This window comes from Sciurus carolinensis, chromosome 14 (assembly GCF_902686445.1).
Source record: "Sciurus carolinensis chromosome 14, mSciCar1.2, whole genome shotgun sequence".
Lineage (NCBI taxonomy): Eukaryota > Metazoa > Chordata > Mammalia > Rodentia > Sciuridae > Sciurus > Sciurus carolinensis.
In genome coordinates, this window is record NC_062226.1 from 76,344,153 (window position 1) to 76,488,331 (window position 144,179).

The 144,179-nt window shown below is 37.4% G+C and overlaps 1 long non-coding RNA gene and 1 other non-coding gene across 2 annotated transcripts; both read left to right on the forward strand.

The window, feature by feature from the left end:
• The first annotated feature begins 14,909 nt into the window (after positions 1–14,909).
• Positions 14,910–74,573, forward strand: LOC124964984 (uncharacterized). The gene is made up of 3 exons (XR_007105051.1): positions 14,910–15,079; positions 72,658–72,730; positions 74,469–74,573. It is a non-coding gene; the product is annotated as an uncharacterized LOC124964984 (long non-coding RNA).
• On the forward strand, positions 38,912–38,984 carry Trnav-cac (transfer RNA valine (anticodon CAC)). The gene has a single exon. It is a non-coding gene; the product is annotated as a tRNA-Val (tRNA).
• Positions 74,574–144,179: the final 69,606 nt, after the last annotated feature.

Genomic DNA, 144,179 nt, shown 5'->3' on the forward strand with positions numbered 1-144,179 from the left:
GAGGGGTGGGAGGGGTGGGAGGGGTGGGGGGGAGGGGAAAAATATAATAAACATCATTACCCCATGTAAACGTAAAAAAATAAATAAATAAATAAATAAAAAAAAAAAAAAAAAGAAATCATACCTCAATAATAACCCTGAACATTAATGGCCTAAACTCATCAATCAAAAGACATAGACTGGCAGATTGGATTAAAATGAAAGACCCAAAATCATGCTGCCTTCAAGAGACTCATCTCATTAAAAAAAAAAAAAAATACACAGACTAAAGGTGAAATGATGGGGAAACACATACCATGCATGCAGACTCAGTAAAGAATGGGGGTTTTCATCCTTATATCAGATAAAGTGGACTTCAAGCCAAAATTAGTTAGAAGGGATAAAGAAGGACATTTCACACTACTTAAGGCAATGATGAATCAGGAAGACATAACAATTGTAAATATTTATGCCCCAAACAACAGCTCATCCATGTACATCAAACAAATCCTTCTCAATTCCAGGAACAAAATAGACCACAACACAATAATTCTGGGTGACTTTAAAACATTGCTGTCACCATTGGACAGATCTTTCAAAGAAAAACTGAACAAAGAAACAATAGAACTCAATAACACAATCAATAACTTAGACTTCACACACATATATAGAATATTCCCTCCATCAATGAGCAATCACACTTTCTTCTCAGCAACACAGGGATCCTTCTCTAAAATAGACCATATGTTATGCCACAAAGCAGCCCTTAGTAAATGCAAAAAATAGAGATACTACCTTGTATTCTATCAGATCATAATGGTGTGAAATTAGAAATCAATGATAAAATAAAAAACAGAAACTTCTGCAACACCTGGAGACTAAATAATATGCTATTGAATGAAGCAGGGATAGAAGAAGACATCAGAGAGGAGATAAAAAAAAAATTCTTAGAGGCAAATGAGAATGATGATATAATATCAAAATCTCCAGGACACTATGAAAGCAGTATTAAGAGGAAAATTCATTGCATAGAGCACATTCAAGAAAAGAATAAAAAGTCAACTAAATGATCTAACATTACATCTCAAAACCCTAGAAAAAGAGGAACAGAACAACACCAAAAGTAGTAGAAGACAGGAAACAATTAAAATCAGAGCTGAAGTCAATAAAATTGAAACAAAAGAAACAATTTTTAAAATTGACAAAACAAAAAGTTGGTTCTTTGAAAAAGTAAACAAAATAGATAAACCCTTAGCCACACTAACAAAGAGGAGAGAGAAAACTCAAATTACTAAAGTTCATGATGAAAAAGGAAATATCATGACAGACACCATTGAAATACATATTTAGAAGCTACTTTGAAAATCTATGTTCCAACAAAATAGAAAATATTGAAGACATCAACAAATTTCTAGAGACATATGATCCACCCAAACTGAATCAGGAGGACATACTCAATTTAAGCGGATCAATTTCAAGCATGAAATAGAAGAAACCATCAAAAACCTACCAACCAAGAAAAGCCCAGGACCAGATGGATTATCAGCTGAGTTCTACAGGACCTTCAAAGAAGAACTAATACCAATACTCCTCAAATATAAAAACAGGGAATTCTTCCAAATTCATTCTATGAAGCTAGTTATCACTCTGATACCAAAACCAGACAAAGATGCATCAAGGAAAGAAAACTTGAGACCATAATCTCCTATGAACATAGATGCAAAAATCCTTTAAAAAATTCTGGCAAATTGCATACAAAAACATTAAAAAGATAGCACACCACAATCAAGTGGGGTTCATCCTGGGGATGCAAGTTTGGTTCAACATCTGGAATCAATAAACATAATTCATCACATCACTAGACATAAGGTTAAGAATCATATGATTATTTCAATAGATGCAGAGAAAGCATTTGACAAAATACAACACCCCATTCATGTCAAAACACAAGAAAAAATTAGGGATAGTAGGAACATACCTCAACATTGTAAAGACTATCTATGCTAAGCCCATGGCCAACATCATTCTAAATGGTGAAAAGCTGAAAGTATTCCCTCTAAAAGCTGGAACAAGACAGGAATGCCCTCGTTCACCACTTCTATTCAACATCATCCTTGAAATTCTAGCCAGAGCAATTAGACAGACAAAAGAAACTAAAGGTATAAAAATAGGGAAAGAAGAACTCAAACTCTCACTATTTGCTAACAACATGATTCTATACTTAGAGGATCCAAAAGACTCCACTAGAAAACTTCTAGAACTAATACATGATTTCAGCAAAGTAGCAGGATATAAAATCAACAGACATAAATCTAATGCATTTCTATTTATAAGTGATGAATCCTCTGAAATAGATATTAGGAAAACTACTCCATTTACAATAACCTCAAAAAAAAAATTACTTGGTAATCAATCTAACAAAATAGGTGAAAGACCTCTAGAATGAAAACTACAGAACACTAAAGAAAGAAATTGAAAAAGACCTTAGCAGATAGAAAGATCCCCCATGTTTTTGGATAGGCTGAATTAATATTATCAAAATGGCCATACTTCCAAAGGCTCTATACAGATTTAATGCAATTCCAATTAAAATCCCAATGACATTCCTCATAGAAAAAGAGAAAGCAAAGATGAAATTCATCTGGAGGAATAAAAGACCCAGAATAGCCAAAGAAATCCTGGGCAGGAAGAGTGATGCAGGAGACATCAGAAGACCAGATCTTAAACTCTACTATAGAGCAATAGTAACAAAAACAGCATGATATTGGCACCAAAATAGACAGGTAGATCAACAGTACAGAATAGAAGACACAAAGACAAACCCACATAAGTACAGGTATCTCATATTAGACAAAGGTGCCAAAAACATACAACGGAGAAAAGATAGCCTCTTCAACAAATGGTGCTGGCAAAACTGGAAATCCATATGCAGTAAAATGAAATTAAGCCCCTATCTCTCACCCTGTACAAAACTAAATTCAAAATGGATCCAGGATCTAGGAATTAGACCTGAGACCCTTCACCAAATAAAAGAAAAGGTAGGCCCAAGTCTTCATCACATTGTCTTAGGATCAGACTTCCTTAACAAGACTCCCAGAGCTCAAGAAATGGAAGCAAGAAATCAATAAATGGATGGATTCAAACTAAAAAACTTTTTCTCAGCAAAAGAAATAATCAATAATGTGAAAAGAAAGCCTATAGAGTGGGCGAAAATCTTTCCCACACACACTTCAGATAAAGCACTAATCTCCAAAATTTATAAAGAACTTAAAAAAATTTTACACCAAAAATACAAAGAACCAATCAATAAATGGGCTAAAGAACTGGGCAGACACTTCACAGAAGAAGATATACAAGTCATCAACAAATATATGAAAAAGTGCTCATCATCTCTACTAATTAGAGAAATGCAAATCAAAACCACCCTGACATTTCATCTAACTCCAATCAGAATGGCTATTATCTAGAACATAAGCAATAATAAGTATTGGCATGGATGTGGGAGAAAAGGCACACTCACAGATTGCTGGTGGAGTTGCGAATTGGTGCAGCCACTCTGGAGAGCAGTATGAAGATTTCTCAGAAAACTTGGAAAGGACCCACCATTTGACCCATCTATCCCTCTCCTTGGTTTATACCCAATGGACTTAAAATCAGCATGCTACTGTAAAGCAGCCACATCAATGTTTATAGCTGCTCAATTCACAAAAGCTAGTTTGTGGAACCAACTAAGATGCCCTCCAGTAGATGAAAGGATAAAGAAACTGTGATATATATCACAATGGAATACTACTCAGTTATAAAGAAGAATAAAATTATGGCATTTACTGGTAAATGGATGAAGTTGGAGACTATCATGCTAAGTGGAATAAGTCAATCCCCCAAATCCAAAGGCTGAATGTTTCCTCTGATAAGTGGATGATGATACATAATGGGGGGAGTGGGTTACGGCAGGGTAAGAGATGAATGAATCAACTTTGGGTTTTATAGAGGGAAATGGGGAGGGAGTAGGTGGGGAAAGGAAAGATAGTGGACTGAGACAGACATTATTACCCTATATACATGTATGATTACACAAATGGTGTGAATCTACATTGTGTGCAACCATAGAAATGAAAAGTTGTACCCCATTTGTGTACAATCAATCGAAATGCAGTCTGTAAAAATAAAAAAAGAATCCTAATGTTATCTATAACTAAAAAGAACCAATAAAAAGGAAAAAAGTTTACTATCTCAGGCATTTTGCTACAGTAATGGAAAACTAACCAATGTACTCCCTCATTTTCCTTGGGTGCTTCTTCAAATGACTTCCTAGAAAGCACAATGGAAGATAAGAATTTTGAGCCATCTGCTTCTCTAAATACTTGTATTCTGCCTTCACATAGGATTGAGAGATTGGCTGAATACCATCCTTTCAGACCTCTCACAGCTTTGTTCAGTTTTCTAGTATTTGTGGATTAAATAGTGGAGGCTATTATTATTTTATTATTTTTGTACATGACTTGAAAGCTTTTAAGATCTGCTGTTTACTTTTGATCTTTGAAATTTCACTGTGATGTGTCTATAGGATCATTTCCACTCATATAGCTGAACCTCAAGAGGCCCTTCAGGATAGAGAGTCATGCTCTCTGGCCCTAGAAAATTGTCTCTGTTTCTTTGAAATTCTTCCATTTTCTCTAATCTGTCTTTCTGGAACTTCCACTAGACCGATGTTAGGTCTCCAATATTAACCCTTATTAACATTTTTTTCTTTTATATTTTAAGTCCCATTACCTCTTTTTTTCTATATTCCTAGAAATTTCCCCAATTTACCTTTCAAACATGGCTATTAAGATCCAAAAGCAAATGTCCTCTTACTCTAAAATCAAGAGTATCTACATGCAATCGTTGATGCTTCATCTATTCAACCTAAAGCAAAACCTTGCGTTTGGCAAGCCCCATATCTATAACAGATCTTCTATGCTGCCCTTCTAGCACTTCATTCTTAAGTGAGAACAGATAACCAGATATCATCAGGCATATGAGAAAAGTTTGCAGCATGAGAAGACAAAAAGCTAACTAACATTTAACTAGAGGAAATCATCAGGAGAGTTGATTACAGTGAAAGGAGATCATTTTAAGATCAAAAGAAAATAAAAAGTAAAACTTGAAAATTTTAATTGATTTATCTCTAAATAAGTGTCATTTGTTTATTTTCACCTGGAGAAATGTAATATGATGATAGCATAATGTGATAGCATATTTAACTTTCAATGAAATCCTCCCTTTTGATGCCATTTTCCACTCTTAAGCCCACAGTCCCTTTGAGGTTTTGCTCAATTCCCTCCTTGGATGAAACACCCTCCGAAATTCTAGTTTTCTCTATTTGTATCCACCAGTTTTTGTTTATTCAGAAAGTTTTGAAAACACATATCCACCTCTGAAACCATTTCCTTCATTATAAAAAAAATGCCTGTATGTATTTCTTTACTGTCATTTTCAGGGATCCGCAAGAGAAGGCAATAAATATTTGTGTTCAGTACAAGAAACAAATTTTGTTTCCATTTTTATTGCCATTTAAAATTTTTTTACCTACCAACTGATCATACATGTACCTCACAAAAGAGTGGCTAGTTATCAAGAATTATTAATTAAAGTATTATGATACCAAGTGCCTCACGCTATTAATAATCTCCAGCTGGGACCTATTCTGATTATGAAGATAATGTAGAGCTGATTTTACGCTGCTTGCTCTGGCCACTGTTGATAGTTACTACTCCAAACAGTGTGAAGCTCTCAGCCAACTCAGACTACCCTGGAGGATGAGAAGCTGCAATCCGTGGAAGTGTTCTCTTGGGAGATGGACCAGAGGAAATAAATAGGGGATGCGCTCACAAATTCCTGACAAAAGGTTATAAGAGGGTTAGATCAGTGACTTTAGATAAATTTTTCTGTGTAATTCCTAAAAAAAAAAATTAGAAAATATTTTCATGAAGTTTTCCTTTTTAAGTTTCTAATGTTTTGGTGAAAAGATTAAATAACTGCAAATGATATCAATATTGACATATAAAATTAAACTGTTACAATACTTTTTAAAATGTAACCAATATAATATAAATATCATATGAAGGAATATCTATCATTATCCATTAACAAATGCAAGAGCAATCTCTTTTCAATAGTGTGTTTTCATTGAGTTCCCCCTTTGAATTTTATCCTAATGTAACATACAAAATCTCTAATTGATTGCTATTATTGATTAATTCTGTATAAAAACATTAAAGTTAAAAGTTCAATGTTTTTCCCATAACTATAAGTCTCTAAAGGTTAAGTTTTTAAGCTTGATTTATTATTATGCTCATTACTAGCAAACAGTTACTCAAAATAATATAAATATATTATACATTTTGAAAAGTACTGAATATAAAATGTAAAAGTGTACTGGAAATGAATCTTTTAGTCATGTCTATATAGTCATTTTTTCTGATCAAGCCATATTTCTACAAGTATTTCTTATTTTCAAATGCTCAGTGTCTTTTCTATTCTAGTTTTTTTTTAAATAGATGTAATTGGTGAGGGTTTACCATTTAAGTAGATGAGAATAGGTTTTTGTCATAATAATGTAATTTCTTTTGTTATCATAATGTCAAGCATTCTTTTGACCTTTTAGTCAAAATCACATTATCTATTTTGAAAAACTGTTTTCAGTGACCCAGAACCTGACAACAATTTCATACCTGTGCCATTTTTTGAAAGTATGAATTGGGAACCACTGATATGCCCACAGGTTTGTTACCCTGTCACAAAGGTCATTTGCTTCCCCACTGTTCACACTGGTGTTTCACATTCATTTGGTAGATTGTGAAATTTCCCACTCTAGAGAAGTGCACCCTAATAAAATGCTGGGGACTATACCATATTTTGTAAACTGGAAGAGAGTAGCCATGAAACGGACGATTGCTCTCAGTTCGATCAGTTTTAGGAAAGAAATAAGTGAAAGCGAAAAGTGATTCCCTTCAACCCTCCTCAGCAGATGGGCAGCAGCTGTGCACACCCAGAGGTAAAAGCCACCTGGGGTGCTGCTCACCTGTGGGGGTTTTTGTTCCTCTCGAGTCTTTGGTTTTAAGAAACATAGATGTTTCCCTTCTACAAAGGAAACAACAGCTTCAAACAACTTTAAAGAGGGTGATGTCATGATTGGGGAAAAAAATAAACTGCAGAGGAGAAAAAAACTCTGTGGTTAGAAAGTCCAATAGGCAATAAATAGAGACTGGAAGAAAGAGAACCAAATAAAATTCAATGTTCCAATCTGATTAGAAATAGAGGAGTCACAAGAAAAGATATAATTGCAGATTGCCTTTTCGTGCCAAAAGAGCAGGCTGCCTTCTTATCTGAAAAATCATAAAAACTTAACAAATTATCATTTGAGTTTTAATAGTTTTTGGAAGATTCTGAGTAAAAGTGGGCTGGCAGATGATGGCTCTTTGACAGTGACTTTCAATCTTTTAAACACAACTCATAGTAAAATATAATTTGCATCTAATAACTGAAACAGGGTATCCATTTTTAAGAGATAATATCCTTACAATGTGGAACATTCTCTTATATTTTGTCTTCTCTCCTCCATGCTTCTCACCTATCGTAAACGATGCTGGTCAATAATCTCCAAATTTATTTCAGCACTCACTGCTATAGAACACTCTGAGAAACAACCTATATCTTTGCATTATATTTTATTCAAAAATACTTATAAAGAAAAGCACACATATGTTTGTGGAGCCACCCACAGCTTGATCAAGAAACAAGCTTGGTTGAGCTATTAGACAGGAGGATCTGTCCTCAGGAACTGCCTGAGTCATGTGGTTATCCTGTGTTGGTTCACCGTGGAAGTTCAAATGCAAACCCTGGATGTGGGAGTAACCCACTAGAGCCAAATGGCATGCTTACCTCCACCCACCATCCTGTTATTCTCAAAGAAGCTCCTACTGATCTCCTTTTGATCTATACCTCAAGCTATAAAGATAGTAAGTGTGAGTTCCTTCCTTTGTTAGGGTCAGACCATTCTGGACGACTCAAGTGGTCATGCCTCTGCTTTAAAGATAATTCTGTCTTCTACCATTATTTCTGATAAATAAATTCCATAGCTTTTATTTTGCAGTCAGCCCATCCCCCTACAGGAACGCTTTCCCTCACCTAAGCGGGACATATGTTTGACTCATCTCTGTTCATGAGTGGTTTGCTCTCCAAGGATATCTCCAGGATCCCCTTGGTGGAAACACAGTCCAATTTTAGGCACAGTGCCTGGGGTCGAATAATCTCTGGAATGCTGCAGAATGACAATAAACAGGGGGAAATCAGTCTAGTAGAGAGTCAAGGTTCTCATAAGCCAGCCCTTTAATTGATGTGAAACTTCTGTTCAGAAGGATAGAAAATAAGGGTGAAATGAGAGTGGAGGAGGCAGGGAGGTTGGGAAGGAGCAAGATTTAAGAGAATAAATGATGTAAGTGGAAAGATAGTTCCTGGATCTTCTTCATACAAATGAGCTTCCCAATAGAGTGCTAGATTATCTATGTGTTCCACACATCTTGCAACTGATAGCTATCCTTGTTTGCCCTCTCTCTCTAAGAAGAGAAATATGTGGAATTAAACAAGACATCAACTTCCTAAGAATGTGCTTTTGGAATTGGCTAGAGCCTAGGAGGGTAATGAGAGAACAAACACATCATTAGGGCCCGATCCAAGCAACTCAAGTAAATGAACACAACAGAAGAGGTCTATGAGAAGACTGCTGGAGACAAGACATGTTTTTAAGGGAAAGAGAAAACATAAATTTCTAATTTACCTATTACAGTATGGACATATTTTGCAATACCTTTTCTCAATAGGAAAAAAAAAGTGAAATAAACAATTTCTGAGATCAACAATGATATCACTTTCAAATCAAACTACAAAACACAAAATTAAACAAGATTTATTACCCTGCAGTGTTTTGTGACTGAAGAAATACCCAGAGTGCATAGAACTCTGAACACTCGCCATCTAAGAAACTGCCAATAGGGAACTTGGTGGTAGAATTAAAAAATAAAGAACATAAGGAAAAACATTGTCCAATCCAGATCAATTAAAGCAGTCTTCAGAAACAAGACTCAGGCGTCGGCATTGTTCAATGCTAATAAGAAGCCCAAGTTGAGACCACTCATCCAGACCCTGACAACATCATTGTGTGGTCCATGAACCAGCAGAAACAATATTACCTATGAAGTTGTTAGAAATAGGTAACCTCAATTTCTTCCCCAGACCTGTTGAATCAGAACCTGCAGTTTATTAAGATTCCCAGATGATTCCATGCATATTAAATTTTGAGAATCACTGATTGAGAAGACACACACTATAATGGACTGGAATTCATAACTTCCTTAATATTTAATTGTTTCTTGCTTGATGTTTATCTACATCACAGCACTTGGTAGGAGCCATATAGCTGTTCCTGCCTTGTTTCACTACCTCTCACTTCTGTAGTTGCTCTGAGTTAATTCCCTAATCCCTAAGATATGAAGGACCAGATCTCTTGATCCCAATGAGGAATATCCTTGGTCTTCCCCCAGTGGAATCTGAATAGTGCCAGGATTCTACCTACAATCCAGTCTCCTTTGATGCTGAACAGATGCTGGACAACTCTTAGTATGCTAATCTTGTTTATTTATTTATTCATATTTACTTATTCATTCTGGAATTTAGTGACCGCCCCCCAAGACCTTGTTTCTGGCTTCTTCCTCTCATTATTTTCTCTTTTAGTTTCTACTCTTAATTTGACTTAGAACCCTGCTCTGAATTCAAAAGAGTGGCAATGGGGACACTTGACCTTCCTTGCACAGTTCTCTTTTAAAAAGGTGACTGGAGTTCTGAATCCACACAAAGAATTGGGTGTTGATGCTACCTAATTTGTTTTGCTGGTATTGCCTTTCCTGTTTATTTGAGCTCACTGTGCCTTTCATTTCTCCACCAGGATTTTTAACCATTACAAAAGATTTCCAGAGCAGAATTCCTCCTACATTCTACTACAGATGATCTCTACAGCTGAAACCCTTCAGCCCCTGTCCCTGAAACTGGACTTTATAAAGGCAATCTGCTCTGGTCTTCCCTTCTTTCCTGCTCTATTTAGTTGTATGTAACTCATCAAATTTCCTGTCTTGTGCCTGATTGAGCTCTAATATTATTTGTAGGTGCAGAGTCAATGGATAGTCATCTCAGGTTCATAAGACTTGTAAGGAAATCTCAGTTTTCTGTGTATAGGAACAAAGAAACAAAGAAGAAATTTTAAAATAAACTTTGCCAAACCAGAAGTTCTTTTCCACTATTTTTCTGGTTGACACCAACTTATTCATGGACATGCTGTCCTCGTGTAGACATATTCTGAGAACTTGGAGTAAATGTGACTCCAGGCACTAAAAGTGCAAGCCTTAAAGGGTTCTAAACTGACTTACCTAGGTAGTCATAGGTAGATTTTAGGGACATATGCAATGCTGGCTCACTGAAGAAGCAGAAACTTCTGAAAGGGAGAATATGAGATTCCTCCATAAAAGAACATTAAGGTTCCAATGGCATTCATATCACAAGATATGTCATTGCTTTAGAATTGGGAACTTTTAAACTGAACAGCTGTAACCCATTTGGGCAGTTGTGCAAAACAGAAAGTTGGCCGACCAGATGCTCTTTTCAGACATTAAACACAGGACGCTTGGGGCCAAATCTTGTGATTAAGAAATCAAATGTTTTCTTTTTTCCCTTCCAACCTGTTCTCAGAGTGTGGAAAGTTGTGTCATTTTTCTTCCCTGACTCTCTAATTGTGATTATTGAGAACTGCCTATCTTCTCAGCCAAACTAGATTCAGCCACTGGAGATCAATTCAATTCAATTCAATCCAGTCTAGTCCCAGTTCAATCCAATCCAATCCAATGCAATGCAATGAAATCCAATCCAACCTGAGATGATTCTATCCAATCCAATTCAGTCAAATCTTATCCAACTCAGCCTCATATACCTTTCTTTGGGAGAGACCTATATGAACATAAAGAACTTATGCACCTTAGGGACTAATATACCAGGTTTTCTGCAGCTCAGCTCATAAAATTTCTTGACTGGTGTAATATCTCTGCCACTTTGTTCCCACCAAGGACTATTAGTTCTGGTTTCTGGACACTATTCTGAATCTTGTATTCTGCTTTGACTATAGTCCAAGATTCCTTATATTGTGGATTTTTCTAGCTCATTTGGGCCTGGACAGCTGCTTTTGTGACTTGCTCTGACATTTCTACATCCTAACTTTCCCCTGATACCTATCTGTACCTCCACCTTTTACTTTGGTCTTTTAGGCATCATTATCTCATTCCACAGCTTGGCTTGGCAGGGACTGATCCCTTCTGAAAGGATATCCTTTCAAGTGCACATGCTGAGATATGCATGAACATCTGGCCTGAGCTTTGTGTTCAACTTCAGACCCTGGTGAAATATGAGTAGACAGGTACTCTGAGCAAAAGAGAAAAAAAATCAAAATTAATGAGAATAAACATTACAGAAATACCTTAAAGTATAGAAAACGTAAAGAATCTGCTTTGGCCACATTTGAATAGTTTGCATCTGGATTCCAGCCTCTTTTTTTTTTTTTTTTTTTTTTTCTTTTTTTCTGGTCTCCCTGGGCTATAGCAGATTCCCAAGGGACTTGGCAGCAGGAAATAGAGGGTCTCTAGGGAAAAGTGGCTGAGGCTCCCAGCTCTGAGGATCAAAGGGGTGAACTCAAGGTTCTATTTAAGAGGAAAACATTCAAGATGGTCTTATTGGTTACTAAATATTGAAATACAGACAATTCTCTCATTCTGTGGGTTCTACATCCACAGATTCAACCGAATGCAAATCAAAATATTTTTAGAAAGCTACATCTGTGATGAACATGTACAGACTCTTTTTCTTGTCCTTATTCCCCAAACAATACAGGGTAGTCACTATTTATACAGTATTTGCACAGTATTAGGTATAATGGGTAGTCTCTAGATAATTTAAAGTATATGAAAGGATGCATGTGGAAGTTTTTGTTTTTGTTTTGTTTGATACTGGGGATTGAATCGGGGTACTTTGCCACTGAACTACATCCCCCGTCATTTTTATTTTTTATTTTGAGACAGGATCTAAGTTACTGAGGCTGGCCTCCAACTTGCGATCCTTCTGCATCAGCCTCCTGAGTCTCTGGGATTCCAGGCATGCGCCCCAATGCCCAGAGGAGATTGTGTGAAAATTACATGCAACTATGATGCCATTTTATATAAGGTATTTGAGTATTCTCAGGTTTTGGTATCCACAGGGGAACTTGGAACCAAATCCCTGCAGATAACAAGGGGCAACTGTACTGTACCATTTTATATAAGGGATTTGAGTATTCTCAGGTTTTGGTATATCCACAGGGGAACTTGGAACCAAACCCCTGCAGATAACAAGGGGCAACTGTACTACCCTACTAACTGGTAAAGAGCCATTGCCCCACTTCTTTCTCCCATCCCTTGTCCTTATGCTGTAACCCAATCATATCTACCCATTCCTTTCATACCTTCACTAACTAAAAGGTTCACATGCTGATTAGTGCTTCTGGACTTGATACCATGCTCAATATTGTGAAAAGAACTCCCTGAAGATGACTACTGACTCTCATAGGAATATAACACTTAGGGTTTCTTAGCAACCAATAGGAAAGAAAATAATCTTTGAAGATCATTTTAGGAAGCACTATACTCGTAATTTGTCTTCTGTGTAAAATTCGTTTTCCCCCCAAGTGTCTATGAAGTGTCCTTGAAGACAAATTTGCAAAGGTATACTTTCCTGAAACTCAGTTTGTTCTGACCTGAGACCCTTGACCAAGGGTCAACATGCATGCATGCGTGCATGTGTATGTGTGTGTGTGTGTGTGTGTATGTGTTGCATTCAGTAATTGGCACATCCACTAAAACCATATAGAGAAGGGGATAGCAATTCCCAAAGGTAAGGAGGAACAGTTGCCAAAGCATCATTGGGAAGGGATGTTGGGCAGACCAAATATGTCTTTTCTTGATAGCATCAGCATCACCTTTGTCTTCATATTGCTGTTCATCATCACCATTCGTTATGACCTTTGCAGTAAATGTATACATGACAATGATTGACTGTCAGATGGTTCTCAGAACTTGGGGACATTTACAAACAAAGGGAGGTCTGGGAGTGTAATTTAGGGGTTGCTTGTTTGCCTAGCATGTGTGAGGTCTGGGGTTCAATCCCCAGCAAAAAAAAAAAAAAAAAAAAAAAAAAAAGGAAGAAAAGCATAAGGAGATAGGTTTGGAAAAGGTAGCAGCATTTGGCCTATTTGACAGTAAAAACTGAACTGCCACTGAACTGACAACATCATAAATAGGTGGAATTTCCTTATCAGAGGAAAATACACCTAACTTATAATGAGCACTATGATCCATTTAGAAATATTAGCATATGCGAGGTCCTGAGTTTAATTTCCAGCACTGCAAAAGAAAGTATAGATATATGTATGTGTGTAGTGTGTGTGTGTGTGTGTGTGTGTGTGTGTGTGTCTTAGTATTGGTTGGGGGGTTGATGTTTCATGAGAAAAACATTTTAGAAATGCAGAAATGCCATAGATCAAGTGCTCCTAGAAACATTTGCACCCCCGAGAACATAGCTGGGTACTATTTATGGTCACTAAATGAAAATATGAACTCAATGCAATTCTTAAAGCAGGAGCACAAAGGCAATATATTTTAATAGTTCATTTCCTATTTGTCTCATCTTTAGTAATAAGGTGCCAAAAAGGATATGTGTGATTGTGGTTGGTAAATATTATTTCATGCTATTATTTTATATTAGAAAATATACAAAGTATCTATTTCCTGATTTTCTAAAGTAACATTTGTTTTACTTTATTGTGTAATTGGCTTATTTTAAAAATAAGAAAACAATAAAATAAAGCGTCAGTAATAGCACATAAACGTTGACGTGACAACCAGTCCTCGTAGTTTATTGTAGATTTGAAAATTCAGTAAATGAAGATGTACTCTTAGCAAAATTTACAAAGGCACATCCTTGAATTTCTTCTTTATATAAATTATCAAGTCACTTGGTGCTTTAATGACTCTTGGTGATAAACTGTATTAAATCACCTTTTAAAGAAATAAATTTTGTTCTCCTAAATTGTATGTATGCTGGCTTTCATCATTTCATACTATCCTGTTACTTTTACCAGACATCTAGTACTTAGTAAACAAACATTCATATTCACTAATAAAATGTGATTTTTTAAAACCAGAGAGAGTGTTGGTAACATTGCCAGAATTAAGTTCTGATTGCAGTACAGAGGAGATAGTGTCCATCTCTTCTGCCCCTCACTCCATCTATTTTTGAGTCTATACTGCAGTAGGATTGCTGAATTCAACAAGAAAAAATATAGGATGTCTGGCTAAATTGGAATTTCAGATAAAGAACAAAACTTTTTGTATTTGTATGTCCCAGGCAATATTAGACATTTTATGCTAAAAATTATTTGTCGCTTATCTGAAATTCAAATTTAGTCATCCTGTCTTTTTATTTGCTAAATCTGGCAACCAAATTCCAAAACCGAGTCTCGTCTTCCAGAGTGTGTGCCCTTATACTCTCAAAATATGCCTTTCTGCTACAATATGTATAGGCAAAGGATCAAAACCCATTTATTCTGAAATGTAAACTTGTGTGCTCTCCCGACAGCCCATTCACCTTGCTGCTGTACCCAGTACAGACACAAATCTGACTTGGAACCAGCTGTTAGGGGAGGCAAATCTTTCCTGGCAAGTCCCTTGAGGTTACATACCACAGCATATAATAAATCTTAGAGGATGTCTTGTTTTCCTATCTCTCTCTCCAAAGTCTTATTCTAGGAGGAATTTCTTCCCCATCTTGTTTTCTGTCTCCCCGGTCCCTTCACCAACTCCTTTCTCCTCTCTCCTCTACCATTATCTTCAGTTATTCTGTCCCCCAGGTTCTGCCATTTGCATCTACACCCATGCCAGCACCACCAGTCCATCTGGAGAAGGGAGAAGGCATATATACAGGAAATGCTGTAAGTACAAAGACTGCTCTTGCCCAACACCCAAGCCTCAAACTCTATTATAGATGAAATACTTGAAATTGTTTTATCAAGCAGGAAATTTGGTTAAACTTTACCTTCTTGTAAATTTTCTTCCAAAATAAAGATGATCTGAATTTCTTAAAATATATCTTTCTCACTATTGTTTACAATTGCATTGTCCTTCAGCATCTGAAATAATGTCCTCTAACATAATACATAAAATAAGAAGGCTCTTTATTATTAAGAAGGCTTCTTTTTAGTTTAAAGAGTCATATGTGAAGCTCAGAAATTATTCCAGACAGGCAAAATTCTCTATTCTGCCCTCCCTCTAGATAAATTGAGCTTGTCTATAGTAATTTCTCCACATTTTCATAACCGCACACTTATTACTGCTGTCACTGTCCAGCAATATTTTCCTCTACTCATCATCATAAGAGCTTATAAGTATTTGATGGGATTAAACAGAGCCAACCCAATTCTGTCATTTAGGCAGCTGGATTCATAAGCGCACACATCAATATGTAGTAATACAATGTCCAGAAGCCCATTCCTGCTAGTTGTCATCTGTATGGTCTGTGGGTAGCTCAGCCAGGTTTTAAATATTTGAGGTCAAGTAGACTAGACATTCTGTATGGCAAAGCAGAGAAAATAATATTAATAATTTAATTTCTTTGTTAAAATCTGTCCCGTGATGTATTTTAAAAGATAGTCTTATACCCATGACTGCTGACAGCCAACTGTGACTTTGACAATGGCTGTTTATATTCTCACTTGCCCAGAATAAATACTGTTTATTTCTGAGTATGGGGAAGAAAAGTTTGTTCACTTTGTGTTTCTACCATTAAGACCCTAATAAACCCCAAGGAAAAGGAGGTTGAAAAAGTACTTTGTAGAAAGGATAACAAGTACATAAAAGATAATTTGATGTTATCAATAGTATATCTGATATTTCAAATGATCAACAAGATGTGTTCTAAAACAACTGTACAGAGACAAATTTGAAAATGTGATTTTAAAAATTATGTATTGCTAAAGTCTAGGCTATATCTATCTGGAGGATAAAAGGATTATTGACTATAATTAAAAGCAGAAAGCAAACTATCTTGCCTCTTTGTATCCACTTTCTCATTTTGTAAATGATGAGGCTCTAATTCTATAAATGAATTAGGTAGCATCTACACAGTAGAAAAACATCTAGTTGAAAAATTGTTAATTTAGCCACATGATATTTAAAAACACAGTATAATGCCAAAAAATTAATGGATTTATTTTAGCTCGTGGACCTGTTCCACATTCTTGATCAACTATTTCCCTGATGATTTATCACATTTGGCTCTTCCTGTGGCTAAAAATTACCTTTTGTCTGGAATATGCATTTGCATTATGCAATGATATCATTTAACTCTGATAATTTTATCTTTCAGAGTATTTTAGAGGATTAATCTGATAGAATACTAAGCCATATATGGGCTATGTCAATGAGGCTCACGTGCATATAAGAAAATGTTAAGCCCAAAACTTTTAAAAGCTGGTCCCTGAAGAAAGCGTGCACATTGATTTATAACTGTGTAAAAATATTATGTGTATATTAGCAAATAGTAAAAATGAATCTGGAGGATAATGGTCTAATGTTCATTAAGAGGATGTGTATATGTATATGAAGTATGGTGTACAATAATTTAAAAAATAAGAATCCTAGAAGAAAATGTGTCAGAACAATACTTTAAGATTAAAATTTTATACTCTAAAAACATGTGTTTGTAGCCAAAACAATTTATTACTAAGGGTAGATTAGGGATTTAGTGGTTTTATTCCCAACGTGGGGGGAAGCAACTGGACAAGATTAATATTTTAAAAGTTTACTTAGAAACAAAACACTACTGGCCTCCAAGATACCATGTGCCAATTTTTCCCCTCTGAACAATTTTTACAGACAACTTATAACCTCCCTAAAATATAGGTTTATGTGGAAAAATGAGGGGATTGTTGTATAATAAGGAAGCTGACAAATTTTTAACTATAACAGTACTAGTTATTGCTACTGTAATTTATGCATAGATACTGATTCTAATTAAGTAATAGCAGAGGTTGCCTTTGAATTTATGAGGCTATAATCAGCTCCCTTGTGCTCAATAAATGCCACAGCTACAGTCTGTGGTGTTAATTTCACACTACAGTGGGAACTAGTGGTTGTTGCCAAATATACTCATAAGTCACAGGCAATTTGGATTATTACTGTAGTATGTGCTGCATCAAGAAATGAACTAGTTCATAATCACTTTTTAAAGTCATTATTGAGTGTTTGTGTATGATAACTCTTCTGACATTGATGAGACATAGTGCAGTAGATTGTCTTTTCCAAAAAATCATTTCCAGATAAAATAAGTATGTCAGATCTTCTGGAAAAATAATAATATAAGAAACCCTATGCATTCTCAGCTCTCTGGCTATATCTAATACATGAGAGCTATAAACTTGGGATTTTTCCTATAAACTACCTCCCATGTCTGGTTTCCCCAAAGGAAATTTTCTGATATGGGTCGTTTTGATATGGGAATTTCATGAGCGAATGTGATGGGATTTTATAAATGCCATGAGCTTGCTGGTAAAATGTATTCTGTTCCTTTCTAATTTCCTGAAGTTTGGGTGTCAACCAGAGCATTTTTACTGTGAGGTCTAATGCTAAAATGATTTCCTCAAAATGTAACACACACACACACACACACACACACACACACACACAAAGTGAGCAAACCAACTCAAACACAGAAACTGTGTTTCTTTATTTAACCTTCTGTGTTCTATTTTGGAGAAGTTACTCTTGGCAGATGGGTTCTGAGAAATCCCACCCAGGATTATATAATATTCCACATCTTATTGTTACCACCCCTCCTGGAGTGGCTCTTGATTGTCCAACAGTGAATGTGTTCAAACACCAGCTGTTGACTCTAAGGGGTCTTCTTTGTGAGAGGGCAGATTGCATTAATTCTACAGACAGCATGCTCCGGCTGGTGGCAGGACTGTGGGCTTCTGTTTTGAGTATGTTCACATCCTCTCCTGAGGAACCTATGAGGCTCTAGTGCAATTGACAACATAACAAGAGAACCATGTTTTCTTCTAGGAGATAAGCACAAAAGGCAGAGGGCTCCCCACGTGATGTTGTAGATCTGCCAAAACCAAGATGCCAGGAGAGACTGAAAGCAGTCAAGGAGTTTCACTGCATTGTATTCTTCCAGATAAAATGACATAAAATATCAGATATTTCCTGTATGATTTTCCATGATCTCCCAAGAGAGGATCCTGCAAACAGTTGAAAGATCTTGCCTTCTAGAGTCAAAGCTGATGCTTTGGTGATAGGCTGGATACAAAAACGGAGTTTCAGCAATTGTAGCCAATGCCCTGTGTAGATAACATGATCATTATAGAAAAATATATATGGGGTGTGTGTGTGTGTTTGATCCCTTTCATTGACATTCTAAAGAGAGAAATTATGCTCTCAGAAAGGTGTACATTCAGAATTTTCCTGCACTTAACTTGCAACACACACAAAAGAAATCTCTCTTCTATTATTATATAGACACATACTAAAAGATCAGAACAGTGACTTTATAAGCAAAAAAGTCTTCAGGAAGATTTACTCCTTGATCAGTGCTGGTGTGCAGCCTAACTTTTTGGAAGAAAGATGGAGACCTTTAACAAATCTCATGTAGCAACATATACTTTTTGGTGGCCACAGAAGTGCACACACATGTTTATTTTCAGAAGAACCTGTTGAGAAGCATTGTTAGCTGCCATAGCTCCAGATCCAACATAGCATTAATGTCATGGCTACAGTCTTCCCAGGCATCTCTCAGACAATGAACATGGAGGTGAGAGGACACTGCAGAAGCACCATCCCTGCCCCAAATAGAGCCCTCTAATGGACAGTCTCTTCTCAGGGATTCACCATCAATGGAACCAAGACTTTTATTGAGCTGTACTGTAGCCTGAGACTCATTCTACTCAATCCTTCCCTCTTCCCTCTCTCCTGCCAAGGAGAGAGTGTCAGACCTACAACCAAAAGATTCTACTCCTACCATCTAGTATACATGTCTCCATATACTGCCTAATGTCTACAGGGAGGCAAAAATCCCCCCTGTACAAGAAACAATGGTGTATGGTGAGAGAACTTCCCTAGGGAGAAATAGGGACTTACTCCTTTGGGCTCCTAGAGCACTTAGTTACTATAAAGTTCATTGACTTTTAATTGTCCTTGTCCCTCTTTTAGGTCTTCTCACTGGATTTTAAGCTCCTCCAAAGGAATTTTATTTTTTGTATCCATTGAATTTTTTTCATCCTCCTTTTGGACCTGTGTAAATGATTTTCATTTTAATGTTAAATCAAGGAAGAGAGGGAAGGAGGCAGAGAAAGAAGAATGGGAAGGGAAGGAGGGAAAAATAAGTTAGGCAGCAAAAATGTCTGGAAAGAGAATCCAAGATGCATTTTTTCCTCTTCTGACCAAATGACTTGAAAATATTATATATCTGCACTTGGTCATTCCTAGTTCATTGCTTCTCATTTTGGCCTTACTGAATGAATCTTTCTTTCTATAGTATTTGCTTGTTGAGGTAAAGTTCATTTATTATACTCTAAGTATTGAAATCCTCTTTGGTTTTTGGATCTTCTCAAGGCCTCCTCTGCCCACTCTGAGGCAGTTTCCAGGCAACAGCTGGCAGTTCTTGGTTCTTCCCTAGTAATTGACAGCAGTTAGCCATCAATAACATGATCTCAGACACCAGGGCACTACTCCAGAGGGTGAGCACTTTTTGTTTTGAATTAACAAAAACATATTCTGAATAATGCATGGTCCCAAATGGAAAGGTAGATAGGAACGCAATCAACTTGGACGATGTCATAATCCACAAGAGCAGCAGAAGAGCTGGAACTCCAGCCTTTTCCACTCCCCGCTCTTGTGAGGGTGATCAGCAGTGCTCCAAGAGACTTTAGGCTGCCCATTGTGTTATATTTCTCAAACAGTATGACAGGTCTGGGAGATTTGGATAAAGATTCATTTGCTTAATAAAATTATTAAAACTCAGGTTAACAGAAATGAGACTGAAACTTATAGGCAAAGCAAAAACAAAAAGAAAACAACAGCAACAATAACACAAAAAATTGTGTCTATTTTGGCTAATCTTGCTTTCAAAACCTGTGGGGTTTGGGCGGGAGTTGTTTTTAAATTTTGAGAGTAAGCAGATGTAGCCAGAGGAGAAAGGACCTCTTCCCAGGTATGGGCAGGTTATAAGCCCAGCCCTAGAAGACTTCGAACCAACATACTAAGTCATTCTTCTGAGTCTTCTTCTTTTATTTTATTTCCCCCCTCCCTCCCTCCCTCTTCCTTTTTTTCCTCCTTCTTTCCTTCTATTCTTTCTTTCTTTCAACTGGGATTGAATCTGGGACCTGGTACATGCTAAAAAATGCTCTACCACTGAGCTGCATCCCAGACATATTTATTTTTATTTTTATTTTGAGACGGGGTCTTGCTAAGTTGCCCAGGTTGGCCTCAAATTTGCAATCCTCCTACCTCAGCCTCCTGAGTAGGTGGGATTATAGGCATGCACCACTATGCCCAGTTAAATCTTCTTCTAAATCTGTTCCCTAGACAGAGGTTTGCCAAGTTTAATTTTTTTTTTTTTTTTTTTTTTTTACTTTCAGAGTTCTTAGTCTTCCATATATTTCATAGTCTGCATAACAGCTAAAAATATCCTTGGCCATCTATCTTTGACATCATGGAACATTTTGCCTCTGTTGAGTTTTATAGAATTCTAAATTTGTAAGGGAGGAATAAATTATTAAATTCAGTAGTTCCCAAATTTTAGTGAATAAAACATCCATTGAGGGAGCTTGTTAAAAATTCAGTTTCTCATAAGCTCCAGAAATTTGCAAAATTTTTGGTGAGATATAAACTCCATACTGTAAAATTCACCCATCTGAGGTATAAAGTTTGGTGAATTTTGATAACAACCATTGTATACAACCATTCAATCTCTAACATAATCTAGAGAAAAAGTGGTTGCATCACCCTACAAAGTTTCTCTGATCCCTCTGTAATCCAACTTATTCCTCTGCCCTCACCTATAGTCCTAGGCAACTATTCATCTGATTTTTTTGACTCTGAAATTTTGCCTTTTCTGGGATTTTATGTGAATGTAATCATATAGTATCTAGCCTTTTGTGTTTGATTTTTCTACTCCAGTATAATGATTTTGAGATTTATCTGAGGAGTTTGTAGCTTAATGAGAAACTCTAGATGATTCCGTGAAGAGAATTTTATGACTACACTTAGAAAAGTCTTAATCTGGCCCAAACTTCTTGCCTCACAGATGAGGAAACTTGAGATGTAAAGAATACAAGCACCAATACTCTCGTGTTTCTTCACATTGTATAAATCTTTTGCCTTTTACTGAAGAATGTGAGCACCTTATCTGAAGTGAAACATTACTGAGAAATCTTTGGAATTGATGTCTCAGGAGAAACTTCCTTGAATCATTTAATTTTTCTCTACCTTCTTTTGATGAGAGATTGGGGCTCTGAGGAAATGTATTACCAATCATATCTGTTCTTATTTTGGAATCACTTGATTAATGATATGAGATCCACTGTGCAAATATCATTTTGATTTTCCTCTGTGTTACAGGAAATTGTTGCCAGGGATTTCCTCAGAGTCAGAGAAATTCATTAGGGACAGTGGATGATTTAGTAACAAAATAACTCTACAACATCCTTTGGTCATTATGGAAAATAATATAAATATTCCTCAAAAGAGTAGAAACAGAATGCCATATGATCCAGCAATTCCATTCCTGGGTATATATCAAAGGAAATGAAGTCAGCACACTGAAATGCCTGCACCAGTATTTTTTATTGCAGCATGGTTTACAACAGTCAAGATATGGCCTCAACCTAGCCATTTTGTCAATGAATGAATGGATAAGATATGTTACACATGCTCTATGGAATATTATGCAGCAAAACAGAATGAAATTCTGTTATTTGTGGTAACATCGATAGAGCCGGAAAACATTATGTTAAGCTAAATAAGTCAGACACAGAAAGACAAATATTGAATGTCCTCACTTACATGTGAAAACTAAAAAGCTGATCTTATAGAAGTAGAGAATAGAACAGTGGTTACCAGAGCCTGGGAAGAGTGTGGGGAAGAGAGAAAAGAAGAAAGGATGGTTAATCAGTACAGAGGTGCATCGAATAGAACTTGTAAGTTCTATAGTGCTGTAAGATATTTTGGTTCATAACAATTAATTAAATATTTCAAAATAGTTAATGGAGAGATTTTGGAAATTTGAAACACAAAGAAATGATAAATATCTGAGGTGATGGATGGACCAATTACCCTGATTGATCATTACACATTGTATACATGTATTGAAATGTTGCACTGTACCCTATAAATATGTACAATTACCATATGTCAATTAAAAAGAAGAGTATATTAAAATAAAAAACAAAAAGAAAAAGAAAAATAGTACATTTGCTTTTGTACATAATGAAACATAATAAAAAAAACTCCTCTAACTTCTAATTGAGAGGTGGTACTTTTTAACTTGCCCTCACCACTGACCGATCAAACCAATTTGTTTCTCATCTGTCTATTCCCATGCTTTGCGATTGGAACTTATTTCTCTGGTGTTGAGGAACCAGCAAAATGAAATATGTTCCATAACTTTTTCCAGATCACTTGTGTCTGAGAATTTGGTGATGGCTTCAGAGCCTCATGAGTAGGGAGCTTGGAGGGACACGTGGATAAGCAGAGGCTCTAGGATCAGGCAAATCGTAGGGGGCAGGTTTGGAAGGTCCATGCAGGACCATGTACAGCTCTAGGGAGCATTCTACAAGAGTCAAAGCTGTATAAGGGTACTCCTGGTGACTGAAGCTAATAAGCTTGTAGAATTCATGTCTACCCCACAAGAGCTATGCCTAGTTTTAATTTTACTGATGAGGTAACTGAATTTCTGAGAAAAAAAATATCTGCCTGTAGCCAGTTCTTGGCTTAGTCACACAACCAGTAACTTGCTTAGTTAGGAATCTGGTACCTAAGGCCTGCTGGATTCCATTACTCACCCTGTGCTGTCTCCACTCTTTGGTCTAAAATTGCATGTAGGGGAGTGATTGATTTGGCAGCATGTCAGCTAGTGACCATTGATAAGCAGGGAGAAGTCTTCAAGGCTCACCATTTAATCACTTATTCACAGGACCATTTTAAATATCTCATGATAGTTTTATAAGGTTGTTTCACTTTTTGTGTTCTTTTCTGAAAACTGGAAATGAAACTAATGCCACAAAAATAAAATGAGTTAATCTTCTTCCAGAAATACTAAAATTAAGGGAAAACAACCAGCTTATACCCTATAAAGTAAGCAGATAATTCTGGAGATAATAACTTGATTTTCATTTATGACTTTGGCTTGTCTTCAGAACTCTAGTGTTAGCATTTCTAACTTAGTGATCTTGAAGCAGAGTACCCAGTCCTCACCCTGAAGAGACCTGTGAACCCCTCCTGTACTCCTGGGGTTCAAGGCAAGACATATGATCCTATACTGTCAGACTTTTATAATTCTTCCTCAGAGCTCCCAAGAACTAAGAAATGTGAATGCCAAGAAAATAAACAGACCGAGGTGTGAATTACTTTTATAATTAAATTATATATTCACATACAAATTTGTACATTGCAACAAAAATATAAAAACTTGGAAGGATTTCTGAATAACACTCAAACACATAAATACTTTTTTAAAGTCGTCAAAATAATCAAGTTCATCAATACCTCACCATCTCTTTCTGCTGAATCTCTTTCTCAGGGATATGATTATATCCTTCCATTTGCTTTGAAATTTCCTTTTTCTTTTCTCATCTGCAAAACTCTTGATGCTCGACACTTGGGTTCAACATCGTCTACAAAGATTTCCTGAGCATAGTGTATGGTACTTCATTAAAACACATACTTTACTGTAGTATAATTCAGTATTTTTTCCATTTGTCTATCAGATTGTGAGAATTATCTTACTCATTATTGCCTTTCCAGCACCTAGTTTAGTGCCCAATATGCTGTTCACTGTGAGTCAGTGGAAATAGTGAATGCCCCCTTGTGTTCCTTCTTGCTGTTGGGTCTATCAGTCTCTGATTTTCTTTCCTAAATTCACTGATAACTTGGGCACTTTGTTTCACTTTAATTCCTCATCTCTTACTATCATCTTGAATATTTGCATATGGTCAACTCATCCAACATACTTGATATGAAGTTAAATGGGATTTTTGTGATGATTCTGATCCATTAATTCATACCCAAGACTTGGAAATGTTCTTTCTCACTTCACCAAAATATTTCTCTCAAAAATAGCAAATTCCAATGTGTCTTCCTATGACCTTAATTTTATAACTTCAGTATTTTTTATCTTTCATTTATTTTAAACCAGATTTCAAACATAACAGCACTTCTAGTTCCTGGTCACTTCAATTAATTTCTCAATGGCAGTTCTACTTCCTTTCATCTTCTACTAATTCTAGCCCAGAAATCTCTGGTCTAAAGCCTATGCAGTACATCATTTTTATGTTGGAGTCACTGGATATTTCTAGAGAATATATCATAGTCTTTCAAATCATTGCAAATTGAATGTATGGAATTCAATGAACTGCCAATGCTGCTAAAATTTTTTACTCATTCTTAAAATGAACAGTTGACTTTTGAATACTACATTATTATTTTCAAGTCAACCTTCTGCTTTAGATACCTCTCATTCATCATGCCAGAATCTCATGGCTTTAACCTTTATCATGGACATTTTGTGTTGTCCCAACCACCCCTCAAATACCTGCTCTTTGCTTCACCACCATCTTTACATTGACCCAGTAGCTTACTTCCTATCTATGGCTTCCCTGGGAATCTGCTAGGCATTTCTTGCTATTAGCAAGTTAGTAGTGTGGGAAGTTGACGCTCTCAAGGACAAAACTGACCAGTGGATTTAGGGAGACACTGGAAAAATTCTCCCATTATTCTAATTATCTCCCTAGTCTGTCCTGCAATATTCCACATGGCCTTCTGCAGATGGACTGCTGATATCACATAGTCAGTTGTAATTAATACCAAGAAGCCCCTTCTCATCCTTTTCCTTGCTCCTCTTGGTTTAATTTTCTTTCTCTCCCACTTCTTTGGAATTATTCCACAATCCTCCTGCCAAACACAAATAAAGTACTAGAAATAAACTTTTGGCCCTAGGTACTGTTTGCTGAGTAATGCAGACTGAAACACTTCCTAGTTTAACCAACCTCACTCTAAAAAGACAACTTGATTTCAATTTTATAGAGAGAAGAGAGGTTACCAGATGTGAAAATGCCCAACATTCTTTCTCCACAGATGTCAACCTAATGATCTGTTACTATACTTGTCTCCAGTCTCACTGAAGAGGAATCATTTCTTCAACATAAGTCTAATTTATTTCATCCTTTTGAATCTAGCCTCTCCTTTCTTAATGGACCATTCAATATAATTTCCTCTTATTTTTCATTGTCTCCTATCTATCCTCTCCTTTAGGTTAAATATATGTGTATATTCCTATATCATACAAAAATTTTCCACTACAAATCTATCCCTCTTCTACTCTTAACTTCTTTTTATAGTCAAGTTTTTCAAGAGTCACTAACAATCTTTTCTCCCTCATACTATCCTTGAACATACTCTCCACTTCATGTAATGGGGTTTCTTTCCTCATCACCAAGATCACACTGTCCAAGTAAGTACTGTGATCATTTCATCATTGTCAACTCTAATGGACACTTTTCAATAGCGAGTTCCTTGAGATTCTTGACATGATGCTTTGGAACACCACTTTCCTTTCTTAAATTCGTCCATTCTTTGATTCCAGGTTTCTACTCTCTCTCTCTCTCTCTCTCTCTCTCTCTCTCTCTCTGTTTTTTTTTTTTTTTTTTTTTTTTTTTTGTGGTGCTGGGGATTGAACCCAGGGCCTTGGGCTTGCCAGGCAAGCACTCTACTGACTGAGCTATCTCCCCAGTCCTCTACACTCTCTCTTAAATCCCAAGCCCAATTTCTAACTATTCTCTTTCAGATCCCTTTCCTGGCATCTTTTCCTCTGACTACCTATAAAGAAGAGATTCCTGAAAGATTCCCATCCCCTTACCCCATCATACTTTACTACACATGTTTTTCTATGGGATCATACCCAATGACATGTTTCTAACTAATGACAATGGTTTGATGGCTCTCAAATCTCTAAATTAAATGTTTGTTTTAAATACAAGGCTCACATGTCCAACAGTATGATGGGCAGACCAACTCAACACGGTTAAATTCTCTTGAATGTATTATGTTCCTTCTATCAACAATGCTCTTCTCTATCATTTCCAACTGTCAAACCCCTTTTCTCTTTAAAACCCACTTTAATGTCATCTTGTTTAAATCTTTCTTGATAACTCAGATAAAGTTAATCACTCTATTTTGGGATCCAACTCTAGTGAACTTCTTCCAACAAAACCTTCATTGGTAACTTCCTTTATGCCAAGCCTCAGAGAAAAAGAGATGGAAGTAGCCCACACAGCAGCAGAGAAGTCCCTCTGGAGTTACAAGTTCCCTTAGTAAGGAGATTTGCAAGAAAATTGGGAATGGCCATGGTCTTAAAACTGCAGTTTGTTCACCCTTGCAGGGGTCCCTGAGACCCTCTCAGGTTGCAGAAATACAAAAGTATTTCCACAGTAATATGAAGACACGACTTGCCTTTCCACCATATTGACATTTGTACTGGGGATGCAAAAGCAATACTGGATAAAACTTTTTGGCACCTTATAATGAATCAAGGCAGTGGCATTAAACTAGTAGTTGCTGGATTCTTCACTGCCACCCACTCACAGTAAAAGAAAATGCCAGTTTCACTTGAGAATGTCCTTGCTGAAGCAGTAAAAATTATTAATTGTAAATCTCAATTCTTGAGTGTAAGTCTTTAATAGTCTGCAGCAAAATGAAAAGTGCACATAAAGGAAGTCCATTGCTTGCTGAGGTAAGAGGGTCACCTGGAGGAAAGGCATTTGTGCAATCCTTGGTGTAGTCACCTGGATAGCCTTTTTTTTTTTTTTTCAAAATGCCATTTTTACATAAAAGAAAGACTGAGAAGCAAACAGTGGCTATTTAGACCTGAGTATTTGGCAAATATTTCCTAACAATGAATGAGTGAGGCTGTCGCTTCAAGGAAAACAGCTGACTGTACTTGTTGCCCATGATAAAATTCAAGCTTTTGAGTAAAAATTAGAATTTTGGGAAACATAACCACCTGTAAGTTTGACAGCTTCCTAATATCTGAAGCTTCTGAAAATAAGATTGGTGGTGATATTAACAGTACAAGTTTTTTCAACATAGTATATAATGAAGGCTGTCAGCATTTAGAAGATCTGTATAACTCCATGAACAATATTTTCCTAATGCAATGCAATTTATTAAAAAATCAACCATGGGTAAGCAATTCTTTCAAAGTGAAAGACCAATGGATTTTAACAGCATGAAAAGTTTATTGAAATGGTTTCAGATTCCATATTGATCCTAACCTTTAAGAAACTACAACTTGGCAAGTTTTGATGCATTTATTAAAGAAGAATATCTACAATTATCTGAAAAGACTATAAAATACTCCTCCTTCTCCCAAATACATATCTGTATGAGGCCAGATTTTCTTCAAATACTTCAATTAAAACATGTCTACAGCAGATTGACTGCAGAATCAGATATGAGAAGCCAGCTGTCTTCTATTATGCCAGACATTGAAAAGATTTGTGGAAGTGTAAAGCAATTCCACTATTCTCACATTTCTTTTTGTTTTAGAAAATACAGTTTGTTAAAACATAATTTTCAAAAACAAATGTAATGCCATGACTCTCATACAGATGTAAAAATGAACACGGGTTAAAGACGAAGGATTAATGAGTAGAATAATCCACTCATTAATCAGTGAGAGAACAAGGCCAATATTACAAACTGTTCAAAAAAAGCAGTCAAACTCAATTTATATAGGTTAAAGGTAAGAAGAAATGAATTATAAATTGAGGCAAAACAGGTTTTTTTATCTAATCTTTATCAGATAGGACAAGATTTGCATGCCTATTAAACATCTACAATTTACAAAGTGTTCAATAGCTCAACGAAAAGAATTAGTAGCTTCCCATCGAGACAAATCTTTGCTAACAAGTTAATTTTTATTACAAAAATGTTAGTTATACAGGAAATTTGTTTTTAATTACTGTTTTAAAATAACATAAATCAATATTTTAAAACATCCTCAGTTTTAATTCTACCTATTCATACAAACAAAAAAATCTTTGGTTGACTCTATAATTCTTAGAAGTATTAAAGAGGTTCTTGCTATCAAAAAGTTTGATAAAAATCACTTCTTCAAGGTAAGACTTGAAGAGATCAATCTCTATGCCTGCTTGTTCAGTGGATTAGGAATACCCCCAAAGGTCAATCATGCAGTCTCATGGAACTTCTCCCATAGAGAACTCGGCAAGTTTACTCCTCCCGATCCCTTTCCAGCAACAGGGTACTTGGATGAGAGGCTACAAGTCATCTTTGTGGCTTGCACTCAGAAAAGCTCATGGTTGAAGTTTATGATGTTTTGTTCATCTCTTTTTCAATCCAACTTTTCCCTAATCTTCTCCATCCCAATTCCTTTCTTTTTTCAATTGTGTTTTTTTAGTTATATATGACAATAGAATCTGTTTTGACATAATAATAAAAATGGAATCTATCATGTTCTAGTAGTGTACTCCATGGTAAGATTCACTGTGGTATATTCATGTACATAGGAAGCATGTCAGATTTATCCTAATTCCTTTCAAGGCATCTTGGACCCATGACAAATGACTTTTTCTGTTTTGTGGATCTCATCATTTAGTATTCCCTTCATCTCCTATCTATGTTGAAACCTGGTTATCTGGAAGTGCTTCTTTGAGAAGCAACTCCTCATTCTCCACATGTCTTAGAGTCAGGAGATGGAGTGGGCATCCTCCTGGTCTGCAGTAGTAGACCAGGACTACTACAGCAGACTACCAGACTTTTAAACCATCATTCCACCCTCTTATGCACAAAAGCAGGTTGCTTTGAAGTTGATGTCATCCACCTTCTCCCCATTGTCATCAACCACCTACTTCTCATCTGTTCAAAGCTACTGAAGAACTAGGCATTGGTTGATGGTCTTCCTCTCTAATGATTATTCTACATGAAAACCATTTTCATTTCTTAACCATTTAAACTCAAATGACCTCAGTCCCATTTCCAAGACCACTCACTTAGGACTTGTCATCACCAGAAACTACCTCTTTCCTCCAAAACCACACACTTCAAGGTTGTAGTCACACCTTCTGCCTGTTTATTGATCTGTTATGCCCACATCTTTTCTTCAGTCTCTTTATTACTTCCCATGTTTCTTCAGCTGTCATCTCTACATCATTTTCTATTTCATAATGACCCTGAGATAAATTTCTCCAGTTACTTGTTTACTAAAGTTTTCAGATTTTCAATGTTCTTTTCCCACTTCCTCTACCTAGTAAACTCTGAATTATGCAGATTGCCAACTGATTACTTTTCTGTTCCCACTTATAGGACTCTGAGTGCTACCCATGAAGGTTGATGCCATTACCAATTCATGGTCTCCAATTCCATGCACTCTTCAAAAATATCTTCAATTTATGCATTTATGTCGTATGAGACATCTCAGTTTTCTGCCATTCCTGCCCACAACTACATCCACATGTATCCTTGCTTCCTCGTCTTTGATCACAGTGTAAGAATTCAAGAGTGTCCTTTCTTAGGCTAATCTCTATCCCTGCAAGATGGATCAGATAGGAGGCATGCTCTTGGTTGAAGGATACAAGAAGACTGCAGGGAAAGGTTCAGGGAATCAATACTTCAATTTCACTTATCTTCTGTCTTCCCTTGTCTCTTGATTGAACATAATTAAATACCAGAGGACAAGGGAGACCATCTTGTATTGATGGCTTGTATGCCACTGAATTTCAATCTCCCAGGACACAGGGCAAAGGGGGAAAGATAAAGAGGAAGTCTAGAAAGCCAAGAGGAAATATCCAGCACATACCCCCTCTTTAGAGCTAGGAACTGAGAAGGATCTTCCAGCAATTTTCATTTCAGTGTATTGTAATCCCCAAGGCACACTTAGGATTGCCACTAATGTTTAGTCAGCAGAGGAGTACAGAGGTTGGGAAAAGGACCTTGGTTCCATATTCTCCTGTTCATCAAGTCTTCTGGGTAGAAAGAAAAATCAACATTCCCTCAACAGCGCCTGACAGAGATGCCACATCCCTTCCTTCCTGCTTCCCTGCCCAAATAACACCACCCTGTTAAGGAACACTCTACAGTTATGTCTCATGTTCCCTTTTCCTTAAACAATTATCAGTCCACAGAGATGCCTCCACTTTTCCATATGAAAGTCTGCCTCAGAGGACTTCACCCATGGTTCAGAAGACTCAAGTAGCAATTAGGTCAGTGATTATTTACTTCAGGACTATTTCCGGAGCTGCCCTTTCCTCATCACCTACAGTGGAGAGCGGAACTAAATGTTTAATGGGCAAACTCAGAGGTAAAATGACCACATTTGCTTTTTCCTCTATAGCCAACTTAACTCCTTCTAGCTCTTTCTTCCTCTAGATAATATTTAGCAGCCCCAACCCCTGCAGCAAGCAATTGCTTTTGACACTGAGCATATATGCTTTTCTGTGTCAAAAAAATGAATCTCCATTCAGTCATTCTGTGAAAGAAATTAAACCAGAGGGTCTTCCAAGCCCTAAGCCTTGTTCAAATAAACACATGCAAGTTATGTTGACACTCGACTTTAAATACGTTATGATATGATGGAGAAGATGAATATCTGCCCTCCTGACTTAGATTTGAGGTTACATTAGATAGGTTTGTGCCAGAGTTGGCCTGTCTGAATGGCAAGCAAATCACCTTCAGTGAGATCAGACCTGATAATGAGATATGAAGTCACCCAGTTAAAATGAGCAGAGCCTTACAATAGACTTCCCCCGAGCTCCTGTTTATATAGGCAAATTATTCACCCCAGTGGCTCCTAGGCCACTGTGCTGGCTGAGCCCCTGCCTGCTATTTTTGAGCCAGTCATTTATCACAACTAGAGCTTTATTAAAAATGTACCCTCTGCTCTTCAGAGAACAAATATGAAAATCTGGTTTCTGAAGATATCAGAACCATTTATTTTTGAAGTTGGCAGCGCCGGCTGTGAACACTGCTCTGAGATGGATCTTTTCTGGGGAAGGAGGAGTTATATATTTTTCAGAATAAGCTTTTCTCCTTTCATCTACAAGAAACAATGAAATATTTAATATGGTATGAAAAAATTAAAATGTTTTGAAAGGGAAAGAAAAAGCAAATCACACACTTCGATTGGAAACTACCACGGGGAGCTTCTCTGATAATACGGAAGAGAAAGTGGTTGGGACCAGGGCTCTCTGATCATTCCATCTGTCCCCCTGCTTCCCTGCAGAGCCTGCTGTTCCATGCTGGGCTACTGATCTAGCTGCTCCAGCCATACAGGAACAGATGGAACATTTTTGGGGTGCTGTCCAAGTCTGACCAGGACCCTCTGATAGGACACTAGAACAACGAGTTAAGAAGTGAGAGAGCCATCCAGTTATCTAGTTAGCTGCTTGAAGTGATAAATGACTTGGAGTAGAAAGACTTGGGTATAAATTCTCATTTAACCATTTATTAATTGTGTGGTCTTATAATACTTATCTCCTATGAAATCCATCTCACATCAATTACAATAGAAATAATAATATCCACTCTTATCCTGGAGGGATCGACTGTGATTATTAATATATAGCACCTGACATAGAATAGGTATTTATCATAAAAACAGTACCTAACATTTAAATTGTACTTCTGCTGTGCCAGGTACTCTCTTAAGCACTTTGCCTTAACTCATTTAATCCTTAACAACTGTATGAAAAAGGTACCACTTCACAGATTAAAAATAAAAATGAGGCACAACAAGAATAAGCAGCTAGCTAGGCTAGCTAGGTGGCACACACCTGTAATTCCAGAAGCTCGGGAGGCTGAGGTTAGAGGATCTCCAGTTCAAAGCCAGCCTCAGCAACTTAGCAAGGCCCTAAGCAACTCAGTGAGAACCTGTCTCTAAATAAAATAGAACTGGAGATGTGGATCAGTGGTTAAGCATCCCTGGGTTCAATCTCTGGTACCAAAAAAAGAATAAGTAGCCCACTGTATAACACACACTGTGCCCTTGGTGAGTAGAGCCAGGATTCAACTCAGGTAGTAAGGTCCTGGATCTCAATCTGCACATCCATGCACTTTTCCAGAAAAAAGTTTTTACATGGATTAATGTTGATTTTTTTCCTACCTATTGTAACAGTTTGGTTTCTTCCCACAGAAATGAAAAGGGGGTTACGTTTTTATTTTGCTTAGACATGACCCTCATGAACTTTAAAGGACATCTTAGATCTCCAGATTTCTTTTCTGCAATGGATGGCTTTCTTTTTCACTAAGAAAACCAGGACACTCCTGACTGATGATATTTGGTTTAAGTCTGTAACATTTGAAAAGAAACCAGCTGATTTGTATTACAGTGATATACAACACCAAAGACTGTTCGTTGAAATATTTCCAATTTTCATGGGGTTGTTGGGTTTTGTGAAGACTTTTTAAAGTTGCAGAATCACAGGTTATTGGAGACACAATCTCAAAGTTACAATGCCATCAATAACTTAGGTATTGATTGTCAATCCTGAGCCTCTCTTGAGCACAAATTGAAGCACCGCCATCTTTGTAAGGGAACAAAAGGACTGCACATTAAATCAGGGCCTTTTGTCCTGATTTATGTGTTCATCTTGTTCTACATAAATTGATGTGTTTCTATAAACATGTATCAGTGATTGAGTGAACCAAAAGCTGCTTAGAAAATTAATTTTGTAAATAAATCAAATTTTAAATTTAGGGAAATTTATGATTTTATAAGATCATTTTGCATAAAGTTTCCTTCTGTGATAGAATATGTTCTAAGTTGATGTGCTTACTCTATACATTCAAATTTTGGTATGATGAGGTTTCTTGAATACCACACACACACACATCAGCAACTGTGTGACACAGGGCATAATCCTGAGCCCTTGAAGGGCACTGAAGTTTCAGAATGAGGTTCTATGGGTGCCAAATTTGGTTTTTTCTGCAGTATCTACCTGTGAGGTGTTGGCAGCAAACCAACAGTAATCGGACACCATCTGTTATTGCTTTTCTGTTTAACATCAAAACTTCATTGAATATAAATACCCCTCTTCCTCCCATCACCAACGCTCTTTCACCCACACCTCAAAGCTGCTCTCTAATCAATTTATTCTTACCTGAGTGACACGGAGGCTACAAAAATCATAGCAAAGTGAGCTTTGCAAGTGTCTAAGAATAAACCATGCAATCATAAACGGTAGGTATGAGTATGACCAAATGCAGAAAAAAACTTAAGTTCTTGAATGAGACTTATCCAGAGTTCAACCTGACAGTGACTTTATGTTCCTAGTTATGGTCAATATTGCAAATGTCAGATCAGCACTGAAACCACACAGATACAATGGTATTTGAGACAGTGTGTGCATAGTCTCTGCCCCCATACATTTCAGTTATCTGAAGATCCTATCTTTATCTACCATAAAGATTCAGATATGATATGCACCTGCAGTGCCACATTTACATAAAGAAAGGCAAGCAAGGAGATGGGCTGAGGCTCGAGCAGAATGGCTGCAGACTCAGGGAGATTGGAATTGGTCTGCTAGACTTGAAACTAATTTCATCACGAGGAATATATGCATTTTGCATCCAAGCCCTAAAAAGAGGTGTTTAATTCTACCCTGTGACAAATACATTTTCTTTTCTTTAAATGTTTAATCAGCACAATTTTCCTGTTCAGCTAAGGCATAGCACCTCGTCTGTGCAAAGGAAATAGCTCTCACTGGTGTAGAGAGGTGATTCTTTTGCCCTTATTCTGGCAGGAATCAGTTAGTACTGTTTCTCATATTCTCCAAGCATGCACTGAGCTAAACAAGAGAATAACTCCAACCATGGAATCAAATAGAAAGGATGAGCTGAGAGGATTTGAGAACACAGTGACAATAGAGGAAGTCCTCAGTTTGCATGGATGTACAGAGAATTCACCCCACACCCCAAAAGGACAGGGGGCACAGGGCACATTTGAGTAAGGAAGGAGATTTTCCTGGAGACTGAGGTGGTAGAAAATAGGCTTGGTGTGAGGTAGAAGGGATACAAAGACACAGAAATGATCAGCAGGCACATGGAAAGATGGAAAGATGGTGACAATGTAGACGTGGAAATCATCTCTAATAAAGAGACAGTTGACACCCTAATGAGCTTAGTTTGGTAATTGTATTATATTTATGTCTGATCTTTTTTTTTCTAAGTAGAGCAATTTACTTTTTAAAAAAGGTAGGGGAAGAATGTATCTTCCAATTCAAGATAGACTGAACACCCAAGGTCATCTCCTTCTAGCAGCTACATTGAAATGATAATAAAATTTTTTTAGAGAGGAAAGAGAATGGAAATGAGCGTACGAATAGGAGAGAGAACAAGGCATCTCTGGAAGTTAGGAAGTGACTGGAGACATGTAGACAGATGCAGAGAGAACCATAACCCAGAATGAGTTACAAGGGTCTAGAAGGGCAGCATAGTCACCTGCTCATGGTGTGGAGTCCCAGGAGTGATAAAAGAGAAGGAATGAGCAGGAGAGGTAAAGGTGGCAAGCACTGTATGAAGTGGGGAGTATTCCAGGCACCTGCAGCCTAGTTTGCTCCCTGACTCCAGCAGAGCTGTAGGCAGTCTGAGGCTTACCTTCAGGAAACTTCCTTGAAGATACTGACTAAACCCAGGAGAATCAGGACCCCTTTTTGAAAGTCTTTTGACCTCCTCAGAAGAAGGTATTTCTCATTATGGCATTAGAGTGTCGTTCCACCTGTGGGTTCCAGGCACACTAGCCTTAAAGCTGCTCTTTTAATCTGCCCCAGCCTCCTATACAGGTCTTCCAGATAGACTTCTCAGGTAAGGAGAGATTTAGTGAGGACAGAAATCTTCCTACTGAACAGCAGAGGAAAGTCACACACCTTTATCTTTAATATGCATCACCCAAGAAGAATCAAACCCAGGAGGAAAGCAAGCCGTATCAAAGAACAAGACCACAATTACCAAAGAAAATCAATGCAATGAAAAAAATGGAGGTGGGCTTTTAAAAAATACTCTAGTAACTTCAATGGTATTTGGAAAGATATATCCATAAAATAGGATCATATTGTCATGAAATAGGAACACAGAACAAGTAAGAGAACTAGAAATTCAGTACAATTGCTATAAGATAAAACAGGAAATCTGAAAAATAGAATAATATGAATATGGAAAAATAGCAAAAAACATGAAGAAAAGATAAAAACAAAAGACACATATGCTGTTATTTTTTGGGTATGATGTATCCCCCCATTAACTCCTGTGTTAATGTAGGGATATTTAGACATGAAATGATTAGATTATGGGAACTGTGACCCAATGAGTCCATGCTCCTTTGAATGGACTAACTGGGTAGTAACTGTAGGCAGTGGGTCATGGCTAGAGGAGGTAGGTCACTAGAGGTGTGCCCTGGAAGGATCCATCTTCCCTGAGTCCCTTCCCCTTTCCTCTTTCTGCTTCTCTGCTACCATGAACTGAACAGCTTTCCTCCAAAATGCCCTTTGGCCATGATGCTCCACTTTACCTTGGACCCAAAGTGATAGAACTGGGCAACCACGGGCTGAACCTCTAAAACCACAAGACAAAATCAGCTTTTCCTCTTCCAGTTTATTCTTGTCAGCTATTTTGCTCACAGTGACAAAAAACTGACTAACACAGAGGCTTAATTTAAGATGTCCATTTTCTCACTAATGAGGATCCCAGAACAATAGATCTTAGTAAGAAAGAAAGGAAAAAAAAAAAAAAAAAAAAAAGAACTGTGCATTAGTGTGCTAGTGCTACCCCTTAAAAAGTACCACTATTTGAATGACTTATATAGAAGATTATTGTCTCACAGTTTTGGAGGACAGAAGTCCAAGACCAAGGTGGAAACACTGTTTGTTGCCTCTGAGCAATGTGAGAAGTAACCCGTTCCAGGCCTCTCTCTGAGCTTCTGGGAACAATCCTTGGTATCCCTCAGGTTATAGAATCATTGTCCTAAGCTCTGCCTTCACTTTCCCACAGCATTCTCTGAACTCAAATCTGTCTCTTTATCTAAATTTCTCCTTTTTATAAGGACAGTCTTCATGGATAGGGAACACACTAATGGTCCATCTTTATTTAATCATCTGCTAAGACACTATTTCCAAATAAGGTCATAGTCACAGGTACTGGGGTTAGGACTTTAACATCTTTTTTGGTGAGGGGTACTGTGGATTGAACTTGGGGACACTCAACCACTGAGTCACATCCCCAGCCCTGCTTCATATTTTACCTAGAGACAGGGTCTCACTAAGTTGCTTAGTGCCTCACTTTTGCTGAAGCTGGCTTTGAACTCTTAATCCTCCTGCCTCAGCCTCCTGAGTCACTGAGATTACAGGCATGTGCCACCACGCTCTGCTGGATTTTAACATCTTCAAGGGTGTAAACACAATTCAATTCATAACAGGTGAAAATTATTTTAAAGATGAGTAGAAAAAGTGTCCCAAAGATGAAGCTAGGCACAAATATTCAAACTGAAAAGGCATACTGAGGGAGAAATGAGGTGAATAAGAAAGATTCCTGTGTAGAGACATCTTTGTGGAGTTTCAGAACAAGAGGTTTAAAGAAAATCTCTCATGCTTTCAGAGATAAACTAGCAACTTCAAAAGCCTGAGAATCAGACTGTCACAAGACTTCATATCTCATCAGTGGATGTTAGAGGACAATGAAGAGAAGCTCTGAAAGTACTAAAGGAAGATGATTTTCAACCTAGAATTTTCTTTTTTAAAAACTGAGATGTGACACATGGTGAGATGTGCCATGATAAGTGTCCATCCTGATGAACACATGTCTGTGGCACTATCACCCAGACCAAGAATCATGAAGCTCCATTACTCCAGGAGGTTTCCTCAAACCCCTTCCTCATCAATACCTGTCACTCTCCACCCACACAGATAAGTAATAGTCTGATTTCTATCATCATGGATTTGTTTCTCCAGATCCTGAATCTTACATAAATTTAATTATATAGTGTACAATTTTTATGCCTGGTTTTTCTTCTCAATATAATAGTTTTAATGTTCACCCCGTTGTGGTGGCTCTGTAGTTCATTCTTTTCTATTCCTAACTAGTATTCCACTGTATTATTAGAGCATGATTTGCTTATTCATGCCCCTTTTGTTGGACATTGGGTTTTCTCTAGTTTGAAGTTATTATGAAAAGAGCTACCACAAACATTCTTGCACGAGTTTCTCATTTCCTTTGAGAATATCAAAATCAAACATAACCAGACGCTAGTTCAAGTGGTGAAGCAGAGTTTACTCAGAAACTACTGACAGTTGGGGGAAGAGCTGAGATCCATTTTCACTTGGGCAGAGGTGAGCAGGCTTTTTAAAGGAAGAACATGGGAGTAAGGAGGAGGAGCCATGGCACTCACACAGTCAGTGAAGTTAAAACTTACAAAAAGCAACCAGGTGGGGTGGGGGATTAGTCCATGCAAAATCCATGGGGATTTTCTAACTGGCACTTTTCCAAAGTTAGACTCCTACCCTCCCACAGAGATGGGGGAAACGAGCCCTGTTCCCAGGTGTTGGCTGGGTCTAGCAGTAAATATTGTGGGGGATCCTTGAGTTTTCTTAGGCAGGGGATAGTTTCATCCAGTTTTGGAGGACAGAAGTCCAAGACCAAGGTGGAAACAGTGTTTGTTGCTTCTGAGCAATGTGAGAAGTAACCTGTTCCAGGCCTCTCTCTGAGCTTCTGGGAACAATCCTTGGTATCCCTCAGGTTATAGAATCATTGTCCTAAGCTCTGCCTTCACTTTCCCACAGCATTCTCTGAACTCAAATCTATCTCTTTATCTAAATTTCTCCTTTTTATAAGGACAGTCTTCATGGATAGGGAACACACTAATGGTCCATCTTTATTTAATCATCTGCAAAGACACTATTTCCAAATAAGGTCATAGTCACAGGTACTGGGGTTAGGACTTTAACATCTTTTTTGGTGAGGGGTACTGTGGATTGAACTTGGGGACACTCAACCACTGAAGCCACCTTGAGTGGTAGGCTTCACAGGCCAAGGTTGAAGCCCAGTTGATAAATGGCTCCCAGCATCCTGGCTAGAGTTTGGCCAAGGAGAGAATTGTCAGCATCATGCTACAATTTTAGACATTTCATGATGTGTTGTGAGGATGGACCTCACTGGCCCTAAAGCTTGGAACATGGATGTTCGTTCACTGGCTCCAAGGTCCTCCCATGAAACCTTTCAAAGATGGAAACACAATCCTAGCAAATTACAGGTATCCATAGTCACTGATAGTCACATAGTTACAGTATATATCTGTTTATAGATTTACTTTTAGAATCAATCTATTTAGACAAAATCTGAAAGATTAATTGTATTTGAAAAACAGCAATTAAACATTAAAAATCCTGATACTTAAAAACATAATACAGAAGTTAAGAGTAGGGCAATGATATCTTCATGTTAGCAGAATCAAGTTAGTTAAGTCATCGATTTTAAAAGAGATATTGGGGGCTGGGGATATAGCTCAGTTGGTAGAGTGCTTGCCTCACATGCACAAGGCCCTGGGTTCAATCCCCAGCACCACCACCCCCCCAAAAAAAAAAACTTAAAAGGGAGAAGAGAACATCATGTCAGGAAGGGAGATCCAAGAGGGCACTGATTTTATCTTTTTGTCTTTTTGGCAGCAGCGGTCTCTTTTCTGCTGTATCTCTGGCTCCTAGAGCCATGTTTGGACATGGTTTGTCTTTACTACAAAGTTGTTGGGTGAAGCATCAACTAGGTAAAAGGCTAAGAACAAATTATCTGTTGCCTAGTATTCAACCTAGACATCTTCTACTGTACCATCATAACACAGGGTATGGGGGCCTGACCTTGACCTCATTCCAGGAAAGAAGTTTTCACGGGTCTCTCAGTTCCAATGCCTGCAGTCAAGTCTTTCTTCTTGTTTTAGATCCTCACACCCACCTCTGCTCTATTTGATCACCTAGAATTCAGGCCTGTTGATACGCTGGGTTTGGAAAGAAGATACCACTTGCCCTGCTCCAGCCCATTGTCATCAATGAGTGCTGTGGCAGGACCCAGAATCCGGGGATGTGCCCAGAGACCTGCATCAGCACCAATAATTAGGTCTGCTCCATATGCAAGGTGAAACTTGCACTTCAGATGTACTAATGCTGAAAGGGCCTACACAGTTGCATGAAACAAATATGAAGTGATTTCAGATAAAACCACTTCTTTGAGTTGCTCTGTCAAGAAATAAGGAAATGCCTAGCAAATTTCAATTGAACTCTGTCCACCTTTTTAATTTCAACTTCAGGAAAATAAACTTGTTGTGTTAATCAATTTGAGACTTCAGGGACCAGCTGTACATGGGTAAAACCCTGGAAAGTGTCAGGTGAGAAACAGAATGTGTAGGCAGGAAATCTCTAATTGAGATTTTTTCCCTCATGTTACAGAAAAAGGAAATGGGAGGTAGAGAGAGTTGAAGACTTGGTTGAGATCCAGCTGCTAATAAGGTTGGAGTGAATAGATCAAAATCCATTTAAATCCCAGCCAAATGTTCTTTTTTACATAGTAACACCATTTCTCTGGTTCTTGCCAATGATCATTCATGGGTGGCCAGAGGTAATGACTTGATTTTTATTGGTCCATTTAAACATCATAATTTTTGCCATATTCATTTAGAAACCTGGGAAAAAATTACTTCAAACATTGTAAAGAAAGAAGGAAATCCTGAACATCAGTGAGAATGTGTAAAGACTATAATGAAGTAGGATAAGAGAGAAAGGTGGAAGGCATAATCCCATAAGGAATTAGGGGAGTAAGAAATTCTCACATAGGAATTCATCTGGTGTAAGTATTGTGGATGCATGTACACATCAAAAAACATTTTTTAAGTTGGAAATTCATTTAATAACACACTAATAATTTAAAAGTGTCCAGTTAAATAAAGTAACCCATTTCATCAGATTGTTAAAAATATTCATTTAATGCAATCATTGTATATTTTATTAAACCTTACTAACAAAAAATCAAAACAAAAACAAAGCCTCCTAAGAAACAAGAGAAACTTTTATGTAGGACATGCTGCTATATGCCATGGAATTTTGGAAGGGCAAAGGGTTGCCTCTAAGAAGGAGAATAGAATCACTGCAAAAGGTGGGATGAGCTTATATTTCAGTATTTACTATTTGTACCTTATGAATTTTGTATCATAGCAAGAATTATTGGTCACAAATTTTAAATATAGAATTTAGTACTAAAATTTAAGATGAACCTGGTTTTTCAAGATGGGTTTGGGGAACACAGTAAGCTATCTTATAGCTGCTGGGGCTATGATACCTTGAAATATCTTGGCAAAATTTCTAGAGTCTTCTTTTTTTTTTTAAACCAGTTTAGAAAAAGAGGTAAGGCTCCTGCAGGCACCTCTGCTGCTTTGTTTTTTTATTTACTATGGCTGTGGTGAAGTAGCATGTGAGACCCCAAAGAGAAGTCTGCACCTTTGTCCCTGGCAAGGGGCTGCCTTGCAAAGCTTTGTTCTCAGTCATGTTTTTTTCAATAAAAACTGGCTTCATGCTTCACTATCTTTCTTTCTCCCTACTAAGTCCATACAAATGTCAAAATTGCATCCACATTTCCAACTATAAAGTTAACATGACCAGCAAAAGGGGAAACTGTCTGTTTCCCAACACTTGCCTTTACTACGGATTTTTCAAGCATGAGGCTTTTAATAAGCCCTCTGCATGAAGTATTTCATTTCCTTCAGACGAGACGCTACCTCACGGTCTCCACACGCCCTCCTCTTTGCTCACAGCAGCCGCCATGCCATGTGTAACCTGCCCAGGGTGGTGTCCTACCTCTTCACAGGGAACCCTGCACTTTAAGAAAAGAGATACAGTAATTAAATTTTTTAAAACGTTGCAAATGCATTTGCTTCTCTCTAAAACAGGGAAGTTGTATATTTATGCTGTTATGGAGACTAGCTGGGCACCCCAGTAAAGGCCAACGACACTACCAGGTCTACAACTATTTAGAAAATACTGCTGGAAAGGATTTTAAAGCTTCGGGACTTAATGCTCCTGAAATAGCAGATTTTTTTTCTTTTCTCTTCCCTGTTTTCATTTTTTGGACTCCCCCAGAACAACAAATATTACTTTTTCTTCTTGGAACAATTATGGAATTTAGAGATGCACCTCGAACCCTTCTGGATACTTCGGTTTTTATTAAATTCAGGTGGAGTACAGTGAGCATTTCCTGAGACAACTCACCAGGAAAGGTTGTAAATCAGCATTTTTACCATCTACCATGAGAGTGCATAAAGGCAAGAACTTAAGTGACACTGCTGGGAATTATAGACTTTGCTATAATTGCACACTGGGGACACCCAAATGGAAGGAAACCTTTTATTTATTCCTCTAGTCACATCTTTCCTCTATTTGGATGGGCAGGAACTGGGCTGTGTGCTGCCTGCATTACATCCAGGACCCACCACTGTCAAATGTACTATCTGCATAATGTGGGCAAAGGCAGTCATTAATACCCTCCAGGTTTTGCTTCCCTCTGTTTGTTTTGGAGGTAAAGTGGAGGACATGGAGAGGGATTTGAAAACCATGGAGTGAATTGGAAGGAGCAAGACAGTGTGGGAATGGCAGTACTGGCCTGGGCATCCTGATGTGTGTTTTTGACCCTTGCCAACATATCAGGGGTGATTTCCACTTGTATGAGTCCTAATCTGGGTTCTTTAAAATAAGCAGCAAAATGGAAGGTTCAGGTCACAAAGAGACTTAGTGACTGTCCAAAAGGTTTCCTATTTTCGCTTAAGGTTGTAGCTCTCTCCTGATAAAATTCTTTCCTTTGTTACTGTTATTTTTCTTAGAATTCTAGTCTTCTAAGAAGATGCAGATTAAACATTTTCTTTGGAAGGAAGATGGATTTGGCAACAACCTCATGATGTATACAGAAGTCAGCGTCACTGGGGACCAGGCCTTTTGGGCCTTTTTATTGCTTCCTTTTGGGGGTGGGGGTGGGGAATATATCAAAGTAGAAATAATTGACAATGCTGTCACAAACATGCAACCTGTTTCTAACGTGACTTCCCTGGGTGGGTCTCTCTCATTTCTTTAGCAGCAGTATTAAGCAATACAAAGCCTTGGTTTGAGCAGAGAGTCTTCTCCCAGGAATTTGCAGGCATCATGTGTTCTGTTTGTTGTGACAGTGTGAAATTCATCTTTCTGAGAAAGTTACATGCAGATCTCAGTGTGCTTTTACTTCAGTAAAAAAGATAACATTTGCAATTTACTAATCCCATTTGTTTCTCAAAAGAGGGAAAAAATCATTATTTTTACAGCAAGTACCTCATACTTCATGGAATATAATGTTATTGACTACAAGAGTCACCATTGTTTTATGGATTACTAAGAAGGAAAAAATGCTGTCAGTTAAATTTACATAACATCCTCCTCTCACTTAGAGTTTTTATTTTCTATTTATTGAAAGAGCTATTTTAGACTTATTTAGGCACAGATTTTTATGATATAGCACCCTTGTGCATTCCCATAATAGGAAAACAGCAAATTTAATTGGCTAACATGTTCCTAAAACTTCTTCACTTTTAGATACTGAAAACTTTTGGACTCAGAGAAGTAGGTACTGTGATTTTTCCATCTAATACTGTCTTCTTACAGAATCATGAATTTTGTCAATTAGTGCCCTAACCATCCTCTCCAAGAATTCCTCCTTATTCCTTTAGATGCATATGTGGATCACATCCTGCTCCTGGGGATTGGGAGAGACTGCTCACCTCAGAAATGAAAAATGTAGGGAAAATCATCTCTGTCTTAGAACCAACAACACCTCTCTATAATTTGTCATATTACTATGGTAGTTTGGGATGGAAAAGTGTTGGTCTTTTAGATGTATATGCTATGTTTGCCCTGTATCAACCATAAGATTCATTTATTGATTCTTTATCCATCCATGTCCTAGTCATACAATTATTGAAGGCCTGCAATTACCCAGGCATGATCCTAGGTACTAACAGTAAATAGAGGGGTTTTGCCTCTATAAAATTCCAATGAAATTGAAAAATAATTACAATGTGGTGTCATCAGTGAAACAACAGAGATTTGTTGGTACTTGTTACAAAAAAAAGGAAAAGTTACAATATGCTATAATCAATGAGACAATAAAGATATGTACTAGGTATACTTGTTATAAAGAAAGTGTCTTGGCGAGGGTCTGCTGAACAGGAGATTTATACCTGTTGCAGAGATCCAAGCTAGTGCATTCCTGGTAGAGGAAACAACTCACCTTCTTTCAAAGCAAGCCTTATACTTTTCCAGCCATGTTGCTCAGATTTTTATCCTAGTTTGAACCACCACTGCCCATCCTTGACTGGTGCTACTGTACTGTTACAAAACACAGTGAGGCTCATCACTTCTGTAAACCTCTCAAGATTGAAGAGCTGTAGCTTAAACAGGAGGTGCTTTCCAATAACAGGAAATGAAAGGAAATCAGAGAGGATGCTAGAAACACATGGGTCACAGGTGAAAGAACTGAACCATGTGAGCAGCTGGCTCCCAAAGAAGTAAAACCAAACTATCCCTGATAAACCAGGGGCTTTTAGACCTTGGGATTGACACTCAAAGGATAATGGTAGCACTTCCTAGCAGACGCACTGTCACAACTGGCCAGCAAGTAGCGCTGTCTTTGCAGTGGGATCCAATCAACAACTACAAGGGAAAATAGCTCCTTCCTTTAAACCAGGGCAGGAGTCACAACTCAGTCATGGAGTTTCTATATATGTTCCAATCTGAGGAAACTGGAACATCCTTAAGGGATCAGAGTAGAAGTGAATCTGGGAAAACTAGGAAGAGTTAGAAAAGTCTTCAATGTGTCTTTGAAGTCAATGACTTGCCCCAAGTACACAGGGTTCATACTGCATGACTAATTCTACCTTCTTCTCTGCATGCCACCTCTTTCTCCAGAAAATGTTAGGAATGGCCCAGAAAACACTTGGAATTAAATCTATAAGGAGAACACCTTCATTCTTCATAGCTAGTAGGAGGTGATACAGGATGAGCTTCCTCAAAATCGAAATTCAGAAATGCTCAAAAAAAAAATGCTCCAAACTTTTTGAGTCCTGACATGATGCCACAAGTGGAAAATTCCACACCACAAAACTTTGTTTCATGTGCTATATTATTTAAAATACTATATAAAATTAACACCAATCTATGTGCATAGAGTATAGATGAGACACAAATGGAACAGAACACTTTGGTTCCAACCATTTTGTATAAAGGAAACTCAATATGTACTTATGTTTTTCAGAGAGAACTGATTCCTTAACTGCTTAAGTTTATCCAGCTGGTTAGAAATTGTTGGAGAGGGGGCTTTGGTTTGAACCAAAGCTTTCTGATTCTAAATTATTTAAAAGGCATCAATATGCCTCTTAAATGGTACCTCAGAAGTCACTGGAAGTGCAGTATTGGAATAATTGAGCATCTCTGCCAGTTTTGTCATCAACTAACAACTTTAGAGAAGACTCTCTTGAAAATAAAGCTTCCTACACACTTAAGGCCTGAGGAGTCAACCTGGTGTGATTCTCCCAAATCTCTTCTACTTGGTTCTTGGTGTTTGGAAAAGGAGCTTTATCCTTTTACAAGAACCCAGGTCTGTGGTATAGTGGATTGGTTTCTTAACTTTTTTTGGACAAGAGACCTGAATTTAAATAAAGAGCACATATATAGACAAGTATAAATTATGCATATGTTTGTTTTTGAGCTCAAGATGTAAATATTCAGTCATATCAATATGCCTCTTAAATATTGATATCTGTTAACAAGGGAGGCTCCTTCTCCCTTGGACCCATTAGCCTCTTCCCAAAGGGAAATAAGAATTTTACACAAGATGCTTTCCCTTAAGGAATACAGAGGTGATGTTAGTAGCACACATTCAACCTTGAACTCCAAACAACACACCATCCATGACCAATTGTGGGAACTCAATCAATGGTTGTTACTCAGTAAATGTGTGGTTGAATGAAGAAATTCAGGTGCCTGTGTATCATTGATGTGCTTCTTTAGCTACAGAGCCCATTAATTTTCACATTTCTAATCATTTAGTCCAAGAACCTCATCCACTTTATCCTAGAAACAGAGTTAGATTTAGCATGTGCTAATTCAGTTAGCATGAGGCAGCCACATTTCTAAGGCGAGCCTCACAGACTATTATAAGTTATTTTCATTCACTAGAATCCAAGATAAACAGTGCATCTCTTGCCTTTTGACAGCAATCGTTTGTTTGGAAGAACGTTTTCTAGGGTAATGTGGCATGAAAATAAAATTACGACAATCAGAAAGTTTTGCACACTAAAGAGAGGCAGACAAAGCAGAGTTGAAAGAAGGCAATGAGTCACACTGCAGTTTGGAAAACAGTTCCTAAAACACACTTGTAAAATGCCAACCTGCAAAGACATTCAGCTGCAGGATAATGGTTTCATCTGATCAGAGTTTCTGGCACAAACTGAAATTATTTTCTATGATTAGTGCTCCTTACATTAAAGAAGTTTCGTTTATATTCATGAGAGCATTTTTGAAAGGGGAAAAAAGAGACAGAAGTATTTTGTAGCAATGTCATCGTAAGTGTGCCAAAATGTTTCTTTAATCTTAAATAACACCTTGAGTTGAGGAAAGATTTCCTCTAGTGATGTGAAGTATCTTCACAATAAGAAGTTGTTTGACCAAATTTATGTTTCTAAAAAATGGAGAATCATGGCAGTCTAAAAGCAATCATCTTTGTTATTTGTCTGGGTGATAATAAATGACTGACTTAACTCAACTTTGTACTTTTCACCTGTTATTTGATCTAGTTTCCATTAAATTAATTGAGGGAAGGGAGCCTCAGGCCTGTGAAATCTTTTCTGAATTGCAAAATAACTGGTTAATTTGCTGTGTGGCTTTGGATGAGCCAATGAAATTTGTTGTGCCTTAGTTACCTCATTTGTAAAATTAAGGAATTGAGCTAGACAGCCCGTTGGAGGTCCTCTGTGCTTCATTTCTCTTTCTTTACCTTCCTTTCACCATTCATTTTGCTTGAGAAAAGAAGACTGTATTTTATCACACTGCCAACCAGATGCAACTGTTGCATTTCTCCCTTTTACGCAAACATTTATTTCCATTTTGTTGGCTCTTATTTTCACTGACAGCAAAAAAGTAGGCAAAAATGCTTCATGTTTATGAAATAACTTCAGTCAGAGCCTTACTCATCTCCAACATATTGGGTGACTTTTAGCGAGGATCTTGTGCTTTAGCATCATGTGAGGGTTGGTAAAATGACATCTGCACTTCACTCTGGAGTAGAATAAGAGACGGTTGAAAAGTCTTCTTCTTGTGCCAACAAGAAAACAATGCAACACTGAGTTCCCAGACTGTTTGACTGGATCTGCGATCTGAAATGCTGTGCATTTGCATGTGGTATAGTTACTTCTGAAGTGCCTTCTAAGTAGCGTGCAGTTCTAATTTGCAAATTGTGGGAGGCAGCCTCTACGTATCCCCGATGATATGTCTGTCCGAGTAAATAGTGTTGACCAATTGTAACCCATATGATATTGTGGAATTGCTAGTGTGTGACTTCTGAGGCTAGATAATAAAGGCTGTATAGCTTCCACTTGTGTTCTCTTGGATTATGCACTTGAGAAGAAATCAGTCACCATGCGCTAAGGACACTGACAGATTTCTGTAAAGGTAAATGTTGGGGGCTATGCCATATGGACTACGCCAAGATGGCGCCTGGCAGCCAGCCAGAAGTTATTTTGATCACATCGGTGGCAGTGAGGAAGTCAGTTAGCATAGACACTCGTGCTTTATCATTGGCCGTATTCAAGTGAGTCCACGCACACAACGTGTGCACGGGTGTTCCCAGATGCTCCTGCTTGGGCCTGCTCATTTTAACCTTTGCCGTGATGGGGCAGCTGGCTCCTCGCCTGATCTCAACTGGCGTGGCCCCACCCTCCACCTCTTGGAGGGAATATAAGCGGGCAGTAGGCGGAAGGCAAGAAGAAGCAGCAGCAACAGTAAGCAGAAGCAGCAGCAAGCAGAAAGAAGCAGCAGTAAGCAGTAAGCAGTAGGCAGAAGGCAGACGGCAAATCGCAGAGCAGAGGACTAAGAACACACCTCTAGGTCGCAGATCACAGATCTCAGTACGTGGGACGCACTACTAAGAAGCACCTCTGATAGCACCTTTAGCACATACTTCTAGTATGCACCTTTAGGTCATAGGATGCAGGACGCACCTCTAAGAAGAAGCAGCAGAACTCTAAGAAGAAACAGATCTCTGATAAGCAAAGCCTATCTTTCTCTCAAAGTCTTTCTTCCTCTAAAATCAAGCAAGCTTCTTTTCCTCTATAGGCTAGAGAATAAGCAAGCAAGCAAGCAAGCAAGCAGCTCAGGAATAGAAGTAGTTTATTTCCAGTCCACCTCCGATAAATACCCGTGCAATTGTTGCTGCAGGTGGCGACAGTAAATGTGGTGAGGAACTGAGGTCTTTTGCCAACAGCAAGCACCAACTTGCCAATAATTTTGTGGTCTACCTTAGAATCAGACCCTCCAACCCCAGCCAATTCTTCAGATGCCTGCTATACTGATCATCATATTTACAGCAACCTTATAAGAGACCCTGACCCAGAGCCACCTAGCCAAGTCACTCCAGAATTTCTGAACAACACAAACTCTGTGAAGTAAATGTTTATCATTGTTTTAAGCTATCATTTTCAGGGATATTTTGTTAAGCAGCAATAGATAGCTAATACACAATCCAGAAAATCTAATAGGTATGAATTTTTTGGCCAGTTACTCATATGTGGGAAAGAAAATAACATCGTTTATTCTTCTATGGCTAAACTTAATCTCTATTTTAAAACTTTACACTATGTAATTATGAGGAAAATAACCTTAATCCATTCTGGAATGATTCAAAAACTTTAAAGTTTAACTCAGTTAATTCAGAAGTTTTTTTTCCTTACTTCTTCATTTGCCAAGAGGTGACATCTATAATTAGTGAATAGAGGCTTATCTATTATCATGGTATCAGAATAGGGTGTCAGTGTTTTATCCGTGGTCTTTGTAATACACCCCCAGTAGCCTCCACTAAAATATTAATGTAAAACACATAGATAACTATAGGTGTATTACTAATAAGAGATATAAAGGTGGACTTTTCAATTTTCTTTCTAGGTCAAGGTTTTTCACTGTTTTATCAGCTCTAATGTTTCATTAAAATCCAGGGGAATTTTACAGGGCACAGAGCAAACCAATAAAGTCCCACTTAAAATTCTATGGCTTCTTTTGGAGTTAGAAGGCCGATATTAATTTAAACGTGTGGATTCTTTTCAAAGTCCTTTCCTTTGCTGTGTGTCCTGGGCTATCCATGAAGGCTTATTAATACCCCAAAGCTAATCTAGAGGGGTGGAAAGTAAAAGAAGCTACTTTAACATTGGTTGATTCTTTAAAGTCAATGCTCATTTTGTGGATCTTTATCCATGTTTCAAAGTGCCTTCAGTGTTTAAAAGTATTTTTTTTACCTGCAATTTTAATCATCTTGGAATAACTGCCATTGTCCTCCCCTAGAGTCACATAGTAATGACTTTGTTCGATTAGTGATAAACCTAGCAGTGAACATATCAGCAACAGAAATGTGGATTATCAGCATCCAGGACTGGAATAACCATGCAGTGAATCACACACTCAGATATGGTGCAAGACTCTTGGGGATCACTTTATCTATGACAGTGGGTCAGGACAGACACTATAATGTAACATGCAGACTTCAGAAATGAACAAAGCAGACCCTTCCCTTACACTGGGTTTGAAGACTTACTTTTTGTTTACTGGCCTTTTCTTCAGAACTAGAATCTAAATGACTTTCATCATGTTTGTGCTCAGTTATATCTCCAGGTTTAGACCATTTCATCAAAGTAACAGCCTGAGACAGGCTCCTGACGCACGGCTCCCCTTTTATTTTTATTGTGGCAAAAGCAATTCACTTGTTAGCTTTTATAATTCTCATATAAGCTGAAGGATAAAAATAATACATTGAGAGGACAATAATGTGAGAATCTTATCCTTTTGTTAGGGAGGAATTTTCATGGCCCATTTGTCCTTTTGATTTTTCTTGCTATTAATTTCAGGAGCATTGTTATTTGTTAAAAAAAAAATGGAGTCCTGAAACTATATTAACATGCAGTCTGTAGATGTGTATTTATTTTGCTAGTTTATATATTTTTAGTTACCAATTTTGAAGTTGCTTTATCAATTTATGTTATTGATTCTGATACATATTTAGTACATGAAAGCAAGTCATAAAGGAATGCTGTGGCAGATTATAAAAAGTGATGACAGAACAATAATATCAAGTCTTGGAATGATGATTAAATCAAAGAGAAATTAAAAAAAAAAGAAAGTGTTTCCCGAGGCACTATAACCAAGGTTTTAAAATGAGATGATTTCTATTGTCGTTCATATATATAATCAGTTTGAAAAACAAATCTAAATTCTGATGTTTGAGGCAAGGTGAAAGTCTGAGAGCAGGGGAGGACGGGAGTGTAATTACAGAGGTAACAAGTGACACACTGAGTTGAAGGAAATGTCAATTATCATGTCTCTTCGAATTTCCACCGTAGTGTTAGGGACTTTCAGTGAAATGTAATCTTGGGAGACAGGATATTCTATTGAAAGCCAGGAAATTCTATTCTGTGAACCAGGGCATCCCATTCCACAAAATAATCCTCACTGTGGTATTTCAGAACCATAGAAATATTTTTCTGCTTTGGAAATGTTTTTATTCTCTGTTGGCTATATAGATATTCTTTGGAAAGGTACAGACTTCCTGCAATTTTGGTGTCTCTGATGGCTCTGTCGGGGAAGACTTTCCCTCATTTTCCAACCCATAGTCTTAAAGTGGAATTTTTCTAATGTAAGATGACACTGTCTCAACCCTATTAATTTCATCATCAGTATTGAAAGTATCTGTTGAGTGTCTATTATATGTAACTATGCAAATTCAGTCATCAATAGACAATATGTACTAACTGTGAAACATGACTAGTGCGTTATTTACAACCAATTGCTTGCTTCATAAACACAGATATGAAGAACCTAAGCAAGTCATCAAGTCAAAATCTCAAGGAAATAACTCTTGCATCACAATGTAACTGAGTTTATTCTGAAAATGCAAAAAGTGACTTGACGTTAGACAATGGTAAATGCAATCACCACATCAATGAATTAATGAAGAAAGGTCATATACTAACTCAACAGAAGCAGAAAAATCATTTGATAAAATATAACACATACTCAGGTTAAAAATAACTTAGCAATCTATGAATAGAAGAGAACATTTTTATCCTGATAAAGAACATATAAAAATATCTGGGTATTTTTATTCTTTAAGGAGAAATATTGAAAACACTCCCATTCAAGTTTAGACCAAAATCAGGTGCTCACAATCGCTGTGTATAATTAGTCTCTACCAAAGGTCTTGTCAGGTCAGTAAGACAAGAAGGAAAAAGTAAAGTCATAAAGATGAGGAGGGGAGCAACAAAGTGTTTATTATTTTCAGATTTATGATGAAATTATTTACTACAATAAATTTAAAATAATAGAGCCAAATGGGCATATGCAAGATCAATATACAAGCACAATCACATTGTATTTTTTATTATTTATTTATATTTTTGGCATACTGGGGATTTAACCCAGGGGCAATTTACCAATGAACCACATCCCCACCCCTTTTTCTTGTTTTATTTTGAGACAAGCTCTTGCTAAAATGCTTAGGGACTTGCTAAGTCACTGAGGCTGCTTTGAATTTGTGATTCTCCTACCTCAGCCTCCTAAGCTGCTGGGATTACAGGTATGCATCACCACCCTTGGTTCACATTTTTAAATGCTGGCAAAACTTTGTTATTTTTTTTTCTAAATAATGAAAAAAATAAGATCCGTGGGGAAAAGAACAACAAAAATTGTGTAGAATCTCTTTGGAGAAGTTATTAAACTTTATGCAAAGACATGAAAGATTTAATTTGTCAAATTTATCAGGTACATGAATAGATCCAATGTCAGAAAGATTTTAATTCCTTCTAATCAGCTCTAGAGATTCAATACAATTTCAGTAAAAAAAAAAAAAAATTTTCAGTGGAATTTAGACACTTGAAAAGTTGTTTCTAAAACATCATCATAGGGAGTTTCAAGATGGCAGCCTAGAGGGCGGCTGCATTTCACGTTGCTCCAGGACGCAGGATTCAAAAGAGGAGATAGTGAGAGACTTGGGACCAACTCAAAGCCACCGGGCGAGTCTCTCCCGTTGGGGAGGCATCCCGGATGGGGCGGTAGCCCCGGAACGCAGGGAATTTGTGAAGTAGAGTTGCTCGACGAGTGTCCCTCCCCCCGCTGGAGCGGTAAACACGGACAACTGGGATCATCATAGAGGAGGCGGCTCAGCACAGCGCTTGGACTCGGAGCAACCACTGGGGCTCCTGGCGGCTGCCTGAGGAGGAGCTGCGTGGCGAGCTGTTTAGACTCAGAGTAATCTCTTCTGAACACCGGGGGGTTACCCGGAGGAAGAGGAGGAGTGCGGCGGGTCGCTTGGTCTAGGAGTGACTGCATCAGAGACACAGGCGGTTGCCAGAGGAGGAGGCTAGTGGTGAGTTGATTGCACTCAAAGTGACCGCTCCTGAACACCGGTGGCCTGCCTGGAGGAGGAGCTTGGTGGGTCACTTGGTCTCGGAGCCACCGCCCCTGAAGACCCGGGGGGCTTCCCTGAGGAGGAGGAGGAGGAACAGGGCAGGTCACTTGGACTTGGAGTGACTGCCTAGGGCTACGGGAGGTTGGCAGGAGGAGGAGACGCAAAGTCAGTTGCTTGGACTCCTAGTGACTGCATCGGAAACCGGGCTGCTGTCCAGTGGAGGAGGTGTGTGGTGGGTCTCTGGGTATCGGAGCTATTGTACAGGGCTCCAGGTGGCAGCTCAGAGGAGGGGCCGCATAGCCAGGCGATTAGGTGCAGAGTAGGGTCCCAGGACCTAGGCGGCTTCTTGGTGGAAGAGCCGCACAGAGACACGCCTAGGGGCGGAGCGAAGTTTCCAGGACTGCGGGCAGATTATCTGGGAGAGGCAGCCTAAGGAGACTCGCCTGCGGAGGGTGAGGCTCCCAGGCCTAAGAGGTAGGTCCGGGCCCCTGGGAACGTTGCAGAGGAAGACAGCCCAGCCCAGGCGGTAGTTGTAGATTGAGGGGAACCTCTAGGAGGGGAACTGACCAGCGAGACGTTCCCACCGAGTGAGTCTTCCCTACCGGGAGAGGTTTTCCCACAGGGACGGTAAAACCAGAGACACAGGCACAAACAGGACTTGCCTCAACCCGCAGCCTAGTTCCCCGTTGGATGACCATTGGTCAACAAGTGGAGACACCTCTGACCACTAGCAGGGAATATACCCCACCTGAGGATCACCACCCTAGAGAGGCAGCTTCTTCGTGGAGCTCTGCATTATCAACTTCCTCCAAGACTTCAGGCTACTGAAGGATAAGAGGGGATATACTAGCAATCTTCAGGGACATTAGAAGTCAATAGAGGAAATGTGCAATATCTTAATGACCACTGATTCCTGAACAATATGAGAAAACAAGGGAAGAAAATGCCCCAAACAAATCTAGATGTTACATCAACAAAATCCAATGACAGCATGGCAGAAGAGATGACAGAAAGAGAGTTCAGAATGTACATAATTAAAATGATTAGGGAAGCAAACAATGAGATGAAAGAGCAAATGCAGTCATTGAATGATGAGATGAAAGAGCAAATACAGGCATTGAATGATCGCACCAATCGACAGTTAACAGAGCAAATTCAGGAAGCAAAAGATCATTTCAATAAAGAGTTAGAGATATTGAAAAAAACCAAACAGAAATCCTTGAAATGAAGGAAACAATAAACCAAATTAAGAACTCCATAGAAAGCATAACCAATAGGATAGAACACCTGGAAGACAGAACCTCAGATATTGACGACAAAATATTTAACCTCGAAAACAAAGTTGAACAAACAGAGAAGATGGTAAGAAATCATGAACAGTATCTGCAAGAACTATGGGATATCATGAAAAGGCCAAATTTGAGAATTATTGGGATTGAGGAAGGCTTAGAGAAACAAACCAAAGGAATGAACAATCTATTCAATGACATAATATCAGAAAATTTCCCAAATCTGAAGAATGAAATGGAAAATCAAGTTCAAGAGGCTTATAGGACTCCAAATACACAAAATTACAACACACCCACACCAAGGCACATTATAATGAAAATACCTAACATACAAAATAAAGACAGAATTTTAAAGAAAAGAACCAAATTACATTCAGGGGGAAACCAATATGGTTATCAGCAGATTTTTCCATCCAGACCCTAAAAGCTAGAAGGGCCTGGAACAACATTTTTCAAGCTCTGAAAGAAAATGGATGCCAACCAAGAATCTTATACCCAGCAAAGCTTACCTTCAAATTTGACGATGAAATAAAATCTTTCCATGATAAACAAAAGCTAAAAGAATTTACAAAAAGAAAGCCAGCATTACAGAACATTCTCGGCAAAATATTTCATGAGGAAGAAATAAAAAACAAAGAAGCAAATCAGCAAAGGGAGGAATTATCCTAAAGGAACTGTCAAATAAAGGAGGAACCAAGATGTGTCAAAAAATAAATAAATAAATAAATAAATAAAATTTTAAATATGAACCAAATGACCGGGAATACAAATCATATCTCAATAATAACCCTGAATGTTAATGGCCTGAATTCATCAATCAAAAGACATAGACTGGCGGATTGGATTAAAAAGAAAGATCCAACAATATGTTGCCTGCAAGAGACTCACCTCATAGAAAGAGATACCCATAGACTAAAGGTGAAAGGATGGGGAAAAACATACCATGCACATGGACTCAGCAAAAAAGCTGGAGTATCCATCCTCATTTCAGATAATGTGGACTTCAAGCCAATGTTAGTCAGAAGGGATAAAGAAGGACATTTCATACTGCTTAAGGGAACATTAAATCAGCAAGATATAACAATCATAAACATCTATGCCCCAAACAGTGGCTCATCCATGTATGTTAAACAAATCCTTCTCAATTTTAGAAACCAAATAGACCATAACGCAATAATACTAGGTGATTTTAACACGCCTCTCTCACCACTGGACAGATCTTCCAAACAAAAATTGAACAAAGAAACCATAGATCTCAATAACACAATCAATAATTTAGACTTAACAGACATTTATAGAATATACCATCCAACCAAGAGCGAATACACTTTCTTCTCAGCAGCACATGGATCCTTCTCTAAAATAGACCATATATTATGCCACAAAGCTAATGTCAGCAAATACAAGAAGATAGAGACACTACCTTGTATTCTATCAGATCATAATGGATTGAAGTTAGAAATAAATGAAAGAGTAAAAAACAGAAACTACTCCAACACCTGGAGATTAAACAATATGCTACTATATGATGAATGGATAACAGAAGATATTAGGAAGGAAATTAAAAAATTCTTAGAGGTAAACGAGAACAAAGAAACATCATATCAAAATCTCTGGGACACTATGAAAGCAGTACTTAGAGGAAGATTTATTTCATGGAGCGCATTTAATAAAAGAAGTAAAACTCAACAAATAAACGACCTAACACTACAGCTCAAAGCCCTAGAAAAAGAAGAACAGACCAACACCAAAAGTAGTAGAAGACAGGAAATAATCAAACTCAGAGCTGAAATCAATGAAATTGAAACAAAAGAAATAATACAAAAAATTGACAAAATAAATAGTTGGTTCTTCGAAAAAATAAACAAAATTGATAAACCTTTAGCCACACTAACAAAGAGAAGACGAGAGAAAACCCAAATCACTAAAATTTTGAATGAACAAGGAAATATAACAACAGACACGAATGAAATACAAAACATAATTAGAAGCTATTTTGAAAACCTATACTCCAACAAAATAGAAAATTTCGAAGACATCAACAGGTTTCTAGAGACATATGAATTGCCTAAACTGAACGAGGAGGACATACACAATTTAAATAGACCGATTTCAAGTAATGAAATAGAAGAAGTCATCAAAAGCCTACCAACAAAGAAAAGTCCAGGACCAGATGGGTTCTTAGCCGAGTTCTACAAAACTTTTAAAGAAGAGCTCATTCCAATACTTCTCAAAGTATTCCATAAAATAGAAGAGGAGGGAGCCCACCCAAACTCATTCTATGAAGCCAATATTACCCTGATACCTAACCAGACAGAGACACATCGAGGAAAGAAAATTTCAGACCAATATCCTTAATGAACATCAACGCAAAAATTCTCAACAAAATTTTAGCAAATTGCATACAAAAACATATTAAAAAGATAGTGCACCATGATCAAGTGGGTTTCATCCCAGGGATGCAAGGTTGGTTCAACATCAGGAAATCAATAAATGTAATTCACCATATCAATAGACTTAAAGTCAAGAATCACATGATTATTTCGATAGATGCAGAGAAAGCATTTGATAAAATACAGCATCCCTTCATGCTCAAAACACTAGAAAAAATGGGGATAGTGGGAACATTCCTTAACATTGTAAAGGCCATCTACGCTAAGCCCATGGCTAATATTATTGTAAATGGTGAAAAACTGAAAGCATTCCCTCTAAAAACTGGAACAAGACAGGGATGCCCTCTTTCACCACTTCTATTCAATATCGTCCTTGAAACTCTAGCCAGAGCAATTAGACAGACGAAAGAAATTAAAGGGATATGAATAGGAAAAGAAGAACTCAAACTATCCCTATTTGTTGATGATATGATTGTATACTTAGAGGAAACAGGAAATTCCACCAGAAAACTGTTAGATCTCATAAGTGAATTCAGTAAAGTAGCAAGATATAAGATCAATGCACATAAATCTAAGGCATTTCTATACATAAGCGATGAATGTTCAGAAAGAGAAATTAGGAAAACTACCCCATTCATAATAGCTTCGAAAAAAATAAAATACTTGGGAATCAATCTCACAAAAGAGGTGAAAGACCTCTACAATGAGAACTACAGAACACTAAAGAAAGAAATTAAAGAAAACCTTAGAAGATGGAAAGATCTCCCATGTTCTTGGATAGGAAGAATTAATATTGTCAAAATGGCCATACTACCAAAAGTGCTATACAGATTCAATGCAATTCCAACTAAAATCCCAATGATGTACCTTACAGAAATAGAGCAAGCAATTATGAAATTCATCTGGAAGAATAAAAAACCCAGAATAGCTAAAGAAATCCTTGGCAGAAAGAGTGAAGCAGGGGGTATCGCAATACAAGATCTTCAACTCTACTACAAAGCAATAGTAACAAAAACGGCATGGTATTGGTACCAAAATAGAAAGGTGGATCAATGGTACAGAATAGAGGACACGGACACAAACCCAAATAAATACAATTTTCTCATACTAGACAAAGGGGCCAAAAATATGCAATGGAGAAAAGATAGCCTCTTCAACAAATGGTGCTGGGAGAATTGGAAATCCATATGCAACAGAATGAAACTAAACCTCTATCTCTCACCATGCACGAAACTAAACTCAAAATGGATTAAGGATCTCGGAATCAGACCAGAGACCTTGCATCTTATAGAAGAAAAAGTAGGTCCAGAGCTTCAACATGTCGGCTTAGGACCAGACTTCCTCAACAGGACTCCAACAGCACAAGAAATAAAAGCAAGAATTAATAAGTGGGATAGATTCAAACTAAAAAGCTTTCTCTCAGCAAAGGAAACTATCAGCAATGCGAAGAAAGAGCCTACAGAGTGGGAGAAAATCTTTGCCAATCATACTTCAGATAGAGCACTAATCTCCAGAATCTATAAAGAACTCAAAAAACTCTACACCAAGAATGCAAGTAATCCAATCGACAAATGGGCTAAGGAAATGAATAGACACTTCACAGAAGAAGATGTACAAGCAATCAACAAACATATGGAAAAATGTTCAACATCTCTAGTAATAAGAGAAATGCAAATCAAAACCACCCTAAGATTCCATCTCACCCCAATTAGAATGGCGATTATTAAGAATACAAGCAACCACAGGTGTTGGCGAGGATGTGGGGAGAAAGGTACACTCTTACATTGCTGGTGGGGCTGCAAATTAGTGCAGCCACTCTGGAAAGCAGTATGGAGACTCCTTAGAAAACTTGGAATGTAACCACCATTTGACCCAGCTATCCCACTCCTTGGCCTATACCCAAAGGACTTAAAATCAGCATATTACAGAGATACAGCCACATCAATGTTCATAGCTGCTCAGTTCACAATAGCCAGATTGTGGAACCAACCTAGATGTCCTTCAATTGATGAATGGATAAAGAAAACGTGGTATATATATATACAATGGAATATTACTCAGCCATAAAGAATAATAAAATTATGGCATTTGCAGGCAAATGGATGAAATTGGAGAATATCATGCTAAGTGAGATAAGTCAATCTCAAAAAACCAAAGGAAGAATGATATCTCTAATAGGTGGATGAGGACACATAATGGGGGGTGGGAAGAGTTAGCGTTAGGGTTAGAGTTAGGTTTAGGGAGGGGGACAAGAATGGAGGAAGGAAGGCCTGTATAGAGGGAAAAGAGGGGTGGGAGGGGTGGGGGGAAGGGAAAAAATAACAGAATGAATCAAACATTACCCTATGTAAATTTATGATTACACAAATGGTATGCCTTTACTCCATGTACAAATAGAGAAACGACATGTATCCCATTTGTGTACAATAATAAAAAAAATTAAAAAAATAAAAGAAAACATCATCATAGAACAAAAAGCCAAGAATAGGCAATTAGATAAGGGGATTTGCACCATCCTACTTCAGTACTTATCATAAAGCTTTACTAATTATAGCAGTACAGTATTGTCCTAAACAGAATAGAAAGCCCAGAAACAGATACACACAGTTGATCAATACTTGGTATACTACAAATATACTTTTTTGTAAAAATTAAAAATTCTTTTGTTTACATTATTTTCTTTTTCTTCTGTTAAATAAAAATAATCACTTCTATTTTTTGATCAAATTTTTTTCCATATAGTTTCTACACTTTTTTTCTGTCTATGCAGATGTTCACTTTTTTTCTGTCTATGCAGAAGTTACCAGATATCACTGGTAACTTCTGACAGTGGTATTTTAAGTGATTTGTTGCTTTCTTTTTTTATATCCTGTGTTCTTTGAATAATTTATTATATAGACTTCATTTTAATATAAAAGCAAGATAATTACTTAATAATAATAATAAATTCATTTTTGTTAAGTGGAGGAAAAAAAAAACTTGAGGATTTTTCATTACAGTGGAGTAATTTAGTGTCACAGTAATGAATAAGACTGCAATGTCCTAGAAAGGAAGAATTTTGCTTGCACTATGTTTATATCTCTCACATCCCCACACACAGGGCAAACACTAAATAAATGTTTCTTAAATAAACTTTTAAATCATTTCTCTTTTTCTTTAGATTTAAGAACATTCTGTGAGAAAATATCTACCTCCATGAAATCCTCCCTTAAGTGCTCCTCTAAGGTGGTTCCTAATGAATCTCATTGTCCCTGTCTTCTTGGAGCACAACTTTCCCAATTTGTCAGCATGTTGACACTGAACCCTTGGTAATTGTCTTTGGGAACTAAATTCAAATGGTTCTTTCTTTTATTTGTTCATTAATTTGTTTAACACATGTTTATGGAGCATCTACTGTGTATAAATGTGTTTCTGTGTGTACATATAGCAATGACCAAAAAGAAGGCCCCATCCCAAAAAAGCTTACAATTATAATAGGAGTATACCTACAAAGGATAAATAAACAAATATAAGTTTTCAGAAGTTGACAATGCTATGAGAAGATAATAGGTAAGAGGAGGAAATACGACAAGGTAAGGTACATAGGGTAGCCTTGAAATGCCTCTCTGGTAAGGGAACGTGTGAGCAGAAGGTATAAGTGACCTGCAAGATGGAGGCATGTGAGTATCTTGGGAAGGATCCTTCCAGACAAATCTTATCATGTGCAGAGTACAAGGGTTGATCGTGGGTATTGGACTGAGCAATGGAATGAATGGAGGGACATTTAATGAATGGCAAGGCAAAGTGGATGGAACATGTTTTAGTTAGCTTTTTGGCTACTGTTACTAAATGACCTGACCAGCACAAGTAGATGGAACATGTTTTAGTTAGCTTTTTGGCTACTGTTACTAAATGACCTGACCAGCACAATTGTAGAGGAGTAAGAGTTAATTTGAGGGCTCAAGGTTTCAAAGGTCTTAGTCCATAGAAGACCAGTTCCATTCCTTGGGGCTCCAGGTGAGGCAGAACATCATGGCAGAACAGTGTGGCAGAGGGAAGCAGCTTGCATCATGGTGATCAGGAAGCAGAGAGAAAGGAGTCTCCATTCTCCAGATACAAAATATATGCCCCAAGGCCATGCCCTAATTCCGGTCTCCTCCAGGTACCCTACCACTTCAATTAATCCCATCAGGAATTAATTCACTGATTAGGTTAAGACTCTTACAACCCAATCATTTCTCCTCAGAACCTTCCTGAATTGTTTTACATGTAAGCTTTTGGGGGACATCTCACATTCAAATCATAACAGAGCAGGAGCCTATAGTAAATTGAGAATCTGGTTTTGGATGTGATTAGTTTGAAAAGGTCATTAGGCATCCAAAGTGAAAGGTTAAGCAAACAATTGGATAGAGGAATTGGAAGCCAAAGTACATGTTGAGTAAAGAGTTAGATATATGGGACTGCAGGTCAAAGTGCATATATATATATATATATATATATATATATATATATATAATGAGTAATGTAACTCCATTTAACAATACTAAATATTCATCCCTATCAAAGACTGTAGTGATTTTGAAATATAAAATATGATTCAAAATGGTTTTCTTTCTAGGAAATTTGCCTTAATTTGTGTGCAGGAAGAAAATTCCTGGTTCAAAGTCATGGTGGGGCTATCTTTCTGCATGGTCATTTTAAACAGCAATGCAGGAGCTTGTCAATCAGGTTTTACTGAATGGAAGTGAGACGGCTTGTCTTGTAGAACCCTGTGCCGGCCTTGCTATTGTACCCATGATTTTTCAAACATCAAGGAAGGCCCTGCAGGCTGAAGAGTCACTGTATCTATGGAGCCCGAACTTTAACAAATGCGTTTGCTCCTGTAGGGTTTTCAATGGAGCCAGAATAACAACAGGACAGTCTTCCAATTATTGAATGATGGCAAACTGTAGGGCAAGCCAGGCCAAGACTCAGCAGCAGTTACACCCAAAGACCAGGACATTTCCATTCCTCCCTCCCTTTGTTCATATTCCTCAAATGCCACTGTTTCGGGTTGGCTTTAGTCTCGAGCAGCATTTCCACAACCTCGGCAAAGCATGCTGGCAGGACTGAGTCATTCAATCACATATATGCACATATTTCACATATATATGTCATATGTAACTAATCATGGGGGTGACATGAGATCACCTTTGCCATATTACACTGGTTAGAAGCAGTTTACAGATCCTGCCTGCACTCAAGGGGAGGAGATTATATGGGGTATAACAGGTCATGGGGCCAGGTTAGAATTCCACCCATCACAGTGTTTATTTGACACTTAATGGCTTTCAAGGTAAAGAAAGATTAAGATTTTAAATTAGTAGAAACTTTACCTCTCATGCAATGACAATTTTAAGTGTAAATATGACAATATTTAAATCATGTGAAAACACCAAAAATATGCAATTCTTATTCATAGCTACTACATGCATATGCATTTGATTCTTACCAGAACAGTGGAAATGTTGCATAAAACTACCATGGCTGTTTGGGTCATTTGTAGGTTGAGTTTCTTTCACTCATTAATAAGCACACATTCAACCAAGAGTCAGCTTATTAATGAGTGAGGAAAGACTAAAAGAAAAACAAACTATGGGTTTTTCTATCTTCCCTTCCTTCTATATACATTTTAAGCATAAGTGGTTGGGAAAAACAGAGATATTTCATGAGTAAGAGATTTGGTTCCTTGGTTATGTATGCTTCTTAGAAATCCATTGAATTATTTTCTTGTTAACAACAAACTCTGGATTTAACAGAAGGCATGGCATCTATGGGTTGTCAACACCCCAGTTTATATAGTTATCAATGCTTAACCTTATATTTGCTTTGAGTTGCACTGAACTCCCATACATGAAGCATCAGACAAAACTCCATGCTTAGAGAGAATCACAACCACTGTATACAATGGAACTCTGAGGAACAGAAGGCACATTTATTGCCTATAAACTTAACAGTAACACCATCCCTAAGTATACATGCAAGACAATTGAAGACAAATGTCCACAAAGAAACTTTGTGTGCAAATGTTCACAGAAGCATTCTTCTTGATGGCCCAATAGGGAAAACATCATGTACATCCATGAGAAATTAATTTTAAAAAATGAAATAAAGTAACTATGGGTAAATGGCAGAAATAACAATAGAGGGAAGGGATCAGGGGGTGGAGGGAGGGGAAGGAGAGGTGTTGGGGTCTGAATTAGAAGAAGATCTATTCCAAGCTTGTATAATTACATCAAAATGGATTCTACTGTCATGCATAACTACCAAGACCAATAAAAAATTATAAATAAAAAACAATAGAATTGTCTGTCAACTGTTAAAATAGATAACTACAATGTGGTGTAATGATAGAATAGAATTTCAGTAATAAAAATAAATGAAATGCTGATACATCCTACAACATAGATAAATCTTGGAAACTTCATTCTAAATGAAAGAAACTAGTAACATAAGACTACATATTTTATGATTCCATTTATATAATGTGTCCCAAATAAGTAAATAAGATGGAAAATATATTAGTTGTTACCTTGACCTGAGGAAGCTGGAGGGAAATGGGGAGTGAATCCTATGGGTCAAACTTTCTTTTGAGAATAATGAAAATGTTCTACCATTGATTGTGTTGATAGTAACTCTATGATATACCAACAAGCATTCAGTTGTGCACTTTAAATGGGTGAAATGTATGGTATAGAACTTATATATCAATAAAACCATTATAAAAATAATTATCCCCAGATGATTCTAATGCCAACAGTCTAGTTATCACAATTGACAATTGCCACTCTAGGCTTTTAAAGTTGATGCTCATTTAAAATTTTTAAAAAACTGAAATTCTAATAATTTTCCTGTTACATTTACCACTTAACACCTTTGTAAAGTGAAAATCTTACATAAGAAAAGTAAGGTAAAACTTGGAATAGAACAGATCCTTAACTTCAGTCCAAAATTACTTTAAAACTCTCCAGCTTTCTTGGCAAAGAACAACAATAATGACAGTAGCAGTAAGGATTGAAATGAACTTTTGAGAAGAGAACAGAAGTGTCTGTAAGAGAAGAACACTAATAGTTCCTCTTCAGAAGCTATAAAGAGAAGCTTTAATTTCTCCGCGAAGAGGCTTTCTTGCTTGTTCTTACGATGCTCTGTCTGGGCCTGGTGACATGAGTGGCATTCATTTTGCTTTCTCTCTGAGATTATTTGGAGTCTTTTAACTGGGATAGGATGACAAGAAACAGGATGCACCTTATAATTTCAGAGAAAGCGGTTTTTCTTCTGATTTGGTGTCTGTTGATGCCTAACATCTTGCCTTTTCTCTGTAGAGCTTGCAGCCCCTGCAATTATTTAATTGTTCTAGCTCTATTTGTCCTAGGCAGTATTTGAGCTCCATAGAAGCCAAAGCTAAACCTGTGGAAAGAAAAGGCAGAAGCTCCATGCGTGAAGAGCTTCCCCCTGGACATCTGTGTAATGTTACTTTTCTCTGGGGAAGAGCAAAAGTTACTCCACTTCCACCCTCTATTCTTTAACCATAAAATCTGAAATCTAAAGAAATTATGGTCCTTTAAATTTCTTAATTTTAATTTTAATCTTTAAATATAAATTAAATTTTTTGTTTCTATGCCATGTATAAAAACTCTTGACTTTATGTATTTGTGTGTGTGTGTTTATATCATTTCAAATGATGTTGACTACCTTATATGTTTAGAAGAGGTTTCTGAAATTCCAACAAATGAAATGGCACCAAGACCAGAATGTCACACAGTTCCTAAAAAATGGCTGCTATTCCATAATGGTGGAACTTAGAGAATCACCTTGAGAATTTTCTTTTTTCCCTTTAGCACCTCTCCTTTTGATTCCAACTGTCATCACCAATCTTGAGTTGCTTCAAGTATTAACTTGGGTAGCCTTGTCTCTAGCATACTCCCTTCCATGGAAGGTATCCTCCAATGAGGTCTTACTGCATTTCATTGAGATGTGTGCTATGAAATACAAGGTTGGTGAGATCATTTTTGAGCAGTGACAGGAAACTGTCTTGCTGGAAAAGGGCGCATATGCATTCCCTAAATGTTGGATTCATCCCATTTAACTGTGGTGCCATTCATTTGCGGAAAATTCTTGGGTTCTCCCTGGTACCATTCCCAGGAACCCACTCTGAGCTCCTGGGAGAGCCTAGTGTGTGGAGAAGGGTAGGCAAGAGTAAAGCTGCAGAAGGTAGACCATGAAAATCCCAGCAACATGTTCATCAGTAGGTTCTATTGATTTAACCAAGAGCAATGCAGAGCTGTTGGTACCATGATGGCCAAGATAATGGAACTCTACTCAATCATTAACTTCTAGTGCCCAGAGCCTGCAAGAGAAATTTTCTTCATAGAGATATTTTATTCCTTCTAAGGAGGCTTCTATGAACAGGTTTGTTTTAATTGAGGAATGTGCAAAGGCAGTGGACAGCCATCTATAGGCAGAGGCTAAGACAAGATCCGTCAGCTACTACCTGTTTTCTCTGCATCAGGTTTCAAATGTGATCTTCATGTACCCTTGTCAAACAGAAAATGATTGGAGAGTGGACAATCATCTGGGAGACCCTACAATCTGTAACATAAGAGAAAAATACACTACCACTTCCCTAGGAGGGTCAAGTGGATTGCCTTGGAATTTTTTTTTAAAAGTCATTTCATGTGGTATCTATGGTCCCTGGTTCTGTATTGGAATGCTCTGGAGAAGTTGTTAAAAGTGCATAAATGATTGAGACCTTGAGACCTGCCTTTAGAAATTCAGACTTAGTGAGTATGAAGTCTACCACAGCCAAATGAGAAAATTTGATGCATAGCCACAGTTGAGAACTGTAAGGACAAGAAAACTATTCTTTTAGGTCCTTTAAAACTTACATTAAAAAAAAAAAAAAACAGTTCACATATAGGTCTTTCCCCTGTGTAACTCTCTTTAAACCTTCTTACTGAAATCTCTCTAGCTTAGACTCCCTCTGAGGTAGAAGAAAAGAAAAAAGTAAAAAGGAGACACAAAGGAAGGACAGAAAACATCATTTAAATCTGAGTTTCCACACACCTTTTCAGGCTTGTCACTCCCCAAATCAATCTCTCTTCCAGGCCTGTAAAAATCTGGAAAATCTGTTAAAAAAATTTTTTTTGTACTGGGAATTTTGTACAGGGACCCTCTACCACTGTACCGAGTTTTTATTTTGTACCCCAAGTCCTTTTTATTATTATTATTATTTTTTTTAATTCTGAGATGAGGCCTCACTTACTTGTTGAGGCTGGTTGCTGAGGCTGGCCTTGAACTTTCGAGCCTCCTGAGTCTCTGGGATTGTAGGCATGTACCACTACAGCTGCTTTATAAACCTTAAAGTCACTGTAAATTCACCCACTTATGAAAATTACCATGTGTACCGTTCATTAACCCAACAGATAGATTAAGAGAAATACAATAACAAGAAGACACAATGTTTTAAGAAACTTGTAATTTAGGGAACTTTCCAACATTATTTACCAGTCCAAGAATGGAAACCACATCAGCGTAAGGATCCTAAGAATGACCAGACTGATGACATCCTCACATACATACCCTTCCCCAGTTCCCTTTAAAAGAGAAGCCAGGAATCTCAAAAACAAGTTTCTGTCTCACTTTCAAGATGGCTCTCATTCTCTCTTGAATGTGTATTCCTTATTTTCCTAAATAAATTTATGTATGCCACTAAAAAAAAAAAAAAAAGTCATTTCATGTGTTTTTAATCAGAAAAACATACTATATATTTGCCACTTCATTCTAGAAAGATTCTATTTAAATGAATAGGAGAAAAACCAACTGACTTTAATGGAAAGTGATAAGCTTTGGTTTTAAAAGCATATTTAAATAAGCAAAACCAGCAATAAAGCATGTTTTTGTCTCCATGGAAAGATCATTCCCCTTTATGTCTGTGCTTTGATTGTGCTTTGTATAGCATGTGGCTGGCTTCTACATAATCTTTTTTTCTTCTCACTCAGAAGCCCTTGCTTTATAGTCCTTGTTGTGGTTTGGGTCTATAATGCTCCCTAAAATCTCAAGTTTGAGGAGTTGGTCCCCAGTGTAGCAATACCCAGAGGTGGAACTTTTAGGAAATGATTGGATCATGAAGGTTTTAACCACATCAGTGCATGAATCCATTTCATTGGAGTATATTATAAAGAACATGAGCTTTTAGGTCAATAAAACCTATGTTTGAATTCCCATTTGGCTTCTTCCAAGCTGTATGACCACTGAGAAGTTCAAGTCTTTGAGATTCAAATGCCCTGTCCTGTAAAATGGTAATACCAGTAATGTGGAGAGGATTGCATAAAATAAGCTTATACTTCCTACAGTAGCTGCAGCACAGTCCACTTTTAAGTAAATAGTAGAAATTATAACCATCCACCAAACATTAGGTGCTAACCATGAACTGAGGTGGTGATGACTAATATGGTCAGGCCCCTTCTAAAGTGGGTCATAGTCTATTGGGGAGGAAAATATATTAACTAATACTCAATAGTGTAATTAATACTATAACTAAAGAATTTTCATTGTTGATTTTCTTATTTTCCTCCTGTACTGAGCAGCTTATTACTTATCAGAACATCTAACAGGTCCTAACTTTTTTTTTTTTCACCTGTACCTTTCCCACATACACCAAGGGTTTTCATTTATTTATTTATTTTTATCTTGTTATTTGTTTTCCTGCTTGGGACTGCCTAAATTCTCATCAGTTTACTTTCATTAGTTAGATCTCTTACTTGTAATTTTTAGGCCCATCATTAACCCAATGACTGCTTTCTTGGAGTATCATCTACCTGAATAATTTCAATTGTTATGAATAGAATCTGAACCTTTCTGCATGAGATGGCTAAGAAATTACTTTCCTGGACCCTCAATTGCAACAGATCTCCATGACAACATGAGCATCCATTGATAGTTTTAACTTCTACAGCACTAAATTCTAACATGTTTTCCCTCCCTCTTCCTCCATTACTATTCTTCAATCCCATAATTTTACTGTGCAATTCTCTGTAATTTTCTCTGTATGGTTTTAAACCCAAGGTGTTTTGAAAATGCAGGTGAGGTTTTTTTAAACATAAAATTAATTTTATCTGGTATAGGTCATTTAGATTCTTGACAACTGTAGATAGATGTGTGGGAGTGTGCTGAGTGAAATTACCCACTCTCACGCTTTTGCAAACTCACATGGTCACATTCACATCCAAGGATAATTGATAGGTGTGTCATAATGTTCATTAAAATTATGACCCATCTTGTCACTTAGGAAAGGTCTGTCACATATCCAGGAACAAACCTCTATTTTCAGCACTTTATGACTTTTCTTTAAAAGTTATTGTGGAATGAGAAGCCAAGAATGTTTCTCAGCTCAGAAACATTTTTCTTACTCTCTTTCTAAACTGTATTATCAATTTTTAATTATTTCTCAGTCTGGGGTGTTGGAAATCATCTTAGATTAATAGTTTTCCCAATAAGTCCCACATGAATTCTGGGGAATTTTTTTTTTTTGCCCCTTTGGGGTTTTCAGATATATTTTACAGAATTGATACTGGATTTGGTGCAAATTATTAAATCAAAAAATCAACTATATCACTTTGGAGGATGCGTGGATAAAATCAACAACTGAAAAAAAAAGTAGCAATGGACATAGGGACATGTGCACATTACTCAAGAAATCCAAAAGATTCAACAGTATTCTTTCCAACCATTGCACAAAATGAGGCATATAAGAGCTAGAGGGGGCTGAAGAATTTATAATAGGAGAAAAGGGAGTTGTCAGGGTAAAGTTCTCTTAAGCACAATTTCTGTTCCTCATCTCGAGGAGTTGTGGTCTCCAGTCACATGGTATCAACCCATGGGACTCCAAGTGTCTGCCATACTTTTGTATCTCTGTCCCTTTGGTCATCATGCCACTGGAGCTCCTTATTGTTTCACTGCTCAGTTCCTCCTGTCTCCCCTTGACTCTCCAGCATTAGGACATTCTCTGCTCTTCCCTGGAAGCATTATTTTTTTAAAATTTATTTTTATTGTAAACAAATGGGATACATTTTATTTGTCTGTTTGTACATGAAGTAGAGTTGTACCATTTGTGTAATCATACTTTTACATAGGGTAATGGTGTTTGATTCATTCAGTTATTTTTTCCCTTCCCCCCCACCCCTCCCACCCCTTCTCAGTAGCATTAATAAATGCCAAAGCACTTCACGCACTTAAAACAGTGTCTGGCACATAGTACGTGTCTGAAAAGTTTGGCTATCAGTGTTCAGCCCTCTTTCCAGATCTTCAGAAACATTTATTATATTATCCACATAATTGTGGATCTTGGTGGTTATCTACTCCTATACCCAAACTCTGCAGCTGGATGTCTGAGGATCACCCTTACTTGGCCTCATCATATTTCTCAAGGTCATCTCTCAGCATCTCTGACCCCATCAGGCTGATATGTGGCTTCTGCTCAGGTGTCCTCCATCCCTGCTCTGGTAACTTCAGCTAAAATTTACGTAATGTGGGCTAACAGTTCTGCCCTGCCTTACTCCTCCCACCAACACTATGCAATAGCCATTATCACCTTTTGCCAGGGTCCAGCCCTAGCAGGGATCCTAGTGGTCACAGGTGATGGAGTAGGCGTCGGCGAGGTGGAGAACAAAGCAACACAAACTCAAGGAATGGATGCTAAGTTCTAAGTTTTATTTTTCCCAGCCAGCTTTTTATACATTAAAAGGTTGACAGTTACACATGTTTTTCCAGAACAGAAAAAGATCACAAGGAAAAATAACAAAAATATCTTGTATAATCATTACTAGACCAGGCAATGAAGTATACTAATTATTTTTAGTAATTGCTTACTCGTGATAACCTTTAACTAAATGATAAGACATATTAATATTGCTTAACTAATCATAAAGGATAAAGCAAGTTCAGCAGGGTTGAGTAAATGTTAGTTGTGTGGCTACTGCTGTGGTTAATAAGTGCTAGACAGTTTAAGCTAACAATAATATGACATCATCTTCTACTGTGTGAACTTAACATTGAGGAAATTTTTCTCTGGTGGATAGGTGGCCAGTATTATTTACAGCATTTAGTAAATCCTAATCTTTAAGAAATGGAATATCTTGCACTCTTGTATGTATACTTTCAAACCAGATTATAACATGTCCTGATTTTACATCTAAATATCCCGTGGGAGATAAAGGAGGGTCTATATCCAGGGGCTTAAGAGGCATCCCTCTGTAAGGATGTCATGGCTTTCCATTAATTAAATAAGCATTGTCATAAGGTGTTTTAACTGCAGGAACTCTATTTTCTTTATTTCTTCTGTTCCTGTTAATGATTCCTGATGGGGTTGGAGTTATTTGCCTACATACTTCAGGTCATCTGAGAGTAGTCAACAGGGGATCGGCAGCTAGAATCTATTTTTGTATTTTCTCATAACATTCTTGGTTACTCAAAGTTTCATTACAAATGACTATATCTGAAATCGCTGTTCCTTTAGAAGTATGGTTTTTATGTTTTAACCCTGGTTCTGTTAAGACCCCTGTTTTCAGGGAAAACACATAAAATAATAGTAAACCTACACATATTAGGCAAGCAAGGAAGGAAAGTCTGCAACCGAATTCCCAATATGATGAGACTTTGCAAACACCTTTATTACTCAGCGGAATCCTTGTCAAGCACTGAGGGGAATTGCAGGTGGTATAACAACCTTTATTTTATACATTAAGAAACTGAAGCTTAGGGAGAATAAGCAATTTATTAAAATGACAATTGGAACATGATTTAGTCAGAATGTGGACTCTGATCTATCCGAGTCCAACATCCACATTAGTCATCATAACTCTGTTTTCTTTAAACACCATCAAATGAAAAAGTATTACTCCTTCCTGTCCCCTTCTGAGGCTCCCTTACTCCCAATCCTCCAAGAAAGACAGCCTTTCTCTAATTGTTAGTACTTTGAAACCACATTCAGGCTTTCTCTGTGCTGGATGGTTTATTGTCCCTATTGTCATCTAAATTATTTGGTGGCTTGTCTATAGTGGAGGTTGATGTCTTTGTTTTAGTAATTGTCGCATCTAATTTGGTGCTTCAAGTGTAGAAACTGACAAAATATAGAAGAATGAATGTTTGGTATTAGAAGGGCATTCAGCTATATTTCTTTCTTTCTTTCTTTTTTCCTGAATGCTTCAAAAGGAGATTCCTGCCAAACCTTAGGACAAAACTGGCACTGAAACGGATCTTTTTAGACATTAACCTTGGGAATTCTGGCAGAAATCACCTGTACTGGCTAAATAAGCTACACACAACCAACTCCCCGAATTATAGAGTAATATGTGACCTAAGACATTGAAGACCAGGTCTGTGATATTCTGACTTTATGTTCCTATGTCCCTTAAAGAGAATTCCTGTTGGGAGTTAAAAGATCTGGCCTGCAGAAGTATTGACTTCTTTGCAGATGTCAGAAGGTAATGGTTATTCTTGGCTCCAAGAACAACTGAACTTTGAAATAAAAATCCATTCAGGCATTCTTTCCTTACCACTGACATGAGTTGAGCCTCTCTATGTAAATGTCATTCTATCTAGGATGTGCAAAAATACATAAAGTTTTTAAGATAGGAGATCCTATATGGAGTTGGAAACTAACATGTTGTCCAACACAGAAAGCAAATTCAAACTTAATGTCATGAAGGCATTACATGCGATTAGATGTACTGAGAGGATATTAGTGGTGTGAGAGACTGAAGGGCTCACTTTCATATCTGCCACCCAAGCAGGGCTTTCTCAATTTTAGCTTTTGGTGTGTTGAATTTGATTCCCAATATTCTAGGGCAGACTAGGAGATACTTCCTACAAGCTGCTGTCAATGCAGTGCCCTGTTTGTATCCTCAAGGAGTAGATGGGGTCTTCACAGGCTTTCCAAGTATGAGACCAGGCATGTCCTTTAAAAAGAGAAGAGGGGAAGCCAAGACGAAGCATTAAATAATCTTGGGTCATGCCCCTTTAAGAGTGTGAGGACTGACTTCTGATAATTAGCTCCACAGGCTATCAATTTAAGTGGACTCACCCAGACAAGAAAAGAGGATTTGCAGGAACCCTGTAAGTAGTCAGGATTTCAGAAGCTGTTCTACGAATTTTAATGGGAACTTGCATGCTCCAAGTCCACAGCGCTTTTGCTTTCTTTCTGGTGATGTTGCCTGTGCCCTATGGAAGTCAAAGTAGATGCTTGGCTAAACTGCATGTGTTCTAGGCCCTGAAAAGTTGGATTTTATCTTTGTATCACATACTGCTGTGAATGAGAATAAGGAAATCTATTTTGCTTTGCAGCTCAAATCAAGGAAAAGGTTTGACTGCACACCTCATCATGAAATATATTTATTATACGACAGCTTCTAACCAGCTGCCCCATGTGCCTATCTGATCCTCTTGTAATGCTTCTTGTTCTCAGTTTTAATTTTTTTTCCTTCTGTAGGCTTATATAAGATCTCTTGTGTTATTGGAATGTTTCTTTGTGTGTCTTACTCCTGAAGGATTCATAAGTAGTGTGTGAAGAAAAATCAGAATACTAATGCTACTTATTCTATTTTTACTCACTCATAGTTTTCCTTTGGGCTGAGTCTTTGTATTTTGTTCAAGTTTCCCCCTCAAATTCTGACCTAAATCTGTTAATCTCCTTTGAGCCTGAATAGACCCCTGATGAGAGATTTAGCTACCAACTTGAGAGGGGTTAATGCTTTTATAGTTTGAGTACAACCTCGCAGCTACGACTAGTCCTAGTGGACACAGCATCATAGCCTAAGGAATTTTGTAGATTGTAATTGTTTTTAGGGAGGCTGATTTCAGCTAACAATACATCTGATCATTTTAACTCATTTGCTCCAAACTATACTATGAAGGTTTCATTGTGACCTATTTATGATGGCAAAAGATTTGTGACATACTATATTTGTGCTCTTAAAATTGGCATGAGCTTTTACATCACTCTTGTCATAACCTAGTAATTATTCTCCCAAACTAGCCACTCCATTGTTTATTCTTTATTAAAGGAACACAGCAAAAGAGTATTTTCATCGATGTTCATTATTTTATTCAACCAACTTTTCCAGCAGCCATTTTCTTTTCCCTTATATGCTTATGGTTTCTCTTCACTTTAACTTTGAAAACTACTGAACTGAAACATCGGGGTTTCCAGGCTAAGAATGCATAACTCAGAGCTGGTTGTACACATCTCCTAGTTCAGGAGACGACTCTGTGAGAGATGAATGGTCTGGCAGAAGGACAATTACCACTGAACAAAGGAAGAGAGGAACGAAAGAGTTGCTATCATGGCAGTACCAGACATATTAAATGAGGCGAGCTGTCCTAGAGACATAGATCCTCCGGAGCATTTCTCTTTGATGATTTACGACATGGTTACACTGAGTGTCCTTGTGGCCTCAGATGCAGCAAACATTACTATGACTTTTTTTCTTTTTCTTTTGAGTTTCATTTTATTCCATAGTACAATCAACAAAAGCCAAAGAGATTCCTTTTTAATGTACCATACTCCATTTAAGTACAGATCCTTTTTTGGTTGAGGAATAAAGGGGAAGGTGGACAGGTAAATTTTATATCATAGAATAATGATAAACAACACTAGACCATTCTCATCTTTCCTGAAATATTATACTTCCCCCCCTGCACTGTATCACATAAATTTTCTTCCACATGCTTTTGTTCCAACTGCAAAAAGCAAATAGAACCCTCCATTGAAGTTCTTTTGTTGTTATTGTTACTGTTGTTATTGTTTTTGTTTTTTTCTGATAGCAAGCAGGAAATTCAATGGCCAGTGAATGAAAAAGAGAGACTCATGCTCTAAAGGCATCTTCTCCCCTAGCTGGTAAGCAGTCTGGGTTTTTATTAAGACTGTGTTATGAGGGGGTGTGGTATGCACGTTGCCATCATAGCTTTTCATGAAGAAGGGAGATTTCCAGAAACCAGAGTGCCACATCTTTTTCCCCCTAATTTAATCATAGCTGGTTCTGCCATGGTGCCAGTAGGTATGATTTTTATCAACATAATGAGATTACAATGAGTTCAAGTTCCTCTGGAGTATCAACATGACACCCAACTCAGATTAGGGCTGTCTGAAGGTCTCCTCAGCAGGTGATAACTCCTTGGTCAGTAATGGGAGGCATCTGTAATCAACCAGAACTGATAGGACAACAAACTATCAGTAATTTCAAGATTTTGAATGATGACAAATCCCAGGGCTCTTGAGGGGCAATAGTTCATCTTCTGTTGCTTCCTCCTGCTAGGTGTGGGCATTGTCGTATCTCTGGTTAGGAAGAGCAAAATCTTTCCCTGACTAATATTAGGTATGTTTGATTGTCACCAAACTGTAGCCCCAGTTGTTCATGTCCTTGAGTAATGACCATCTACAGTTTGATGGTCTCAAGTCTTTTTGCTCACAAAAGACCAGATAGTTGAGGACACATGCTCCAGGGAGTAAGAAAAAGAGGATGACCACCAAGGGACATGAGAGAGGCAGAAATCAGGTAATGCTTGGCAGAGCTCTTTTAACCATATTCCAAACATCTTGAGCAGGAACAGTTGTACTCTGGTCTCAGAGCCAGGTTGCCCTCTCTGAGAGCTTATTGGCTCCTTCTTCTATAATTCTACTAGTGTTTATATAAAAACAGCAAGTCATGTTGGATGACCACCATTGTGTCTGGATAATCAAAACAGATTAAGTATTACCTTTAAAAGAAACCAGATGCTCAATCTAGAATGTGAAGAATCACAAGCATTGGAATAAATTTTTATTTCTTTAGCTTTTCATTTGAACCAGATATTTTCAAATATATCATTAACTCACTTACATCCCAAAAGTCTTAAGAGATAGATATAATCACTAAATCTACTACAGAAAATTTATTAGTAAGTGGTAAAATCAGAGTTCAAGCTAGAGCAATCTGAATTAAAACTCAAAAGCCATATACTTTCCATTACATGATATGAAAATCTTGCTGAGTTTCACAATATGATACACATCATTACTAAAATGAGTTCTTCTCTTCCAATAACATATCCTGGGCACTATTCCTTTATAAACTCCAACCAAACTAGATTGTATTTTTGTACTCTGGGCCTCAAGTTCATTCTATTTCAAATTAAAGGATCATAATATAGCAGCAGGATAATAAAATACATCTTAGGACAAAAAGGACTATGTTTATTTTAACTAATGTAGAAACATTTCAAGTCCAATTATAAGCCACTATTTAAGCCAAAGAAAAAAATAGTTATTGTTTTGATGGCTCACTGTAATATTGTGAAAGAAATCATCAAATCACATGACTCACAAAGAAAATGGCATCCTTTCATCAGATGGATAGTAGCAGCACATAATTAGGATTCTGAGATCAGATTTTCCCCCACTTTGGTCTGAGTCACGTTTGTTTTTAGTTTCTTTCTTCTTCCAAGTCCAAAGATTCTAGTCAGTGGTTTAACATCTAAGGTTTCTGAATTACTTTTTCACTGAGTTAAAAAAACATTCTAATTTGTTTTTTGACTCAGTACTAATCACTCCTTTGAGTGTTACATTTGATGCTTTAACTGTTTTTTTCATGTCTCAGTTTAGATTCTCCTAGAAGACCAGATGCAAGCATTTGAGAACAAATGGTTTATTTGGAAGATAATCCCCAGAAAACACCACTAGGGAAATAAAAAAAGTGAGACAGGTAAGGAAATAAAGCCAATAGAGGATGTGTTTTTGAATCCAATCATTATGGTGAGCAACTATAGCTAGTACCAGCTCATAAACCAATTGTTACCAGTTAACAATGAGACAAACACAGAAGTTGAGATCAAGCATTTATAAACTTTTATAGAAAACTGAGATTGACATGATACATATATTAACTTTTATTTTATTTTATAAAAGCATTCATTAGAAACAAAAAAATTCTGTACCTCACAACTGGTGGGTTGTTAAAGGTTATTAACATGCCCAAGGGGTGTGATATGCAAGGTCTGCATACCCATGGAGGCTATTATTTTAGTGCTGGTACTAAGAAGCATTAATAAGTCATATCTCCCCGTCTTCTGCCCACATGGATGGAACAGATAAAGAAAGAATGATAATGACTTTTGGAATTTGGATAGGACATCAGCATCCTTTACAACGTTTTCTTTTTCCTGAAAACAATTTGTAAATCAATCTAGAAGGAATTACAAGTCTAGGCATGAAAACCAAATGGAATTATCAAGATGAATATTCATTGGACATCTTTTGAAAAGCATTCTTATTTCCTTCATAATTTTGACATTTTTAACTACTTTCTTAGAGAATCACCATTATTTATGTGATTGTGACGTAAATAATCTTACTCTTTTCTCTGCCACATGTGTACCTTATTTCCTGGATTATTTTAACATTTTTCAAGAAAATGATCAGTGATTTCTGCTGCTTCTCGGGTGGTAGAAACTCCTAATGGAACAACATTCTTACAAAAGAAGGTCTATAAACTCAGACAAAATACTAAGAAAAAACTCTGTCTGAGGGGTCTGGAAAATGAACAAAAGCTGGCAGACTTTGGAGAAGAATTAACACTTGGAAAAATATGGATGCATTGTTTTCTGCCTTCAAAGAATTATTGTGAGGGAGGACCACAGATGTGTGACATGGTACAGGGCACCTAAATTACTAATGGGAAACCTTGTCTTTCTTGCCTAAAGAACCAGAACACAGAGCCAGGGCATCCACAGATGTTGGAAGGTGAAAAAAAAAAAAAAAAAAAAAAATCCCTGCACAAAGAGAAACCAAGGAAAGGGAGTCCTAAGCAGTGTTATAAAATATCCCCAAATGTCAGACTGACCTATGAACCAGTCTTGCTCAGGAAAACTCAAAGAAGCTTGCAGCTTAGGTTGAAAAAACTAAACTGAAATTTGAGATGTCTCTCATCACTGGTAATAATAAGTTTTTAGTTTTAGTGTAATTAAAACTTCTACTAAGACAAAATAATTAACATTATTTGGACAAACATTACAAAGTCCAGAGTCTCCAAAATATCACATTCATAATATCTAGGGTATGATCCAAAATGTTTTAACAACAGCAAAACAACACACAAGGCAATGTTACCCATAAAAATTCATATATAGATGCAAACCGCAAGATACCCCAGATGTTGAATTTATCAGAAGGGACCTTAAGTAAGCTATTATGTCCGGAGAGGCAGAGGAAAATACCCTTATAATAGGGAAAAGAAAGTAATTCTCAGCAGAGAATAGAGGAAGGGAATTACCATTTTCAGCTTCCTATATTCTTGTGATGAAAAAAGAAAATAATCAACTTCAGTTCACTTAAGCATTTCTAGCCTACCTAAGAGAGGGATAGAGACTGAGAAACACATGTGAAATTAACAGGGTAGAGGCACAGGCTCAGAAAACTGAGAACTTATCAAAGGCATATAGAACACTTTCCCTCCCCCCACAATTCAATACCACATTATTAAAGTTCTATTGAGATAGTTCCTTTTGCTCAGAACTTCATGTCTGACTTTCTAGGAAAAAACTATTAGGCATAGTAAAAATTTTGAAAATATAAAATAAAAACCCAGAAACAAACATAAACAAAAAGCACAGTATGAAGACACAGAGCAAGGTATAGTAATTAGCCTTAGATATGGTAAGAATGTTAAAATTATCAGATATAGAATTTAAATAGCTATAATTAATATGCTATAGCATATGAAATAGCATTCATGAACAGAAAGGCAATAGGATCAGAGATGGAAATTTTAATAGATTAAAAAATAAATGTTAGACATAAAAATTAGTGTAACAGGAATGAACAATGTCTTTGATAATCTTACTAGTAGACTAATTAGGGCTGAGGAAAGAATGTCTGAGCTAAAGAATACTGAATTAGAAATTTCCAAAACTGAAAAACAGGGAGAAAGAAAGACTGAAAGCAAAATGTAACAGAACTGTGAGAAAATTACAAAAAGGTATAAATGCATGTAATGGGAACAGCCAGAAAAGATATATTGGGTGAAAGGAACTATTTAAATGGGATTTTAATAATGAAAGACAAAAAGGAATAGAAGAAATATTCAATACAATAATGAATGAGAATTTCCCTTAAATTGATATTAAACACCAAACTAAAGATCCAATTAGGGTAAGTGTAAAAGGAAAACAAAATAAAATGTAAAACTACCAATAGGCATATCATTCAAATTGGAGAAAGTCAAAGATAAAGAAAAAATTATGATGGAAGTCAGAGAAACAAAATACCTTACCTATAAAGAAGAGAAGATAAAAATTGCATCCAACTTCTTTTCAAAACCATTCAAGCATGAAAAGAGTGGAGTGAAATATTGAAAGTATTGAAAGAAAATAAATTCTATAAATCTGTACTTTATGAAATCATCCTTCAAAGAAAGAGAAATAGAAATTTCTCAAACAAGAATGGAAGAAATTTGTTACCAGTAACCCTGCTTCACAAGAAATATTTTAAGAAGTTCTTTAGAGTAAAGGCAAAATATATAGGTCAGAAATTTGAATGTTCATAAAGAAAGGAAGAACATCAAAAACAGGAGAAGTAAAGGTAAAATAAAAACTTGTTTTTTCATTCTTAATTGATTTAGCATACATTATTCAATTTTTTTTAATTTCTTCTTCATGAAATATTTCATTGAGTATGTTTTATAGAACAGATTTAGTTGATTTTATTTCATCTTAAATTCTGAAGGATAGCTCTGCTGGATATAGTAATCTTGGATGGCAGCCATTTACTTTCAGGACTTGGTATATATGAATGCAAATCCTACTGGCTTTTAGGGTCTGGGTTGAGAAATCAGTTGATATCTGAATTGGTTTGCCCCTAGATGTGAACTGCCATTTTTCCCTTGCACATTTTAAAATTATATAAATTCTATCCTTATTCTATATATTAGGCATTTTAATTATAATGTATCTATGTTTTTCATCTTGCCTATTTGGGGTTCTATTTGAATCTTATATTTGGATTTTCATCTCATTCCTAAGATTTTGAAATTTTTTTGATATTATTTAATTGTAAACTTTGTACATTGCTTTAGTTTGTATTTTAGAGTCTTCATCTATGCCAATGATTCTTAGATTTGGTTTAATCTGTTGCTGATGCTTTCCATTGAATTTTTAATTTCATTTATTGCGTCTTTTACTCCTAGAATTTCCATTTGGGTCTTTTTCAGAATCTCTCTTTATAGAAATTATTTCTCACTCCCTGTATTTTCTCTCAGAGTTCATCCCGTACATCTTCTTTTAGCTCATTGAACATTTTGATGATGAACTTTCTAAATTCTTTTTTCCAACATTTTCTCCATTGTGATGTTAATGGCATCAGTTGTTGAAGTTCTGTGGGTTGTTTGGGTGGTTTTTTCCCTTTGATTTTTCAAACTTCTTATATGTCTACCCATCTAATTGGGATGATTATCATACCTACTTTTTATGTAAGTGACTATTTAGTGAGCTTCTTTCTCTGAAGAGTGTTGGGCTGAGCAAATATCCAGGTGTTGATATGTTCATTCAGCATGTGAACTTTGCTATTACCAGTTTCAGTACCACTTTGAAACAAGACAATAAACTCCACTTACTATAATCACTTCAGAGCAAAGCCACATACTAATCAACCTTGGGGGGGGGGAAACTTGTTGATGGTATTCTCCAGTTTCTCAAATACAGGCATAAAATTATGGTAATGTTCTGAAATAGGTTGAGAAATTAGTTATTAAAGATAGTAAAATTTCTATTACATTATATAGAGACAGAAAGGGAAAGGAGAGAAAAATTAGCCAAAAGAAAAGATAGAAAAGAATCATACACAAGGGAAAAATAAGAAGAAAGATGGATGGGGAGGACTCAAGGTCATAGCAGGTGATGTAAGAGGGAACAATGGGTCTAAGATAAGCAAGTGGTAAATCTGAGCTAGGAAAGCAAAGAATGAATCCAATTAGTGCTTTAAAATAGTAGAATAAATTCAATCAGAAGAGTTGAGGGTACAATATCATATACTAGGGGAACAACTGTTGAATCAAGATGAAGAGTAACATATAATTGACATTAGAGTTACTTATAGTACTCCATGCCAAGGTGGAAAAATTTCTTATTGAGTCTCTTTGGTTTGGATTTCATGAGTATTTGGACCTTTAGAATATGTTCATCACATTTTTAGCTAAGTATCCTCATAGAGGTGCTGGGGCACAGGAGCTACTTCCCTGGTTGCTATGGATTTCTCATCAGTTGGTTCTTGATTGTCAACCCAGGGCATGAGACTACATGCTCAAAAGATTCTGTGTTGCACATACTGGCTATTTTCACTTGGAGCAGGAACACAGGATACAGGACTCTGTGCTGTTGCTCTAACTGCTACAGTTTGCTGTGCACTTGCTCCTCTCTACAGGCTGTTCTTTAAAATGGCATAGAGCTTTGTGGTTATCAACAAGCATAGATGTCATGATTATGGGCTCTCTGTGGGTGGTCTATGGTGCAGAAGCATCCCTCTTACTGATGTAAATCACTAGGTTACTATCCCTATGACTGGGACATAGTCGGTTGATCCACCTGCATCTGAATTCCCACTGCCCATGGTTGTGAATCATGGGAACCCTCTTAACCTCCACAGGGTTTTCTGTGGAGAGGTTCTATCTAAGCACCTAGTGACTGCCCAGTACCACCTGGATGCAGGCTCTCTGTTTATTGAAGCATAGAAATTTCAGCCCAGGCTGATACAGATCACTGGGATACCATCCTTGTGACTGGGAAAGAGAGTCAGTTGACCCACCTGCTTTTAATGCCCATGGCTGGAAATCACAGGTGCCACACCCCTCTGCTGCCTGGGACAGAGGGTTGGTTGGTCCACTTGAATCTTAGCACTCACTGCCTGTAGACATAAGTCATGTGCATCTGCTCACTTTCATGGTGATCTCCTCAGGGCATCGCAGGAGTTTAATTCATCACCATGATTGGGGTGAGATGTCTATTGGCCCATCTTTGCTAGAGCTCCTGCAAGGGCTGTGTTGAGCACTGAGTCAGGGCTAGCACTCCCCAAGAGTGCATAGGCCAGTTAAACCTCACTCACCTTATACACAGTGAGGGGAAGTGATTTCAGTAACTTTAAGTTAGCAGAAATTTCTCTACTAGTTTATTCTAGACAGATTATGAGATATCCCATTTCAGAGGTATTCCCTCTGGTTTTATTTGTTATTATTTCAAAATGGGGAAAACTGTGTTGGTTTGATTTCTTCTAGGGAGTTTGGCTACCTGTGGACTCTACAAAATGACTGCAATGCCCAGCATGGCACTCAGTTAACATTTTGAGTTAAACTGCTTGATCCCCTTTATTGTCTTTGATGTTCCTGTCATATTTTAACTTGGTATGTTTTTCTTTCCAGCTGTTGTAACACATTTTGAAACACCAGAAGAACCTTAACAGCAAAACCTGACAAAGACAAAATAATAGTTATAATTACAGACAATTACAAACAAAATTCCTCAATGAAGTATTAGAAAAACCTACAATTTTTTTTTATTGTAAACAAATGGGATACATGTTGTTTCTCTGTACATGGCGTAAAGGCATACCATTTGTGTAATCATAAATTTACAGAGGGTAATGTTGTTTGATTCATTCTGTTATTTTTTCCCATTCCCCTCACCCCTCCCACCCCTCTTTTCCCTCTATACAGTCCTTCCTTCCTCCATTCTTGCCCCCCTCCCTAACCCTAACTCTAACCCTAACACTAACCCCTCCCACCCCCCATTATGTGTCATCATCCACTTATTAGAGATATCATTCGTCCTTTGGTTTTTTGAGATTGGCTTATCTCACTTAGCATGATATTCTCCAATTTCATCCATTTGCCTGCAAATGCCAAAATTTTATCATTCTTTATGGCTGAGTAATATTCCATTGTATATATATACCACAGTTTCTTTATCCATTCATCAATTGAAGGACATCTAGGTTGGTTCCACAATCTGGCTATTGTGAACTGAGCAGCTATGAACGTTGATGTGGCTGTATCTTTGTAATATGCTGATTTTAAGTCCTTTGGGTATAGGCCAAGGAGTGAGATAGCTGGGTCAAACGGTGGTTCCATTCCAAGTTTTCTAAGAAGTCTCCACACTGCTTTCCAGAGTGGCTGCACTAATTTGCAGCCCCACCAGCAATGTATTTGTGTACCTTTCTCCCAACATCCTCGCCAACACCTGTTGTTGCTTGTATTCTTAATAATCGCCATTCTAATTGGGGTGAGATGGAATCTTAGGGTGGTTTTGATTTGCATTTCTCTTATTACTAGAGATGTCGAACATTTTTCCATATGTTTGTTGATTGCTTGCAGATCTTCTTCTGTGAAGTGTCTCTTCATTTCCTTAGCCCATTTGTCGATTGGATTACTTGCATTCTTGGTGTAGAGTTTTTTGAGTTCTTTATAGATTCTGGAGATTAGTGCTCTATCTGAAGTATGATTGGCAAAGATTTTCTCCCACTCTGTAGGCTCTTTCTTCGCATTGCTGATAGTTTCCTTTGCTGAGAGAAAGCTTTTTAGTTTGAATCTATCCCACTTATTAATTCTTGCTTTTATTTCTTGTGCTGTTGGAGTCTTGTTGAGGAAGTCTGGTCCTAAGCCGACATGTTGAAGCTCTGGACCTACTTTTTCTTCCATAAGATGCAAGGTCTCTGGTCTGATTCTGAGATCCTTAATCCATTTTGAGTTTAGTTTTGTGCATGGTGAGAGATATGGGTTTAGTTTCATTCTGTTGCATATGAATTTCCAATTCTCCCAGCACCATTTGTTGAAGAGGCTATCATTTCTCCATTGCATATTTTTGGCCCCTTTGTCTAGTATGAGAAAATTGTATTTATTTGGGTTTGTGTCCGTGTCCTCTATTCTGTACCATTGATCCACCTTTCTATTTTGGTACCAATACCATGCCGTTTTTGTTACTATTGCTTTGTAGTAGAGTTGAAGATCTGGTATTGCAATACCCCCTGCTTCACTACCAAGGATTGCTTTAGCTATTCTGGGTTTTTTATTATTCCAGATGAATTTCATAATTGCTTGCTCTATTTCTGTAAGGTACATCATTGGGATTTTAATTGGAATTACATTGAATCTGTATAGCACTTTTGGTAGTATGGCCATTATATCAATATTAATTCTGCCTATCTAAGAACATGGGAAATCTTTCCATCTTCTAAGGTTTTCTTTAATTTCTTTCTTTAGTGTTCTGTAGTTCTCATTGTAGAGGTCTTTCACCTCTTTTGTGAGATTGATTCCCAAGTATTTTATTTTTTTCGAAGCTATTGTGAATGGGGTAGTTTTCCTAATTTCTCTTTCTGAAGATTCATCACTTATGTATAAAAATGCCTTAGATTTACGTGCTTTGATCTTATATCCTGCTACTTTACTGAATTCACTTATGAGATCTAAAAGTTTTCTGGTGGAATTTCCTGTTTCCTCTAAGTATACAATCATATCATCAACAAATAGGGATAGTTTGAGTTCTTCTTTTCCTATTCATATCCCTTTAATTCTTTGGTCTGTCTAATTGCTCTGGCTAGAGTTTCAAGGACGATATTGAAAAGAAGTGGTGAAAGAGGGCATCCCTGCCTTGTTCCAGTTTTAAGAGGGAATGCTTTCAGTTTTTCACCATTTAGAATAATATTAGCCATGGGGTTAGCATAGATGGTCTTTACAATGTTAAGGAATGTTCCCACTATCCCCATTTCTTCTAGTGTTTTGAGCATGAAGGGGTGCTGTATTTTATCAAATGCTTTTTCTGCATCTATCGAAATAATCATGTGATTCTTGACTTTAAGTCTATTGATATGGTGAATTACATTTATTGATTTCCTGATGTTAAACCAACCTTGCATCCCTCGGATGAAACCCACTTGATCATGGTGCACTACCTTTTTAATATGTTTTTGTATGCAATTTGCTAAAATTTTGTTGAGAATTTTTGCGTCGATGTTCATTAAGGATATTGGTCTGAAATTTTCTTTCCTCGATGTGTCTCTGTCTGGTTAGGTATCAGGGTAATATTGGCTTCATAGAATGAGTTTGGGAGGGTTCCCTCCTCTTCTATTTTATGGAATACTTTGAGAAGTATTGGAATGAGCTCTTCTTTAAAGGTTTTGTAGAACTCGGCTGAGAACCCATCTGGTCCTGGACTTTTCTTTGTTGGTAGGCTTTTGATGACTTCTTCTATTTCATTACTTGAAATTGGTCTATTTAAATTGTGTATGTCCTCCTCGTTCAGTTCAGGCAATTCATAGGTCTCTAGAAACCTGTTGATGTCTTCGAAATTTTCTATTTTGTTGGAGTATAGATTTTCAAAATAGCTTCTAATTATGTTTTGTATTTCGGTCGTTTCTGTAGTGATATTTCCTTGTTCATTCCAAATTTTAGTGATTTGGGTTTTCTCTCATCTTCTCTTTGTTAGTGTGGCTAAAGGTTTATCAATTTTGTTTATTTTTTCGAAGAACCAACTATTTATTTTATCAATTTTTTGTATTGTTTCTTTTGTTTCAATTTCATTGATTTCAGCTCTGAGTTTAACTATTTCCTGTCTTCTACTACTTTTGGTGTTGGTCTGTTCTTCTTTTTCTAGGGCTGTGAGCTGTAGTGTTAGGTCGTTGATTTGTTGAGTTTTACTTCTTTTATTGAATGCAGTCCATGAAATAAATTTTCCCCTAAGTACTGCTTTCATAAGGTACCAGAGATTTTGATATGATGTTTCTTTGTTCTCATTTACCTCTAAGAATTTTTTAATTTCCTTCCTAATATCTTCTGTTATCCATTCATCATATAGTAGCATATTGTTTAATCTCCAGGTGTTGGAGTAGTTTCTGTTTTTACTCTTTCATTTATTTCTAACTCCAATCCATTATGATCTGATAGAATACAAGATAGTGTCTCTATCTTCTTGTATTTGCTGACATTAGCTTTGTGGCATAATATATGGTCTATTTTAGAGAAGGATCCATGTGCTGCTGAGAAGAAAGTGTATTCGCTCTTGGTTGGATGGTATATTCTATAAATGTCTGTTAAGTCTAAATTATTGATTGTGTTATTGAGATCTATGGTTTCTTTGTTCAATTTTTGTTTGGAAGATCTGTCCAGTGGTGAGAGAGGCGTGTTAAAATCACCTAGTATTATTGTGTTATGGTCTATTTGGTTTCTAAAATTGAGAAGGATTTGTTTAACATACATGGATGAGCCACTGTTTGGGGCATAGATGTTTATGATTGTTATATCTTGCTGATTTATGCTTCCCTTAAGCAGTATAAAATGTCCTTCCTTATCCCTTCTGACTGACATTGGCTTGAAGTCCACATTATCTGAAATGAGGATGGATACTCCAGTTTTTTTGCTGAGTCCATGTGCATGGTATGTTTTTCCCCATCCTTTCACCTTTAGTCTATGGGTATCTCTTTCTATGAGGTGAGTCTCTTGCAGGCAACATATTGTTGGATCTTTCTTTTTAATCCAATCTGCCAGTCTATGTCTTTTGATTGATGAATTCAGGCCATTAACATTCAGGGTTATTATTGAGATATGATTTGTATTCCCAGTCATTTGGTTCATTTTTTAAATTTTATTTATTTATTTTTTTGACACACCTTGATTCCTCCTTTATTTGAGAGTTCCTTTAGGATAATTCCTCCCTTTGCTGATTTGCTTCTTTATTTTTTATCTCTTCCTCATGGAATATTTTGCTGAGAATGTTGTGTAATGCTGGCTTTCTTTTTGTAAATTCTTTTAGCTTTTGTTTATCATGGAATGATTTTATTTCATTGTCAAATTTGAAGGTAAGTTTTGCTGGGTATAAGATTCTTGGTTGACATCCATTTTCTTTCAGAGCTTGAAAAATGTTGTTCCAGGACCTTCTAGCTTTTAGGGTCTCGATTGAAAAATCTGCTGATATCCATATTGGTTTCCCCCTAAATGTAATTTGGTTCTTTTCTCTCACAGCCTTTAAAATTCTGTCTTTATTCTGCATGTTAGGTATTTTCATTATAATGTGCCTTGGTGTGGGTGTGTTGTAATTTTGTGTATTTGGAGTTCTATAAGCCTCTTGAACTTGATTTTCCATTTCATTCTTCAGATTTGGGAAATTTTCTGATATTATTTCATTGAATAGATTGTTCATTCCTTTGGTTTGTTTCTCTAAGCCTTCCTCAATCCCAATAATACTCAAATTTGGCCTTTTCATGATATCCCATAGTTCTTGTAGATTCTGTTTGTGATTTCTTACCATCTTCTCTGTTTGTTCAGCTTTGTTTTCAAGGTTAAATATTTTGTCTTCAATATCTGAGGTTCTGTCTTCCAGGTGTTCTATCCTATTGGTTATGCTTTCTATGGAGTTCTTTATTTGGTTTATTGTTTCCTTCATTTCAACGATTTCTGTTTGGTTTTTTTTTTTTCAATATCTCTAACTCTTTATTGAAATGATCTTTTGCTTCCTGTATTTGCTCTGTTAACTGTCGATTGGTGCGATCATTCAATGCCTGCATTTGCTCTTTCATCTCATCATTCAATGCCTGCATTTGCTCTTTCATCTCATCGTTTGCTTCCCTGATCATTTTAATTATGTACATTCTGAACTCCCTTTCTGTCATTTCTTCTGCCATGTTGTCGTTGGATTTTATTGATGTAACATCTAGATTTGTTTGGGGCATTTTCTTCCCTTGTTTTCTCATATTGTTCAGGAATCAGTGGGTCCTTAAGATATTGCAGATTTCCTCTATTGACTTCTAATGTCCCTGAATTGCTAGTATATCCCCTCTTATCCTTCAGTAGCCTGAAGTCTTGGAGGAAGTTGATAATGCGGTGCTCCAAAAGGAAGTTGCCTCTCTAGGTGTGGTGACCCTCAGGTCGGGTATATTCCCTGCTAGTGGTCAGAGGTGCCTCCACTTGTTGACCAATGGTCATCCAAAGGGGAACTAGGCTGTGGGCTGAGGCAAGTCCTGTTTGTGCCTGTGTCTCTGGTTTACTGTCCCTGTGGGAAAATCTCACCCGGCAGGGAAGTCTCACCCAGTGGGGAGGTCTAGCTGGTCAGTTCCCCTCCTAGAGGTTCCCCTCAATCTACAACTACCGCCTGGGCTGGGCTGTCTTCCTCTGCAACTTCCCAGGGGCCCAGACCTACCTCCTGGGCCTGGGAGCCTCACCCTTCGCAGGCGAGTCTCCTTAGGCTGCCTCTCCTCAGAGAATCTGCCCACAGTCCTGGAAACTTCGTTCCACCCCTAGGCGTGTCTCTGTCCAGCTCTTCCAGCAAGAAGCCGCCTAGGTCCTGGGACCCTGCTCTTCACCTAATTGCCTGGCTATGTGGCCCCTCCTCTGAGCCACCACCTGGAGCCCCATACAATAGCTCTGAGACCCAGAGACCCACCACACACCTCTTCCTCCGAACAGCCGCCCGGTGTCCGACGCAGTCACTAGGAGTCCAAGCAACTCACTTCGCGTCTCCTCCTCCCACCAACCGCCCGTAGCCCTAGGCAGTCACTCCGAGTCCAAGTGACCCGCCCTGTTCCTCCTCCTCCTCGGGTAGCCCCTGGGTGTTCAGGAGCAGTCTCTTGGAGACCAAGCGACCCACCGTGCTCCTCCTCCAGGCAGTCCACCGGTGTTCAGGAGTGGTCGCTTTGAGTCCAAATAACTCACCACTCACCTCCTCCTCTGGCAACCGCCTGTAGCTCTGATGCAGTCACTCCTAGACCAAGTGACCCACCATGCTTCTCCTCTTCCTCCGGGCAACCCCCCGGTGTTCAGAAGTGATCGCTGTGAGTCCAAACAGCTCGCCACGCAGCTCCTCCTCAGGCAACCACCTGGAGCCCCAGTGGTTGCTCCGAGTCCAAGCGCTGTGCTGAGCCGCCTCCTCTACGATGTTCCCAGTGGTCCGTGTTTACCGCTCTAGCAGGAGGAGGGGCATCTCGCCGGGCAACTCTACTTCACAAAGTTCCCTGTGTTCCGGGGCTACTGCCCCATCCGGGACACCTCCCCAACAGGAGAGACTCACCCGGCGGCTTTGAGTTGGTCCCAAGTCTCTCACTATCTCCTCTTTTGAATCCTCCGTCCTGGAGCACATGAAATGCAGCCGCCCCCTAGTCCGCCATCTTGAAAATCTCCAGAAAAACCTACAATTATAATTTGTACAATACACAAAAGAATAATATATTTTAATTTGATATTATTTATCTCAAGAATACAAGACAAGGAAAATACAAGCAAAATACAAGCAAAAACCAGTCAACTTAATCCACCTTACTAACAGAAAAAAAGTGAGACAAATATATAATCATTTTAATAAATGCAGAAAAAGCATTTGCCAAAATACAATATTCATTCATGGTAAATACTCTCAGAAAACTTATCAATTTGATAAGATATATTTGCAAACAATAAAAACCTATAGTTAATATCATATTTTAAGTTGAAAATATCAGTTATTTCTCCCCTAAATTTGGCACCAGAGCAAGGATGTTTTTTGTCAACACATCTATTCAACATTGTACTGTAGTTCTTAATCATTGCAACAGAATGATAAGGCAAAAAGATCATAGAAGTGAAATTATCTCTATTTGTATATGGCATGATTGTTTATATAGAAAATCCAAGTGAATAACTGTAATTATAATTATAAGAATGTATGAAATAATTGTTAAAGTATACCATGAAATAATATATAGATTTCATATCTACTGTATGAAACAATTACCAAGTTATTTATAATCATGCCAACTATAATTACATGTACTAATATCCTTAGGAATGTTACAGGATGTAATGTTACCATTGCAGAATCAATGTTGTTTTTTACCTTAACTGCAAAAAAAAAAAGAAAAATCAAACTTGAAATACCATTCATTTATAATAGTGTAGAAAATACATATAAATATTAAAAACTTTATATTTTATAAATATAAAATACTATTCAATAAATTCAAGAAGACATATAAGATCTCCATACTGAAAATTACAAAGTGTTACTGAATGAAATAAAATAAAGTCAAAATAAATAAAAAGATATACCATGTTCATAGATTGGAAGACTCACTATTGTTAAAAGTCAAACTGCCCTAAATATATCTACAAATTCAATAGTATTAATTAATACTTGCAGTGGTTAATTTATCAATTTGAATATGTTAACAGATACTCAGATATCTGATAAAACACCATTTCTAAGATATGTCTATGAAAGTTCTAGAAGAGGTAAGTATGTGAATCAGTTTGGTGAGCAAAGTGAAGTTCTGATCTTATCAGTGTAGGGGGGCACCATTCAATCCACTGAGGGCCCACATAGAACAAAAGACAGAAGAAGGATAAATTCTTTCTCTCTTTTCTTGAACTTTCCTGCTTTAAACAATGAAGTCCACAATTTTTAGGCCTTCAGACTTCAAAATTTACATCATCCTTATCTCCCAGGTTCTAGGCCTTCAGAGTTAGATTGAATTATAATATGAGTTTCTTGGTTTTTCTGTTTTCAGAGAGAATATTAGACTTCGGTTTAGTTTTGGCAAAAAGATCAGTGGAGGAGAATACAAAGTTTAGTGAAATAAAACCCACATGTTCGTGGTCAACCAGTTATGGAAAGAGGTAGCAAGGCCAATGGAGAAAAGATAATCCTAAACAAGAGCTAAGAATATAAAACATTGAGAGGAAAACGGGAAAATTCTTATGACCTTGGGATAGGCACATATTTGTTAGTAGAATAAAAACAACATGAATAATAAGAGAAAAACCAAAAGTCTTTCATAATTAAGCATTTTCACTCTTTGAAAGAATATGATAAGGTAAGTAAAAAAAAAAAAAAAAAACAATTGGCACAGGCTAGATTATGGTAGAGCACTTGTCTAGCATGTGCAAGTCCCTGGGTTCAATCCCCAACACTGCAAAAAAAAAGTAAAAAGAAAAGAAATGGAGGAGATACAATATTTATATTTTATATTTGACCAAGAGCTTGTATCCAGACTATGTATGTAAAGAATTCTTGCAATTAATTAAGAATAAAAACAGTCCACGGGGCACAGTGGCTCACACCTGTAATTCCAACAGCTTAAAGGAAGTCTGAGCAGAAGGATCACAAGTTCAAAGCCAACCTCAGCAACTTAGTGATTCCCTAAGCAACTTAGCAAGACCATATTTCTAAGTAAAATATTAAAAGGGTCAGTGGTCAAGAATCTTTTTAACTATTCAATCTCTGGTACATAAATACATACATATGTAAATATAGCCCAGTAAAAATATGGGCAAAAAATATAAACAGACACTTACCAAAAGACACTCAGAAAAAGAAGTTACATGAGTGCCTGATAATCACAAGAAATGATGCTCAAAATAATTAGTCATCAAGGAAATGAAAATTCAAATCACAATGAGGAATACTCACCCACTCATGGAATAAGTAGCCAACTAAAAGATATTGATAACAGGAAGTATGGGCAACTGGAATTCTCACACACTGCTGTGGAGAATGTAAAATGATACAGCCACTTTGGAAAATGAGTTCATAATTTCTTCAAAAGTTAAACATGCACTTAATGAACAACTCAAACATTCCAATCCTTTCCCCAAGAGAAAAGAAAATGCATATCCACACAACGATTTGGCCATAAATTTTGACTGCAGTTTTATTTCTAATTGTCAAAACCAACCTCGGCATGTTTTTAAGATGTAGACTCATGAACTAAATTAACATCTTTTCTTTGTAAGTTCTGCAAAGAACTTCCCTTTTAATCTAACAATAAGAAAAAAAAGTCAGATAACAATCATAGTACTCCTTGGGACCTCCAGAGAGCTGAAGTTTCAAGGCAACCAGTAAACAGATATCAAAGGACAAGAAGCTCCAAAGTGAGATGAACACATGACCCATTTTACTTTCAGCAGAGAAGGGGAAGAAGAGGGGCCTCCCATACCAGCAGGTTTTGAAATAATCGGCTTGAATTTTGACAAATTCTTATAATTCAAACAGAGGCTAGAGAGACAGTGTAAAATTGGCAGGGACCTTCATTTCAATTTTTCTTTTTAGTTGAAATAAATTTTATTTTTAATTTTCAGAAGTAAAAAGTTGCAACACTTTATATAAACTGTTAACAAGACAGTTGATGTCAAGTGTACTTCATACAGCACTAATGTTTGTTTCTCCTTTCTTGAAAACACTCAAATACACTTATATAACATTCTTTAAAAAATATACTAAAGGATACTTGTATATAACAATTTCTGTGAATAACAAAACTCTACTATATCCAAGTTTTTCATGATAATTCAAATATTGTTATATGTGAATATAATCTCTTAGAAACTTATCATTTTTCACAATGAGAAAGTAGAAAATAATATATAATTAAAAGGAGCAAACCTGAATCATTTATTCTTTTTGTCAAAAGAAAACAGATTAAGTGTGGGGATCAACATAACCATGGTGACTGACTGCTTGTTTTTCTATCCTTTACCGCTGGTTCAGGAGATAATAAATAATAATGTACAATCTATTGGTGAATATGAATTTGCTATCAAATTCTTCCCTATTTTATAAGTAAAGCAAATAGATTTAATATTTAAGAGAAGAATCAATGTAGCACAATTATACTATTATCACAATTCAAGAAATGTTCACAGGAGCCTCTTATAAAACAGGTTACTGTACATTTGCCCTGTTTGGGAAATTTAGCAATCCTAAATCCACATAAGGGAAGAATTCGAAAACATTTTTTGTCCTCACACATGTTGCTTTTCCTCTGCAAAAAGTTCAGATTCAATGTCTTTCGAATACCACTTCTGCTATGGTTTGGAAATGAATTAAATGTGTCCCTTGAGGGCTCACATACTGGAATCTTGGTCCCCAGTGTTAAAAAGTGGTGATACTTTTAAGAGATAAACCTAGTGAAAGGTCATTACTGGTCCCTCCCCTTTGTATGGTGTCCTATCTCACCACCTTCCCTCATGCCTTCCTGCACTGATTTTGATGCCATCCACTATGAAGTGATTGGCCAGAGGTGCTTACCAGAGCCCATGCTACTCTACCTGTGGACTTTCAGCTTCCAAAATCATGAACTAAATTAACATCTTTTCTTTGTAAGTAACCTAACCTTGGGTATTTTGTTATAGTACTTGAAAACCAACTAATACAACTTCTACCTATTTTAGCAACTTTATGTAAATAAAAAGCAACCTTCATTTTTATAAGATCATGACATCATTATTTAAACTGCAAATGGGACTCTCATTGTGTAAGAGAATGAGTTAAATAGCAAATTTCTAAAGACCATTACGCATACTTAACGAGTGTGACTTGAAGCTCTCAAATTATTTATTTTCAACTGAAGTAAAGACTATTAGACTCCTGCACTCGTTTCTTCATCTGAGTCATTTGATTTACCTTTTATTTACAATTTCTCTAATTTTTTGTCAATAGTTAAAATAGTTTTCCTCTTGTTCTTCTGCAGAACTGCATCATTAGCACAAAGTTTTCTTAATTTAATGTTTGGCAATTTCTTCAGATAAAACTTCCATTCCCTAAAGGTTTTTAGATTTTTTGCATTTAAAATGCCTGTGCTCTCAAGGCCACAGTCTTTTACTGCTGCAGCTTGTACTTCATGGTTGCTTAATGACTGTTTCTGGGGAATGACTGCCTTCCCTGCCCGTCCTTGCTATGTAATTCAATCTGCTCCAGCTCCTGCTAACCCTGTTTAAATACCTTTCGACTAATGCACAAGCATCTTTCATTGAATATCCCATTTTGGGACAGCCAGATGATTTTGAAACCACTGCAGTTTTTCACCAATAAGATTGAGACGCCAGGTTTTCATTCTTCAATTTTCCTTTTTCTTTCTTTTTTTCTTTTTTCCCTTGTTTGTGGGCCTTTATCGTAATTTAAGCTGCTTCTCTGCTACTTTTTCCCTTCCTGTACTTCTTCTCTTTGGTACTTTACTCATGGAGATGTCCACACAAGATCCAGATTGACAACCACCAACTGCAGCTACAGCAGTGAACATAGGTTCACCTTCCTTAATGTACATGGGGACCCCAATTTTTCAAAATTAATGAATAAATGAGTGTGACCCATTAAGTCCCTCACATATCCACACAGTTCTAAGCTTTTTGCCCTAATCTTCTGTCCCTATTAATCCTCTAAGGCCTAGTTTTTCTCAGCCCAATAGAGTGGTCTCCTGAGATAGCTTGTGGCCTCCAACCTGTTTTCAGGTTCAGAGTAGAGGCTTCCCCCCAGGTTACCCCAAAATCTGGACACATATTACAGGGAGAGTTTTCTCCAAGATAGATAATTTTTACCAAAGACACTCCAGATCCCTAGAAGGAAACTAAAATGTTCCACTAAAATCCTTAACTTCAATTCTTTGGCTTCCCCTCCTTATACCAAAATGGATCAGCTGTAATAGAAAGACGTTTTTCCTCTCCAAACTAGTCATAGTTCTCTTCCTTCCAAATACAAAAATAAAGAAAAAAGAAAAGAAAGGAAGAAAAGAGAGAAAAACAAAGAAAAAACTTGAGGCGAAGGAAATTGTTTTAAACAGACGTGTGCTGCTTTTCTCAAATTCAGCTTCGTAATTGCCTTCCAACCCTTCAAAATTTAATTAAAAGTCTATCTTCTTCAAAGACCATTTCCCAAATAATTGGAAGAGACTTTTCCATTCCTAAGGCAATGAACACACCAACATGCATTACTATGAGTCTTGTCTGCTTGATTCATAAGCTCCCTGAAGAAAGGGGGAAATTCTGATTAACTTACATATCATTTATTTATGCAAGAGATAGAAATGATAATTATGGGATTGGGAGGGGGAGGAGGGAGAAAAATAAGAGAAACAATAAGAAGGAAGGAAGGAGAGAAGGAAAGAAAAGAAGAAAGAAAGAGCTGTACCTCCCTCTGGAGATGGCCCATGTGTCCCCTTGAATGGTTGTAAATTTCTTGCTTCACTCTCAAAGCTTCTTACCTAGGTCTTCTCCCTTGAAGGGGCATAAATTTGTGTCTCTGAAAAAAAAGGGAGGGTGGGAGGGAGGGAAGGAAGAAGGAGACGAAGAGAGGGAAGTAAAAGAAAGAGGAGGAGGGGAGATGGAGCTAGGAAAGAAAAAACAAAGGTGACACCCAGACTGGATAGGGCGGAAATCATCTGGACAAAGTCTTTACAAATGTCCTAGGATGAAGGAATTAGAAGTCCACAACAGAGTCAGGTGTTACTTCAGATTGATTTTCTAAATATTTATGTTATACCAAAAACTGCTTACCTGAAGATCTCCTACCTTGCAACATACATTGTGAAACATAATGAGGTCCTTCCTGCTAGGTATGGAGGTTCAGTGCTTTGATCCTCTGGTGGTGATGTTAACTTTATAGAGTCGACGATTCTTTCCAATGAAATGCATACTGCTTTAATAGTAATTGGTGATGCTAAAACTCAAAATCAAGTTCTTGGTACTCAGCGCCTTCCCAGATGTGCTGGTGATATTGGTATCTATTCTGTCCTTCTCATCAACCAGGGTTTCCAGAACCATGGTCAGAAGTGAAAGAGACATGTCTGAGCAAGGAGTTGTACTAGTCTTGGGAGTGAGATTCTGGAGATAAAAAAGCCAGTGTCTGCTCAGTTGCTGGACTATGTGAAAGCCTACACTTAGGGGGACACCAGGCAGATCAGTAACAGGGGCAGTCTCTGAACCTGTGGTCTAATGTTTCTATGGAAAATTCCATAGGAAATTTTTGGAAAAATTCACAGAATGCTTTAGAGTCCTTTCTCCAGATGTGGATTTGGGAGGATGTGGAGTCACTTCTGTCTCCTGGGGTGGATTTGTGATTTCACTCTGCCTTCTCTTGACTGTAGTAGTCATTCAGACCAGCCTGTGTGTCTGAGTTGAAGAGTGGCACTGTGGAAGTGGTATGTAGTGGTCATACATCATGAGATTCTGGAAAGTTATTTGCCTTGGTTGAAGTGAGTGCTCTGTTCAGAATCCAGAAGGGAGGGATAATGCAGTAGAGTGTGATCTGCATAATACCACACTGTCCCCCTGAAGAACCATGAGAAGCCAGCTTAGCCAGTCCCCCTGTCCCTTGCTGTTGTTCCCCCTTTTGTAAAATGGAAGTTCCCACACAAGTTCCTGGGTGCTTCTGGGGTATCAGGAAGAATCACCGGGTCTTGTTTGGAAAGGAAAATATATGTTGAAATTTTCTTTAAAAAGAAGAGAGAGAGAGAGAGAGAGAAATTAATGCCTGGGAAATCCAAGAGAATTATTTATTGATAAGTCTTTTTTGAGAGGTCTTCCTTTAACAAGATACATGTAATTCTGTTTCTTTTTAGGTATTTGTCTAGAATCCATATAGTATATATTTATTAAGCATAAATTTATTGTGAATTATTCTATAGAGCAGAATTTATTCAAACATAGGACTTAAGGATTTTTTTCTTTGTTACTGAAAGGTATATTTTTTCAATGCTATTCCAGGTAAGCAGAGTTGAGAGTACCTAGATCATAGTCTGAGCTGATAATATTTGGAAAATGCACAGCTTTCCTTTTTACATTCTAGATGTAAAAGTTTCTAAATATAAAGCTTAACAACACTCCTGGATGTCAGTATAAGCAAGACAAAGTGAGTATCTTTAGTAACTGAAGACACATATTTGGAGTTTGAGCAGCACTCTGCAACTGACCTTCTGGTGTCCTATAGTTTAGTTTTGGATTTTAAAATTGATATTAGGTGTAAAATTAAAACCATGAGCTGTAGTATAGTTTTATATGGTGGAAGCAAAAGGAAGAACTTTCATACAATGAGAGATATCTAAAGGTAGAGATTCCTATGATTTACCAGTTGCCAAGGGTGTGAAAGAAGGTGGAGGGATTTTAGATCTCAGTGACCCTGGGGACTCTTGACTTCTACAATTAGATGTCTGTTATCTCCTGACTTATTTGACTCAAACATGAATGTTTCACTACTACACTAGCCATGTTTATTTCCCCACTTCTTTCAATGTTTCCCAACCCTAAACATGACTGATCTTCATGTCTGCTTGTCCTTGTCCGTGGGGACTTTGATCATTTATCCCTTGCACTCCCCTTCATGTGTTGAACTTTTATGTTCCTGTTCTAACTCCAGGGTGGACAAATGAATCCAGAAATGACTAGCAGAAACAGCAGGAAGTGTGAGACATAGGAGGTGGACAGTAAATAGCCTCTCTTAACTTTAAAGCATATTGAGCTGAGAAAAATAATGGTAAAAAAGCTCTAATGGGACCCCAGGACCTTGTAGCTACAAGTTTGTTATTTGTGAAATGAGAGTCATTTTGTCTCTTTGTGGAAGTTTTGTTTTCCATGGGATTTTCTTCCAAGCTTTTGTCTTTCCACTTTTCTATAGATATTTACTGCCCTCGTGCTGCTTCTTGGTTGTCCAGCTTCTTCTATTCACTGACCAAACTTTTAGAATCCTTATCTCTGATGCTAATAACCTCTAAGACTAATCCTGGCAAGAAATATTCATGGTTAACATGGTCTCTATTTTCAGATAGTGCATTTACATCCCAGGTAGGGCACTTATCCAAATCACTTTCTTTCCTGGAGAGCAGCCTCTGAAGGAAGCCATTTGGAAGCCCTTGGATGACCTGCCAAGGTCATCCTACCTGACCCATCCTTCATGCTCTTAGGACTATACAGCTCTTCTATCCATTGATTCCTTGATCTCTTCTAAAAGACACTACTATCCAATATGGCTGCTGGAAGGGTAAAAGAAAGACATAACTTTCCCAGGATGACATTTTTTGAATGGTGTTAACAGTAGATGTGGCCAGAAACCATCTCTGGATCCCAAAGTATTGACCTAAAGTTACATAGTTAATGAGTGATTGGGTGATAGAGCCTGAACATTACATTAAATCTGCATATTTCAAAGCAAACTCTTCCACCTGACAGTCATAGTACACCTAGCTTCCCCTATTGCTTCTTTACTTTTTCTACAACAAAGAGTCTGGAAGCCTTCTTTAAAAAAATGGAAAAGGAGCCTGGAAAAATAAGCAAGGACCTCTTGAATACTGGGATTTTCAACAGACCAATAACCAGTGTTCTTTTAGACAAAAAAAAAAAAAAATCTTGGTTTTCAAATTTCATGCTGGTTAGGAAGGTTGATTTCCAGTTGTACCAAACAGAAGCAAGATAGCTTCCAATCCTTATCAGTACAAAGCAGTGATCCTTCAAAGACCTCTGCCCTATGGCCTAAGTGTGTGGAAGGTACCAATCACTACCAACACAGGCCAACTGTTCTTAGGGATTTGTAAGCACAGCTTCTCTAGTGAAAACAGGTTGGATTTTCCCTCTTTTATGCTGACTTCCTCCAGTTGTTCCCATAATGGGATAAGAATGATTAATGTTTCCTGTGCTTGAATCAAAATGGTCTGAATTTAGATTTTTTAAGTTCAATATAGTGGTTCCCTACCGAGAACTTTACTCCAGAGCTTCTCTTTCCTTCTTGTCTGACTTCTTCATATTTCAGTTGAAGAAATTGAATGATCTTACAGGGTAGCACTCACTAAGACCCAAATGAGAGTATTTACTGAAGCTCTGTGACCACATAGGAGTGGGAAAAACTGGTCATTGGTGAAGGACAGCAGGTCTTTCTGTCCTTTTCCTCTATACTGTTAGCACTCTTTCTCTCTGGGGACTGATCAGGAAGTCAATGGTTCCCTAGGTTTTCTTGTATGAATTCTGCCTATATTAAGTTGGTTGGTACTGACCATAATCCTGAAAGATACAATTCTGGATGTCAAAATTCAAAATGCTGAAATGTCAAAAGATCAAAAATCTCTGAAGTCTACAATCCCAAAAATCACAATCCTGAAGAACTAAAGTCCAAAATGTTGAAATTCTGAGAACTAAAATCCTCCAAATCTATTAATCTAACGGGAAAAAAAAAAGAAACTGTGTAAGAGGGTTAGAAATCAGTTTCAAGGAAGGGATTGGCCATGTGATACAGCAACAAAAAATTTGTTTAAAATGCATCATTTGTCTGCATTGGCCTTCCTTTCAGTTGAAGAAATTACAGGTACCTTTAATGAATTAAAGTCACATTTGCCTGAAGAAGACAGAAAATTTACTGACAGAAAATTTACTTACTGGTTGGAAAATAACTATATTCACAGTAGGATAAGAAGACACTTAGGCAATGGTGTTACTGTTCAATCAGTAATATTGTTCTCACCAAATTTGTGACTATGCAGAATGAATTTCTAAATACCCAAACAACACAGATGCATGACACAGAAGATGGGAAAATCTAACAGGAAATGCATATGTTGATATATATCTGGTCAAAATTTCAGAAAGATCAACACCACATAGAGAAATGAATGTGAATGTATTCTCCAAGGCGAGCTATGCCCTGAAAGAAAAAAAGCTAGCCTTCAATATAGTTAATGATGTGAAAATCAGCCAGCTCTTAGGACCTACCCTCCCTACAATTGCCCAGAGTCTATCCCTTTTTTTCATACTTTGAATTTTGTTTTTAGTATTTTTCCTTTCTTTTTTAAAGATTTTTTTCCCATTATTTAAAAATTTTACCATGATTTATTTACAGTTCTCTAAACTTTGCATCTCATTTTTGCATCATTTCTAATATTGGAGGTACACATTCTATAAAAATTTGTAGAGTTCTAATTCATCTTAGGCAGTTTTTGCAAATCTGACTCCATAATAATACATTATTACAGTGTTGCCTTTATGTGTAACCATTGCTCGTGTTCATAAAAATGTGAACATTTCCTCAATAGGTGCATTTGTGAATACAATTTCTAGAGATCTTGACTCTTTGAACAACTGCATATGGGTAGTAACCCATCATGGTTTTTGATCTATTTCATAAAAACGTCTTAGCTTGTCCATCATAGTATTTCAGATGACCACAGTTATAAAGGCAGGTGCAGAAAATTGCCAACTACAATGATATGCATTTACACATTCTTTTTTTGATCTAATTCTTTTTTCTTTTTTATTTTATAGTACTTGGTGTTGAAGCCAGAGGTACTCTACCAATGAGCTATACCCAGGGCCTGTTTTATTTTCATTTTGAGACAGAGTCTCCCTAAGTTGCCCAGGCTGGCCTCAAACTTAGGATCTTCCTGCCTCCCTCTCACAGTTTGCTGTAATTATAGGCCTGTGCCGCTGTACTTGATGTGATCTAATTTTTAATAATAAAGTCTATCTCTTCCTTATTCAACCACATCAATGTGGTTGCAGCAATGTGTTTATTGCAGCTCAATTCATAATTAACCTAGGAGCCCTACAACAAATGGATGGATAAAGAAAATGTGGTATATATACACAGTGGATTATTACTCAGCCCAGGAAGAAGAATGACTTAATGATATTTGCCAGCAAATGGATGGATCTGGAGACTATTATGCTAACTGAAGTAAACCATTCCCCCCACAAAAAAGGTCAAATGTTTTCTCTGATATGTGGAAGAAAACCCACAAAAAGGGGGTGGGGGCGAGGGGAAGAACAGAAGTACAGTGGATTAGACAATGGGGAATGGAGGGAAGAAAGGGGGATAGGAAGAGGAAAGACAACAGAATGAATCTGACATAATTTTCCCATGTACATATATGAAAACAACACAGTGAATTTCATCATCAAGTACATCCATAAGAATGGGATCCTGTCTAGCATAAAGCATATTCCATGCTTGTATAATTATATCAAAATAGATTCTGCTGTCATGTGTAATTAAAAAGAACCAATAAATTAAAAGAAATAAGCAACATTTATCTGTGCATAGGTATTTTACTCATGAGACTATTGTTAGCATAGCTGAGTGTTCATGCTTGCAAAATATATGTTATTATTGCTTATTGCATACAGTGGCCTAGGAAGTCTTCTGCCTTGTTTTATGTTTTTCAAATAAATTCTCTTTAATATGCAAATAAATGTCTTTTAAATATTTTTTAAATTATTTTTTCCAGAATTAGATTTTCAGGAGTTTGATCCTTTGCAATTTTAGACATTAGGGATTTTGCTCTTGCTTATTTTTATTTATCTAATTTTTGGTGTTGGGTCAAGCTCAGGCCCTCGCAAATGCTAAGCATGTGCTCTATCCCTATTCTTATAGACATTAGAGATCTTGATCTTTTCAGGATTGATTTACTTGGGATAATACTGTTTGAGATCATGTTTTGGGAATTATGACTCACCCTAAGTCAATACATTCTTTGTTCAGGAATTGTTAAGACATCAAAACTTCTTGGTATCCTCTCTGATGACATTGCTGGCAAAGCCAATTTGTAAGATTTGCTCAATTTATGCATCACTCAGAATCCAGTTTCTAGTTTTCCACCTTTTCTCCTAGTACACTGCCAATCCTGTGCCCCATTAGTCCGCTCAGCAACTCTCAGTCCCACTCCCATGCACTTGATCACACCATCACCCTCTCAACACTACCTGAACCGCCTCATTCTTGTGTATGTGTGTGTGTGTGTGTGTGTGTGTGTGTGTCTGTCTGTCTGTCTGTCTGTCTGTCTGTCTTCTATGTTCTGCTTCTCTATATTCTATTCATTCTTTAGCGTTTGGGTCAGTCTCTTCTTCCTCTCTGAAATCCTTCCCTTTCTTTCTCTTGTCCTCTTTAACCTCACACTGCTCAAAATATGAGATCCATGTTCTCAAAGCAACAGCAACACAAATAAGTTTAAGAAAAGCAAACTACCTAGCCCCACCCTGGATACACTGAACCAAATTTTGCAATTTAACAAGATCCCCAGATGAGCCTTATGAACATTAATTTGGATTTTGGGAAGTACTGTCCTAAAACACAGACTGCATAACTCTCATTTGTCAGCTAGCACCTGTTTTTCCAAATAGATCTTATGCTTCTGAGGGAGTAACCCTGAGTTTTTGTTCTGCCATGTTCACAGTAGCTGCTGATTGACTGTTATAGAGTCATTCAATAATTATCTAGCAAGACACTCCTTATCTCCAAGGACACCAATAGAGCTGGATCATATTCTTTTAAATGTTTCCAGATATTTCTTTCTACCCAAATTCTATTGCCCTAGCAGGGCACTGTGGCACACCCCTGTAATCCCAGTGCTCAGGAGACTGAGGCAAGAGGATGATGAGTTCAAAGACAGCCTCAGCAATTTAGCAAGGTCCTAAACAAAGAGAATCTGTCTATAAAATTATCTATATTTAAAAGGCTAGGGATGTGGCTCAGTGGTTAATTGCCCCTGGTTTCAATCCCTGGTACCAAAAATCAAACAACAAAAAAATTCTATTACCCTAGGTCTGAACACCAACTTAAATAATGGGCTTTAGATGCTTCAGAAGAATGGTTGTTTCTCCTTCAGCTAGAAAATTAAAATGTTTTCTGAGTCCTCCAGAAGATGACTAACTGGCTGTTCTAAATTCCTTTAGGTTTAGCACACAGGACCTAGCTGGCTTAATTACAGTGCCCTATTAGAAGAAAAAATTCCAGATACAATGTAAGAAAAAGGGACATTGCCAGTCCCTTTCATCCTCAGTCAGTTGTGGGAATAAGAAATTGGAAGTGGGAACCAGGTTACGAGACATGTCTGCCTTCCCCATTCCTGGCTGCTGCCATGGAACAGCGATGCATTTTAGATAAATCAAAGAGAAATTCAACAGCAGAGAAGCTTTTATAACACTTTCGATTGAGTTCCTGTGAATGTGGAAGAAGAGAAACCAAAATAAAACTCTACTTTGCTTGATTAGGGACTAAATGTAAGTTCCAGCTTTACCTCAGGAGACCTGCTGCTCCAAACCTAAAACGGGTCCCACTGAGCAAATGGGAAGGCCAGACAGGAAGGAACAGACCTTGAGGTAGGTACGTGAGCAGTGACCACTAAGAGGACACTGTAGGGCAGAAACAAGATGTTTAAAAAGTAATTGGAGACAGGTATTTCATTATCCATGGCTTTCTTCCATGTGATCCAAGATGGCTACTCCAGTCATCACATCTGTATTCCAAACAGTGGGAAAGAGAATATGGAGGGGAGGTGGGCACCCACACTCACCTAAGGAATAGCGTCAGGTGATAAGTGGCACACTCAAGTGAGGTACATGAGTTTAATAAAAGAACATCGATGAGATGAGCTGAGAGAAAAGAAAGGATAGTGCAGTTATCTGAGATTATCAACTGGGAAAGCCCTTACCACCACTAGGTGTGAACGGACAAGGAGATGGAAGGACGGCTGCCTTATCTACAGAGAGAACAATAACACCTGGAGAGAGTCAACAGACAGGAGGTTTGGCCAATGATAAAATGTGCCAGGCCAACTTACAGCCCAGCACAAGAGAGAAGGATTTTCTTTCAAGTGACTTCAGAGCAAATTACTTTGACTAGGCATCCCTCACAACAAACATCTAGTAACAAAAAGAACTGCAAATAAATCATAAATGCACTTAATAATCTTATAATTAGTAGGAGCCTCAAACTGCTACCCTCCCACTCTCAGGGCTTCCTCTTTGTGCCTTGTTGGCCAAACAGAAATGAAAGTCAAAAGTCAAGAGAGCTCATTGATATGTTTCATAAAATTTCATTTCACAAGGTGGAAAAAAGATGGGGAAGGTATAGAGTCGGTTTGGAGGGACAACAGAGCACACCCAAGTCATTTCCTCTTACCTCCACATAACCCTTAGGTTTTCACATCATTGGCCAGAATTAAGTTGAATGGCCACACACAAAATGTGAATTTTTATCTGATCGGCTCTATGACTGACAAACTTCAGGTTGCTTATTACAAAAGAAGAGAGGCAGTAACAAGTTTCTGTAATGTAAGCTGTTTCCTGGCATAAAATTATCATGGTCTATTTATCTACCTACTGTCTTTAAAGAAAAGGACATATTTTAATAGTAACTGTTTACTATTGTCCTATTGTTAAAACCATGCATTCTACTAGGTATTGGTTACTAAAGTCTTCTGCCTTTGAATCTAACCTATACCTTTATTTTGAAAGGAGGATAAAATGCATTAGGTACCGTTCCCAGCCAAGTAGATAATACTCTGATATACCTGAAAAAGACCTCCCTGCATCTAGCCTCCTGGACAGCAGGACTGCTTTTCAATGAGCAAATGACTATGGTATTCCTGCAGTCATCTATCTTTAGCCAGTCAGGGTTTGTTTGCATGTGGTGCAATATGCACAGAACACAGAATTCCTCCCATATCGCCTGAATTTTCTGCCATCTGTGCCAGAGGGCACATTTAGTGCCCCAATGCTCCTTCTTAGACTATTTAAAGTCAGTAGGGTTCACATCTTTTTCCCATTTCTACTGATATTCTTTATGATATTAACATTTGTGAACTGCAAATCAGATTAACTTCCGCTAAAAGTAGAAAGATTCAGCAAGAAACTTATAGGAAGAAACCCCATGGTTGTAAGTTCAGGTTTTTATTTTTCAACTTCTCCATCTATGAGGAATAGGGACTGGGATTCCTGAAGCCCTCCCCACAGGATCATTGGTCTCAATGTTTGACAATCACAGAAGCTATTGCAATGGAAATTCAGTTCTAACAGCCCTCCAATAACCTTCCTGGGAGACTTAATCTAACAAAATCTTAAGAGGCATGAGGAACATATTTAACTGATTAATATAAAACTTTTACTTCCATTTAAAGATACAGTTAGTAGATATGTGGGCTCAACAATTAATATCCTGTTAAATTAAGACTGCCTCAAACCACAATACAAATCTTATCTTTAAAAGTATATGCATGCAAATAGAAAAAAAGGAAATGAGAAATCGATATGGAAAGGGAAGAATGGCATATTTAATATACATTCCAAAAGTTTAGTTCCATGATAAAAAGTCAGATATCTGAAACTTTGTGTACAAACTGGTTTGCTTTGCAAGTGGCCCAGAAAACTTAAAAGCAATACATCATCTTTAGCTTCTCCAGCGTTTGGTGGGGAACAAAGCAAACAGAAAATTCCCCTGTTATATGCCTGATGAGAATCGAGTTACATTTCACATGATGGCAGATTTGCACAACAGAAATTCGACTGCTGTATCACAATGTCGAAAGTCTACAAGGGCAAAAATAAATTGTTGGTCCTTTCTTATTTTGTTCTTATATAACTAACCATTATTTTCCCTCCATCCATCTTCCCAATTTCCATCCTTTTATTTTCATAAATGAACAGAGGAAAATATCAGTATCTCAACTACTTGGACTTGTGATTGAAACTGCAGAGAGGATTAAATGGTCAACTAACAAAAGAATGATGTAAAAGCCATCCCACCTTCTTTTAGTATTCCCCCATGAATCATTTGACAAGATGTCATGGAAGTGTCTCAGTAATGGTGTGGATACAAAGGCAAGAAGCTCAGTGATGATCATTAGCCAAAATTCAATGGCTTTTCGCATAATGAATATGCCCATTTCTAATGATTCCTAATCTGGTGTGACATGCTGATAGGAGATTTATAAATGAGAGAGGGGAATTTTACTGTTCTCCTTCTAATACCACACACGAGCAATTATTTAGACATGTATTTGAACAATCCTTCTGTTTTGGTCAAGAATAGCAAAGGAGAAATAAAAGAAATAATTGGGGATAAAGCACAATGAAACAGTAAATACTGAAGTATCCTGAAATTGTGTAGAAAGGCAAATTGGGAATACAGCTGTATGACCCCCGCAAGACCATTAAATGATGGTGGGGAAAATGGAGGACAAACTGTTTCCAATATCAGACTTAGGGGAAAAAAGAAATAAAATCATCAAATGACACCAGTTAAAAAATTAAAGAGCAGGGTCCTGACTCATTGTGTTATAGGCCGTTTTACATTTCAAAGAAAGTACCTGGTTCTATCAGATGTGGTTGGGGTGGGGAGTTGGGTGCTTAGTTGTCGTCAATAGATCCCAAGCGGCAACTTTTAAACCTGTGGTTTAAATACTCTCAGGTTTATAGTCTCAGAAACTCCAACTCATTAATGCTTCCACTATGATTGAACTTATAGATGCTGAGTCACACAAATAAAGCTCTCAAGAGGCTATGAGGTATAAACCATAGTGACAATTTAATAATGTACAGTGAAGAACATAGCTCTCAGGAGGAGAGCCTATTTTCTTCCTATTAAAAACCACCAAAAAGGCAAATAAAATTTGGAAGTTTGTCACGTGAGCATGGAAGTTTACTATGGATTGCAAATGTTTAATTTCACTGAGCCAACAGTGCATCCATATTCACAATAGGGATTAACCGAGGTGTAGGTTTCTTCATGCCATGAGAATGTGCTTTGGGGACATGGCTTTGGGGGTTATTTTTTCTTTGCTGACTCTCTTTTGTCATTATTTCACTTCTGTCCATGTCTATCCTTACCTTTCTGTGATATGTATTCTTTCTTTAACATTAGTTAGGTATTATCAATGTTATTATTGTTACTTTTATTTTAGCCTGACCTTTAGATCATTTTATTTCCTTAAAGCACACATGGCCTGCATCTGCCAGTTCAATCTATCATGGATCAAAAATATCTTTAAAAAATTATGTCTATACTGAACATAAACAGACTCTTTTTGTTGTCCTCATTCCTTAAAAATGTAGTATAAAATCTACTTGCATAGCATTTACATTGTAATAGGTACTATAAGTAATATAGAGGTGACTTAAAGTATACTTGAGGATGTGTATAGATTCAGTACAAATCCTATACCATTTTATATCAGACACTTGAGCATCTGCAAATGTGGTACCCACAGGCAGTCCTGCAACCAATGCCCCATGGATACCAAGGAATAACTTTACTCTAAGGCACCTTACTACTCACAGTTCTGTCTGGGGACCAGCAGCATAAGTGACACCTGGAATCATGCAGAACCTCAGACCCCACCCCAGACATACTGAATCAGATTTGCATTTTAATAAGACTGGCAATGTAGCGGGTGAGACCCGGGCCCAGGGTTACGCCACATGCATCCAAGATGGCGACTGGCAGAGAGCCAAAGGGTGTGTTGAATGCACCTTGAGAAAAACAAGAAGCATTTACCATTGGCTGTATGATAATTAGTTCAGCCGCTTATTGCATGGACAGATATATCTTACATGTATGCTTGAGCTTGGGATCGCTTGACCTTTAATAGGATTGGATGGACATATCTGATTACAATTGCTTATGCATGAGACTGCTTATATATTGAGGGTGTTATCCGAATAAAGGGGAAGCTGCTTCATGAACTTCTGAAGTGTACGTGTCATTTGTCCCACTGGTCGGCGGCAAACGGCATGGCAGGGATTCAGGTGCACATTAACATATAGGATGCACTTCCCTGTCTCCTTCCTCCTATCTCTACCACTCCTTTCATCACTCTCCCCTTGACCTTTGTCTTTATAACTGGGTCAACTCCAATTCAATATTGAGGGTATAATCTCTTCTCTGGACTAACCCATTATGTTTTGAATTTATATTTTAGGTGTCCAATTAAAATACTCATTTCAGTTTTTTGAAGGCTACATTACTGTTGTATCCAGGAATATAAGCTCTCAAGTACTGGATCTGAAACTAAGTCCTGAAGCACTAGTGATGTAACTGAAACAGACTTACGCGAGGTATACCTAAGACATAGCTCTATAATTTAATGAATAAACATGAATTCCAACCAAGGTCTCCTGCCTTTGGATTAGTTAGATCCTACCAATTGGGAGTTACATAAAAGCAATTAAAAACAGTTTAGACCAAAAGGAGAATTACTGGTTCTCAAAACTTACAGGGAATGGAGTCCACATCATTGATGACGCAAGACTCCAAGCCTCCTGTCACTGTCCTCTGCTCACCTGCTGTGCTCAGCTTTACACTTCCCTTTGGCAGTCAGGTGTTCCCTCTGAGAAGGATGCCTGCATGTAGAGATTCAGCCCCTTGTTGATTGCAATCTGATTTGCAATGTCTTGTGATTTACAAAACAATACTGTCCCTACTACTTGAGGACTAGGGTTCTGATGTATTCAGGATCAAATTAACTGATTTATTTCATTACTGCTAAATCCAATCATGGAAAGCTGATAAAAATAATTACATAGGAGACTATTAAGGAGGAGAAACAGCAGCGGAAAGAGGTAGACTTGATCTTGTACTCACCTCCAAGGACCAGAGGACTCACCCAGGACTTAGCTAATGATTAGTGGTCACCAAGATAGACTGTCTCTTTTTCAATTACGTATTATCACCATTTTTACTACTTCAGTTTATAATCCATTTATTATTGAGATTTCTTTTTCCAGCAAGAGTCAAAATGCATATAGTTAATCTGACCCCTCTAAATTGTTTTCAATATATTTAAGATTGAAAGCAAATAGTTTTCCATGAAATTATTCTAATCACCACATCATGCAACTTGCTGCATGGAGGTTTGTGAGCAACACCCAAGATATAATTTTTACATATGTATGAAAACAAGAACAAACCACTTTGAGGGGAAAGCTTGTCAAGTTTAATCTTATTTCCTATTTGGAGTGATGTCTCACTCAGGGAATATGAACTTACTTAACAGTGCTGTTTCTCCATAAAGAAAGCTTCACAAGGAATCACATAATAAAAGCCCAAACTTTATGAATAAAATTAAAGTCAATCATCCTTGGAAGGCGTAACTTGAAATGTTTACTAATCAGAATGAGTATGGAAAATGAACTCTGCTGTGCATATTAATTTTTTCCCCTTCTTTTTTTCCCTCCAATCAAATGCAGCATGTTTTTAAAAGCACTAGTTCAAGGTTCGGACAGAAGTTTATACCTTTGCTAAGGAAAGGACATTGGTGTGGGGATCTGGAAAGTGAGGCTATGTTCAGTCAACTTCTTATTTGTCTTCCCTGAAAAATACACAGATGCTTTGGTACATCTTAGAAGCAAGGCAAACATGTTTTCCATTATGTAGGTCAGAAGCAGATGTGTATCTCCCTTGACCAAGGCAGGTGCTGAAATTCACCCATTTGAACAGCATTATTTAAAAATGACTGGAACCCTTTGCTGTTCAAAAAATATTGTTCAAACTAGGCACTTAGAGATGGTCCTGGAAAATTACTTAGGAAAGATTACTTAGGAAAAAATGAAAGAAAGCTTACTTACTGAGCACTTAAAATACATATATCCATCAGAACAGCAGAAGAAAACAGATGGCACACTATAGTTGGATAATTTAAGCAGGATTTATTAAGTGGATTTATTCTCTGTCACTTGCTCTTGCATTCCACCCCATTGGATGTCATTGCCCCTGAAGATGCTAGTTTCCCTGTTGTACTACACCTTGAGGACAGAGTAGGAACACTAATGGAGGACACTTGTCAATTATCCTAGAACACCATCACTGTAGGATGGGGCTGTGCTGGCTCATTAGAACTGCTCCAGGATGCAGAGGTAGGAGTAGGGACATGGCTTTGGCCCCCTGGCTACAACCCCCCAGGCCAAGTCCTCCAAAAGCAGAGCTCAGACCAATTCGCCAGCACCCTACTATTTTGCTCTCTCCTTCTCACTTCCTCATCCAATCCTAACAAGCCCAGAAAACCTTTATCACCTCAGAGATTAAGTACATGGTTAGGGCATGCATTTGAATTTCTACTCATTATTAATGACAAAGACCAAAAATCTTATCATTCAAGCTGGTGTCTTTTTCACAACTGATGATGTTTACAGTTGTAGCTTGGTTTCCCCAGGGTTAATTCCAGTACCCCCATCAATATCCAAATCTGCAGATGCTCAAGTCCCTGAAATAAAATGGCATAGTATTGGCACACAACCTATGCACACCTATACTTCAAATCATCTCTAGAGTTTTTACAATACCTAAGAAAAAGTAAATACTCTATAACTGGTTGTTATACTGTCTTGTTTAAGGAGTTATTACAAAAAAAAAAGGCTGTACATTTTCAGTATATATGCAATTTTTTTAAAGTACTTTTTATCCACGTTGGGAAAATCCATAGATGCATAACTCTCAAATATGGAGGGTAAACTATATTTTGAAATTCAAATACTGAGTGTTGTCTCTTTATTTCTTTTTGTATTTCTGTTGTAGTAAATCTACCCTGAACTGAGGATTGGAAGAAGGAGACCTGAAGTATCAAGACATACCAGCAAAAGAAGCCTGGTTAATGTTTCAAAATACAACTGGTCCCCATATGTATTCCTGAGCCTCTGCTTAGTGAATAGAAAAATGGGTTTTCCTGCTTAATCTGTCCCTTTCCCTTCATTCCCTATACTTCCACTCACCACAAGAAAGACCCTGGTTTGCCAGATGAATTCTTTAGGTTGCAGTCATGGAGAATTTGGAAGGGAAAAAAGGAAAGGGAAACCTGAAGACAGGCACATAGAAGGAAGACTTGGAAGAGTGTGAAGGATGGAGTCAGAGGAAGCAACCGTGCAAGGGCATGTGATGGCAGTGTTGAGAGCAGATAAAACGAGGGACACTTAGCCAGCACTGCTGGAAGTGGTGGGTCCTCTCTCAATGCTTGAGATACATGGGAAGGACTTGGGGTGCTCCTAAGTTGCTTTTCATTAACTGGATCATGTTTTTGTTTTGTTTTGTTTTGTTTTGTTTTGTTTGCAGCTTCACTCTGGGACTGAACCACTTGCATCATGTCATGCTAGAGTTCCCCACTCTCCATCTCTCTGCTCCTCTCAATTGCTGTCTCTCCCTCTTCGGACCTCTCTCCTTCTCACCCTGCTTCCAGGATGCTGCTTTTTAAATGAGTATTTATAGAGTTGTAGATCATCAGAATGGGAACATTATTCTAGTTGCAAATTTAGACCACAGTGCTCAAAGGAAAGGCATGATCCCACATACTTGGTCTTAAAATTTTAGCTGTTGAATATTGTGTTTCACATATTATTAGTGATACATTTCAATCCTCATAAGTGTTGCTGAATCTTTTTTGATCCCATCTCAATTCCTGTGCCATAAACCCATACATTCTAAAGCATGTCCCTTGTTCCAAACTTGCTTCCAGTCCAAGTCCTGCACTGAGCAGCATCGCCACGCTTCTCCTTTAATCGTATGCCTGCGCTACAATTTATATGCAATTCTTGGGATTGCCATAACAAATCACCTAAAACTGGGTGACTTAAGGCAACAGAAGTTTATCCTTCCACAGATCTGGAGACTAGGAGTCTGAAGGCAAAGTGTTAGCAGGCCCATTCTTCCTCTGAATGTTTTAGAAATGCATCCTTCCTTCCTTCCCTTTCCAAGTTTCTGATGGTGCCTGGAATCTTCAGTGTTCCTTGGCAAGTAGCTATCTCATGCCAATTTTTGCAGCTGTCTTTACATGAATTTCTTCCTTCTCTATCTCCTCTGCATCTCTCTTCTTATAAAGACACCAGTTATTGGATCTATAGTCCAATATAATCCAATGTGACCTCATCTCAACTTAAGTAATTACATCTGCAAAGACCCTATTTTCAAATTTAGGTCACATTCCAAGTTCCAGGTAGACATGGATTTTAAAGGGCATCAGTGAACCCAGCACACAATTCAGTGCCATGCCACAAGCACTTCCTTCCCCCTTCACCCACACACATACTAGCCTGCCTGTGGCTGCCAAATCCATTGAACTCTGTGGTCAGGAGTAGACTCAGGAGTTAGGTTTGCAGACTGAACCTCTGGGTTCTGCTATTAAGACATAATGTTTGGCATTTACTTTGCTCTGACACTTCAGCTGTACCTTTCCAAAACGGCATTTACCCTGTGGGCTGGGGGATGGGAACATTTTTTGGCATGATGTAGCTGCAGTTTGACTTGTTGCTGAAATGGAGTTAAAACCCCACTGAGTGGCCAGCTAGCCAACACATCATCTCTAAAACATAATCCACTTTATCCGTTTATAAAACATGTCAGAGAACACAGATCTGTTGGACAATGGTTTTAACATTTCTGTAGCACCAATAAAGGAAGAGGCAAAGTTCTTGGCAATTGGACTTATTGGTATCTTTCTGTTTATGTCCTGCTTTGTAATGCAGATTTATGGAACTAGACTGAACTTCAAGGCAAAACCAGAGAGAAAAGGCCAGTAAAGAGCAAAAGAAATGATCTTTTGCTATATGGACTCCTGAATTGAAAAATGCAAATAAATTAAAGCTTTTTAAAATTTATTTACAAATCAAAACAGAACAGCAATACCCTTACCATTTATTTATGTATATTGAACCATTTCCCATGAGTGTGGCTGAAGAAGTCAGGCTGTGCCTAGAGTTTCCTTGACCACTGAGTGTCAGTAGAGTCTGGCTGGGAGACTTTATTGCTGGCGTTTTTTGTTGATGGCTATCTTGCCAATCCACTGAGAAGATCATGATGACCAAAATAATCTCAGTTGGATAGCCACTAAAACCAGTCATTAAGGAATAATCTCACAAACTGTAGACAGGGATTGCAAATATAATGTCTCCTGTGGACAAAGAAGAGAACATAAATAGAAGAGGTAGCTGTATAAATATTGGAGAACTGAGGCCCCTACTGCTTAGAGAAGTTATATTTACTTTGTTGCCCCACCAGAATGTGAGTGATAGCATCAGTAGGGCCAGTTATTAAAATTCTCTGAAGAAAAAAAATTCCAAATTTTATGTAAAATGTCATTTTAAAGTGTAAATGACTGATTGAAATGCTTTAAAAATATAGATCAAGTAAAATAATGATAATAATAATCCATAAAAACTGGCTTCTGTTAGTATCTACTGATTTAAAACTCTGCCTCAAGCTGACAGAGGGAGTATTCTTTGCTTATGGGGTAAAAAAGCTTCCTGATTTTGGCTGTATTATTAACAGTAAGCCTGCATTCTAGAAAGAGAGACTCGGACTGAACTCATGACTCTGTCACTAATGAACTCAAATCCTTTGAGCAAGTTATTTTCACTATTGGGAACTCAGTTGCTCTGTTGAAGCAGATGGTCTCTGAGTGTTTCTGTTGCTCTAATTTATCCTGTGATTCTGTGGTCATGTCCCTTGGAGGCAGCAGTTATGTCTCTTTTCCACAGTGCCTGACAGTCAGCACTCAGCAAGTATTTTCCAATACAGGATGAATAAGTAAGTGAAAGAATCAATATGATCTCCACGTTCAAACCAGTAAACTGAGTCCAAAAGGGGCTAAGTGATGTGCTAAGTTCCCGCCATTAGTAAGGGCAGAGCTATGATAGGAAACCTTGGTCTTTCTACTCATGAAGGAATAAATTAAAAAGAAAAACCCTGAACTTCGAACCTGAAGGAAGATGTGCCAAGAGTAAGCTCCCCCTCAGTTATTTGGCCAGAAGTTCAGCTTAGGCCAGCTTCTTACTCCTAATCCCTTTATTTTATAGTTTTAGAATAATTATTCTTGTTATAATTTACTTATAGAAAAATCTACCCCATTTTTAATGCTCAATTGTAAAATTTTGAAAATACAGTCATGTACCCACAATGGCAATCAAGGTAGAGAACAATCCCATTAAAATCATTATTCTTATTTGTCCCAACAACTGATATTCATTTTATCCCAGAGAGTTTCCTGTTGGTATTTCATTTGGGATAGTTTCTATTGCTACATCTTTAAATTTGCCGATATTTTCTGTAATGTCTAGTATCCTTTTAATCCTATCCTGTGCATTTTTTTTTGTTTCAGATATTGTGTTTTTCACACCTAAAAGCTCAATTGGGATCCTTTTCATATATTCTATATCTCTCCTAACTTGCTCATGCATCTCTCTGACTTCTTAAACATATAGCTTTCAGTAATAATAACTGCTTTGAAATACTTGGTACTAATTCTCTCATCTTTGTTATTTCCGGCTTCATTTCAAAAAGTCAATTTTTCTGCTCATCCTGGGTCATACTTACCTGTTCTTTTACATGTCAGGTAATTTTTTATTATATGGTAAATTTTTTGAATTTTACTTTTTATATTCTTTTATTTTTAAAAATATCCATGAAATTTGTTTTAGGATCCAGAGGTTACTTGAAAATGTTTGGATCTTGTTGAGGTTTGTTTTTTTTTTTTTTTTTTTTTTAATATTTCAATCCCATGGACTTTACTAAAATAAAAATTGTTCATACATTTTGTTTTTTTTTTTTTTTTTTTTTTTTTTTTTTTTAAGCCGGTTTGTTTTTAAGCTTTGTAAGGTAGAATCAGAAAGTTTTATCCTGGGGCTATTTTGACACACTATTAGGGTGGAAGCCTCCTGAGTACTCCACCCCATGCCCTCTGGATTACGAGATTTGTCTACTCCAACTAATGGAATAGGAACTGTCCCCGCCCTGTGCAAGTTCCAGGGGTTGCTTCACCTCCTCCTTCTGGGAAGTTCTTTCTCTGGACTCAGGTGTTCCTTCCCATGCACAAACTAGTTAGTAAGGACATCTCCAGAGTACTCTCTCTCCCTCTTTCTCTCTGCAGCTCTCTACTACTCTGTGCTCTGCATGGCTTGGCTTCAAAGACTCCTACCAACATTCCTTAACTCAGTGAGAACTTTGGGCTTCACTTAGGTTTCTCCTCCTGCATTAGACCTGGTAGATCTCTCCAAGAAGTAAGTTGGGCCAATGGTAGGGCTTGTTTCCCTGCATATTTGTTATCTAACATCTTTAAAAAAATTCGTATATTTTTCCAGTTATATTTGTATGAATTGGAGGTGGGTTGGGGCAGAATAAGAATATAAATCAAGTTCCTTTATTCTATCTTGGCAGAGAGCAGGTCATTGATTGTTTTTTGAGCTTACATCTTTTCATTCAGCCACCCTGAGTATTTTCTTTCAATATCTTCTTTTGTCCTTTTACAATGCCCAATTCAGATCTTCTTCCTTGTCACATTGTCGTCTCCAGTTCTTAAATAAATTGGAAGTGGAAATAACTTTATTATTTTATTTGTAATCAGTAACCATAGCTAATTCACTTTTCCAATTGATCTATTTGCTTTTACGTTGCCACATCAGGTGTACTTCAGTGTACTATTGATTGCTGGTGCAAATGCACAGTTCTGAGAGCTGCTGCCTGGTCTCAGCATACAGCTGCATCCCTGGTGTTTGAAATCACTTCTCAACACTACCCCTACCATCTCTACCTCCCATTCATCTATAAGATCTTTATATTGTTCACCTTCATTTGTATTCATTCAAAAACTATTGTAGAACGTCCATTAATCTGGTTCTTCCATTAGGTCTGGTAACGGTGATGACGAAAAAAGCAATTGCTCCCACCCTATGAACTCAACCATATTGCAAAGGTAATAGACAATAATCAACTCTTCATTTATATATTTGTAAGAGTACAGCTTCAAATACTTTTATTTCTTATAATATTATCAACTACTTGTGCTAAAAATATTATTCTGCTTCTGAAGACTTGAAAATGCTGGATAAAGTTGTTTTTCAAATACTTATTTAAAAGTAAAGCTCAGCAGCTGATAATGTAGGAGCAAAGAATTTATAAACCAGGTACAATAAAAAGTGTAATTGCCTTGAAATAAGCTAAAACATGGAGCAAAGTCTGCATCTCTTGGGGCTAAAGGCTAGTTTTAAGCAGGCCCCCATGTGGGAGGAACAAACCTGGAGCCCAAAGAGGTGACATCAGGTTAGAAACCTCTACATAGATCTGGGATTCCAATGAGTGATGCTATTGGGGGGAGGGGTAGCCACAGCTCCATCCCACTGATGGGTTGTTTCAGTCTTCTTCTCAGCTCTAGGTGGGGCAGGAAAAAAAATCTCTAAGAATTCATTACTATGGCCTTCAATCATCTGATATTGGGCCTGGATTAAAACATGAAGACCAAAGATCCCCAGGCCAGAAATGTAATTTAAAGTATTGCTGACAGTTCACAGGAAAAAAAATAAATGCAAATGACTCTTACATATGGCAAGATGATAAACTTTAGTAATAATAAAAGTACACTAAGGTAATAGTTTGCACTGACTGAATTGACAGAAATACCATAGTGTCTCTTTCCCCGATGCTGGTAAGGTTATGGAGAAGTGGGCCTCCTCATATATTCAACCAGTAGAGGAGAATAGTTAGTGAAATTATACATGCATTTACCTTTTCACACATCAAACCCATTTCTAGGAGTCTATCCCAAAGAGACACAATAAAAAATTATAAATTGCTATCATCACATAGCTAAAATTTGCAGCTTTATTTGTAATAGCCAAAGCCTAGGGTTGGGGATATAGCTCAATGGTGGAACACTTGTCTAGCATACATGAGCTCTGGATTCAGTCCCCAGTGCCAAAAAATAAAATAAAATAGCAAAGGACTTAATATAAATAAAAATTATGCTATATACTATTACATAATAAATATATTAGATATATAAGAATGTAAAATGAGTGGAGATAAAAAGACAGGAAAAGATACATGAGGCAAATGCTGACCACAGAAGGGGAGAGAATAAATACATGAATTGTAGAAAAATAGAATTTCATATAAAAGTATTATGAGGTAGAGAAGATCACAGCATATTAATAAGTTGTTAATTTTGCCAGGAAGATATAACATTTCTAACTTTGTGTATACCTAATACTGTAGCATAGAAATATATAAAGTAAAATTTGGTAGACCTTATGAAGAAATTGAGAAGACCACAGCACAGTAGATTTCTCACCATAGGCTTGATCATTGTTAGATCAAGTAGAGAAAAAAATCACAAGAATTGTGGCAAAGTGATCTACCTTTCCACTGATACCTGGAGTTACTTTCCTTCAATAGGTGCTGGGTTTCCTGGAATGAACATTTCCAAACCTCCCTGATACCCAAGTGTGGTCATGTGATCAAGTTCTTGCTACACGAAAAAGTATGGAAGTGGTAAGTACACCTTCTGGATCATGTATATTTCAAAGGAAAGATAGGCCATCTTGGCCTCTCTGGTCCTCCCTCCAGTTGACTGAAATGAAAATCTGAAGGGAAGATGTGGTGATGAACGGTGAGATGCAGGCAGGTACCTAAGGGAAGAACATCGTGAGGGTCCCAAACATTACAAACACCTTGGGTTACTTATGTGGTAACTGTTAAGTGAAAGGGAAATAAGTTACAGTCTAGTTTAAGCCACTATTATTTGGAGTATTTAGTCAGAGACATCTATATCATAATGAATGCAGATTTAGATTCTGAAAGTGGAACCACAGGAACAGAATCTCAGTGGTCTCCTCTTGGGAAGTACACTGTGGGCTCTAGGGATGTAGACACAACAGGCTGAAGTCTGGAACCTGTGGCCAATCCGCCAGTAAGTCTATCTCCTGAGATACTTTGGCAGGTTTTCCAAAGTGACACAGTTCTCCTTCTCAATCCCTTTCTTTCAAATGACATTAAGGCAGACTCCAAAAGGTTGAAGTAGGGTAAGGTGGAAAACACAAAAATCATTAATAGAACTCCAGAACAGAAAATCTCTGCTTAGATTATTGCTTTCTAAGGTGTCCACAGCAAATACTCATAATATTCTATATTTGTGCAACCATAGGGGTATGTGAATGGGCTGCTAATGGGCAGCGATGGCCAGCTTCCATATTCTGTTCCTCCACACAGGCATTGAAGGGAACAGTATCTTGGATGTATTTGTAACCTCTTTGTAGTTAACCAGTGCATCCAAAGTACCACTTGATTAGCTCAGTTTTACATAGATCTAGGAACTTCCTGCAATATCATTTCCTCCCCAAGGAGGACACACTTCTAAATCCCGTTTGTTGTGACCATGGGCCATGTAATAGGGAAACACCTTCTAATGCCAAAGCTGGAGGACAAAGAACAAAGAAGTTTCTACTAGAAATCCAAAACAACAACTGCCTAATGAATTAAGCAAGAATCTTCTTCCTTAGCTAGAGCAAAGCCTGTTCAGCATTTAATTTTTTCTATAGTGGAGTAACTACTGGGTGTCACCAATGTTCCTTGTTAGTGAGGAGAGTTTTTTTTTTTTTGGGGGGGTGGCTATTGTTTGTTTTTAACCTTTATCCTATTTGTTTTCTTCCATAGGAGAGGGACAAAGGTGGGCATAAAATTAGTCTTCATTGACAGGTTGGGTCTTATAGTCAGATCTGGTAGAGTGAACAGGGCATCACCCAGAGATTCTATACCCCTGGATGGATTTCAGGGAGAGAGCATTGTCTCTGGGGAGGGAGTGCTGTGTGGGAAGAAATGTGCATGGGTAGAGTTGGGTAAGTGCACTTGGTTATCAGCACAGAATTGCTTATGCTTGGACTATTTTGGGAGAGATACTTCTTTCTTGTTTAAGTCACAGAGCAGTTGAGTCTTTGCATAGAAAACTATATCTTAACTACTAATCAGGATAGAGCAGATTTGAATAACAAAACCAAGAAGGAGCAGAGGATGTATGCAAAATTAGTCACAGGAGCTATCTTTAGAATTGCAAAAAACAGTAAACAATCCAAATATTCATCTAAAATGAATGGATAAGCATATTGTACTCGCCTGGACAATGGAATAAAAATCAGCAAATAAAAATGAATAAATACATGCTTCAGGCAAGAAAGAAAATCATGGGGAAATGATGTATGCAGAATGATTACATTTATGTGAAGTTCTAAATGAGACAAAACTTATATATTTATAATTTATATGCATATTCACATGTGATATAACCATAGGATGGTTCATTTTGTGTGTCTACTGGACTGGGCCATGGAGTATGTAGGCCTTTGGTCAAGCATTATTCTGGGTGTTTCTGCTGGAGTGTTTGGGATGAGATTAACATTTAAGTTGACAGAGTGAGTGAATCAGGTTGCCTTCCATCATGTGGGTGATTTTCATCCATTCAGTCAAAGGCCTGAATAGAATAAAAGGACCGACCCTAGTGCAAATAAGAGCTTCCCCTCATTTTTTCTTATAGTTATCTGATGCATGTGGAAACCCCAGCCCTCCAAGGTGAAAACTGGTAGAAAAAGTGTGAAGGAACATATGACTGGCCGATTTATTTTTAAAAAATTTTAAAAAGCCAGGCATAGTGGTGCATACCTGTTATCCCAGCAACTCCAGGATTTGAAACAGAAGGTTCACAAGTTCAAAGTCAGCCTGGGAAACTTACTGAGGCTCCATCTCAAAATAAAATAAAATGGTGAGGCCTGTAGCTCAGTGGTAGAACACTTGCCTAGCATGCATGAGACTCTTGGTTCATCCTTAGTATGGCAAAAAAAAAAAAAAAAAACAAAAAAAAAAGACAAAAATTAAGAGGAGGGGGACGGAGGGAGGAAGGAAAGAAAGAAAACAAAACCATTATTTTGCTTTTTTTATTGTAAACAAATGGGATACATGTTGTTTCTCTGTTTGTACATGGCGTCAAGGCATACCATTTGTGTAATCATAAATTTACATAGGGTAATGTTTGATTCATTCTGTTATTTTTTCCCTTACCCTCACCCCTCCCACCCCTCTTTTCCTTCTATACAGTCCTTCCTTCCTCCATTCTTGCCCCCCTCCCTAACCCTAACTCTAACCCTAACAATAACCCCTCCCACCCCCCATTATGTGTCATCATCCACTTATTAGAGATATCATTCATCCTTTGGTTTTTTTGAGATTGGCTTATCTCACTTAGCATGATATTCTCCAATTTCATCCATTTGCCTGCAAATGCCATAATTTATCATTCTTTATGGCTGAGTAATATTCCATTGTATATATATATATATATATATATACCACAGTTTCTTTATCCATTCATCAATTGAAGGACATCTAGGTTGGTTCCACAATCTGGCTATTGTGAACTGAGCAGCTATGAACATTGATGTGGCTGTATCTCTGTAATATGCTGATTTTAAGTCCTTTGGGTATAGGCCAAGGAGTGGGATAGCTGAGTCAAATGGTGGTTCCATTCCAAGTTTTCTAAGGAGTCTCCACACTGCTTTCCAGAGTGGCTGCACTAATTTGCAGCCCCACCAGCAATGTATGAGTGTACCTATCTCCCCATATCCTCGCCAACACCTGTTGTTGCTTGTATTCTTAATAATCGCCATTCTAATTGGGGTGAGATGGAATCTTAGGGTGGTTTTGATTTGCATTTCTCTTATTACTAGAGATGTTGAACATTTTTCCATATGTTTGTTGATTGCTTGTACATCTTCTTCTGTGAAGTGTCTATTGATTTCCTTAGCCCATTTGTCGATTGGATTATTTGAATTCTTGGTGTAGAGTTTTTTGAGTTCTTTATAGATTCTGGAGATTAGTGCTCTATCTGAAGTATGATTGGCAAAGATTTTCTCCCACTCTGTAGGCTCTTTCTTCGCATTGCTGATAGTTCCCTTTGCTGAGAGAAAGCTTTTTAGTTTGAATCTATCCCAGTTATTGATTCTTGCTTTTATTTCTTGTGCTATGGGAGTCCTGTTGAGGAAGTCTGGTCCTAAGCCGACATGTTGAAGCTCGGACCTACTTTTTCTTCTATAAGATGCAATGTCTCTGGTCTGATTCCGAGATCCTTAATCCATTTTGAGTTTAGTTTCGTGCATGGTGAGAGATATGGGTTTAGTTTCATTCTGTTGCACATGGATTTCCAATTCTCCCAGCACCATTTGTTGAAGAGGCTATCTTTTCTCCATTGCATATTTTTGGCCCTTTTGTCTAGTATGAGAAAATTGTATTTATTTGGGTTTGTATCCGTGTCCTCTATTCTGTACCATTGATCCACCTTTCTATTTTGGTACCAATATCATGCCGTTTTTGTTACTATTGCTTTGTAGTAGAGTTGAAGAAGTGGTATTGCGATACCCCTGCTTCACTCTTTCTGCCAAGGATTGCTCTAGTTATTCTGGGTTCTTTATTCTTCCAGATGAATTTCATAATTGCCTGCTCTAGTTCTGTAAGGTACATCATTGGGATTTTAATTGGAATTGCATTGAATCTGTATAGCACTTTTGGTAGTATGGCCATTTTGACAATATTAATTCTGCCTATCCAAGAACATGGGAGATCTTTCCATCTTCTAAGGTTTTCTTTAATTTCTTTCTTTAGTGTTCTGTAGTTCTCATTGTAGAGGTCTTTCACCTCTTTTGTGAGATTGATTCCCAAGTATTTTATTTTTTTCAAAGCTATTGTAAATGGGGTAGTTTTCCTAATTTCGCTTTCTAAAGATTCATCGCTTATGTATAAAAATGCCTTAGATTTATGTGCATTGATCTTATATCCCGCTACTTTACTGAATTCACTAATGAGATCTAAAAGTTTTCTGGTGGAATTTCCTGGTTCCTCTAAGTATACAATCATATCATCAACAAATAGGGATAGTTTGAGTTCTTTTCCTATTCATATCCCTTCAATTTCTTTGGTCTGTCTAATTGCTCTGGCTAGAGTTTCAAGGACGATATTGAAAAGAAGTGGTGAAAGAGGGCATCCCTGCCTTGTTTCAGTTTTTAGGGGTAATGCTTTCAGTTTTTCACCATTTAGAATGATATTAGCCATGGGCTTAGCATAGATGGCCTTTACAATGTTAAGGTATGTTCCCACTATCCCTATTTTTTCTAGTGTTTTGAGAATGAAGGGGTGCTGTATTTTATCAAATGCTTTCTCTGCATCTACTGAAATAATCATGTGATTCTTGACTTTAAGTCTATTGATATGGTGAATTACATTTATTGATTTCCTGATGTTGAACCAACCTTGCATCCCTGGGATGAAACCCACTTGATCATGGTGCACTATCTTTTTAATATGTTTTTGTATGCAATTTGCTAAAATTTTGTTGAGAATTTTTGCGTCGATGTTCATTAAGGATATTGGTCTGAAATTTTCTTTCCTCGATGTGTCTCTGTCTGGTTAGGTATCAGGGTAATATTGGCTTCATAGAATGAGTTTGGGAGGGCTCCCTCCTCTTCTGTTTTATGGAATACTTTGAGAAGTATTGGAATGAGCTCTTCTTTAAAGGTTTTGTAGAACTCGGCTGAGAACCCATCTGGTCCTGGACTTTTCTTTGTTGGTAGGCTTTTGATGACTTCTTCTATTTCATTACTTAAAATTGGTCTATTTAAATTGTGTATGTCCTCCTCGTTCAGTTCAGGCAATTCATAGGTCTCTAGAAACCTGTTGATATCTTAGAAATTTTCTATTTTGTTGGAGTATAGGTTTTCAAAATAGCTTCTAATTATGTTTTGTATTTTGGTCGTGTCTTTTGTGATATTTCCTTGTTCATTCCAAATTTTAGTGATTTGGGTTTTCTCTCGTCTTCATTAGTGTGGCTAAAGGTTTATCAATTTTATTTTTTCGAAGAACCAACTATTTATTTTGTCAATTTTTTGTATTATTTCTTTTGTTTCAATTTCGTTGATTTCAGCTCTGAGTTTGATTATTTCCTGTCTTCTACTACTTTTGGTGTTGGTCTGTTCTTCTTTTTCTTGGGCTGTTAGCTGTAGTGTTAGGTCGTTGATTTGTTGAGTTTTACTTCTTTTATTAAATGCGCTCCATGAAATAAATTTTACTCTAAGTACTGCTTTCATAGTGTCCCAGAGATTTTGATATGATGTTTCTTTGTTCTCATTTACCTCTAAGAATTTTTTAATTTCCTTCCTAATATCTTCTGTTATCCATTCATCATATAATAGCATATTGTTTAGTCTCCAGGTGTTGGAGTAGTTTCTGTTTTTTACTCTTTCATTTATTTCCAACTCCAATCCATTATGATCTGATAGAATACAAGTGTCTCTATCTTCTGGTATTTGCTGACATTAGCTTTGTGGCATAATATATGGTCTATTTTAGAGAAGGATCCATGTGCTGCTGAGAAGAAAGTGTATTCACTCTTGGTTGGATGGTATATTCTATAAATGTCTGTTAATTCTCAATTATTGATTGTGTTATTGAGATCTATGGTTTCTTTGTTCAATTTTTGTTTGGAACATCTGTCCAGTGGTGAGAGAGGCGTGTTAAAATCACCTAGTATTATTGTGTTATGGTCTATTTGATTTCTAAAATTGAGAAGGATTTGTTTGACATACATGGATGAGCCACTGTTTGGGGCATAGGTGTTTATGATTGTTATATCTTGCTGATTTATGCTTCCCTTAAGCAGTATGAAATGTCCTTCTTTATCCCTTCTGACTAACATTGGCTTGAAGTCCACATTATCTGAAATGAGGATGGATACTCCAGCTTTTTTGCTGAGTCCATGTGCATGGTATGTTTTTCCCCATCCTTTCACCTTTAGTCTATGGGTATCTCTTTCTATGAGATGAGTCTCTTGTAGGCAACATATTGTTGGATCTTTCTTTTTAATCCAATCTGCCAGTCTATGTCTTTTGATTGATGAATTCAGGCCATTAACATTCAGGGTTATTATTGAGATATGATTTGTATTCCCGGTCATTTGATTCATATTTAAAATTTTATTTATTTATGTATTTATTATTTGACAAAACTTGGTTCCTCCTTTATTTGACAGTTCCTTTAGGATAATTCCTCCCTTTGCTGATTTGCTTCTTTGTTTCTTATCTCTTCCTCATGGAATATTTTGCTGAGAATGTTCTGTAATGCTGGCTATCCTTTTGTAAATTCTTTTAGCTTTTGTTTATCATGGAATGATCTTATTTCATCGTCAAATTTGAAGGTAAGTTTTGCTGGGTATAAGATTCTTGGTTGGCATCCATTTTCTTTCAGAGCTTGAAAAATGTTGTTCCGGGCCCTTCTACCTTTCAGGGTCTGGATTGAAAAATCTGCTGAAATCCGTATTGGTTTCCCCCTGAATGTAATTTGGTTCTTTTCTCTCACAGCCTTTAAAATTCTGTCTTTATTTTGTATGTTAGGTATTTTCATTATAATGTGCCTTGGTGTGGGTCTGTTGTAATTTTGTGTATTTGGAGTCCTATAAGCCTCTTGGACTTGATTTTCGATTTCATTCTTCAGATTTGGGAAATTTTCTGATATTATTTCATTGAATAGATTGTTCATTCCTTTGGTTTGTTTCTCTAAGCCTTCCTCAATCCCAATAATTCTCAAATTTGGCCTTTTCATGACATCGCATAGTTCTTGGAGATTCTGTTCATGATTTCTCACCATCTTCTCTGTTTGTTCAACTTTGTTTTCAAGATTAAATATTTTGTCTTCAATATCTGAAGTTCTGTCTTCCAGGTGTTCTATCCTATTGGTTATGCTTTCTATGGAGTTCTTAATTTCATTTATTGTTTCCTTCATTTCAAGGATTTCTGTTTGGTTTTTTTTCAATATCTCTAACTCTTTATTCAAATGATCTTTTGCTTCCTGAATTTGCTCTGTTAACTGTCAATTGGCACAATCATTCAATGCCTGCATTTGCTCTTTCATCTCATTGTTTGCTTCCCTAATCATTTTAATTATGTACATTCTGAACTCCCTTTCTGTCATTTCTTCTGCCATGCTGTCATTGGATTTTATTGATGTATCATCTAGATTTGTTTGGGGCATTTTCTTCCCTTGTTTTCTCATATTGTTCAGGAATCAGTGGGTCATTAAGATATTGCAGATTTCCTCTATCGACTTATAATGTCCCTGAAGATTTCTAGTATATCCCCTCTTATCCTTCAGTAGCCTAAAGTCTTGGAGGAAGTTGATACTGCAGAGCTTCACAAAGAAGCTGCCTCTCTAGGGGTGGTGACCCTCAGGTGGCGTATATTCCCTGCTAGTGGGCAGAGGTGCCTCCACTTGTTGACCAATGGTCATCCAACGGGGAACTAGTCTGCAGGCTGAGGCAAGGCCTGTTTGTGCCTGTGTCTCTGGTTTTACCGTCCCTGTGTTAAAACCTAACCTGGCAGGGAAGACTCACCCAGTGGGAAGGTCTTGCTGGTCAGTTCCCCTCCTAGAGGTTCCCCTCAATCTACAACTACCGCCTGGGCTGGGCTGTCTTCCTCTGCAACGTTCCCATTGGCCCGGACCTACCTCCTGGGCCTGGGAGCCTCACCCTTCGCAGGGGAGTCTCCTTAGGCTGCCTCTCCTCAGAGAATCTGCCCGCAGTCCTGGAAACTTCGCTCCGCCCCTATGCGTGTCTCTGTGCGACTCTTCCAGCAAGAAGCCACCTAGGTCCTGGGACCCTGCTCTGCACCTAATCGCCTGGCTATGCTGCCCCTCCTCTGAGCCGCCACCTGGAGCCCTGTACAATAGCTCCAAGACCCAGAGACCCGTCACACACCTCCTCCTCCGGACAGCCTCCCGGTTTCTGACGCAGTCACTAGGAGTCCAAGCAACGCACTTCTCCTCTTCGTCCGGGCAACCCTCTGGTGTTCAGAAGCGGTCGTTCTGAGTTCAAACAGCTCGCCCCGCAGCTCCTCCTCTGGCAACCACCTGTGGCTCTGATGCAGTCACTCCTAGACCAAGCCACCCGCCACGCTCCTCTTCTTTCTCCGGGCAGCCCCCCACTGTGTTCAGGAGCGGTTGCTCTGAGTCCAAACAGCTCGCCACGCAGCTCCTCCTCAGGCAGCCGCCCGGAGCCCCAGTGGTTGCTCCGAGTCCAAGCGCTGTGCTGAGCCACCTCCTCTACGATGATCCCAGTTGTCTGTGTTTACCGCTCCAGCGGGGGGAGGGGTGTCTGGCCGAGCAACTCACTTCACAAAGTTCCCTGCGTTCCGGGGCTACCACCCCATCCGGGATGCCTCCCCAACGGGAGAGACTCACCCGGCAGCTTTGAGTTGGTCCCAAGTCTCTCACTATCTCCTCTTTTGAATCCTGCGTCCTGGAGCAACGTGAAACGCAGCCGCCTTCTAGTTCGCCATCTTGAAAAAACCCCCCATTATTTTGCTTTATGTGGTCATTTGAAATAGAAATGTGGGAGTGACTGGAAAGTTACTGTAACAGAAAAATAACATTATCATTTATTAATTGCTTACTATGTGCCCAGGAAATACTTCAGGCATATTAGGCACATTTTCTCTTATTTTACCAAATGCTGTGTGATGTGTGCTTTAATATGTCCATTTGACAGAGGCAGAGAACATTCCTGACTGGAAGCAAATGTATAGGGAAAGCACTGAGATTCCCATCTGGGGTAGGGTGGGAAATACTTAAGTGTGGTGCAATTTTTTTACCAACGTCAGTTGGAAAGGTAACTCCCATCTTGCTCCTGCATAACTTGTCCAATAGATTCCAGGTTGGAATTCTCTTGTTCTTCTCTGCCCCTTGCCTGTCTGCCTAAATATTGCCTTTCCCTTATTTCTGTACTTTATTCCCTCTGTTGGGTCATTTTCTCTTTTGCAATTGGTCCTAAGGACACCCCCTTATTTGGGTTTCCATTTGTTGTTACTTTGGGTGGTTCTCTGCCTTCTAGATGGAGTTTTTGTGTACAACACCAAAGTATGGCTCTAGTACTAGGGACTTTCTCCTTCCTGTCATTTCATTCTACAACAAGCAACTGAGAGAAGCCCTGAAGATTCAATGTGAAGAAAGACCACTCTGGAAAGCAGTATGAAGACTCCTCAGAAAACTTGGAATGGAACCACTATTTGACCTAGTTATCCCATTCCTCCATTTGTACCCAAAGAATTTAAAATCATCACATATAGTGACACAGCCACATCAATGTTTATGGCAACTCAATCCACAACAGCTAAGCTATGAAACGAACCTAGGTGTCCTTCAACAGATGAGTGGATAGAGAAAATGTGGTATATAAACACAATGGAATATTACTCAGCCATAAAGAAGGATGGAATTATGGCATTTGAAGGTAAATGGATAGAACTGGAGAGTATCATGCTAAGTGAAATAAGCCAATCCCAAAACACCAAAGGTCAAATGCTCTCTCTAATATGCAGATGCTGACTCACAGTAGGCAGGGATGGGGGTATAGGGAGAAGTTTCACCAGATTGAACAGGGGAAAGTTGGGGGAAAGGAGGAGGGATGGGAATGGGAAAGACAGTAGAATGAATAGAACTTAACTTTCCTATGTTCATATATGAATACATAACCAGTATAACTCCACATCATGCACAACCACAAAAATGGGAATTTATACTCTATGTAGGTATGATAAGTCAAAATACATTCTACTGTCATGTATAACTAAAAAGAACAAATTAAAAAAGATGAAGTTCAAGCTCCTTAAGATGGTCTATATAGCAAGAGAGTTTACTCAGATATTACTTCACTATCTTATGTTAAGTCTACTATAAAAGACTGCAAAGAACGAAAGGCTAAACATTCCTTATATTCATCTTCTAGCAGGACACCTACGCATCTCTTTTCTGAATTCTTTGCCCTAGTAATAATGGAGACTAATAATTGCATTGTGTCTCCAGAACATCACTAGCTACCTCCGAATGCCTTTGTTTGAAGGCAAGGTCTGTGTGAGAGGATGGAAATGGATACTTGGAGAAGAGTAATGTGATCTGAACCCAGAGAGAGAACCATTCTTGGTTCCCATGAAGTTCCTGGGAGAACAAAGGAGTTGAAGTGGCAGAAAGTAGGACTCTACTTATTTCCAAGGCCCTAGGAGAGGTTAGGACCTCAGATGGACATGCATTCTGGAAGACTAGGCCCTGGACTCTGCTGTCTTTCTGTCCCTCCCTGCAGTGTTCCTCGTGGATGGAGCAATGCTTCTGCCAGAGAGCTCCAGAGCAGCCGGTACAACAGACGGAGAATCAGAAGTGCCTCGACAACTTTTCTGGAATGTAGATACCCCAGAATTCATGTACAAGTAAGAAAAAAGAATCAGAAAAATGTGACTGGGTGTATTTTTTTCAATCATTAGCCGATCGGTGTTAAGCCATTTTTTTTTTAGAATTTGGAAATACAAAGAGATAACATATTTTGTGTGTGTTTCCAGAATTCTGGTGTAAATTTACAACTCCCCAGATTCTGTCTGTTGAACAATTTGTATTTTCCCTTACTCTAATTTGGTAAAATTTTACAATTTTTCAAGCACACCACAGTTGTCTTGACTCTAGAACCTGTGTTTGTCATTATGTCTATTTAAATACTTTCATCTTCACCTTTCCACCTCTGACTCTCTCTCTCTCTCTCTCTCTCTCTCTCTCTCTCTCTCTCTCTCTCTCTCTCTCTCTCTCTCTTTCTCCCTGTACTATGATTCTTAGGTGGACAGAAGTCCCCTACAGGACCACATGGCCTCAGGGTGGGTGGTAAACCTACCTATTCTGTTTCAATCCTGTGGCTGACTAAATGGCGATTATCAAGAACATAAGCAACAACAGGTGTTGGCGAGGATGTGGGGAGATAGGTACACTCATACATTGCTGGTGGGGCTGCAAATTAGTGCAGCCACTCTGGAAAGCAGTGTGGAGACTCCTTAGAAAACTTGGAATGAAACCACCATTTGACTCAGCTATCCCACTCCTTGGCCTATACCCAAAGGACTTAAAATCAGCATATTACAGAGATACAGCCACATCAATGTTCATAGCTGCTCAGTTCACAATAGCCAGATTGTGGAACCAACCTAGATGTCCTTCAATTGATGAATGGATAAAGAAACAGTGGTATATATATACAATGGAATATTACTCAGCCATAAAGAATGATAAAATTATGGCATTTGCAGGCAAATGGATGAAATTGGAGAATATCATGCTAAGTGAGATAAGCCAATCTCAAAAAACCAAAGGACGAATGATATCTCTAATAAGTGGATGATGACACATAATGGGGGGTGGGAGGGGTTAGTGTTAGGGTTAGAGTTAGGGTTAGGGAGGGGGGCAAGAATGGAGGAAGGAAGGACTGTATAGAAGGAAAAGAGGGGTGGGAGGGGTGGGGGGGGAAGGGAAAAAATAACAGAATGAATCAAACAACATTACCCTATGTAAATTTATGATTACACAAATGGTATGCCTTGACGCCATGTACAAACAGAGAAACAACATATATCCCAGTTGTTTACAATAAAAAAAAAAAAGATTTGTGCCCCATTTGGCCACTACTAAATACAGCATAGAAAACACATATGAACATTGTAAAATTTATGTGTAACCTTCATTTGAAAGGGAACAAAACTTTTAGCAGCGTTGAGAGGATCTTATTCAGAAATGTGGTTCTAATCAAAGCTGAGAAATACTATGAACTAAAAGACTGTCACTTGTCTTTTATTATAAATCTGATGCACTAGTAAAGGTCTCAAATTGTTCAGCTCTGGTTACATACCATAAAATAGTCCTCTCTAAGGACCGATTTCAACCTGTTTTATATAACCCTCATTATAAATTAATTCTCCCTGACAACTAACTGGGGAACTATTTTAATCTAGGTAGACAAAATCATACTCCTCTAAGAAGCTACTATAAGTTCAATGTTCTGTTATTAGAAATGATTTCATTAAGGTCCAGCAATGATTTGCAAACTAATGTTGTTTTGATATTTTTAATACACAGCATAGATGCCTGGTTTATCTACCAAAGTAGTCCCTCTTGGTAAACATTACGTTGGGAGCAATCTTGGGACATGGTGGTGAAATTGAACCTTGTTTCATGTTTTGATTACCTGTATTATTATTACTTTTCCCCCTGAAAGGCTTTTAAAAATTAAATTTTTCTGGGGAAAAAGAATGAGAGCAAATATTACTCTTCTGTGCAGATATACAAGTGTAAAAATAACACAAATGTTTCAAAGAAACCAAAGACAACTCTGCCCATGGGAAGTTTGTCTTCCTGTCAGAAGCCTATAGATTAGGTTTGCTACATTAAAATCAAATGATATGTATTTCAGTTGAGGGGATATTGGAAGGAGAATTATATTTCTGTGTTCCAGGCATAAAACCTCAACAAATAATTCAGTGGCTGCTGAACAGTGGTTTCTTTTGGTAGGGATCTTGCCCGTGTGTTTTGTTGCCGAGCAATTCTCTTGAGCAGAGTGGTACAGGTGATGAATGTCTATTTTGAATTAACTCCTGTTACAGTGAAGTGCCAGTTGATTCAAGCTCTTTCAGTCATGGCAATTCAAATGTATCTCATGCTTTTTTATAAAAACCTGGGCCATATCTGTTTGAAATGCTACAACTGACAAGAAGTACACTTCCCTGGAGATAGAAGATAGATGGGGATCGTTGAATTGATTTTTGAAATGTCATCGTCAGGATTGCCCTGGACAGTCTGCAATCACTCAATTGCATAGTGGCTCCCCAGCCTGTCCTCCGCATTCTCAGCACCAGCTCTGTCCAAGTCTGAGTCTTTGGAACTTACCAAAAAAAGGAAAACTTAGAGATTTTTTAATCTTCCTGAATCTATTTGCGAAATAACTTTAACCATTAAGTTGAATGTAAATACTACAATTTTCTGACAGTACATTCAATTATTATAAAATATTTAAGAGTTAAAAAGGACCTGAAAGATCATCTTTACTTTACCCTAAGAAACTGGGTATGGAAGGTAACATAATTTGTCAGTTGGTCAGTTTACTTACTGCAGTTCTGGAAGTGGGAAGTCAAAAACCAAACTTCAGCATCTGGTGAGGGCTTGCTTCCTGATGTGTACATGTCCATCTTCTTGCTATGTCCTCACACAAAGGAGAGCAGAGAGAAGGGAAGCCAGGTCTCTCTTGTCTCTCCAAAGGGCACTGATCCCATAATGAGGGTTCTACTCTCATGACCTAATTAATTCCCCTTCCCCAAATACCATCACATTAGTGATTAGGGTTTCAATATATGAGATGGAAGGACAGAAATATTCAGTACATAGCAAGATGGAACAGTGTGGGAAGTTATCCTTATTTAGCAAAATTAAACTAGGTTGAGCCATGGGACATAGATGCCTGCCTTCTAGGAACTGCCAGGGAGCATGTGGCACTGTGTGGGAATGGTTTCTTGTCTCCTACTGGAATATTCCCCCTTAAGAGAATGGCTCCCCTAACTCCATCCTATCCTATCCTTCTGGTCCTTTCCCCTTTACCTGTGTATTATAAATAAAAAAGAGTTTGGTAAGTTGTTGTTGTAAGAATCCAGAGCTGGTATGGCCAGACCTGTTATGCCCCCTCTCATTTAAAAAGAGTATTGGCTCTTGTGTGTTTATTGAGTAGTTAAGTTTTTTGTGTAATAGATAGAAAAATCCACCAACATCATCCTATAGCAGTTAACCCTTTTCTTATCCATGTGGGATGTGGCAGAGAGGACCCCCACAGTACAGCAGAGGTGTTTGATCAGTTTAGCATGAATTTAATTAATGGAAATATAGTCTAAGTTCTTAGCTCAGAATACAACAAAGGTGCTTTAGAAATATTTTAAATAGCTTGGAAAGCTATCTCTGATCAGAGAAGAGAAGCTAACATTTCTTAAATTCATACTATATGCCAAATATTATGCAAAGTGCTTTATATACATATTTTATACAATTCATCTATTTTGCATCTTTTTTGCTCTTTTTCTATTCTTCTTTTTTTTCTTTTTTCTTTTCTTTCATGAAAAAAAATCAAGGATCAGGAAATTTAAGTAATCTGGCCAAAATCATCCAACTAGTAAATGAAAGAACTGGAATTCCAGCTTGGACTATCTAACTCCAAAGGTTGTTTTTTAACCACTATCTTATGACCAAGTATTTTTACAGGTCAAGTTAAAGGGTTGAAGTGTCCACAGAATGGTTTTAAGAAATGCCTATTATGAAACAGAAATTTATTGATACTGAAAGGGTTGAACTGAAAATGCAAACACAGTAGTCTAATTTTACTTCCAATTCCGGCAACTTGGCAAACTAAGTTAATTCAGAAACTCTCATGGAACAACTACTTGGAGGACTGGATGGATTTATTTTTAGTGTAATATGCCTGGGGGAATGAACAGAAAATCACACACACACACACACACGCACACACATACACACATGAGAGATAGAGCTATAAGCAAAGATGAGGGACTCCTACATGGAAAACTAGACTCGTGGGAAATTTTCAGTCAAAAATGAAAAACACACCCATTTGTGTTTAAAACACTAAAGAAACTAGGGATAGAAAGAACTTACTCAACACTGTAAAGGCTTTCTACAACAAATGCAAGGCCAACATCATACTGAACAGAGAAAAATTGAATGTATTTCCTCTAAAATCAGGAACAAGACAAGGATGCCCAGTTTCCCTACTCACATTCGACTTAGTCCTTGAAATTCTAGCCAAATCAGGCAAGAGAAAAAAACTAAAGGGATACAAATAAGAAAAGAAATCAAATTATCTCTGCTGATGACATGATTCTATACCTACAAGACCCCAAAAAACTCCCCCCAAGACTTCAAGAACTGATAAAAAGATTTAGCAAAGTATCAGGGTATAAGATCAGCATACATAAATCAACTGCTTTCCTATATGCAAATAATTAATCTATTGAGAAAGAAATTAGAAAAATTATCCCATTCACAATAACCTCAACAACAACAAAGTACTTGGGAATAAATCTAATCAAGGAGGTAAAAGATCTCTACAACGGAAACCATAGAACACCAAAGAAAGAAATTGAAGAAAACCTTAAAAGATGGAAAATCTCCCACGTTTTTGGATGGGTGGAATTAATATTATCAAAATGGCCATACTACCAAAAGTGTTATATAGGTTCAATGCAATTCCCATCAAAACACCCATAACATTCTTCCCAGAACTAGAAAAAACTGTTATGTTAGGTAGCAGTGGAATGCAAACCAATAATACAGCAGGATCTTCTTCAAATTGCTTTTAAAGCTAATGAACAATTGAGTAACTTATGAAAAAAAAGAAAAGAAAAGAAAAGCAGTTGTACTAACCCTGAAAATAAACACATGGAAACAAAGGGGGTCAATTAAGAAATATGTCAAGAAGAAAAGACCAATAGGGCTAACTCCTGAAAAGTTTAACGGAGATCATTGTACAGTTAGGCTTTATGGCCATAAGTTTCTCAATGTATATCAGAAGGGAAATTTTTTTAATAGTGCAGTTGTGCTAAGGTGAAGTTTATCAGGTCGTTGACTCCAGCATTCACATTAACATAGAATTGACTTGTAGATGAAGCTCCCCTGAATGGGATGGTCACCGTGACAGATTCAGAAAGACCAAAATGGGTCAAAAACTCCCCATCCAATGTGAAGGGGTCAAACACTTGATTGGTGAAGACTAAAGAAAGTGGGATCCAGTTCTCAAGGCAACATAAAACAGCAATAAATTTGGAAGTAGCCTTGTTTCTTTCATCTTTCTCTGCTCAGTGATGATCTATTCTTGAGAATGTTCTTTGCTTAAATCTTATTATACTTTCACTCATACTGAAATTCTCTTGCTTGAATATTTGTGTTTGACTTCAAATTTTCTTTGGTTGAGATACAAGAACTGAGATTTGGAGTTTTAGCTCCCTACTCTCCTGTGACAGTATTAACATCCATATGGAAGAATAAGAGACCCAGAACAACCAAAGCAATCCTAAGCAAGAAGAATGATGCTAGAGACATCACAATACCAGACTTCAAATAATAATATAGAGCCATAGTAACAAAAACTGCATGGTATTGACACCAAAACAGACAAGAAGAATAGTAGAATAGAATAGAAGACACAGAGACAAAGCTGCAAAGATACAGCCATTTGATATTCAACCAAGGTGCCAGAAGCATTCATTGAAGAAAAGATTGTCGTTTAAGAGGGAAAATTGGATATTGACATGTAGAAGAATGAACCTAGATCTCTATTGCTCAATCTCACTAAAGTCAACTCAAAATGGATCAAAGACCTTGGAATTAAACCAGAAATTTGCAATTGCTAGAAGAAAACATAAGTTCAACATTCCAACATACTGGCACAGATATCAATTTCCTTAACATTGACTCTTAAAGTACAAGAAATCAAGCTGAGAATCATTAAATAGGATGGAATCAAATTAAAAAGGTGCATAGCAAACAATAAAGAACATGAAGACAGAGCCCACAGAATGGAATAATATCTTTGACATCTGCTCCTCAGACACAAGACTAATATCCAGAATATATAAAGAATCCAAAAAACTTAACACCAAGAGGCCTAGTCACCAGGCCCACCACCTGCCGTCTCCAGCACCAAGATCCACGTTCCAGCCCGTGCTGTGTCTAGCATCCATACCACTGACCATGTATCAACACATGGGGTCACCTCTGCCTGCTATCATTGATTATTTCCAAGCTATAGGTCACCATTCATAGTGGGACAGCACCCTTCTTGGGATACCACATTATCAAGTTCCTCTCAGGCATCAGGCTACTGAAGACTAGAAGGTTTGAACAGTACAGCATAGTTTTATTGTATAATGTTTTTATTAGTAGTAGTATTATGATTATTTCTATTACATCTACTATTTTTCCTACTTTTTTATTTTATTAATATTTTTCTCACTCTATTTTCCTCTTATCTATCTGTCTCCTTGGAGATTCTTTCTCTCTTTTCTCATTCTAACAACCTATTTATTTGAATTCCACTTTCACTATTCCTATGACTTAGTACCTCTATAGACTCACTTCTTATCTCATTAGCATTATATCATACACTCCTCTTGATCCTCTCTGTCCACCATTAGAAATTGTGGTTCTTACTGCAAACCTATTGATTATGCTGTAGATAATAATTGAGCTCATCATCTCTGTTTATTAAGACTATATGGTTAATATCTTAATAGGGACTATTTGGGTTAAGGATGCATATTGTTTGTATGGTTTGCTGGTAATATTGATCTCTCATTTCAAGGTGAGGTATTAGAAACCTGCAGGGACATTGTAAGTCTATAGGAGGGAAACTGCAATACTTCAGATTCCCACTGCTACAAGGGGAAGATACACAAACAACATGAGAAAACAAGGGAAGAAAGTGTCCCAAAGAAACCTACATGCTATATCAATAGAATCCAATGACAGCATGGATGAAGAAATGTTGGAAAGGGAGTTCAGAATGTACATAATTAAAATGATCCAAGAAGCAAATAATGAGATAAGAGAGTAAATGCAGGCAATGAATGATTGCACAAATAAACAGTTAAAAGAGCAAATGCAGGAAGCAAAAGATCATTTCAATAAAAAGATAGAAATTCTGGAAAAAAAAAACAGAAATCCTTAAAATGAAGGAAACAATAAACCAAATTAAAAACTCAATAGGAAGCATAACCAACAGGCTAGATCACTTGGAAGACAGAACCTCAGACAATGAAGACAAAATATTTAATCTTGAAAACAAAGTTGAACAGAGAATATAGAACAGAACCTATAAGAATTATGGGAGAAACCAAAGTTGACCAAACAGAGAAGATGGTAAGAAATCATGAACAGAATCTACAAGACTTATGGGATATCATGAAAAGGCCAAATTTAAGAATTATTGAGATTGAGGAAGGCTTAGAGAAACAAACCAAAGGAATGAACAATCTATTCAATGAAATAATATCAGAAAATTTCCCAAATCTGAAGAATGAAATGGAAAACCAAGTACAAGAGGCTTATAGGACTCCAAATACACAAAATTACAACAGACCCACACCAAGGCACATTATTATGAAAATACCTAACATACAAAATAAAGACAGAATTTTAAAGGTCGCCAGAGAAAAGAATCAAATTACAATCAGGGGGAAACCAATAAGAATATCAGCAGATTTTTCAATCCAGACCCTAAAAGCTAGAAGGACCTGGAACAACATTTACCAAGCCCTGAAAGAAAATGAATGCCAACCAAGAATCTTATACCCAGCAAAACTTACTTTCAGGTTTGATGACGAAATAAGATCCTTCCATGATAAACAAAAGCTAAAGGAATTTACAAAAAGAAAGCTGGCATTACAGAACATTCTCAGCAAAATATTCCATGAGGAAGAGATGAAAAACAACGATGCAAATCAGCAACGGGAGGAACTAGCCTAATGGAATAGCCAAATAAAGAAGAAACCAAATCATGTCAAAAAACAAAAATGAGTCAAATGACTGGGAATACAAATCATATCTCAATAATAACCCTGAATGTTAATGGCCTGAACTCATCAGTCAAAAGACATAGACTGGCAGATTGGATTAAAAGAAAAATCCAACAATACGCTGCCTGCAAGAGACTCATCTCATAGAAAGAGATACCCATAGACTAAAGGTGAAAGGATGGGAAAAAACATATCATGCACATGGACACAGCAGAAAAGCTGGAGTATCCGTCCTCATATCAGATAATGTGAACTTCAAGCCAAAACTAGTCAAGGGATAAAGAAGGACATTACATACAGCTTCAGGGAAGCATAAGTCAACAAGACATAAAAATCATAAATATCTATGCCCCCAAATTGGCTCATCCACGTATGTCAAACAAATCCTTCTCAATTCCAGAAATCAAATAGACCACAAGACAATAATACTAGGCAATTTTAACACACCTCTCGCACCACTGGATAGATCTTCCGAACAAAAATGGAATAAAGAAACCATAGATCTCAATAACACAATCAACAATTTGGACTTAATGGATATATATAGAACATACCAACAAGGAACGAATACACTTTCTTCTCAGCAGCACATGGATCCTTCTCTAAAATAGACCATATTTTATGCCACAAAGCTACTGTTAGCAAATACAAGAAGATAGAGATACTACCTTGTACTCTATCAGATCATAATGGATTGAAATTAGAAATAAATGACAGAATAAAAAACAGAAACTTCTCCAATACTTGGAGATTAAATAATACACTATTATATGATGAATGGATAATAGAAGACATCAGGAGGGAAATAAAAAAATTCTTAGAAGTAAACGAGAACAAAGACACATCATATCAAAATCTCTGGGACACTATGAAGCAGTACTTAGAGGAAGATTTATTTCATGGGGTGCATTCAACAAAAGAAGTAGAAATTAACAAATAAATGAATTAACACTACAGCTCAAAGCCCTAGAAAAAGAAGAACAGACCAACACCAAAAGTAGTAGAATACAGGAAATAGTTAAAATCAGAGTCGAAATCAACTAAATTGAAACAAAAGAAACAATCGGAAAAATTAACAAAATAAATAGTTGGTTCTTTGAAAAAATAGACAAAATTGACAAACCCTTAGCCACACTAACAAAGAGAAAGAGGGAGAAAACTCAAATTACTAAAATTCGGAATGAACAAGGAAATATCACAACAGACACGAGTAAAATACAAAACATAATTAGAAGCTATTTTAAAAATCTACACTCCAACAAAACAAAACCTTGAAGACATCAGCAAGTTTCTAGAGACATATGAATTACCTAAACTGAATGAGGAGGACATACACAACTTAAATAGACCAATTTCAAGTAATGAAATAGAAGAGGTCATCAAAAGCCTACCAACAAAGAAAAGTACGGGACCAGATGGGTTCTCAGCCGAGTTCTACAAAACCTTTAAATAAGAGCTCACTCCAATACTCCTCAAAGTATTCCATGAAATAGAAGAGGAGGGAACCCTCCCAAACTCATTCTATGAAGCCAATATCACCCTGATACCTAAACCAGAGACACATAGAGGAAAGATAATGAACATCGACGCAAAAATTCTCAACAAAATTTTAGTAAGTTGTATACAAAAATATATTAAAAATATAGTGCACCACAATCAAGTGGGTTTTATTCCAGGGATGCAAGGTTGGTTCAACATCCAGAAATCAATAAATGTCATTCACCGTATCAACAGATTTAAAGTTAAGAATCACATGATTATTTCGATAGATGCAGAAAAAGCATTTGATAAAATACAGTATCCCTTCATGCTCAAAACACTAGAAAAAACTGGGGTAGTGGGAATATTCCTTAACATTGTAAAGGCCATCTATGCTAAGTCCATGGCCAATATCATTCTAAATGGTGAAAAACTGAAAGCTTTCCCCCTAAAAACCGGAACAAGGCAGGGATGCCCTCTTTCATCACTTCTATTCAACATCGTCCTTGAAACTCTAGCCAGAGCAATTAGACAAACCAAAGAAATTAAAGGTATACAAATTGGAAAAGAACTCAAACTATCCCTGTTCGCTGATGACATGATTATATATTTAGAGGAACCTGGAAATTCCACCAGAAAACTTTTAGAGCTCATAAGTGAATTCAGTAAAGTAGCAGGTTACAAGATCAATGCTCATAAATGCAATGCATTTTTATACATAAGTGATGAATCTTCAGAAAGAGAAATTAGGAAAACTACCCCATTCACAATAGCATCGAAAAAAATAAAATACTTGGGAATCAATCTCACAAAAGAGGTGAAAGACCTCTACAATAAGAACTACAGAACACTAAAGAAAGAAATTAAAGAAAACTTTAGAAGATGGAAAGATCTCCCATGTTCTTGGATAGGCAGAATTAATATTGTCAAAATGGCCATACTACCTAAAGTGCTATACAGATTCAATGTAATTCCAATTAAAATCCCAATGATGTGCCTTACAGAAATAGAGCAAGCAATTATGAAGTTCATCTGGAAGAATAAAAAACCCAGAATAGCTCAAGCAATCCTCAGTAGAAAGAGTGAAGCAGGGGCTATCGCAATACCCGATCGTCAACTCTATTACAAAGCAATAGTAACAAAATCGGCATGGTATTGGTACCAAAATAGACAGGTAGATCAATGGTACAGAATAGAGGACACGGACACAAACCCAAATAAATACAATTTTCTCATACTAGACAAAGGGTCCAAAAATATGCAATGGAGAAAAGATAGCCTCTTCAACAAATGGTGCTGGGAAAACTGGAAAACCATATGCAACAGAATGAAATTAAACTCCTATCTCTCACCCTGCACAAAACTCAACTCAAAATGGATCAAGGACCTCAGAATCAGACCAGAGACCTTGCATCTTATAGAAGAAAAAGTATGTCCAAATCTTCAACTTGTTGGCTTAGGATCAGACTTCCTTAACAGGAGTCCCATAGCATAAAAAATAAAAGCAAGAATCTATAACTGGGATAGATTCAAACTAAAAAGCTTTCTCTCAGCAAAGGAAACTATCAGTAATGTGAAAAGAGAGCCTACAGAGTGGGAGAATATCTTTGCCACTCATACTTCAGATAGAGCGCTAATCTCCAGAATATATAAAGAACTCAAAAAACTCTACACGAAGAATACAAATAATCCAATCAACAAATGGGCTAAGGAAATGAACAGACACTTCACAGAAGAAGATCTACAAGCAATCAACAGATATATGAAAAAATGTTCAACATCTCTCGTAATAAGAGAAATGCAAATCAAAACTACACTAAGATTCCATCTCACCCCAATTAGAATGGTGATTATCAAGAACACAAGCAGCAATAGGTGTTGACGAGGATGTGGGGAAAAAGGTACACTCATACATTGCTGGTGGGGTTGCAAATTAGTGCAGCCACTCTGGAAAGCAGTATGGAGATTCCTCAGAAAGCTTGGAATGAAACCACCATTTGACTCAGCTATCCCACTCCTTGGCCTATACCCAAAGGACTTAAAATCAGCATACTACAGAGATACAGTCACATCATTGTTCATTGCTGCTCAATTCACAATAGCCAGATTGTGGAACCAACTTAGATGCCCCTCAATTGATGAATGGATAAAGAAACTGAGGCATATATATACATATACAATGGAATATTACTCCGCCATAAAGAATGATGAAATTATGGCATTTGCAAACAAATGGATGAAATTGGAGAATATCATGCTAAGTGAGATAAGCCAATCTCAAAAAACTAAAGGACGAATGATCTCACTGATAAGCGGATGAGGACATATAATGAGGGGTGGGAGGAGTTAGCGTTAGGGTTAGGGTTAGGTTTAGGATTAGGATTAAGGAGGGTGGCAATAATGGAGGAAGGAAGGACTGTATAGAGGGAAAAGAGGGGTGGGAGGGGTGGGGGGGAAGAAAAAAAATAACAGAATGAATCAAACAACATTACCCTATGTAAATTTATGATTACACAAATGGTATGCCTTTACGCCATGTACAAACAGAGAAACAACATGTATCCCATTTGTTTACAATAAAAAAAAAGAATTATGGGATATCATGAAAAGACCAAATTTAAGAATTATTGGGATTGAGGAAGGCACGAGATACAAACCAAAGGAATGAATAATCTATTCAATGAAATAATATCAGAAATTTCCACATCTGAAGAATGAAATGGAAAATCAGAAACAAGAGGTCACAGAACACTAAATGTACAAAATTACAACAGATCCACACCAAGGCACATAATAATGAAAATACCGCACATACAAAATAAAGATAGAATTTTAAAGACTGTAAGAGAAAAGCATCCAATTATATATAGGGGGAAACCAAATACGGATATTAGCAGATTTCTCGGCCCAGACCCTAAAAGTTAGAAGGGCCTGGAACAATATATTTCAAGCTCTGAAAGAAAATGGAAGCCAACCAAGTATCTTATACCCAGCAAGACTTACCTTCAGACTTGGTGACGAAATAAAATCCTTCCATGATAAACAAAAGCTAAAATAATTTACAAATAGAAAGCCTGCACTACCGAACATTCACAGCAAAAATTCCATGAGAAAGAAATGAAAAACAACAATGTAAGTAAGCAAAGGGAGAAACTACCCTAGAGGGATAGCCAATTAAAGGAGAAACCAAGTCAAGTTAAAAGCCAAAAATAAGCCAAAATGGCCAGGAATACAAGTCATATCTCAATAATAACCCTAAATGTTAACTGCCTAAATTCATTAATTAAAAGACACAGACTGGTAGATTGGATTAAAAAGAAAGACCCAACAATTTTCTGCCTTCAAGAGTCTCATCTCATAGCAAAAGATATCCACAGACTAAAGGTGAAAGGATGGGAAAAAATAAACCATGCACACAGACTCAGTAAAAAAGTGGGGGATTTCATTCTCATATCAGATAAAGTGGACTTCAAGTCAAAGTTACTCGGAAGGGATAAAGAAGGATATTTCATACTGCTTAAGGGAAGCAAAAATCACCAAGACATAACAATCATAAATATCTATGCCCCAAACAATAGTGCATCCAAGTACATTACACAAATCCTTCTCAATTTCAGGAACCAAATAGATGAAAACACAATAATACTGCATGACTTTAACACACCTCTCTCACCATTGGACAGATCTTCCAAACAAAAATTGAATAAAGTAACTGTAATCTCAATAACACAATCAATAATTTAGACTTAACAGATATATATAGAATATTCCATCCATCAATGAGCAAATATACTTTCTTCTCAGCAGCACATGGATCATTTTCTAAAATAGAACATATGTCATGCCACAAAGTTACTCTTAGCAAATACAAAAATATAGAGATACTACTTTGCATTCTATAAGATCATAATGGAAAGAAATTAGAAATCAATGATAAAGTAAAAAACAAACTACTCCAATACCTAGACAAAGGGGCCAAAAATATGCAATGGAGTAAAGATAACCTCTTCAACAAATGGTGCTGGGAAAACTGGAAATCCCTATGCAGCAAAATGAAACTAAACCCCTATCTCTCATCCTGCACAAAACTCAACTCAAAATGGATCAAAGACCTAGGAGTTAGATCAGACACCCTGCACCTAATAGAAGAAAAAGTAGGTCCAAATCTTCGTCATGTTGGCTTAGGGCCAGACTTCCTTAATATGACTCCCAACACAAGAAATAAAAGCAGGAATAAATAATTGGAATAGATTCAAACTAAAAAGCTTTTTCTCAGCAAAGGAAACAATCCACAATGTGAAGAGAACCTACTGAGTGGGAGAAAAATCTTTGCCACTCATACTTCAGATAGAGCACTAATCTCCAGAATCTATAAAGAACTCAAAAAACTTTACACCAAGAATACAAATAACCCAATCAACAAATGGGCTAAGGAAATGAACAGACACTTCACAGAAGATTTGTAAGCAATCAACAGATATGTGCAAAAATGTTCAACAACTCTAGTAATAAGAGAAATGCAAATCAAAACTACCCTAAGATTCCATCTCACCCCAATTAGAATGGTGATTATCAAGAATACAAGTAACTATAGGTGTTGCCAAGGATGCAGGGAAAAAGGTACACTCATACATTGCTGGTGGGGTTGCAAATTGGTGCAGCCACTCTGGAAAGCAATATGGAGATTCCTTAGAAAACTTGGAATGGAACCACCATTTGACCCAGCTATCCCACTCCTTGACCTATACCCAAAGGACTTAAAACCAGCATACTACATCAAGTTTATAGCAGCTCAATTTACAATAGCTAGATTGTGGAACCAATCTAGATGCCCTTCAATAGATGAATGAATAAAGAAATTGTGGTATATATACACAATGAAATATTATTTAACCAAAAAGAAGAATAAAATTATGGCATTTGCAGGTAAATGGATGGAGTTGGAGAATATCACACTAAGTAAAATAAACCAATCCCAAAAAACTAAATGCCAAATGATTTCTCCGATAAGTGGATGATGATACAAAATGGGGTGGGGTAGGCGGGTGGAAGGAGATAAGAGAATGGAAGAAGGATGTATTGTGTAGAGGAAAATGAGGGGTGAGGGGGAAAGAAAGATAATAGAATGAGACAAACATCATTACCCTATGTACGTGTATGATTACACAAATGGTATGAGTCTACTTCATTACAACCAGAGAAAATGATAGTTGTTCCTCGTTTGTGTACAATGAATCAAAATAAAAATTAAAAAACCTAACACTAAGACAAAAAAAAAAAAATAACCTAACCAGCAAATGGGCAAAAGAGCTACAAGGACACATCTCAAAAGAATAATACAAATGACCAACAAAATATGTGAAAAATACAAATCAAAACTACATTTAACCTCCAGTTCAACTCCAGCTAAACTATGGAACCAACCTAGGTGTCCTTTGACAGATGAATGAAGAAATGTGGTGTGTATGTATATATATATATATATATACATCATATATATATATGATGGAATACTACTCAGCTTTAAAAAAGAATAAAATTATAGCATTTGCTGGTAAATGGATAGAGTTGGAGAATATTATGCTAAATGAAATAAGCAAAACACAAAAAAAAAACCAAAGACCAAATGTTTTCTCTGATATGTGGAACTAATTCACAATAACAGTTGCGGGGGATAGGAAAGAATAGAGTTACTTTAGATAGAGGGGAGTGAAGGGAGGGGAAGATGTATGGGGGTAGGAAAGATAGCAGAGTGAAACAGACATTATTATTACCTCATGTACATATTTGACTGCATGACCAATGTGATCCTACAACACGTGCAATCAGAAAAATGAGAAATCATACTCCATTTATGTATGATTTACCAAAATACATAAATGCATTCTACTGTTATCTATAACTAATTAGAACAAGTAAAAAAATTAATAATTTTTTATCTGCATTTATTGAACATCAAGAGCAATACCACCAATGCCTACCCAATTCTTCTCCCCATCCCTCTTTCCATATTTGTTGCTCCTTTCTCTGGCAGTGAAAAGTTGGTTGCCAGCCTCCTCCCCATGGCAAATTATTTTCTCAGTCCCCCTGTGTGTGACCTTCCTCAACCACCTTCTTCACTCTGGTCCTGCCTAATGGTTTTTCAACTGAACTAAGGAGGAAAAAAGGAAACAATCACTTTTCTTGAGCTTTTATACATGTATTATAAATTTAATTAATGAGTTTAGTTAATGAGTTACCTTAAAAACTACATTTTTAAAAACGACTTTGAGATTTCATCTCACTCCAGTCAGAATAGCAATTATCAAGAATATAAAAAAAAAAAAAATGTTGGAGAGGCTGTGGGGAAAAAGGTACACCCATACATAGTTGGTGGAACTGCAAATTAGTGCAACTACTCTGGAAAACAGTATGGAGGTTCCTCAAAAAACTAGTAATTGAAGCACCATATGGGATAGCAATCACACTTCTCAGTACACATCCAAAAGAACAAAATCACATACTGTCGTGATACAGCCACATCAATGTTTATAGCAGCACAATTTACAACAATCAAGTTGTGGAACCATCCCAGATTCCCATTAACAGATAAATGGATAAAGAAAATGTGATATATATCTACACATATGCAATTGAGTCTAACTCAGTCGTAAATAAGCACAAAATTATATCATTTGCAGAAAAATGGATGGAACAGGAAAACATCACACTGAGCAAAATAAGGCAGATTCAGAAAGCCAAGGATTGAATGCTTTCTCTCATATTCAGGAGCTAGACTGAAATGAGGCAGGGAAGAAAGTTAGGAGAATTCCCTGAAAATAGATCAATGGAGTAGAAAAGGGGATTGAAAGGAAGGGAAGAAAGATGAAAAAAAGGTGGACTGGTGGAACAACATTGACCAAACTAGCCTATGTACATATTTGAACATACCACAGCAAATTTCAACTTTGTATATCTCTATAAAGAACTAATTTTAAAAAACTATAAATAAATAAAAGGAAGACCATTAGAGTAGAGGAAAGAGAACAGAGGAAGGGAGGGCAGAAGAGAAAGGGGAAGAAATGGGCACTGAATTGGAGCAAATTATAATCCATGGTTGTACATTATATCAAAATGAACCCTAACATTACGTATAACTATAACTTGCTAATAAAAAATTTAATTACAAAACACATGTGAAAAATTCACCATAAGTCACTAATCAGTTGCAACAAAAACAGGATTAAAACCCCAAGAACTTGGAATACTTCAACGGGCACGCACACACACACACACACACACACACACACGCAATCTGAATTGATGACAGAGAAGGAGCCCATTGGGAAATAACCAGATTTTGAAAAAAGATGAGCACATAAGAAGAAAAATCAAACTAGAATTTTTAGAAATGAGAAACACAGAGGTTTAAATTAAAAGCTCAATAGCTCATTAGCAGGTTAGAACTGGTTAAGACAGTTGAAAATTGAAGAGGGATCTGAGCAATTTTTCAGACAGTAGCTCAGAGATCTGAAGAGTTGGAAAAAAGGAGAGAAATTCTAATCACCATGGAGGAGATGTGATGATAAGTTCCAACATTTATCTAAGAGGAGTTAAGCAGGAAAGGACAGAGAGAACAGAATTTGGTCATATGCAATGTGATGTTCAATGTGCAGTGATTGAATAAACTTCCAGAAGAGATGAAGGCATGTATTTTCAGGTGGAAAGCATTCAGGCCCAAGAAGTTTAACCAAATACAAATATATTCTGTTTCAAGGGAACGCTTTGGTTAAAGTCTAGGCAGACTCATCTATGCCAATTTCAAATCAATTAAAATATTTTTATAAGGTAACAAATGAAAGGTTCAGAATTCCTAGAGAAAGTCACTGAACATGTCATCAATTAGGGTAAAGAGGAATGAAGAAAGCACATTTTTAATGAAATCCCCCAAGTTTAAACCCCTTAAAAAGGAAGAAATGGAATGCCTGCAATTGGCAGTCATCACCATTTAGTATGCTACTTCTCCAGGCAGCCCTACCTAGAAATATGTCCCAATAACTTGCCAATTAGCATTCAGAAAGTGAAACATGTTGGAAAACAAAAGATTAAAAGGAATGTGTGTGCATGCCTGCATGCATATATACGCACCTTGGAGTGTTTGTGTTGGGATCTGTTTGTTTGCGGGCGTGTAGAAAAGTAAAGGAAAAGCACGGATGTAGATGTGGCCAGGTGGCATTTCATACTGGAAATTGCACAGCAGTGCACCTGTGCTGTTCCCAGAACAGCACCAAGCTGGTGACAGCAGGAGGACGGGTCCTCCTGGCAGTGCGTGCTGGGATTGCTGCTCTCCTAAACCCCAGGTCTCCTATCGGGTGTAGGAGAAAGAAGGGAAGACAGAGGAAAGGAGTAAACACCAGCTGAAATTTCTGCTGTGGCATCTTTGTGTATAACTTTAATAATTTGTGTTAATTCTTGGCACAACAAGACATGTTAGGGCCTAGATTTGGGCTCAGGAAATCCAGTAAATGAATAAAAATCACAGCTGAGCATCTAGGAAGATAATTGACTCCTAGTAGAAAATGATTATTGCTATAACCTCCTTATTGAAAGTCCAATAGTATGAATGTTTTATTACCTTAATTGAGCTTTAATCTGAAAATGACATAACAAGACTTTCAGTTTCAAAGGAAAGACAGAGAAAAAAAACATGTATTTTCCAGGCATCTTTAGAAAGATAATATATAGAATGAAACAGAATGATTACCACTGGTTCTTTTATTAGGATCCCATAAGTACTGTCCAATGGGTCTGATCCTCAGTAATGCTATAGAATAGTAGGTAAGAGCTCAGATCCTAGAGCTAAACACCAAAGTCCCACTTCTGTACTCAATTCATTACTTGTGTTTTCTTAGCAAGTGCCTTTATCTTTGTGCTTAAATCCCTCTACTTATAAAAATGAGAGAGAATAAAAATAGTCTCTACCTCATGGAGTTGTTCTAAGGGTTGGATGAGTTAATGTGTGTTATGTGCTTGATTAAAGCCTGCTTAGTAGTATTATAGGACTGTTAAACCCTCTTTCCCAAATTTCCACTAGAATCTATACAACCTCAAAGTGCTTGCTAA